Raw genomic sequence first — 144179 nt, forward strand, 5'->3', positions numbered from 1 at the left:
TATCCGTGGACGAGGCCCCGAATGTGGGACCCCTGTCCCGTGCGAGAAGTGCTACTTCCGCTGCTAGTACCCGAATCCGTTGCTCGGTGGGAACAGGGGGATCTCACAAAGAGTGCCTACATTAGTTGAGCACCATACACACACTACCACTCCTTGTTAAGCTCCAATCGGTTGCAAAACTGTTGGATAGGAGAGCAGGCTTTGGGACTAATTTTGGTACTTATTTAAGACTAATCTTTTGTTAGATTCTCTTTATTGTCTTGCAATTTGAGTGCGATTGGCTAAGCTACGCCTCTCCCTTGGTCACGACAAGGATTCAATACACAGGAAGGATTGGAGGTAGGCGCTAAACCTGCCAAGTTCAATTTGTGTGCAAAAGAGAGAGGCCTGTTTTTGCATTTCTGTCATTCTAATTTTTGCTGTCTGAGGTTAATTTTTACAGTTTCAATTTTCTGCATGTTCATTTCATTTTCTGTTCTTAGCTTAGTTTAGTTTTCTGCATCTTTAATTTTATGCATTTTAGTTCTCTACTAAACCTGCATTTTAGTTCTCTGTTAAACCTGCACCTATAGAGAAACTCAAATCTGTACACACATGAAGATTAAACATTTCGAATTTGCTGCAAATCTCATAGCTGCACACGCATTGAATTCGCTGCAAATCTCACAACTGCACAAGCATTGAGTTCACTGCACACACACTTTAAAAAAGAAAAAATAATAATAATAAAAGAAGGCGACTGTGCGTGAACAGTGCACCGCGCAGAGTGAACAGTGCACCACGCAGAGAGACCCACACTCCGCACCATAAAGACCGCCACTGCACCGGAAAAGGGGGTGCCCAAAAAAAAAGTCTGGAAAATTTTTCATTTTCTACCGGAGGTTATCTAACTTTTCAAGAGGAGTTAGAAAATACCCATCGTCGAAATTTCGGTCCCAGAACCATTTTCCCATAGTGAGTCAGTATGGGAAACTGGTAAATTTTAGGCGATTTTCGATCCTGAAAAATAAGCTATTTTTTTGGCCTAATGTGTTCGAGGGGGTTCAAAATGGGTTCTGGCAAAGTTTGAGCCAACTTGAAAATTTTTGGATTTTTTTGGGAAAAGAAAAAAACCTTAAAATTTGACCTTATGCACTTGTGGTCGGGACATCATATAGACACTGCCATAGGGTCTACGGCACCTTCTAGAGTACCTATGCAGGAAAGTGGGACCCAATCGGTAGGCAATTTAGCAGATATTTCTGAAACCTTTTTCGAATCCCAATCTGATACCCTTTCCAGGACAACTAGCTCATTGTCTATGGACAATCTAGGGCCGTCCAATGGTCATCCCTTAGCCCCAATAAGACACCCACAAGATCTTTTAATCCATTTGAAGCCGACACCATGGGGTTACCACTCAATGTGAGACTTCAATATGTCTACACGAATGCTCAAGGAGCTGAGATCTTTAGGGATCCACAACAATGGTATCTCGTTAAGATTGCGGACTTTTTCTCAAAACTTGATAGAGCACCTCTAGTCAACGACCAGGGTAACATGTACATGGGTGGAGATGGTGTTCGCTACAAAGACAGCTATCATCCAGAGAATGTAGACAAACTAGGGGGGCTCTCTAAGAGAGTTCGTAGACTTATCAAAGCCTTCCAGAGCAAGGGAGTCTAGAGATGATTGGCTCATTGAGCTGGACATGCTTGGACCATCCAATGCCCAGTCTTCAAAGACATCCATAGATGATTTACTTTTTGTAGATCTAAATTTGGAAAGGGACAGGAAAGGCAAGAGCAAAATGGATCAGGGGGCTGAGAACCGATGGCAGTTTGTACGACAAATTCCAGTGATGACAAAGGTCTTTCAGGATGACCCACTTCCAGAGGTCTATAGGACTCTTTAGAAGGATATTATGCCACAACAACTAGATTGCTAGAGCTAGATCTTCCTCTAGCACTTGTGGTGGTAGTCGAGAAGCTTGCAGGATACATGAATCGAATCGTTTTGATAAATGAAGACCATATTAGATAATTTGGGAAAAATCCCATTCCCATTTAAAAAATGGGATCATGGTGAACTTATCCAAGATTTTATCAAAAACCCTCTCATGTGACATGTATCATTGGAAAGATCTTTAAGAGTAGAATCTAAATCTAAAATCTCCGACAAATTTGGAGTTAGTATGCTCAAGATATGGCTAAAACTATATTGAAAAGTTGATTCCCAAAGTGTGAGATTTTTCCCAAATTATCTAATATTGACTTAATGGGCCAATGAATACCGAACCTTAGATTGGAAGGAGATTCGTGAGCTCACGTGGAGAGGACAACCATTATTCATGGAAGTGTTCTCAACTAATATAGCTAAACTAGGAGAGACAGCCTTTCTTGGAGAAACAGTTGCTCCTCCCCGACGAGAGTTCACTAGGGAGGGACCCTCAACATCAAAGTGGACCACTGCAAGTAGCCCAACTCTAGCACCAAGATATTATCCTTCACCAAAACTGCGACCATAGATCGAACCACAACAATGTTTCTCTCACTATGACAATCGGAGGGTAGGGGAGTCAACTCGGCCTCCCATAAATGCACCTCCTGAAATGCGGGGAACAAGATCTTTGGAGGGGGTTGGTGATGCAGGTAATAGGGGACCCACACCAATTTGGGATGCATATGGACCACCTTACCACCCAAAGAGAGGAACCACTGAGAGTGAGAGGCCGTAGGCCCGATGATGAGTATTCAAGACGAGTAAGGCCATCAACTCTTAAAAAACTGGTAAAGAAGTACGAAGGGTCGGGAGATCCATATGACCATGTAGCAACATTTAGGCAAGCAGTTTGAGCTGAGCAAGTGCTGACAAGCATACGCAAATTGAAGGATTTGGGCTCACTCTTGAGGGAAAGGCCCTTGCTTGGTTTCAAGCACTAGCGTTTTTCTGAGAGGTTTTTATGGCTCGTGTACATACGTGTGCATGGTGTGAATGAAAACTTGGCCGTGGAATGCCTTGCCAGGTGTATAGGGTGGACGGATTTGATTTGGGCTGTTGTGCAAGCCTGTCTGGAACGAGGTCAGCTTGAGTTGATATCAGCATATGGTCGTTTGAATGTGTACGCATCCCCACAGATACTCTAAGAGCGTGTGCAAAGTTTTCATTGTAAGTATAAGGACGTTGCTTGGAGGGTTTTGCATCCTCTCGCAATGGTATTGTATGCTGACATATGCTTGGATCAACTCCTTTGAGGTCTTTATAACTCCAAGCAAAAACATCGCGATACTCCTTTATTGTTTGAATTAATAACTTCTCCTCATCTAAGGACAAGTCTGTGGCAATCGACACATAGCGAGGCTCTTCTCCTAGCTTAGCAATATCAATCTTTTTTGCATCTTCTGGACCATCGTATGAAATCCCTGGCATGCTCGGTTTTTGTCGCATGGGCTGTTGAAGAACAATCTTCCGATCTTGAAGAGTGTACTGTGTGAAATTGGGAGGAACATTGAGACCTTGTTCTTTTCCACTTGAGTCTTCACTCATTGAAGACCATGCGGTTTTGAGCTCTCCTTTGCCATCTTGCATCGGATTTTTTTGTTCAACCGTTGTCTTTGCACTTCCCACACTCTTTTTTGAATCGGTTTTAGACTTGAGTTTTGGTTTTTGTTGCTTCGTTTTTTTACAATTTTTGCTAACAGTTGATAGCTTTTCCCCTGCTTGGAATCCATCTGATCGTTTGACTTGGTCTTTGATACTATCTTGTGCTTGGACATAGTATAGATATCCGTTCTTTCCTGAGAAGTGAGGTGGTAGTCGAGAGTTTTCACTCTTAGACTCCTCCTTTTCTTTTTGTAGTCTCTCACGTTGTTCTCGCTCATCTTGTCTACTGATTCTCTTATGGCTCTTACAATATTTACGTTTAGGTCGGCTTCGAGGGATCTCTACTTGAACCTCCCTTCTCTCAAGAGTAGACGTGCCTTTCCTAACTCTTCCTCAGGGATTGTCACATCATTATTAAAATCAGAGTCCCATCCATCTTCCTTATCAGCATCATTAGCAGATTCGAGTGTTAAGTCCTCTACTGAGACTTCCTCGACATGCATAGCTATTGTGGATGTATCTCTATAGTACATATCATCTAGAAGGGCACGTGGTTGTACCATTCGTATAGGAATAATATCATATCCATCTGAGTCACAAAATTGAATTGGCTTCGGTAAAGCACATGTCGATAATGTTGCAAGGACATGACTCCATTATAATGGATCAATTAAATGCTCAGGGAAGGGTTGTGGAATGTATGCCTCGTCTGATACACTTCGATTACCCTTAAGTCTCTCAGTGTTGAAATCCCTACATGAGGCTCCACACATCCACAGATCTTCTCGCCCATCGGACAATGTAACTCTTGAGCCCTCAGATGAAGCAAAATCAAACTCATCTATTGGAAACCTTGTTACATCACGATATGAGTGATTCCTTAGGTTGACCCTTGTGATGACAGAATCATGTCGGAGGTACAAATAATTGTATCCCCAATCTTGAATCATTTGAAATTGTCGCATGAATGGTCTATCCAATATCACTTCGTAGTTTGGATGTTTTCCAAAATCCACTACTGCAAAGGTGTGCTCATATTCAATCCCACATGTGGTGACCAATATGTTCTCAAGTAGCCCAAGGGGATGTTCTAAGCTTCCATCTGCTAGCTGCAAGCGCATCCTGGTACTCCTAATAGCTGGTTTGCCCCACTTTTCCTAAATGGACCTTGTCACAATGCCCACTCCTGCACCACTATCAAGTATTGCAGTTGAAGCTACTTTTCGCACTTCTAATGGGAGGGTAGCATTTCCCTGATAATCCTCACAAAATTTTCCTACTTTGTTGATAGGAACTGGCATTACATGCTTTGTCTCGGGGTGTATAGTACACTCATGATGACCCTTTTGTAGCAATACATGCTCTGACAAACATGTGGCAATATCATTCCACAACTCAGGTCGAATTTTTATCAAATCAAGCAATGGTAAGGTACAAGCCACTGGTGCTGTCAAAATAGCTTGCACCATACTCATATCCTTCTCCTTTGTCAACCTTTTATGCATGGAGGGTATCCTCAAGGTTTGAGAACAGTTCTCATATTCTCCCAGATATGATGGTAAGGTTTTCATTGTCTGCTTACTTCTAGGAGAAACAATTGTTTGGACTTCCTCCTGGATGCTTGGTTTTCCAAAGTTGTTTTCCGTGCCCCTGGTAAAATCCACCTCAGAGAATGGAGGCAAACTAATAGAAGACATGTTCTCATTAACTTTCTCATGAACTGCGGCCCACATCTCATTTGCCATGTCCTCATTAGCATCAATAACTTCATCATTGCATGGGAAGACAAGGCTAGGTGGTGGCAGATTACCCCCTTTCAATTGGGTGTCAATTGGTGCAGACCTTTCGCTATGAGCTTGTGAAATGAGCTCACTTTTCATTTCCCGACTTGATGACACTTCTGGTATGGTTTCTAATGTTGGCTTAAGAGAGGTTGGGCCCCTAGGTGGTGGTGGTCCCTCAAGTATTGACTGAGCTTCCCTAATGAGTTGCTGATGTACAGCTAGATTGATCTTTTCTTCACGAGGGTTTGGGTATTCTTGAAGCTTCTTGGGTAGCTCAGATAAAGCTGCAATGCGACTTCTATGAGCATCAATGATGGCATCTAGAGTCTCATTCACTTTATCCACAAAAACAGAACCCCCAGAACTATCCTCAGTCGTACTAGCCTCATTTTGTTTAGCACTAGGCCCAGGTTGAGGTTGATGTTCCTTATGCACTTCTTGGGATGTAACAGTTTTATCCCTCATGTTTTGTTTAGAGGCTTCTTGAGAACTAGTGGATGCACTTTTAGTTCGCTTGTTTCGGTTCTTTTTCCTCCTAATGGTCTTTTTTCTAGTGGACTGTAGGGTCTTGTCCACTAGATTTGTCTTTGCATCCCTAGTTCGAGGGGTGTCATCAGTTTGTATTTTGGCATTTCGTGTCTGTGATCTAGTCAAGACTCTAAGTGGCACGACATCCTCATTCTCAGATGAAGGTGGTGATGGAACTGCCCCTACAAGGTTGAGTGAGACCTTTGGTTGAGAGGCGCCTTCCTCATGTGGTTTCAGCAGACAATCTTTTGGGAAGTGTTCTACACAACACCCTAGACAATATCTTTCAATTGGTGGAAACTGTTGTACTGTTGTATTGGATCGAGATGCTTGCCTTGAGCGATGTGGACAATCACGAGCCCAATGGGGTTCTCCGCACTCATAACAGGGGCCCATTGGTTTGGCCTCTACTTTCCTTGGCTGCCATTGACCTGAGGGGCCTGGAGTCCTAGGTTGGTAGCCGCCTAGCAACATTAAAGAGTTTTGTTCCCCTGGGGTTGAGTTTCTAGTGCTTGGTTTTGGTATGCGGGGCTTTCAAAGATATTTTCTTTGGATGAATATGATGCATATTCCTCCTCCACATAGCCTGGGTTTACCAAGTCTCTACACATATTTGAATTGTCGTAGTCAACAACCCTCACAGGAGCAGTCCCAGGAGCAGGAGGTTGAGCACCAAGAACAGGTCGTGCTTGCTCTTGTGCCATCGGTGGCTTACGTTCAAAATTAGTATACTGTTGATACATTTGTGGAGCCACTCCACCCCTTGGCTGCTCACGTTCCTGTCTCATTCTTGCAATGCGAGTACATTCCTGTGTGGTATGGGTAAAGTTCCAAGCACAGGCTTGGCACCACTTTTTTGTGGGTTGGTTTGTGACTAGAGGAGAAAAGGTATTACATTCCTCTGTTTTATGGTTACCACCACATGCTCCACAAAGATGAGGACCTGTAGGAAGTACACTCCTCATTCTCTGCTGCTGTTGTTGTGGCTGCATGGGTGGACGATAGGTCTGTCCCAATCTTCTTAGTACTAGGTTAGCTATCTGGTCTGGATTTACTAGCGCGCTAGACCCTGAACTTTGGTCATCACCCCACTAATCTCTAGGTTTCACCTCTGGGCCAGAACCATCTTGGAATTTGAAGTTATCGGTGAAATCCATAGCATCATGGCAACACTCATTGAAATTTGTATGCTTCTTTGCATAGAGATGTGTATGCAGTGTTGAATTTTTGAGTCCTTTTAAGAAGAGAGAAATTAATCGACTTTGGGCGGGCTTCTCATCCTCTGGGCAACGATTAATGTACTGCTTCATTCTATTTACACAGTCTCTAACACTCTCATTCTCGCCTTGCTTGAAAGAGTAGATGTGTGCTACCGTGTCATGTTGAATTCCCATCAAGGAAAAAGCAGCAATGAATCTCTCTTCCAAAACTTGTAAAGAAGATTTGTCTGAAGCCTCTAATGCCTGAAACCAAGCCAGGGCTTTTCCCTCAAGAGTGAGTCCAAATCCTTCAATTTGAGTATGCTTATCAGCCACTTGCTCAGCTTGAACTGCTTGCCTAAATGCTGCTACATGGTCGTATGGATCTCCCGACCCTTCATACTTCTTTACCAGTTTCCGAAGAGTTGATGGCCTTGTCTTGAATACTCATCATAGGGCCTACGGCCTCTCACTCTCAATGGGAATTGTTCCTCTCTTTGAAAAGATGGTCCACATGTTTCCAAAATTGGTGTGGGTCCCCTATTACCAGCCTCACCAAACCCCTCCAAAGATCTTGTCACCCGCATTTCAGGAGGTGCATTAATGGGAGGCCGAGTTGGCTCCCCTCTCCTCCGATTGTCATAGTGAGAAAGATGTTGTTATGGTGTGACCGGTGGTCGCACATTTGGTGTAGGACGATATCTTGGTGCTAGAGTTGGGCTACTAGCAGTGGTCCACTTGGATGTTGAAGGTCCCTCTCTAGTGAACTCTCGTAGGGGGGGAGCAACAGTTTCTCCAAGAAAGGCTGTCTCTCCTGGTTTGGCTGTATTGAACACTTCCATGAATAATGGTTGTCCTTTCCATGTGAGTTCTCGAATCTCTTTCCAATCTAAGGTTCGGTATTCATTGGCCCATTTATCAATTATTCTGTTCATGTGTCCTGCAAGCTTCTCAACTATCACCACATGAGCTAGAGGAAGATCTAGCTGTGGCAATCTAGTCGTGGCATAATATCCCACTAACGAGTCCTTATAGACCTCTTGAAGTGGGTCATCCTGTAAGACCTTTGTCACTGGAATTTGTCGTACAAACTCCCATTGGTTCTCAACCCCCTGATCCATTTTGCTCTTGCCTTTCCTATCCCTTTCCAAATTTAGATCTACAAGAAGTAAATCATCTATGGATGGCTTTGAGGACTGGGCATTGGATGGTCCAGGCATGTCCGGCTCAATGAGCCAGTCATCTCTAGACTCCCTTGCTCTGGAAAGTTTTGATAAGTCTAAGAACTCGGTTTTAGAGAGCTCCCCTAATTTGTCTACATTTTCTGGATGGTAGGTGACTTCGTAGCGAACACCATCTCCACCCATGTACATGTTACCCTGGTCATTGACTAGAGGTGCTCTATCAAGTTCTGAGAAAATGTCTGCGATCTTAACAAGATACCGTTGTTGTGGATCCCTAAAGATCTCGGCTCCTTGAGCATTTGTGTAGACATATTGGAGTCTCACATTGAGTGTTAACCCCATGGTGTCGGCTTCAAATGGATTAAAGGATCTTGCGGGTGTTCTATTTGGGGCTACGGGATGACTATTTGACGGCCCAAGATTGTCCATGGACAATGAACTAGTTGTTCTAGAGGAAAGGGTATCGGATTGGGATTCAGAAAGGGTTTCAGCAATATCTGCCAAATTTCCTACCGATTGGGTCCCACTTTCCTGCGTAGGTACTCTAGAAGGTGCCCTAGGCCCTATGGCAGAATCTACAAGACGTCCCGACCGCAAGTGCATAAGGTCAAATTTTTTTGGTTTTTTATGTGTTTTTGTTTTGTTTTGTTTTGTTTTGTTTTTGTTTTTTTTTAAATTTATATATATATATATATGTATATATATATATATATATTTTAACCTACCTAATCACTAAATGCAACTAAAATGAGTATGTGTGGCGTAACTATCTATCCTATTTTATTATTATTTTTTTTTTTAATGATTTTTTAAATGATTTTATGATTTTATGTTTTTATTTTTTTTAAAATTACAAAATTTATGAATCACACTAAAAAAAATACTAATTATGCACAAAGTTACAAAAACTAAAAAAATGCAAGTTACACTAATTATGCAAAAAAAATTAAAAAATGAAGAATTACAAAATATGCAAAAAAATAGACTCCTAAAAAACACTTAATTTATAGAAAAAAATTTTTAAAATTTTCTTTTGTTTTCTTCTCCTTTTGTTGTTTTTTTTTGTTTGTTTGTTTTTTTTAAACTAATAAATTTCGTGCCAATTACAAAAAATATAAATCTACTAATTAAGCACGCAATTACAAAAATTCTAAAAAAATAAAAATAAAAAATGCAAGCTACTTTAATTATGCAAAAATTTAAATAATGAACAATGGATTCAAAAAAATAAAAATTGTTTTTTTCCCTTTTTAAAAAAAATAAATTTATTATTTTATGGATTTTTTTAATCTCTTTTTCTCTCTTTTTTGAAAAAAATATTTCTTTTGTTGTTTTTTTATATTTATTATTATTATTTTTATTTAAAAATACAAAAAAACATGAAAATTTAATTTAATTTTTTTTTTGAAAATTGCACCTACCTTATCCTCCACGCTCCACCGCTCGCCCGGATTCTGCGCTGCCCCCACGCGCTCGCGTTCAATGCGACGTTCGCTTTTCTGTGCCTCCTGCCAGCTACACCGCCAGAGTCGCCTTCCTCTCCTTCTCTCTTCTTCACCAGAGTCAACCGCCTGCTCGTTCTTTCTCTTCTTCTGCCGGTCGTCTGCTCTTATGCTGCTCCGCGAGTCGCCTTCCTCTCCTTCTCTCTCCTTCACCAGAGTCAACCGCCTGCTCGTTCTTTCTCTTCTTCTGCCGGCCGTCTGCTCTTATGCTGCTCCACCAGAGTCGCCGGCCTCTCCTTCTTCTACGCTTCTTCCACTTCCACTCTGCCTCAGAGCCGCCTACTCCTTCGCTTCCACGTTCCAGCCACTCTGCCTCAGAGCCGCCTACTCCTTCGCTTCCACGTTCCAGCCACCATCGACTCCCTCTACCAGCGCTTCCACGTTCCAGCCACTCTACCTCAGAGCCGCCTACTCCACTACTGCTGTGCAGCCCGACTACACTGCCTGCAGCCGGTCCTTTTTTTTAATTATTATTATTTTAACGTTTTTTTTTCTCCCTCGCCTTCGTCCGCTTCATGGCCCTTCAACGAGTCTGCTGCCTTTGGTTGCGCTTCAACTGGCCGCCTTACAGATGCATGTATATATATATATATATATCTCTATTTACCTTTGCTGCAGACGCCTCCCCACCATACAACAAAACAACAAAACAATAAAAGAAAGAAGGCCGCTTCCACTACTTCCTACCTATCTCTCGCCAACCCCGTCAAAAATACAAAAATAGAAAGTACTTAAATCTGATTAGTGGCGGGATTTCTCTACCGCAATGAGGTTTTAATTAATTTTGTTTTTTTGCTTCTAATCAAAAAACCGAAAACACACAAGGCGCCCTTGAGATCACACACTCAATGCCCTTGCAAACTCTACTCTAATCTACCCTAATCCACGATTTTGCAATCAATGGAGCACTTAGTAAGAAGTAATGGTTAACACTCTTCACTAACTTAGGTGTGCGTTCCCCGGCAGCGGCGCTATTGTTTGGGACATCATAGCATAGCGGAGGCTACACTCCAACCCACACACTTTTTCAATCCGTGAATGCAACCCGGTTAGCGCATAGAGGCTATCCCGAATGGGAGAAGATGAGTTAACCACACACTAATGACTTCTAGTCCTACTCAATTCTTAAGTGAGAGAGAGAAAAAACCATTAGAATTAAACATAAATAAAAATTTATGTAATTCTTTACTATCATTAATTAATTAACTTCAATAGCATTTCAAAAACCATACCAATTAAGCTTCTCAAGCTTGAAAGGGGTTTAGAAGAGAGAATCATTGAGAAATTATAGAAAAGATCAAAATTCACTATACTTACCTTATAATTTGCTTGATTCTTTATTCACGGTAGAGGCCCCCAACCAATCAATTGGTTTAGTATGTTGATGGAGCCACCAATGGGGATTTAAGAAAGAGAGAAGTGTCAAAAACTAGTGAATTATTAAAGAATTCATAGTTCTTGGCTTAGGTGGAGTAGAGTAACAATGCATAAGACACTATATATTTCTCAACAAGGGGAGGCTTCTATTTATAGGAAAAATTGAGCTCCTAACCAAACAAACTGATTCTAGAATTTTCCAAGTCAGTTTGGTTGAATTTGGACTAGATTTGGACCTAGTTTGGTTACTTTTTGATTCGGTTTGGTTCCATTTTGATTTGGTTTGGTTCAAGAGAGATGAGAGATAAAAATATCACAATATTTTTGAGTTTAAAACTCATTCAAGCATGTGAAATATGCACCTCCTTTAAAAAACTCCCCTTCCTCACATATGTGTCAAAATGGAATGATTATACCCAAAATATCTCATATTTTTAATATTGCTCATAGTTTTTTACTAATAAACCTTGTACATTTTCAACTCTTCATCTTATGTGAGCATTTACTCATTTTTGGATACTCAATTTATCTCATTTTTTTGATATTACTCATAGTTTTGTACTAGTAAACCTTGTACATTTTCAACTCTTCATCTTATGTGAGCATTTACTCATTTTTGGGTATCTTCTTTTACAAATAGGATTTATCTCCTCCCTACACATGGATTGATGCTATTGGCCCATAGGAACCTTAATTGGACCATAATCTAAAATTTTTTGAAAATCTCTACCCTTAGACTAAGGTTCTTTATACCTATTTCCAATTAATTCCAATTGCACATTGGAAAATTCTTTCTGAATTTCTGTTTTAGGGAAATTCATTTTAATAAGGTGAGTTATTTTTCTATCCAAAAATATTCATAATCTAAATATTCTCTCTCTAGAATAATTTTCTCTCTCTAGGCTAAAATAGTTAGAAACAAGGTCTTTATATTTCTGAAGAGGGATTGATTACAGGGGAAGATACTAGACATCAAAAAAGGGGTTGGGGGAGGAATCTTACATTCTACCCCACTTAAAAAATGCGAGATATCCTCATCTCGCAAACTGGGATAATTTCGCAAGATGCACGAATATGAGACTTAGAGAAAAATTTTAATCAAGATTAACCACCAAGAAAAGTCTTAAAGAGAGCAAGATTCAAAATAAGAACAAGATTTAAACTTTATTCATTCTTGGAACTTATACAGTAGAGATAGAAGAACTCTTTACACTTCCATAAGCCCGTCCATCATATGGTCACAAAAGCAGCACTCACAAGCTGCACAAGTATAGGGTAACTCATCTATGGGAATGATTCTGCTGGTTATTGCCGCACCTATCTCAGTGGTATGAGGTGATCTAACAAAAGGACCTCTGAGAGGCAAGCCAAAAACGGGGTAAAGGTATATCTTCTCATGAGGAGGAAAACACACCAGTAAGAAGACCCGCTCAGAAAACCCAAGATGCCTTGATCTCATGACGCAGTAGTATCGGGGACCCAAACCTAAGGCTTCAATAACCATGGCCAAGCGGACATTGTTACGAAAGTGCTGCTGACCCTAGGGTGTTACCCTAGTTATGTCTTGATAGGTCCCGCCATTTGGTGTGCGCTACAGAAGCTCCCAAGTGAGGGAAAAGTGAGCACTCATACTGCTCTATAAAATCTTTCTTCACAGACTCTCTTGCGTCTTGAAGGTGAGAAATCATCATGGATAAAACTAATTCCTGTTGCCAAGCCATGAAGTAGATTAGGAAGAAGGGAGATCGATGGAAGTAAGATTACTGTGAGCGACAGTTAAAAGTTACGACTTATATAAAGGAAGGAGCTAGTGTAACTTAGAAGCCAACGGTAACTTGGCCACTGAAGTTTTACCGTCTTTCCATGATTTGGGTTTGGCACATATTTCTATGAAATACATTAAGAACTTTGAGATGAGGAGGTAAAAGAAGCTTGTAGGTTAAGTCACCTACTTTCATTGAATTCAGATATAAGTCCCACAATATGTGGGGGATAACTTCTTATACTTCCCAAGAGATAAAGAACTTCTTTTGGGCCGTACTCGAATGAAAACCAAAACCTTAGTATCCAAAATACCGATTCTCACTTCTGAACTCAATGTTCTAAATCCTTAAAACAGGTGGGACTCCTCAGAAGTATTCTAGGGAAAGGGTCTTCCTTTTTTTAAACAGAAACTTTCTTTTATTTTAGCGAGGGAATAATTATAAGATCAGAAAGGGAGATTCTTACTCCTATATACCTCGAAGGCTGGGGAGGAATCTTACATTCTACCCCACTTAAAAAAGTGCGAGATGTCCTCATCTCGCAAGGTAGAGGATAGCTCTTTTTCTTAAGATCCAATTTTATTCTGGGGTTCCTTATATTCTGGTCAACCCAACAAAACACTGGGATAAATATCCCTCATATAGAACTCATCATTAAATAACAATTCATTCAGATCATATCATTCATATCTTTAACATGATAATGGTCCGTTAGACCGAAAAGTTTCCTTCGGAACATTCCTCCATGGAAATTTCAGTCAAGCAAGTTCTCAATTTGACATCCCTTAACTTGATCTACCGGTCAAGTATTAACAGTAGCAATCTGATAGCACAACCCACTAATCTCATAGTGATTTGCTGAATTCATTATCATCATTCTAGTTATGAATATCATCACAGGGACTCGTCCCATTCCCCCTCATTGTGGTTTCATTATATTTCAACTAATTTTTAAAAATCATCATTTTTCAATCAGAATTTTCAATCAGAATCCAAATCAATTCATCAATTCTCAAACAGAATAAAAAATCATATCAATCACATTCAAAATCATCATCTGGATAGCATTAACGCTTATAATTTCAAGTCTTAGATTTACTCGTATATACTGTCAGTAAAGAGCTGCAGTTATACTCTCGGTATATACGGTAGTCACGGCCCTTGGAATTATAAGGTAAATACCATCATGTCTAGGCCTCAAGCAAGTCAGGGATTCTATATAATTGCGGTACTTCCATTTGAAGACCCAATTACAAAATTACGAGTTTCAGTTTGAATATCAATTTGTATGAATTATATCACACAATTATAACCTTTTTGTCTGTCTTGATAAATTTTTGACATATTTGTCTTCTCAGTTGATCTTTATTAACCAAATGCTCTGATACCAACTGTAAGATCCCTGTTCCCGTCGAGCAACGGATTCAGGATACTAGCAGCGGAAGTAGCACTTCTCGCGCGGGATAGGGTCCCACATACGGAACCTCACCCACGGATATCCGGATAAGAGACTAATCCGTCGGTTGTTCCAAAACCGAACCCGGAAAAACTTTCTTTACTGGAAAGCACGGGCGATTCCACCAGGATAACTTTTTACTCTAACGTAGTCAAGATCATTTCTGATCGAGCTGATCCAATTACATCTATAAGATACTTGGTCAGATCAAGGAAGAAACTTGCACTTGGATCATTGGGATCAACGCTTTTTTCCCCATTCAAGAGGCACAGCCGTTGATTCCTATCCATAGAACAGTTACTGTCCGGGATTTATTTTATCTATCGTAAAAACAAAAGTTTGAGTCTCGATTTACGGATCCATCAGTCCAGCCTAACCCCATCCCCAGTCCCATGGGTTAGCCAACCGCCCAACCACTGTAGTGATGGGATCCAATTAAGAATTTGGTTAGGTTTTGTCCCGGGAAAAGAGTTCCAAGGCCCCCTAGCTGGATGTTCATGCAAAAATAAAACTAGTCACACCACACACACCCAATATGAAATTGCCTTTTCACAGATTCAACCAGTTAAAACAATCCTTTAATAAAACCATAGTATCATTGATCACCATCTTCCAATTTATCCAATTGATTCTTAATTTCCCATCATTCCTTCATCAGAGTATCTATGGCATCATTGGCAACTAGAACGCTCAGGGGCCGTTTCGATAGTTCCTAGCCCATAATACTCGGCAATATAATCACTTATCAAGATGGACTCTCGTTGAAGATCAGCAAGATCAACCAATAGATCCATATAAAGAGCCATGGACTCATCCATTGAAGACCAACAAGGTCAATCAACCAGATCCATGCCCGATTTCAGAAAACAACTCTTACTCCTTGTTCCAATATCTTCCTCGACGCACGCGTGGGTATCCTAGACGACCCAGAGCCCGAGCACCATATGGTCAGCACCCTCTAGGATCCTTCGCAGCTGACCTAGCGCTTCACTCATAGGCCGCTTCCTTGGCCCCTCATCCACCGTACCGGAAGCTCACCATTTTAATCCCACCGAGGCTGGTCAAGACCTCGGCTGACCTTGCTACGCGAGACGTCCTCCATTGACTCTCCGTCAGCAGTTGCAACTTTATCAGTTAGGTCCATGACCTTAATCACAAGACGGTCAAAATGCTTCCCCAGCATTCTTGACATAAAACAGTCATTTACAAACAGCATTTACAGACAGTTTACAAATATAGTTTCTATATTAACTCTTATTTTTCCACATTATCCCTCATCAACCCTCATTACTTATTCCACATTCCATTTATATGTGTACTCATCCAATCACATCATTTTCCATCTCCTCACTTTAGATTCCTTCACATCACATATCATATATTCACATCCATACATCTATGTCTACATGCATACACCCACCTCCACATTCTCATCCACATCTATACATCTACATCTACATGCATACATCCACGTCTCCATTCACATCCACATCTATACATCTACATCTATATGCATACATCCACATCTCCATTCACATCCACATCTATACATCTACATCTACATGCATACATCCACATCTCCATGCATACATCCACATCCACATTCACGCTCACATCCATACATCTACATCTACATGCATACATCTACATCTCCATGCATACATCCACATCCACATCTATACATCTACATCTACATGCATACATCCACATCTCCATTCACATCCACATCTATACATCTAAATGCATACATCCACATCTCCATTCACATCCACATCTATACATCTACATCTACATGCATCCACACCTCCATTCACATCCACATCTATACATCTACATCTACATGCATACATCCACATCTCCATTCACATCCATATCTATACATCTACATCTACATGCATACATCCATATCTCCATTCACATCCACATCCACATTCATACTCACATCCATACATCTACATCTACATGCATACATACACACCTCCATTCACATCCACATCTATACATCTACATCTACATGCATGTTGCATGACGAGTGAAGATCAATGCAAGGACAAAACAAAAAAGACACTTAGGGCTCTTGTAAAGAGTTCCAAGTTGTAGATGAATGTGGGAGTGGGCTTGACAATAATCCCACATGGGAACTTTTGAGAGTTTTAGAGTTTTTGTATAAAAAGTGGCTCATTTGAGAGCTAAGGACTCTTTGGTCATTTGGTTGAGAGGCTCATAGAGAGAGCTTGCTCCATAGCTCCTTCTCATGTGCTCTCCCAAGGCTCTCCATCTCCATTCTTGCTTCAATCTTGTACTCTCTATTCTCTACGTATTCAATGATTTGAGGTTGTGGTCTACACACTTGCTAATCTAGATTTCGTAATGATGTTTTGATGCTAAAATCTGATTTGTGAATTGTAGAGTGCATGTGATAAAGCTTGTGCATGAAATGATGTGTAGTTGAGGCTTGTGTGATAGCTCTTTGCATGTTGGATTCTTTGCATAAGTTGTATTTTTGTGCTTAAGTGTAGCCTAATCTTGATGCATTGATTATGTTAGATTGAGAAGGAATCAACGATTGATTGCTTGATTGTTGAAGAAGGATTGAGTAGGATTAGAAGTCATTAGTGTGTGGTTAACTAATCTTCTCCCATTCAGGATAGCCTCTATGCGCTAACCGGGTTGCATTCACGGATTGAGAAAGTGTGTGGGTTGGAGTGTAGCCTCCGCTATGCTATGATGTCCCAAACAATGACGCCGCTGCCGGGGACGCACATCTAAGTTAGTGAAGGGTGTTAACCATTACTTCTTACTAAGTGCTCCATTGATTGCAAAATCGTGGATTAGGGTAGATTAGAGTAGAGTTTGCAAGGGCATTGAGTGTGTGATCTCATGGGTGCCTTGTGTGTTTTCTGTTTTTGATTAGAAGCAAAAAATAAATAAAATCCCATTGCGGTAGAGTAATCCCGCCATTAATTAGGTTCAAGTGGTTTCTGTTTTTGTATTTTTTGTCGTGAGAACCGTGTGGTGGCGTCGGGCAAGTCGAAGCGGCTGTAGCTAGGCGGCGAAGCACTGTGGGAGGTAAGCAGCTGGCCGCAGCAAAGAAAAAAAAAATATATATATATATATATATATATATATATATATATATATATATATATATATATATATACGTTAAAGCGTGGCAGCAGCTCGAAGTGGCTGTGGTGGGGGGGCGTCTTCATCGGGCGCAACAGCGAAGGAGCTGAAGGGGCTGAAGGAGACGCTGCATCCGTTGAAGGCGAGTGGTTGACAGTGGAGGAGAGTGGCTGGGGTTAGCGAAGGAGTTGGCCGAGTGAAAAAAACAGAGCAAGGCGAAGTGGCTGTGGGGGGGGCGTCTTCATCGGGCGCAGCATAACTGTGTAAGGCAATTGCGTGACGTAGAGGTGGAGTCGACGTGGAGGCTGCGTGAAGAAGGCCAAGCTGCAGCCAGTAGAAGGTGCAAGCAGGCGACGGTCGGCAAAAAATTGTGGAGGCGCCTGGCCGTTGAAGAGAAAGCGAAGGAGAGAAGGCTATGTGGAGGAGGGGCGGCAAGGAGAGAAGGCCAAGCTGGAACCATGTGGTGAGGAAGGCCGAAGCCAGCAGCAGCAGCAAGCTGAGGAGGCGTTGAAGGCGAGGCAGTCGTGGAGGCATCGAAGTCGACCCGCGTGGATGCAGCACGAAATCTGGAACGGCGCACAGAGATTCGAGCTGATAAGGTTGGTTCATTTTTATTTTTTTTATTTTTTTATTAATTTTTCATGTTTTTGTATTATTTAAATAAATAATAATAATAATAATAACAATAACAATAAAACAATAAAAAAATATAATTTTTTTAAAAAAAAAGAAGAGAAAAAAAAGAGAGAGAAAAAAGAAAAAAAAGAGAGAGAAAAAAAGAAAGAAAAAAAATCAAAAAAATATATTTAAGAAAAAACAAGAAAACAATTATAGTGTTTGTATTTTGAGTCCATTTTTCATTTTTTTAAATTTCTGTAAAATTTTGCATAATTAGAGTAATTTGCTTTGTTCTAAATTTCTGTAATTTGGTGCATAAGTAGTTCATATTTTTGTGTAATTAGTATGAAATTTATTAGTTTAAAAAAAACAAAAGAAAGAAAAAGGAAGAAAACAAAAGAAAAGAAATAGAAATTTAAAAAAAATTCTATAAATTAGGTGTTTTTTTTAGGAATTCATATTCTTTGCATATTTTGTAATTTTTTATTTTTTTTAATTTTTTGCATAATTAGGGTAACTTGCATTGTTTTAAAAATTTTGTAATTTTGCGCATAATTAGTAATTTTTTAGCTTGATTAATATTTTTTATAATTAGGAAAAAAAAAGTAAAAAAATAAAATCGTTCATTAAAAAAATTTTTTTAAAAAAAAGAGATTAGATAGTTACACACATACTCATTTTAGTTGCATTTAGTGGTTAGCTAGGGTAAAATATATATATATATATATATACATATATATATATATATTTGTATTTTTTTTTAAAAAACAAAACAAAACAAAAACAAAAACAAAACAAAAAAGACACATAAAAAAACAAAAAAAAATTTGACCTTATGCACTTGCGGTCGGGACATCTTATAGATTCTGCCATAGGGCCTAGGGCACCTTCTAGAGTACCTACGCAGGAAAGTGGGACCCAATCGGTAGGAAATTTGGCCGATATTGCTGAAACCCTTTCCGAATCCCAATCCGACACCCTTTCCTCCTTAACAACTAGTTCATTGTCCATGGACAATCTAGGGCCGTCAAATAGTCATCCCGTAGCCCCAAATAGGACACCCACAAGATCTTTTAATCCATTTGAAGCCGACACCATGGGGTTAACACTCAATGTGAGACTCCAATATGTCTACACGAATGCTCAAGGAGCTGAGATCTTTAGGGATCCACAACAACGGTATCTTGTTAAGATCGCAGACATTTTCTGAGAACTTGATAGAGCACCTCTAGTCAATGACCAGGGTAACATGTACATGGGTGGAGATGGTGTTCGCTACGAAGTCACCTACCATCCAGAAAAAAACCGAGTTCTTAGACTTATCGAAGCTTTCCAAAGCAAGGGAGTCTAGAGATGGACTGGCTCATTGAGCCGGACATGCACTACAAGAGGTTGAGGACATACCGACGCCAAAATACCGACGCAAATGTCGAACGTCGGTATGTCCGTCGTCATGTTGGAGGAGACAAGTATGGCGGGGTTTTTTTAAATTTTCATTTCCCGTCGCGTATACCGACGCCTATACCGACGCTTATACCGACGCTGATACCGACGCATATTCCGTAGCATATACAGACGAATATTCCGACACATATTCCGTCGCATATACCGGCGCTCGTAAGGTTTTCACAGCCGAGAGCCTATTTTCTGGTTTTTTCGCAGAAGATGCGCAAGTAAACACACGAAGGAGGTGCTTTCTCTCCCTCTTCTCTTTCCCTCTCTCTCCTCTTTTTTCCTCTCTCCTCTTTTCTCCTTCATTCTTCTTTTCTCCTCTTCTCCTTCTCCTAACATGTTATTGCAATTGCTTTTAGTTTTTAATTTAAGAATTAGGACGTTTAGGGTTTTGTGTTTTTTTGGCTCTCTATGCATGTTGAGATCTAGAGCTCTCTATGTATGCATAGATCTCCTAATGCATGCATAGAGATTTTAGGGTTTTGTATTAGTTATTTTTCTTGTGTTTAATTTACTAATTAGTTTGTTTAATATTTTGTTTTGCAGCTCTTTCACCTCACCAATCTTTCACCAATCCTCTCCTTCAGCTTTGCAAAAAAGAGGTAGATCCTCTTTCGATTTTTCTTGTTTATGCTATTTTCTATGAATTTTTGCATCCTTGTTTTATGGTTTAGGGTTAGTTTTGGGTTCTTGTAAGCTTACACATAGGATTAATTTAATATCTATGCATAAAACCTATAATAAGCTTGCAATCTCTATTATCCATGTACGTAAAACAAGATCATGTTTATTACACCATTGGGTGATGGGATTAAGGGTTAGCATAGTGCATAAGGCATATAGCATAGAGCTTATGCATAGAGCTTATGCATAAGTCTTGCACAGAGCGTATGCATAAGACTTATGCATATGACTTATGCATAGAGTTTATGCATATGGCTTATGCATAGAGCGTACGCATAAGACTTATGCATATGGCTTATGCATAGAGCTTATGCATAAGGCTTATGCATAGAGCGTGTGCATAAGGCTTATGCATAGAGCGTAATTGCATAGAGCGTGTGCATAAGGCTTATGTGAAAGGGATTAAGGGTTAGCATAATAGTGCATAAGGCATATAGCATAGAGCTTATGCATAGAGCTTATGCATAAGTCTTGCATAGAGCGTATGCATAAGACTTATGCATATGACTTATGCATATGGCTTATGCATAGAGCGTACGCAGGTAGACTTATGCATATGGCTTATGCATAGAGCTTATGCATAAGGCTTATGCATGGAGCGTGTGCATAAGGCTTATGCATAGAGCGTAATTGCATAGAGCGTGTGCATAAGGCTTATGTGAAAGGGATTAAGGGTTAGCATAATAGTGCATAAGGCATATAGCATAGAGCTTATGCATAGAGCTTATGCATAAGTCTTGCATAGAGCGTATGCATAAGACTTATGCATAGAGCGTATGCATAAGACTTATGCATATGGCTTATGCATAGAGCGTACGCAGGTAGACTTATGCATATGGCTTATGCATAGAGCTTATGCATAAGGCTTATGCATAGAGCGTGTGCATAAGGCTTATGCATAGAGCGTAATTGCATAAAGCGTAATTGCATAGAGCGTGTGCATAAGGCTTATGTGAAAGGGATTAAGGGTTAGCATAGTGCATAAGGCATATAGCATAGAGCTTATGCATAGAGCTTATGCATAAGTCTTGCATAGAGCGTATGCATAAGACTTATGCATAGAGCGTATGCATAAGACTTATGCATATGACTTATGCATAGAGCATACGCATAAGACTTATGCATATGGCTTATGCATATGGCTTATGCATAGAGCTTATGCATAAGGCTTATGCATAGAGCGTGTGCATAAGGCTTATGCATAGAGCGTAATTGCATAGAGCGTAATTGCATAGAGCATGTGCATAAGGCTTATATAAAAGGGATTGTTAAAATGCAATTGCAAATGCCTTGATTGTGGTTAACAAATGCTTATGCAAATGCCATGGTGAGGGCATTGTGAATTGTTGGTTTGTGTTGGAGCTTTTGGATGATGGATTGAGGCATGAGTCCATGCTTTATTGCTGAGTTCTAAATTGTAAAAGGGCATGAGTCATGCTCAATACTTGTAAGCCAACAAACTTGTTCTATCATTTGATATTATCCACATCATTTTGTACCTACACTCACCATTGCAACCACTTCAAGTTTCTATAGAATCTAGCAATGTGTGAGGGTACCTTGGCATTGGTTGGAGAGGCCAAGGGGAGAATGGCTTGAACTCTTTGTGCCGTGATTGCTTGGTAAAGCGGTACGAAGGGGGATTAGGTACACCAGTGTGAAGAAATGGCCTCAACCTTCACCTTGGAGGAAAACTCGGTGAAGGGGTGAGAAGAGCTTGGCCGGGAGATCGGCAAGCTTCAACGCGCGTCCTCAACAATCCTCACCATCGACTTTGTGGATGCATTTGGGCAATGGGGCCCCTTTTCTGTCATATTGTGTGGATATTGCAAATGCATATGATCTTTCATGACATTGTGGGATGCAAAGAGTATTGCGTACAAGTTTTAAGAAGTTGCATTTTCATTTGAGATTTGGTTCCAATTACAAAGGAGACTCTGGCGGAATTTACAAAACTGTAATTCAGTCCTAGGGTTTTTGGGATTAGGTCCGAGCTTATGGCTTATGCATAAGACTTGTGCATAGAGCGTGTGCATATAGCTTATGCATAAGACTTATGCATAGAGCGTGTGCATAAGACTTATGCATATGGCTTATGCATAGAGCTTATGCATAAGACTTATGCATAAGGCTTATGCATAGAGCTTATGCATAAGTCTTGCAGCCTTATTATGCAAGCTTATACTTATAATATGCATTTAGATTATTGCATAAGGCCTTTATAAACAGCTATTTATGAATAGAGATAGCTTCTCTCTCCATCCTTGTTCAAATTCTATTTAATTTTGTATGGAGAGGAGATAAGCTGATTTGTGTTTAACGAGCTGCATATACATGTTATCCTGCTAGATGGAGCCTCTCAATCTTGAAGAGAGAATAGCGTGTCCATGCATGCGATGTAAGTACCAAATCTTTCGAAAACGAAGGATTTGCAACGAGCATGTTCATGACGCTGGAATATTTCCAATGGAGCGCTTGCAAAATTTACGGTTTCAATCGTACAACCAAGCAAGTGTGCAGCCGCATCTTGATAACATTGCGCCTGTGAATTCTCGTCCCCAACAAAGGATGAGGATATCGCAGGAGGGAGTGACAGATGGAGCTCAATTAACAGCACCCGAGGGAATGGAAGAAGGTCAGGAAATGGAAGAAGGTCCAATGGAAGAAATGTTGGATGCCTTCATTGAGCAACAAGAAGCTCTCTTCGAGGAGCATGAACATGAAGATCATCAACCACGACATTCTCAACGGTCAAATTATGAACCAGAGGAAGAGGCCATGCGTAAACTTGCACGCCTTCCATTATACAATGGTGCCAACATATCTGTATTGCGTGCATCTCTTACGATGCTAAATTTGCAGTCAGTTTTTGGATGGTCTAATACAAGTGTCACTGAACTATTCAAGTAAGGTCTTTTTTTGGAGATTACACCTACTGTTGAAATGTTAAATTATCAACTTGTATTTGAGAAAATCTTAATAGTAACGATCAGATATTGCCATACTTGCAGGCTTTTGAAAGATCAAATATTGCCCCCTGGCAACGAGATGCCTCCATCTCGTGCAGATGCGAAGAAGTTATTGAAATCCATAGGCATGGATTACAATAATATTCATGCTTGTCGCAATGATTTTTGCCTCTTCCGCCATGAATATGAGCATTTGCAAGAATGTCCCCATTGTGGCTCTAACAGATATAGAGAAGATGTTCAGGGGGAAGCTGTCCCGGTAAAGGTTCTCAGGCACTTTCCAATCATTCCAAGGATAAAAAGCATGTTCAGGTGCAAATCAATAGTAAGCTTGATGACATGGCATGCCACAACTCGATCCACAGATGAAGTGATGCGTGTTCCTGCTGACTCACCCGCATGGAGACACATTGAAGAGAAATGGCCGGCTTTTAAGGAAGAACCTAGAAACCTCCGTCTTGGCCTAGCAATGGATGGTGTAAACCCTTTTGGTTTAAGGAGCTCTTCATGGAGCACATGGCCTGTTTGCCTTGTGAATTATAATCTTCCGCCATGGTTAGCAATAAAGAAAGGTCATCTGTTGCTCTCATTAATAGTTCCAGGAAAGTACAAGGTGAAGAACATGGATGTATATTTGGCACCACTTATTGATGAGTTACGCACCTTGTGGAACGGAATTGAAGTGAAGGACATGTCAAAGCAGCAGAGTGGCCAAAGACTTACAACTGTGCAAGGTATTCTCATGTGGACAATGCATGATTGGCCTGGCTATGGAGAATGCTCAGGTTTGTCTATATCGGGTTACAATGCATGTCCTGTATGTGGTCCTCGACTTGATTCAAGATACTCAAAAGCATTACGAAAGAATGTCTACCAAGGACATGTTAGGTATCTTCCAGAAAATCATGAATTGCGGGATGGTAATCTAGGAAGACCTCCTCCAAGTGCATTGAAGGCAAGCGATTGGAAGATCAAATGGGAGGAATGTGGCAACGTGGCATGTCCTGGGATGAAGAGGCTCTCTATCTTTCACCAACTCCCCTATTGGGGTGATCTCCTTATAAACCATTTGCTTGACCCGATGCATATTTTCAAGAATGTAGCTGACATTCTGTGGAAGACCATGACAGGAAAAAAGGATACTAAAGGCCAAAGGGATGACTTGGAAGAGATTTGTTGTATGCAAGAGTTGTGGGCTCGCACTAGACCCAATGGAAAGGTGCTACTTCCAAGAGCCCCATGGGTTTTTAGCAAGATGGAGGAACAACAAGTCAAGAGGACAATTTCAGAGTTTCAGACTCCTACAGGTTGTATGCATTGCTTGAAAAGTGCATTTACAAAGGATGATGATCTTAGTGGTCTCAAGAGTCATGATTGGCACAAGTTTCTACAATTTGTGCTACCCATAGCAATAAAAGATTGCCTCACTGAAGACATTAGAGCTTTTATCTATAAGATTGGCACATTGGTGCGCTGGATTTCTTCAAAAGAGATAAAGAGAGACACTTTGGAGACAGCGCGTTTAAACTCCATAGAGGCAGTCTGCATGGTAGAGAAGTTTTTCCCTACAAGTTTATTAACAATCCAGATGCATCTGCTAGTTCATGTTGTAGATGAGGTTGCAGTTGCTGGAACAGTCCATTCAAGATGGATGTTCTTTTTGGAGAGGTTTATGAAGACATTAAAGGGATTTGTTCGCCAAATGGCTCGCCCAGAGGGTAGTATGTCAGAAGGGTGGCTGATACAAGAGTCCCTTGTTTACATCACTGAATATTTAAGTTCCTCAGATCCAGAGATACCTCGACTATGGTCTCAAGAGTCCAACAGGCGAGTCATTGGTGAGGAACCTCAAGGCCAAGGCATTAAGAGAAAGATGGATAACACTTTGAGAGAAAAAATCAACAAATTTTGCATCTTGAACTCTCATGTAATGGAGAAGTGGATTGAGACATATGAAGCTCTCAAGCGACAGCGAGTACAAGATCGTTTAAGTTTCAGAAGGAATCGCACTACAAGAAATCTCCCATATCCAGAAGGTATGCAAGCTCTTCCGGACTTTCCCACAGGTAGATGGCTAGAAGCTACAATTTTAGAAGACAAACGTGCTGGTTTACCTATAACAGAGGAGGAGGAGGAGCTTACAAAAGGATGCGATTGGCATGTAAGTGTTTAAGTTCTACATGTCTCTCATTTTTTTCTCTACATGTCTTTGTGTTTGATTCTCCATCAACAAACTTTTTGTGCTATTTGTAGTATCACAAATATGGGGCGTTTTGGTCACATGGACGTCATTTTCGAGTAGAACGAATAGACCAAAGAAGAGCAACCTTTGATTGTGGTGTCAGAGCACAGTTTGTTCAAGAAAGTCGTGCAAGTGCAAGTGATGATAACACAATTACTGGAATGCTAGATTACTTTGGAACCATTCAAGATATATTGAAGGTTGACTTCAGAAGTTTTGAGTTGTTTATCTTTGATGTGAAGTGGTTCAAGGTAATCATGAATGGGCCACATGCAACTGTACGTAGAGACAAGAGTGGCCTCATCCAAGTGGACTCCACAAAGGTATGGACCGATCAGCAATGTAAGATTCTCCCCCAGCCTTTGAGGTATACAGGAGTAAGAATCTCCCTTTCTGATCTTATAATTATTCTCTCTCTAAAATAAAAGAAAGATTCTGTTTAAAAAAGGAAGAACCTTTTCCCTGAATACTTCTCAAGAGTCCCACCTGTTTTAAGATTCAGAACAATGAGTTCAGAAGTGAGAATCGATGTTTTGGATATCAAGGTTTTGGTCTTCATTCGTCGAGTACGGCCCAAAAGAAGTTCTTTATCTCTTGGGAAGTATAAGAAGTTATCTCCCAGATATTGTGGACCAAAGAAAGTAGGTGATTTAGCTTACGAACTTCTTTTATCTCCTCATCTCAAAGTTCTAAATGCCTTCTATAGAAAAATATGCCAAACCCAAATCATGGAAAGACGGTAAAACTTCAGTGGCAAGTTACCGTTGGCTTCTAAGTTACGCTAGCTCCTTCCTTTATATAAGTCGTAACTTTTACTTGTCGTTCACAGTAATCTTACTCCCATCGATCTCCTTTCTTTCTTAATCTCCTTCATGGCTTGGCAACAAGAATTAGTTTTATCCATAATGATTCCTCACCTTCAAGACGCAAGTGAGTCTGTGAAGAAGGATTTTATAGAACAGTATGAGCGCTCACTTTTTCCTCACCTAGGAACTTCTGTAGCGCAGACCAAATGGCGGACCTATCAAGACATAACTAGGGTAACACCCTGGGGTCAGCAGCACTTTCGTAACAATGTCCGCTTGGCCATGGTTATCGAAGCCTTGGGTTTGGGTCCTCGATACTACTGCGTCATGAGATCAAGACATCTTGGGTTTTCTGAGCGGGTCTTCTTACTGGCGTGTTTTCTTCCTCATGAGAAGATATGCCTTTACCCCGTTTTTGGCTTGCCTCTCAGAGGTCCTTTTGTTAGAACACCTCATACCACTGAGATAGGCGCAGCAATAACCCACAGAATCATTCCCATAGATGAGTTACCTTATACTTGTGCAGCTTGTGAGGACTGCTTTTGTGACCATATGATGGACGGGCTTATGGAAGTGTAAAGAGTTCCTCTATCTTTACTGTATAAGTTCCGAGAATGAATAAAGTTTAAATCTTGTTCGTATTTTGAATCTTGCTCTCTTTAAGACTTATCTTGGTGGTTAATCTTGATTAAAATTTTTCTCTAAGTCTCATATTCGTGAATCTTGCGAAATTATCACAAGTTGCGAGATGAGGGCATCTCGCGTTTTTTAAGTGGGGTAGAATGTAAGATTCCTCTCCCAACCCCTTTTTGATGTCTAGTATCTTCCCCTGTAATCAACCCCTCTTCAGAAATATAAAGACCTTGTTTCTAACTATTTTAGCCTAGAGAGAGAAAATATTCTAGAGAGAGAATATTCAGATTTTGAATATTTTTGGATAGAAAAATATCTCTTATAATTCAGATGAGTTCCCCTGAAACAGAAATTCAAAAAGAATTTTCCAATGTGCAATTGGAATTAATTGGAAATAGGTATAAACTCGGGGGGGTCACTCGTATAAATATGTAAGTATCACGTGGGTTCAACAGAAGGACATTTTAAATATTTAAAACTTACAGAAATATATTTACAGAGGGGATTTATTTATTGTATTTTAAAAAAAATTTACAAATTTGAATAGGAAAGGATATATTATATTCACTAAAAAATTCACAGATAAGGGACTTTTTAAATAGGCCTTGAACGCACGTGATATAGAGGATTTACATATAGTGACCCCCCCGAGGGTATAAAGAACCTTAGTCTAAGGGTCTAGATCTTCAGAAATCTTTAGACTATGGTCCAATTAAGGTTCCTATGGGCCAATAGCATCAATCCATGTGTAGGGAGTAGATAAATCCAATTTGTAAAAAAGAAGATACCCAAAAATGAGTAAATGCTCACATAAGGTGAAGAGTTGAAAATGTACAAGGTTTATTAGTAAAAAACTATGAGCAATATTAAAAATATGAGATATTTTGGGAATAATGATTTTATTATGACACATATGTAAGGAAGGGGAGTCCCTTAAATGCTCACATAAGATGAAGAGTTGAAAATGTACAAGGTTTATTAGTAAAAAACTATGAGCAATATTAAAATGATTCCATTATGACACATATGTAAGGAAGGGGAGTTCTTTAAAGGATGTGCATATTTCACATAAGATGAAGAGTTGAAAATGTACAAGGTTTATTAGTAAAAAACTATGAGCAATATTAAAATGATTCCATTATGACACATATGTAAGGAAAGAGAGTTCTTTAAAGGAGGTGCATATTTCACATGCTTGAATGAGTTTTAAACTCATAAAAATTGAGATATTTACTGTGAGATCCCTGTTCCCACTGAGCAACGGATTCAGGATACTGGCAGCGGAAGTAACACATCATGCGCGGGTAGGGGTCTCACACTCGAGGCCTCGCCCACGAATATCCGGACAAGAGACTAATCCGTCGGTTTGTCCAAAACCAAAACCGGAAAAACTTCCTTTACCCAGAAAGCATGGGCGATTCCACCAGGATAACTCTTTACTCTAACGTAGTCAAGATCATTACGGATCAACTGATCTGACTGCACCTCTAACGGTACTTGGTCAAATCAAGGAAGAAACTTGCACTTGGATCATTGGGATCAACGCTTTTTTCCCCATCAAGAGGCACAGCCGTTGATTCCTATCCATAGAACAATTTCTATCCGGGATTTACTTCATCTATCGTAATGATAGAAATTAAATCTCGATTTACGGATCCATCAGTCCAGCCTAACCCCATCCGATCCCATGGGTTAGCCAATCGCCCAACCACTGTAGTGATGGGATCCAATTTGGAATTTGGTTAGGTTTTGTCCCGGGTACCAAGGAAAAGAGTTCCAAGGCCCCCTAGTCGGAAGTTCATGCAAACATAAAACTAGCCACACCACTTACACACCCAATATGAAATTGCCTTTTTCTTAGCATCGGCTAATTTTAAAACAATCCTTTAATGAAACCATAGTACCACTGATCACAATCTTCCAATTTATCCGGTTGATTCATAATTTCCCATCATTCCTTCATCAGAGTATCTATGGCATCATTGGCAACTAGAACGCTCACCACCTGTCCACACAGGGGCCTTTTCAATAGTTCCTAGCCCATAATACTCGGCAATATAATCACTTATAAAAATCAAAATGGACTCTCGTTGAAGATCAGCAAGATCAACCAACAGATCCATATAAAGAGCCATGGACTCATCCATTGAAGACCAGCAAGGTCAATCAACCAGATCCATGCCCGGTTTCACAAAACAACTCTTACTCCTTGTTCCAATATCTTCCTCGACGCACGCGTGGGTATCTTGGGCGACCCAGAGCCCGAGCACCGTATGGTCAGCACCCTCTAGGATCCTTCGCAGGTGACCTAGCGCTTCACTCATAGGCCGCTTCCTTGGTCCCTCATCCACCGTACCGGAAGCTCACCATTTAAATCGAACCGAGGCTGGTCAAGACCTCGGTCGACCTTGCTACGCGAGACGTCCTCCATTGACTCTCCGTCAGCAGTTGCAACTTTAACAGTTAGGTCTTCATGACCTTAATCCACAAGATGGTCAAAATGCTTCCCCAGCATTCTTGACATAAAACAGTCATTTACAAACAGTCACAAAATACAGTTTCTAAATCAAACTCTCGTCTTTCCACATTATCCCTCCTTAGTCCACATTACTTATTCCACATTCCATTCAATGTGTACTCATTCTCATCCATTTCCTCATATCGACGACACATTAATTCACATTCACATTCATACATCCACATTTACATGGATACATCCATTTTCACATCCTCATTTATACATCCACATCCCATATCCACATTCATACATACACATCCATATCCACATCCATACATCCACATTCACATTCACATCCTCATTTATACATCCACATCCACATCCATATTCACATCCATACATCCACATCTACATGTATACCTCCATTTTCACATCCACATCCCTTATCTACATTCATACATACACATCCATATCCACATCCATACATCCACATCCACATCCACATTCATATTCACATCCATATATCCACATCTACATACATACATCCATTATCACGTCCTCATTCATACATCCACATCCACATACATACATACATCCACATCCACATACATACATACATCCACATCCACATTCCCATTCACATCTATACATCCACATCTACATCCACATACATACATACATCCACATCCACATTCCCATTCACATCTATACATCCACATCTACATCCACATTCATATACATCCACATCCACATTCCCATTCACATCTACATCCACATACATACATACATCCACATCCACATTCCCATTCACATCTATACATCCACATCTACATCCACATTCACATCTATGCATATACATCTTCATGCATACATCCATTTTCACATTCATACATCCACTTTCACATTCATACATCCATACTCCCATCTCCACATCCACACATCCACATACATACATCCATTTCCACATTCCCATTCATGTAACCCCATATGTCTTCACATCTAATCTTTTACATCACATCCATTCTCGCCCTATCACAACCCATATACATCCTATTCTATCACATATACTTCTTACCTCATCCCATACACATCTTATCACATCCTATCACTTTCCATACGCATCTTATCAATTCTTATCACATCTCATACACCTCTTATCACATCTCATACACCTCTTATCACATCTTATCACATTTCATATCTTTTTTTTTAAAAAGAGAATTCTTATATTTGATATAAGATTTCTCTACACATTTATTTATACATAAATTCCATTTAAGGAGACTAACACTTTCGAAATTAAAATCAATCTTTTATGCATCTTCTTATGCATAATTTCAGTTTGGTAGGAAATTACACTTTTAGAATAAAAGAATTTCTCTTATGCATCTAAGTTAAGCATAAAATCCATTTATGAGGAAAATCACACTTTTAGTATAAAAAGAATATCTTTTATGCATACCTATATGCATGAAATCCAATATGATAAAAGTAACACTCTTACAATAAAATAATCAACTTTTATGCATACCTCTATGCATGAAATTCAATTATGATAAAAGTCACACTTTTATAATAAAATAATCAACTCTTATGCATACTTCTATGCATGAAAATTAAAAATGATAAAAGTAACACTTTTGATGTAAAAAAATTTCTTTTATGCATACTTCTATGCATGAAAATTAAAAATGATAAAAGTAACACTTTTGATATAAAAATTTATCCATTATGCATACTTCTATGCATGAAATAAAAATGGTAAAAATAACACTTTTGATATAAAAATTTATCCATTATGCATACTTCTATGCATGAAATAAAAATGGTAAAAATAACACTTTTGATATAAAAATTTATCCATTATGCATACTTCTATGCATGAAATAAAAATGGTAAAAATAACACTTTTGATATAAAAATTTATCCATTATGCATACTTCTATGCATGAAATAAAAATGGTAAAAATAACACTTTTGATATAAAAATTTTCTTTTATGCATACTTCTATGCATGAAAATTAAAAATGATAAAAGTAACACTTTTGATATAAATTTTTTTCCTTTATGCATACTTCTATGCATGAAAATTAAAAATGATAAAAGTAACACTTTTGATATACAAAATTTTCCTTTATGCATACTTCTATGCATGAAAATTAAAAATGATAAAAATAACACTTTTGATATAAAAATTTATCCACTATGCATACTTCTATGCATGAAATAAAAATGGTAAAAATAACACTTTTGATATAAAAATTTATCCATTATGCATACTTCTATGCATGAAATAAAAATGATAAAAATAACACTTTTGATATAAAAATTTATCCATTATGCATACTTCTATGCATGAAATAAAAATGGTAAAAATAACACTTTTGATATAAAAATTTATCCATTATGCATACTTCTATGCATGAAATAAAAATGGTAAAAATAACACTTTTGATATAAAAACTTATCCTTTATGCATGATATTAAAATTCAATTTCTCGATGATTGTAATGAAATTCTTTTAATTAATCTAGGATGATAATTCCTAGAATATGGTAGGAAGTCCTCTTTTTATGCTTTGAATGAAATTATTTATGCATAATTTTTATAAAAATTTTGCCATAGCTCCGCTGCTATGACTGATAAATCTCAATTTTTCTAAGGGATAATGCTTATCATTAAGGAAATAATTAAAATGATCTCTAATTGGATTATTAATCCATAATGGATTGAATCATCAATATACATAAACTAAAAGCATAGAAAAAAGCCATTAATTTGACCTCAAGCATAGCTTAATCTTGGGTTAAGGAAAAGCTTTATGAAAAGCTTGATTTGGATTGAGAACGGGTCATGAGTATGACCATTTCTTGAGTGAGAGAGAGAATTTACATAAAAATCATTAGAATTTAAACATAAATGAAAATTAACTTCAATAGCATTTATTAAATTATGTAACTCTTCACTACTATTCAAACTTCAATAGCATTTAAAAAACCATACCAATTAAACTTCTCAAGCTTGAGAGGGGTTGAGAAGAGAGAAACATTGAGAAATTATAGAAAGATCAATATTCACTAATTACCTTACAACTTGCTTGATTCTTTGTTCACGGTAGAGGCCCCCAACCAATCAATTGGTTAAGTATGTTGATGGAGCCACTAATGGGGATTGAAGAAAGAGGGAAGCTCCAAAAACTAGTGAATTATTAAATGAATTCACAGTTCTTGGCTTAGGTGGAGTAGAGTAACGATGCATAAACACTATCTATTTTTCAACAAGGGGGAGGCTTCTATTTATAGGAAAAATTGAGCTCCTAACCAAACAAACTGATTCTAGAATTTTCTAAATCAGTTTGGTCAATATTTGACCATTTTTAGGTCAGTTAAGCTAACTTTTTGGAACTAGACTTAAATGAGGAGAGAGGAGAGATGAAATATCTCAATTTTTATGAGTTTAAAACTCATTCAAGCATGTGAAATATGCACCTCCTTTAAAGAACTCTCTTTCCTTACATATGTGTCATAATGGAATTATTTTAATATTGCTCATAGTTTTTTACTAATAAACCTTGTACATTTTCAACTCTTCATCTTATGTGAAATATGCACATCCTTTAAAGAACTCCCCTTCCTTACATATGTGTCATAATGGAATCATTTTAATATTGCTCATAGTTTTTTACTAATAAACCTTGTACATTTTCAACTCTTCATCTTATGTGAGCATTTAAGGGACTCCCCTTCCTTACATATGTGTCATAATAAAATCATTATTCCCAAAATATCTCATATTTTTAATATTGCTCATAGTTTTTTACTAATAAACCTTGTACATTTTCAACTCTTCACCTTATGTGAGCATTTACTCATTTTTGGGTATCTTCTTTTTTACAAATTGGATTTATCTACTCCCTACACATGGATTGATGCTATTGGCCCATAGGAACCTTAATTGGACCATAGTCTAAAGATTTCTGAAGATCTAGACCCTTAGACTAAGGTTCTTTATACCTATTTCCAATTAATTCCAATTGCACATTGGAAAATTCTTTTTGAATTTCTGTTTCAGGGGAACTCATCTGAATTATAAGAGATATTTTTCTATCCAAAAATATTCAAAATCTGAATATTCTCTCTCTAGAATATTTTCTCTCTCTAGGCTAAAATAGTTAGAAACAAGGTCTTTATATTTCTGAAGAGGGGTTGATTACAGGGGAAGATACTAGACATCAAAAAGGGGTTGGGAGAGGAATCTTACATTCTACCCCACTTAAAAAACGCGAGATGCCCTCATCTCGCAACTTGTGATAATTTCGCAAGATTCACGAATATGAGACTTAGAGAAAAATTTTAATCAAGATTAACCACCAAGATAAGTCTTAAAGAGAGCAAGATTCAAAATACGAACAAGATTTAAACTTTATTCATTCTCGGAACTTATACAGTAAAGATAGAGGAACTCTTTACACTTCCATAAGCCCGTCCATCATATGGTCACAAAAGCAGTCCTCACAAGCTGCACAAGTATAAGGTAACTCATCTATGGGAATGATTCTGTGGGTTATTGCTGCGCCTATCTCAGTGGTATGAGGTGTTCTAACAAAAGGACCTCTGAGAGGCAAGCCAAAAACGGGGTAAAGGCATATCTTCTCATGAGGAAGAAAACACGCCAGTAAGAAGACCCGCTCAGAAAACCCAAGATGTCTTGATCTCATGACGCAGTAGTATCGAGGACCCAAACCCAAGGCTTCGATAACCATGGCCAAGCGGACATTGTTACGAAAGTGCTGCTGACCCCAGGGTGTTACCCTAGTTATGTCTTGATAGGTCCGCCATTTGGTCTGCGCTACAGAAGTTCCTAGGTGAGGAAAAAGTGAGCGCTCATACTGTTCTATAAAATCCTTCTTCACAGACTCACTTGCGTCTTGAAGGTGAGGAATCATTATGGATAAAACTAATTCTTGTTGCCAAGCCATGAAGGAGATTAAGAAAGAAAGGAGATCGATGGGAGTAAGATTACTGTGAACGACAAGTAAAAGTTACGACTTATATAAAGGAAGGAGCTAGCGTAACTTAGAAGCCAACGGTAACTTGCCACTGAAGTTTTACCGTCTTTCCATGATTTGGGTTTGGCATATTTTTCTATAGAAGGCATTTAGAACTTTGAGATGAGGAGATAAAAGAAGTTCGTAAGCTAAATCACCTACTTTCTTTGGTCCACAATATCTGGGAGATAACTTCTTATACTTCCCAAGAGATAAAGAACTTCTTTTGGGCCGTACTCGACGAATGAAGACCAAAACCTTGATATCCAAAACATCGATTCTCACTTCTGAACTCATTGTTCTGAATCTTAAAACAGGTGGGACTCTTGAGAAGTATTCAGGGAAAAGGTTCTTCCTTTTTTAAACAGAATCTTTCTTTTATTTTAGAGAGAGAATAATTATAAGATCAGAAAGGGAGATTCTTACTCCTGTATACCTCAAAGGCTGGGGGAGAATCTTACATTCTACCCCACTTGAAAAGTGCGAGATGTCCTCATCTCGCAAGGTAGAGGACAACTCTTTTTCTTAAGATCCAATTTATTCTGGGGTTCCTTATATTTTGGTCAACCCAACAGAATACGGGGATAATTATCCCTTATATAGAACTCATCATTAAATAACAATTCATTCAGATCATATCATTCATATCTTTAACACGATAATGGTCCATTAGACTGAAAATTTTCCTTCTGAACATTCCTCCACAGGAATTTTAGTTAAGCAAGTTCTCAATTTGTCATCCCTTAACTTAATCTATCGTCTCAAGTGTTAACAGTAGCAATCTGACAGCACAATCCACTAATCTCATAGTGATTTGCTGAAATCATTATCATCATTCCAGTTATGAATATCATCACTGGGACTCGTCCCATTCATCCTCATTGTGGTTTCGCTCAGCTTATTACATTTCAACTAAATTTCGAAAATCGTCATTTTTCAATCAGAATCCAATTCAATTCATCAATTCTCAAACAGAATTAAAAATCATATCAACCACATTCGAAATCATCATCTGGATAGCATTAACGCTTATAATTTCAAGTCTTAGATTTACTCGTATATACTGTCAGTAAAGAGCTGCAGTTATACTCTCGGTATATACGGGTAGTCATGATACTTGGAACTATAAGATAGATACCATCATGTCAAGGTCTCAAGCAAGTCAGGGTTCCATACAATTGCGGTACTTCCAATTGAAGACCCAATTACTAATTTACGAATTTCAATTTGAATTAACAATTTGTATGAATTATATCAAACAATCACAACCTTTTTGTGCGTCTTGATAAACTTTTGACATAATTTGCTCCTCAGTTGATCTTATTGGAGATCTATGACTTAAGTCTGATAAATAGATTTTTCTTTATCCGATCGTCCGTAAAAAAAAACATTTGTATATTTATATACAAGTTGCAATAATTACATAGAGTGGCTCGGCTCCAAAATTCAAAATCTCTTCGAGAGACGCATAAGACGACGGTACTGGGCCATAGTCATGCCCTGTTACATAAGTTCTCTAACTGCGAAGGGAGCTATTATTTTCTCCTTAGGGATAAATCGACTAAGGAGTCTATAAACTCGGCAAGCACGTCTGAAATTTTGAGGCGTTGAAAGATATAGAATGACACCACGCGTCATTTTCAGCTTTATCAAAATCATGGCCAATGAGAGGTTCTGCCTCAGCATTGCACGCCGGTTATAAGAGGCGTGGATATATAGCCCTGCAGCCCACTTATGCTGTTGTCTCTCCACTGGGTTAGGAAAATATAATTCCTCAAAATGGCGTGCGAGTCTTGCTCGGCTTGTTCGTGTTGAAGCGGAAGAGATGAGATGCTCGAAGGCAAATGCAATCATATCTTGAGACTGGGTGAGGTCGGGAATACCAGATAAATGGGGAACTTCCATCTATAAAAATAATTTCTTTGATTAAAATTTCTTCATTAAAGAAGCTTACGGAATGAAAATACATTATGAAAATGCTGTTTCTGAATTCTTATTACCAATTTCAGATAAGAATTTAATTATCTTTATTAGCTTTCAAAATCGCTCTGATACCAACTGTGAGATCCGTGTTCCCACTGAGCAACGGATTCAGGATACTGGCAGCGGAAGTAACACATTATGCGCGGGTAGGGGTCTCACACTCGAGGCCTCGCCCACGAATATCCGGACAAGAGACTAATCCGTCGGTTTGTCCAAAACCAAAACCGGAAAAACTTCCTTTACCCGGAAAGCATGGGCGATTCCACCAGGATAACTCTTTACTCTAACGTAGTCAAGATCATTACGGATCAACTGATCTGACTGCACCTCTAACGGTACTTGGTCAAATCAAGGAAGAAACTTGCACTTGGATCATTGGGATCAACGCTTTTTTCCCCATCAAGAGGCACAGCCGTTGATTCCTATCCATAGAACAATTTCTATCCGGGATTTACTTCATCTATCGTAATGATAGAAATTAAATCTCGATTTACGGATCCATCAGTCCAGCCTAACCCCATCCGATCCCATGGGTTAGCCAACCGCCCAACCACTGTAGTGATGGGATCCAATTTGGAATTTGGTTAGGTTTTGTCCCGGGTACCAAGGAAAAGAGTTCCAAGGCCCCCTAGTCGGAAGTTCATGCAAACATAAAACTAGCCACACCACTTACACACCCAATATGAAATTGCCTTTTTCTTAGCATCGGCTAATTTTAAAACAATCCTTTAATGAAACCATAGTACCACTGATCACAATCTTCCAATTTATCCGGTTGATTCATAATTTCCCATCATTCCTTCATCAGAGTATCTATGGCATCATTGGCAACTAGAACGCTCACCACCTGTCCACACAGGGGCCTTTTCAATAGTTCCTAGCCCATAATACTCGGCAATATAATCACTTATAAAAATCAAAATGGACTCTCGTTGAAGATCAGCAAGATCAACCAACAGATCCATATAAAGAGCCATGGACTCATCCATTGAAGACCAGCAAGGTCAATCAACCAGATCCATGCCCGGTTTCACAAAACAACTCTTACTCCTTGTTCCAATATCTTCCTCGACGCACGCGTGGGTATCTTGGGCGACCCAGAGCCCGAGCACCGTATGGTCAGCACCCTCTAGGATCCTTCGCAGGTGACCTAGCGCTTCACTCATAGGCCGCTTCCTTGGTCCCTCATCCACCGTACCGGAAGCTCACCATTTAAATCGAACCGAGGCTGGTCAAGACCTCGGTCGACCTTGCTACGCGAGACGTCCTCCATTGACTCTCCGTCAGCAGTTGCAACTTTAACAGTTAGGTCTTCATGACCTTAATCCACAAGATGGTCAAAATGCTTCCCCAGCATTCTTGACATAAAACAGTCATTTACAAACAGTCACAAAATACAGTTTCTAAATCAAACTCTCGTCTTTCCACATTATCCCTCCTTAGTCCACATTACTTATTCCACATTCCATTCAATGTGTACTCATTCTCATCCATTTCCTCATATCGACGACACATTAATTCACATTCACATTCATACATCCACATTTACATGGATACATCCATTTTCACATCCTCATTTATACATCCACATCCCATATCCACATTCATACATACACATCCATATCCACATCCATACATCCACATTCACATCCACATTCACATTCACATCCACATTCACATCCTCATTTATACATCCACATCCACATCCATATTCACATCCATACATCCACATCTACATGTATACCTCCATTTTCACATCCACATCCCTTATCTACATTCATACATACACATCCATATCCACATCCATACATCCACATCCACATCCACATTCATATTCACATCCATATATCCACATCTACATACATACATCCATTATCACGTCCTCATTCATACATCCACATCCACATACATACATACATCCACATCCACATACATACATACATCCACATCCACATTCCCATTCACATCTATACATCCACATCTACATCCACATACATACATACATCCACATCCACATTCCCATTCACATCTATACATCCACATCTACATCCACATTCATATACATCCACATCCACATTCCCATTCACATCTACATCCACATACATACATACATCCACATCCACATTCCCATTCACATCTATACATCCACATCTACATCCACATTCACATCTATGCATATACATCTTCATGCATACATCCATTTTCACATTCATACATCCACTTTCACATTCATACATCCATACTCCCATCTCCACATCCACACATCCACATACATACATCCATTTCCACATTCCCATTCATGTAACCCCATATGTCTTCACATCTAATCTTTTACATCACATCCATTCTCGCCCTATCACAACCCATATACATCCTATTCTATCACATATACTTCTTACCTCATCCCATACACATCTTATCACATCCTATCACTTTCCATACGCATCTTATCAATTCTTATCACATCTCATACACCTCTTATCACATCTCATACACCTCTTATCACATCTTATCACATTTCATATCTTTTTTTTAAAAAGAGAATTCTTATATTTGATATAAGATTTCTCTACACATTTATTTATACATAAATTCCATTTAAGGAGACTAACACTTTCGAAATTAAAATCAATCTTTTATGCATCTTCTTATGCATAATTTCAGTTTGGTAGGAAATTACACTTTTAGAATAAAAGAATTTCTCTTATGCATCTAAGTTAAGCATAAAATCCATTTATGAGGAAAATCACACTTTTAGTATAAAAAGAATATCTTTTATGCATACCTATATGCATGAAATCCAATATGATAAAAGTAACACTCTTACAATAAAATAATCAACTTTTATGCATACCTCTATGCATGAAATTCAATTATGATAAAAGTCACACTTTTATAATAAAATAATCAACTCTTATGCATACTTCTATGCATGAAAATTAAAAATGATAAAAGTAACACTTTTGATGTAAAAAAATTTCTTTTATGCATACTTCTATGCATGAAAATTAAAAATGATAAAAGTAACACTTTTGATATAAAAATTTATCCATTATGCATACTTCTATGCATGAAATAAAAATGGTAAAAATAACACTTTTGATATAAAAATTTATCCATTATGCATACTTCTATGCATGAAATAAAAATGGTAAAAATAACACTTTTGATATAAAAATTTATCCATTATGCATACTTCTATGCATGAAATAAAAATGGTAAAAATAACACTTTTGATATAAAAATTTATCCATTATGCATACTTCTATGCATGAAATAAAAATGGTAAAAATAACACTTTTGATATAAAAATTTTCTTTTATGCATACTTCTATGCATGAAAATTAAAAATGATAAAAGTAACACTTTTGATATAAATGTTTTTCCTTTATGCATACTTCTATGCATGAAAATTAAAAATGATAAAAGTAACACTTTTGATATACAAAATTTTCCTTTATGCATACTTCTATGCATGAAAATTAAAAATGATAAAAATAACACTTTTGATATAAAAATTTATCCACTATGCATACTTCTATGCATGAAATAAAAATGGTAAAAATAACACTTTTGATATAAAAATTTATCCATTATGCATACTTCTATGCATGAAATAAAAATGATAAAAATAACACTTTTGATATAAAAATTTATCCATTATGCATACTTCTATGCATGAAATAAAAATGGTAAAAATAACACTTTTGATATAAAAATTTATCCATTATGCATACTTCTATGCATGAAATAAAAATGGTAAAAATAACACTTTTGATATAAAAACTTATCCTTTATGCATGATATTAAAATTCAATTTCTCGATGATTGTAATGAAATTCTTTTAATTAATCTAGGATGATAATTCCTAGAATATGGTAGGAAGTCCTCTTTTTATGCTTTGAATGAAATTATTTATGCATAATTTTTATAAAAATTTTGCCATAGCTCCGCTGCTATGACTGATAAATCTCAATTTTTCTAAGGGATAATGCTTATCATTAAGGAAATAATTAAAATGATCTCTAATTGGATTATTAATCCATAATGGATTGAATCATCAATATACATAAACTAAAAGCATAGAAAAAAGCCATTAATTTGACCTCAAGCATAGCTTAATCTTGGGTTAAGGAAAAGCTTTATGAAAAGCTTGATTTGGATTGAGAACGGGTCATGAGTATGACCATTTCTTGAGTGAGAGAGAGAATTTACATAAAAATCATTAGAATTTAAACATAAATGAAAATTAACTTCAATAGCATTTATTAAATTATGTAACTCTTCACTACTATTCAAACTTCAATAGCATTTAAAAAACCATACCAATTAAACTTCTCAAGCTTGAGAGGGGTTGAGAAGAGAGAAACATTGAGAAATTATAGAAAGATCAATATTCACTAATTACCTTACAACTTGCTTGATTCTTTGTTCACGGTAGAGGCCCCCAACCAATCAATTGGTTAAGTATGTTGATGGAGCCACTAATGGGGATTGAAGAAAGAGGGAAGCTCCAAAAACTAGTGAATTATTAAATGAATTCACAGTTCTTGGCTTAGGTGGAGTAGAGTAACGATGCATAAACACTATCTATTTTTCAACAAGGGGGAGGCTTCTATTTATAGGAAAAATTGAGCTCCTAACCAAACAAACTGATTCTAGAATTTTCTAAATCAGTTTGGTCAATATTTGACCATTTTTAGGTCAGTTAAGCTAACTTTTTGGAACTAGACTTAAATGAGGAGAGAGGAGAGATGAAATATCTCAATTTTTATGAGTTTAAAACTCATTCAAGCATGTGAAATATGCACCTCCTTTAAAGAACTCTCTTTCCTTACATATGTGTCATAATGGAATCATTTTAATATTGCTCATAGTTTTTTACTAATAAACCTTGTACATTTTCAACTCTTCATCTTATGTGAAATATGCACATCCTTTAAAGAACTCCCCTTCCTTACATATGTGTCATAATGGAATCATTTTAATATTGCTCATAGTTTTTTACTAATAAACCTTGTACATTTTCAACTCTTCATCTTATGTGAGCATTTAAGGGACTCCCCTTCCTTACATATGTGTCATAATAAAATCATTATTCCCAAAATATCTCATATTTTTAATATTGCTCATAGTTTTTTACTAATAAACCTTGTACATTTTCAACTCTTCACCTTATGTGAGCATTTACTCATTTTTGGGTATCTTCTTTTTTACAAATTAGATTTATCTACTCCCTACACATGGATTGATGCTATTGGCCCATAGGAACCTTAATTGGACCATAGTCTAAAGATTTCTGAAGATCTAGACCCTTAGACTAAGGTTCTTTATACCTATTTCCAATTAATTCCAATTGCACATTGGAAAATTCTTTTTGAATTTCTGTTTCAGGGGAACTCATCTGAATTATAAGAGATATTTTTCTATCCAAAAATATTCAAAATCTGAATATTCTCTCTCTAGAATATTTTCTCTCTCTAGGCTAAAATAGTTAGAAACAAGGTCTTTATATTTCTGAAGAGGGGTTGATTACAGGGGAAGATACTAGACATCAAAAAGGGGTTGGGAGAGGAATCTTACAAGCAAGATACTTTTGTGCGCCCAGAGCATTGTGAGCAGGTTGTCTTTAAAGCGGATCCAAAAGATCCACGCTGGCTGTTTGTGGTTCAAGTCGCCCCCCGTAGTAAGCAAATTTTTGAAGAATTTGAGCTACAACAAGGTGATGTGGATGCACAGGGTAATGGAGAGCAGCAAGAACAAGCCGATATCAACAATGAAGAGGAGCAAGCAAATGAAGAGAAGGAACTAGAGCAAGATCCAAATGAAGAGGTGCAAACCAAGGAAGCTGAAAAACAAGTTGAGGAAGAAGACATAGATGATGAAGACATCCTTCATCAAGGGACTTTTAATGATGAGGATGCTGAAATGTACATAGACATAGATCTCTTTGGGGCTACTGATCTTAATGAGGATGATAGAATAGATAATGATTTTTAAAATGATGTATCTTAATGATTATGCAAATAGTTATGACATATTTGTAATGGTTTTATGACATTGAAGGTCCATTCATTGTTTACCATCATAATCACTACTGTAGGAGCAAGTTGATATAGTTTTACCAATGTTGTTTATCATTGTTAATGTTTATCTTATGGTTCTTTCATTCATTGTTTACCGTGTAATTTTCATTCCGTACAAGTTTGTCATATGGTTTTTTGTCCAACAGGCCATGGGTGACTCACCGCCCTACGACTACAGTCCAGATTTCTCATTTAATCCTACACCGCAGGGCATGAGTCCCCAGCAGTTATATGGTTTTCTTTCGTCCATGACTCCAGAGCAGAGAGCCATGGCTCAGAGTTATTGGGGTTCTGGAGCAGGGACATCTGCCTCACCATCTAGATTCCCGACGCCAGTTCCCACACCCGTGGGTACGACAGCAGCTCCCACACCTCATACCACACAGCCTTCCACTCCTGTTACAGCTCGATCTACCACCTCTTCACATAGACGGCGCTCACGTAGTAGGTCTTCAGGGGGAGGTTGTTGTGGTGGTAGTGCCACAGATGCTGTGACACCACCACCACGTGAGCGTCGTCCTTCGCTCTCATCTGTTGATAGCACACCCATAGGGTCACCTTCCACTCCCTGGGGTGCACATGACCATGACAACAGCAAGATTTACACAATTAGGGATGGGGCACCAATAATGGATAGTGCAGGGAAGGCAATGAAGACACGCATTCGACAATTGTGCACTATACAGTTTCATGACTCTGTCATGACTAAATGGGATCAGCAAGACAAGGGGAAGAAAAATTATATAAACACAAAGATAAAGCAAGAGTTCCAGCCATCTGACCCTATGAATGTCGTCTCTAATGAGTGGATACAGTATACAGCTCGCATTTTGATGGGGCGTCGTAGGTCAGAGGCGAGGGACGCATTCAGAGAGGGGAAGGAGAAACCTGTTTGGCTAGATGACAGGGAGTGGGCAGCCATTGCTCAGGAGCTCACCGAGACACCAGACAGGTTTCAACAACAAAGAGAGGCGGCAAGGGCAAGACTCCAAACAGTAGGGACTTCTCATCTCGGGAGTGGTGGTTACGAAACCATGCGCCATGAATTCGTAAGTGTTTGTAGCAATTTTATTTATTTAAATGTATGTATGTGGGCTAAATGTTGATTTTTTAAAAGTTATAATTGTTAATCGTGTGTGCAGGAGTTGGCCATGAATCGCCCACCAAGCAGGCGAGAGGAGAAGTACGCTCACAAACATGGCCTTGTGGCCTTGTTTGAGATGCTTGAAGAAGAAGGAGAGACCGTCAATTGGGAGGCATTACCATGATGTAAGATGACCTTCAAACTAATGAAATATGATCAAAACATTCTTGAGTATTAATGTTTAATTTAATTTCTTGTTTGTCGATCAGGAAAATATGCAAACGAGCACGGTTGTTTTTGTGCTCTATTGTAGACAGAATGGTGCTGTCTGTTTGCTGTTGTTGATCCTGCTCATTGCAGGCAGCTAGGCAACAGCCAGGCAGCACTATTCTGCCCAAAAAAAAATTTCTGCTACAACGTCGGTATATGCCCCGGTATCAGCGTCGGTATATACATTGGTATAGATGCCGGTTTGGGCCTCGGTATATAATCCGGTATAGACGCCGGTTTATCCGTCGGTATATGAACCGGTATAGAGGCCGGTTTAAGCGTCGGTATCACCCCCGGTCAGCGTCGGTATAGGCGCCGTTATATGCGCCGGTATTAACACCCGACAATTATACCGACGCTACGATACCGGCGCTTATACCGGCGCTTATACCGATGACGAGGCTTTTTTAGACCACGTTAAATAGCGCCGGTACAAGCCCCGGTATTAGGCTAATATGTAGTAGTGATGCCTGAACCATCCAATGCCCAGTCCTTAAAGCCATCCATAGATGATTTACTTCTTGTAGATCTAAATTTGGAAAGGGATAGGAAAGGCAAGAGCAAAATGGATCAAGGGGCTGAGAACCAATGGGAGTTTGTACGACAAATTCCAGTGACAAAGGTCTTACAGGATGACCCACTTCAAGAGGTCTATAAAGACTCTTTAGAGGGATATTATGCCACAACTAGAATGCCAGAGCTAGATCTTCCTCTAGCACTTGTGGTGGTAGTTGAGAAGCTTGCAGGACACATGAACCGAATAATTGATAAATGGGCCAATGAATACCGAACCTTAGATTGGAAGGAGATTCGGGAGCTCACGTGGAAAGGACAACCATTATTCATGGAAGTGTTCTCAACAAATATAGCCAAACCAGAGAGAGACAGCCTTTCTTGGAGAAACTGTTGCTCCTCCCCTACGAGAGTTCACTAGAGAGGGACCCTCAACATCAAAGTGGACCACTGCTAGTAGCCCAACTCTAGCACCAAGACATTATCCGACACCAAAAGTGCGACCACAGATCACACCACAACAACATTTTTCTCACTATAACAATCGGAGGGTAGGGGAACCAACTCGGCCTCCCATAAAATGCACCTCCTGAAATGCGGGTGACAAGATCTTTGGAGGGGTTTGGTGAGGCTGGTAATAGGGGACCCACACCAATTTTGGATGCATGTGGACCATCTTACCAAAGAGAGGAACAATTCCCACTGAGAGTGAGAGGCCGTAGGCCCTATGATGAGTATTCAAGACAAGTAAGGCCATCAACTCTTCAGAAACTGGTAAAGAAGTACGAAGGGTCGGGAGATCCATACGACCATGTAGCAGCATTTAGGCAAGCAGTTCAAGCTGAGCAAGTGGCTGACAAGCATACTCAAATTGAAGGATTTGGACTCACTCTTGAGGGAAAAGTCCTTGCTTGGTTTCAGGCACTAGAGGCTTCAGACAAATCTTCTTTACGAGTTTTGGAAGAGAGATTCATTGCTGCTTTTTCCTTGATGGGAATTCAACATGACACGGTAGCACACATCTACTCTTTCAAGCAAGGCGAGAATGAGAGTGTTAGTAGGGACTGTGTAAATAGAATGAAGCAGTACATTAATCGTTGCCCAAAAGATGAGAAGCCCGCCCAAAGTCGATTAATTTCTCTCTTCTTAAAAGGACTCAAAAATTCAACACTGCATATCCATCTCTATGCGAAGAAGCATACAAGTTTCAAATAGTGTTGCCATGATGCTATGGATTTCACCGATAACTTCAAATTCCAAGATGGTTCTGGCCCAGAGGTGAAACCTAGAGATCAGTGGGGTGATGACCAAAGTTTAGGGTCTAGCGCGCTAGTAAATCCAGACCAGATAGCTAACCTGGTACTAAGGAGATTGGGACAGACCTATCGCCCACCCATGCAGCCACCACAACAACAACAACTAATGAGGAGTGTACTACCTACAGGTCCTCATCTTTGTGGAGCATGTGGTGGTAACCATAAAATAGAGGAATGTAATACCTTTTCTCCTCTAGTCACAAACCAACCCACAAATAAGTAGTGCCAAGCCTGTGCTTGGAACTTTACCCATACCACACAGGAATGTACTCGCATTCCAAGAATGAGATAGGAGCGTGAGCAGCCAAGGGGTGGAGTGGCTCCACAAATGTATCAACAGTATACTAATTTTGAACGTAAGCCACCGATGGCAGAAGAGCAAGCACGACCTGTTCTTGGTGCTCAACCTCCTGCTCCTGGGACTGCTCCTGTGAGGGTTGTTGACTACGACAATTCAAATATATGTAGAGACCTGGTAAACCCAGGCTATGTGGAGGAGGAATACGCATCATATTCATCCAAGGAAAATCTCTTTGAAAGTCCCGCATACCCAAGCCAAACACTGGGAGGCTCAACCAGGGGAACAAAATTCTTTGATGTTGCTAGGCGGCTACCAACCTAGGACTCTAGGCCCCTCAGGTCAATGGCAGTAAAGGAAAGTAGAAGCCAAACTAATGGGCCCCTGTTATGAGTGTGGAGAACCCCATTGGGCTCGTGATTGTCCACATCACTCAATCCAAGCATCTCGATCCAATACAACAGTACAACAGTTTCCACCAATTGAAAGATATTGTCTAGGGTGTTGTGTAGAACACTTCCCAAAGGATTGTTTGCTGAAACCACATGAGGAAGGCACCTCTCAACCAAAGGTCTCACTCAACCTTGTAGGGGCAATTCCATCACCACCTTCATCTGAGAATGAGGATGTCGTGCCACTTAGAGTCATGACTAGATCACAGACACGAAATGCCAAAATACAGACTGATGAGACACCTCAAACTAGGGATGCAAAGATAAATCTAGTGGACAAGACCCTACAGTCCAATAGAAAAAAGACCACTAGGAGGAAAAAGAACCGAAACAAGCGAACTAAAAGTACATCCACTAGTTCTCAGGGAGCCTCTAAACAAAACAGGAAGGATCAAACTTTTACATCCCGAGAAGTGCATGAGGAGCATCAACCTCAACCGGGGCCTAGTGCTAAACAAGATGAGACTAGTACGACCGAGGATAGTTTTGGGGGTTCTGTTTTTGTGGATAAAGTGAATGAGACTCTAGATGCCTTTATTGATGCTCATCAAAGTCGCATTGCAGCTTTATCTGAGCTACCCAAGAAGCTTCAAGAATACCCAAACCCTCGTGAGGAGAAGATCAATCTAGCTGTACATCAGCAACTCATTAGGGAAGCTCAGTCAATACTTGAGGGACCACCACCACCTATTCCTCGGGGCCCAACCTCTCTTAAGCCAACATTAGAAACCATACCAGAAGTGTCATCAAGTCGGGAAATGAAAAGTGAGATCATTTCACAAGCTCATAGCGAAAGGTCTGCACCAATTGACACCCAATTGAAAGGAGGTATTCTGCCACCACCTAGCCTTGTCTTCCCATGCAATGATGAAGTTATTGATGCTAATGAGGACATGGCAAATGAGATGTGGGCAATAGTTCATGAGAAAGTTAATGAGAACATGTCCTCTATTAGTTCGCCTCCATTCTCTGAGGTGGATTTTACCAGGGGCACGGAAAACAACTTTAGACGCCCAAGCATCCAGGAGAAAGTTCAAACAATTGTTTCTCCTAGAAGTAAGCATACAATGAAAACCTTACCATCACATCTGGGAGAATATGAGAACTGTTCTCAAACCTTGAGGATACCCTCCATGCATAAAAAGTTGACAAAGGAGAAGGATATGGGTATCGTGCAAGCTATTTTGTTAGCACCAGTAGCTTGTACCTTACCTTTGCTTGATTTGATAAAGCTTCGACCTGAGTTGTGGAATGATATTGCCACATGTTTGTCAGAGCAGGTATTGCTACAAAAGGGTCACCATGAGTGTACTATACACCCTGAGACAAAGCATGTTATGCCAATTCCTATCAACAAAGTAGAAAAATTTTGTGAGGACGATCAGGGAAATGCTACCCTCCCATTAGAAGTGCGAAAAGTAGCTTCAACTGCAATACTTGATAGTGGTGCAGGAGTGGGCATTGTGACAAGGTCCATTTGGGAAAAGTGGGGCAAACCAGCTATTAGGAGTACCAGGATGATGCGCTTGCAGCTAGCAGATGGAAGCTTAGAACATCCCCTTGGGCTGCTTGAGAACATATTGGTCACCACATGTGGGATTGAATATGAGCACACCTTTGTAGTAGTGGATTTTGGAAAACATCCAAACTATGAAGTGATTAGAGTACTAACAAGATTCTCTGCACAGCACTAACAAAGATTGTTGAGGGACATAGGACTGATTGGGAGCAAAAGTTACACTCAGTTCTTTGGACATATAGGACAGCCTATAAAACATCTGTGGGCACAACCCCATTTGAGCCTGCTTTTGGGCTAGATGCAATTCTTCCCATTGAATTTCTTGTACCTACTCTACGAGTAGCTAAACAATTGGATTGGACTGGTCATGAGCTTTCACAACGCATTGATGAATTGGAAAAGCTTGATGAGACCCGCTTATTGGTGGTAATGGGGATGTATGCGGAGAAGAGGAGACAGAAGCAATGGTATGATAGAAATGTAACAACTGGCCGATTCAAAAAAGGGGACCTGGTGCTCTTGTACACTTAAGAAGCATAAACAAAAGCTTAAGAAACGTGGCCTAGGACCGTTTGTGATTAATGAGCTTACTCCAAGTGGTGCAGTGCGTTTAGAGACACTAGAAGGTGAGCAAATGCCTAACTTCATTAATGGAAGTCGTCTGAAGAAATACAATGAACCATTAACTGAAGCCATGCTTCAACAGATGCATGCTGCAAAAACACGGAAAGAAGCACTTGACCTACTTAAATGTCAGGCTCAAGAGGAGGCTAAAGCTAGAGTTGCAAAAGCCAAGGAGCGTCGCAAAGCTTCTATGATGGCCTTACAGTTGGCTACTGATGAACCATATGTCGATCCTTTCAATATTCAAGTGTGCCTTCATCTTCATGAGACTACCTACTTTGTCTCTGCCTTAATTGACTCTGGTGCAGATTATAATGTTCTCTCGTTTGACACATGGATAGCCTTGGGTCAACCAACACTTGTACACATTCGTGTTGACCTACGAAGCTTCTCAGGGGAAGATAACCCTATAGAGGAAAAATGTATCATTATGATGTCCATTCAGGATCACCAGATGTAAGTGCCCTTTTATGTGGCAAGTAAGTCTAAGGCTGTAGTAGAGGCTGTTCTCGGTCGATCGTGGTTAAGTGCTACCAATTGCTCATTAGATTGGAAGAATAGACAATACAAGTTGCAAATTGATTTTGATTGCATCTTGGGATCTGCTACTCCACAAGCTTTATCGTGTCAAAAGGGTAATGTTTCTACCTTACACAACCCACTCTCAAAATCTACTCTTGAAGCTCCAAAACAAATGATGTGGATAATTGATGAGTACTCAAGTGAGGGCCATGGCTGGCATGTTCCAACTACTCTAGTTGCTGCTCAAAGAAGGCCAGGCAAGAAGGAATTATCAATTTGGCTACCCAAAGTTGCGTACCAACTTGTACCATCTAGCCCAGTTGCTAAGCCTCCTAAAAAGCACATCTTTTCCAAGCCTAAATCTCAGATTGTTACTCGTTGGATCCCAAAACATGTTCTTAAAGCACAAGGCTATTATGAGGGTGCAAAAGCAATTTGGCTTCCAAAATGCCATGGTTTGCTAGGGGTAAAAGAGTGTATCAGAAAGATTCCAAAAGCCACCCTTGGTTTTCCATATAAGTGGGTGCAAAAGAAATCAACACAGCCTCTTCAAGATAGGATAGGTGGCTGCGATAGCACCTACACATCTACTTGTGTTGGTCCTCCTAAAACATGTATTGAAACACCAGTTGTCCCAATTTCTCCTTGTTACACAATTCCACCATCAACTTGTGTACCTAAGACAAGTCCAAATGAGTATCATTTGAGCATAGATTCTAGCACTTCAATGCCTAAATCCTCTTATCTTGCTCAAATTCCAAGACAACTGCTAAAATTTCCACCTAAGAAGGACATACCAAAAACCAAAGATAAGGCATTAACACTATAATTGAAGCTCTTTGGTAGATCAGTGTTTGCATAATGTGGTTCCTTATGCCATTAGAAGATGTGTTCTTTTTGAGATAATCTTGTTTTTTGATTGGAATTGTAATGATGGATATGAGTGTTTCTAAATTTCATTGTTCTACGTCCAGATAACTCATGATGGACATTTGGCGAGATACATGTCCACCATGCATTGACCTTGATAGTACTCGACCTAATCATCGCGGGGGTTATAGTGCTCCTGCGATTCAAACTTATTCTAGGTACTTCTATGCTCCCTTAGGTGAAAATTGTTGTGGGCATCACTTTGTCACGTTATTCTATCAACATCATCACCCATTTCCACATTGTCAAGAGTGTGCACGACTCGTATTAGGAGAAGCTTCACATATTTGTTGGATATGCCGCTCTTACTTTAGACGATATGGCATGGGCTTAATGAAACAAATTGTGGGAATTACACCCCAACGCCATAATCTTCTTAATGTGAGAATACCAGAGAGAGGACCAAATCAACGTAGATTACCTGAGGAGGTTCAAGCACAACAATGGAGGGATACAAGCTTAAATGACTTGCAACTACCGATCTTGCAAGCCCTCCTTCCCCAAGCCTCAACATGTCAATATTGGATCAATATGAGTACCTATATTGCACAGTTCCAAAATCGAAATTGTCTCCTTAACCTTCCCATAGAACCAATGCCATATTTTAGTGAGGAAGCACTCCTTCCTCTACCACCTTCTCCAGAGGCCGGTTTTTGTGAAGGGTTGTCCCTGCATCCTGAGGAAATTGATACCATCTTTTCAGCAGAAGAGGACACGGATCCACCACCAGCACAAGGGTAAGCTCAGCGACTCCACAATAAGATCGACAAGCCAGGGCACTTTTCTCCCATTGGGTTTTTCCCCTAGGCTATATTCGGTGATTGGCACCAATAACAAATTTTATTCCTTTCTTTTCTTTTCTTGTTTGTTAATAAAAATTTTGCAAAGATCTCAGCTAAAAAAGAGCATCTAACACGCCCCAACAGTCCACCTACCGTGCACACAAATTAGGAAGGGGGGAGACATGCTACGCCTACAAAGACCAAGGAGGAGCAATCTGCACAAAATCAGCAATGCATCAATGCAAACGAACAACATCAATGGGCACTACAACAGGTGTATTCAAATTATAATCTTTTGTTCTTTATGTGCTTTTATCTTTTGGATATATGGTTTGCATGTTCACACAATGTTGGCTAGTTTAAGTTTTTGATTAGTTGTTAAAATATGGTGAGTGAATTCTAGATTCTTAGTGAACTTAGTAGAATATATTTCTATTTAAAGACAGTGTAGGTTATATACCAATGGAGTATGCCAAGTTCTTATGCTTTCAAGGTATATTAGTTATCCCTAGTGGTAGCTACCTCTTAGGTATGAGCTAGGTGCTAGGATTAATAAAAAATTTATGAAAATATACCCTAAAAAAATATATACAAGCGAATCAAGACATGATGTGTCTACAGCCATGAGGAATGCTTGGTAGGACCTGGGGTTGTCTTAGCACCTTGGGGCCGATGCCTTGGTTTCCATGGGGTGAACACTAATGTCTAAAAGCTTCAGAAAAAGACCTTCAAGGAATCTATCGCCTTGATAGATGTTGGTAGGACTCTGGGGTACATTATGGGCCCTCGAGACCGATGCCCTCATCTTCATGGGGTACTCCTTATGTCATAAAAGAAAGAAAAAGGGTCTGTCGCCCATGAGATACTTAGCGGCTTTTAGATTCTCTTGGCGGAGGTCTCTTGGCCATTGCTTGGGTCTCATTGGGATGGAACCTTAATCTTTATCATCCTCTACCCACACATCAAAAAAGAAAAAAAAAAGAAAAAGAAAAAAAAAAGAGGTCCAATCACCATTGCTCATATTTAGGAGTAGGTTTGCCAGTTAGGAATAAATTAAATACTTGTAGGACATTGAGACTGCGGTCATAACCTGTGGTGTGCAAGCACACTTGCCTTTTGCATAGCACTATCTACCACTTAGTCTCACTTTGACTAGTCTTTACTCACCTATTTTAGTACTCTTTAAAACTCTAATCAGCCTTTCACTTGTATGCTCACATGTGAAATTGTCATTGCTGTTTTTTCTTTTCTTATTTTCCTTTCTTTTTTTTCAATAAAGACTTTACTTGTATCCATTGTTTTTTGCAACACTTAGGGCTCTTGTAAAGAGTTCCAAGTTGTAGATGAATGTGGGAGTGGGCTTGACAATAATCCCACATGGGAACTTTTGAGAGTTTTAGAGTTTTTGTATAAAAAGTGGCTCATTTGAGAGCTAAGGACTCTTTGGTCATTTGGTTGAGAGGCTCATAGAGAGAGCTTGCTCCATAGCTCCTTCTCATGTGCTCTCCCAAGGCTCTCCATCTCCATTCTTGCTTCAATCTTTTACTCTCTATTCTCTACATATTCAATGATTTGAGGTTGCGGTCTACACACTTGCTAATCTAGATTTTGTAATGATGTTTTGATGCTAAAATCTGATTTGTGAATTGTAGAGTGATGTGATGAAGCTTGTGCATGAAATGATGTGTAGTTGAGGCTTGTGTAATAGCTCTTTGCATGTTGGATTCTTTGCATAAGTTGTATTTTTGTGCTTAAGTGTAGCCTAATCTTGATGCATAAGTTGTATTTTTGTGCTTAAGTGTAGCCTAATCTTGATGCATTGATTATGTTAGATTGAGAAGGAATCAACGATTGATTGCTTGATTGTTGAAGAAGGATTGAGTAGGATTAAAAGTCATTAGTATGTGTAAGATCCCTATTCCCACCGAGCAACGGATTCGGGGTACTGGCAGCGGAAGTAGCACTTCTCGCGCGGGACAGGGGTCCCACACTCGGGGCCTCGCCCACGGATATCCGGATAAGAGACTAATCCGTCGGTTGTTCCAAAACCGAACCCGGAAAAACTTCCTTTACCGGAAAGCACGGGCGATTCCACCAGGATAACTTTTTACTCTAACGTAGTCAAGATCATTTCTGATCGAGATGATCCGATTACATCTATAAGATACTTAGTCAGTTCAAGGAAGAAACTTGCACTTGGATCATTGGGATCAACGCTTTTTTCCCCATTCAAGAGGCACAGCCGTTGATTCCTATCCATAGAACAGTTTCTGTCCGGGATTTATTTATTTTTTTCTATCGTAAAAACAAAAGTTTGAGTCTCGATTTACGGATCCATCAGTCCAGCCTAACCCCATCCAATCCCATGGGTTAGCCAACCGCCCAACCACTGTAGTGATGGGATCCAATTAAAAATTTGGTTAGGTTTTGTCCCGGGTACCAAGGAAAAGAGTTCCAAGGCCCCCTAGCCGGATGTTCATGCAAAATAAAACTAGTCACACCGCTCACACACCCAATATGAAATTGCCTTTTTCAACCAGATTCAACCAATTTAAAACAATCCTTTAATAAAACCATAGTATCATTGATCACCATCTTCCAATTTATCCAATTGATTCTTAATTTCCCATCATTCCTTCATCAGAGTATCTATGGCATCATTGGCAACTAGAACGCTCAGGAGCCGTTTCGATAGTTCCTAGCCCATAATACTTGGCAATATAATCACTTAACAAGATGGACTCTCGTTGAAGATCAGCAAGATCAACCAACAGATCCATATAAGGAGCCATGGACTCATCCATTGAAGACTAGCAAGGTCAATCAACCAGATCCATGCTCGATTTCAGAAAACAACTCCAACTCTGTTCCAATATCTTCCTCGACGCACGCGTGGGTATCCTAGGCAACCCAGAGCCCGAGCACCGTATGGTCAGCACCCTCTAGGATCCTTCGCAGATAACCTAGCGCTTCATGCATAGGCCGCTTCCTTGGCCCCTCATCCACCGTACCGGAAGCTCACCATTTTAATCGCACCGAGAGGCTGGTCAAGACCTCGGCCGACCTTGCTACGCGAGACGTCCTTCATTGACTCCCCGTCAGCAGTTGCAACTTTACCATCACGACTTTAATCACAAGACGGTCAAAATGCTCCCCCCAGCATTCTTGACATAAAACAATCATTTACAAACAGCATTTACAAACAGTATTTACAAACAGTTTACAACACAATTTCTATTTTAACTTTCATTTTTCCACATTATCCTTCATCAATCTACATTACTTATTCCATATTCCATTTATATGTATACTCATCCCATCACATCATTTCTATCTCATCACTTCAGATTCCCTCACATCGCATATCGTATATTCACATCCATACATCCACATCTATATGTGTACATTCACATCTACATGCATACATCTACATCTCTATGCATACATCCACATCCACATTCACATTCACCTCCATACATCTACATCTACATGCATACATCCACATCTCCATTCACATCTACATCTATACATCTACATCTACATGCATCCATCCACCTCCACATCCACATCTACATCTATACATCTACATCTACATGCATACATCCATATCTCCATTCCCATCTACATCTATACATCTACATCTACATGCATCCATCTACCTCCACATCCACATCTACATCTATACATCTACATCTACATGTATACATCTACCTCCACATCCACATCCATATCTATACATCTACATCTACATGTATACATCCACATCCACATCTATACATCTACATCTACATGCATACATCCTCATCTCCAGTCACATCTACATCTATACATCTACATCTACATGCATCCATCCACCTCCACGTCCACATCTACATCTATACATCTACATCTACATGCAAACATCCACATCTCCATGCATAATAAAATTCTTTTAATTAATCTAGGATGATAGTTCCTAGAATATGGTAGGAAGTCCTCTTTTTATGCTTTGAATGAATTTATTTTATGCGTAATTTCTATAAAAATTTTGCCATAGCTCCGCTACTATGACTGATAAATCTCAATTTTTTTCTAAGGGATAAAGCTCATTATTAAAGAAATAATTAGAATGGTCTCTAATTGGATCATCAATCCATAATGGTCTCTAATTGGATCATTAAGAAAACAATTAGAATGGTCTCTAATTGGATCATTCATCCATAATGGTCTCTAATTGGATCATTAAGAAAACAATTAGAATGGTCTCTAATTGGATCATCAATCCATAATGGTCTCTAATTGGATCATTAAGAAAACAATTAGAATGGTCTCTAATTGGGTCATCAATCCATAATGGATTGAATCATCAATGTGCATAAACTAAAAGCATAGCAAAAGCCATTAATTTGGCCTCAAGCATAGCTTAATCTTGGATTAAGGAAAAGCTTTATGAAAAGCTTCATTTGGATTGAGAATGGGTCATGAGTATGACCATTTCTTGAGTGAGAGAGAGAAATTATAAAAACCATTAGAATTTAAATATAAGTGGAAATTAACTTCTATAGCATTTATTAAATTATGTAACTCTTCACTACTATTCACCAATTAACTTCAATAGCATTTAAAAAAAACCATACCAATTAAACTTCTCAAGCTTGAGAGGGGTTGAGAAGAGAGAATCATTGAGAAATCATAGAAAAGATCAAAATTCAATATACTTACCTTATGATTTGCTTGATTCTTTATTCACGGTAGAGGCCCCCAACCAATCAATTGGTTTAGTATGTTGATGGAGCCACCAATGGGGATTGAAGAAAGAGAGAAGTGTCAAAAACTAGTGAATTATTAAAGAATTCACAGTTCTTGGCTTAGGTGGAGTAACATAGCATAAGACACTATATATTTTGGCTTAGATGGAGTAGAGTAACAAGGCATAAGACACTATCTAATTTGGCTTAGGTGGAGTAGAGTAACAAGGTATAAGACTCTATCTAATTTGGCTTAGGTGGAGTAGAGTAATAAGGCATAAGACTCTATCTAATTTGGCTTAGGTGGAGTAGAGTAACAAGGCATAAGACTCTATATTTTTTTTTCAACAAGGGAAGGCTTCTATTTATAGGAAAATTTGAGCTCCTAACCAAACAAACTGATTCTGGAATTTTCCAAGTCAGTTTGGTCACTTTTTGACTATTTTTAGGTCAGTTAAGTTAACTTTTTGGAACTAGACTTGAATTAGGAGAGAGGAGAGATAAAATATCTCAATTTTTATGAGTTTAAAACTCATTCAAGCATGTGAAATATGCACCTCCTTTAAAGAGCTCTCCTTCCTTACATATGTGTCATAGTTTTTTTTTTACTAATAAACCTTGTACATTTTCAACTCTTCATCTTATGTGAAATATGCACCTCCTTTAAAGAACTCCCCTTCCTTACATATGTGTTTTTTAAACTAATAAACCTTGTACATTTTCAACTCTTCATCTTATGTGAGCATTTAGAGGACTCCCCTTCCTTACATATGTGTCATAATAAAATCATTTAAGGGAAATATGCACCTCCTTTAAAGAACTCTCCTTCCTTACATATGTGTCATAATGGAATCATTTTAATATTGCTCATAGTTTTTTACTAATAAACCTTGTAGGATTGATGCTATTGGCCCATAGGAATCTTAATTGGACCATAGTCTAAAGATTTATGAAAATCTAGACCCTTAGGCTAAGGTTCTTTATACCTATTTCCAATTAATTCCAATTGTACATTGGAAAATTCTTTTTAAATTTCTGTTTCAGGGGAACTCATCTGAATTATAAGAGATATTTTTCTATCCAGAAATATTCAAAATCTGAATATTCTCTTTCTAGAATATTTTCTCTCTCTAGGTTAAAACAATCACAAACAAGATCTCTTATATTTCAGAAAAGGAATTGATTACAGGGCAATATACTAGACGTCTGGGGGAGGAATCTTACATTCTACCCCACTTAAAAAACGCGAGATGTCCTCATCTCGCAACTTGGAATAATTTCGCAAGATGCACGAATATGAGACTTATAGAAAAAATTTAATCACGATTAACCACCAAGAAAAGTCTTAAAGAGAGCAAGATTCAAAATAAGAACAAGATTTAAACTTTATTCATTCACGGGACTTATACAGTAAAGATAGAAGAACTCTTTACACTTGCATAAGCCCGTCCATCATATGGTCACAAAAGCAGTCCTCACAAGCTGCACAAGTATAGGGTAACTCATCTATGGGAATGATTCTGCTGGTTATTGCCGCACCTATCTCAGTGGTATGAGGTGATCTAACAAAAGGACCTCTGAGAGGCAAGCCAAAAACGGGGTAAAGGCATATCTTCTCATGAGGAAGAAAACATGCCAATAAGAAGACCCGCTCAGAAAACCCAAGATGCCTTGATCTCATGACATAGTAGTATCGGGGACCCAAACCCAAAGCTTCAATAACCATGGCCAAGCGGACATTGTTACGAAAGTGCTGCTGACCCCAGGGTGTTACCCTAGTTATGTTTTGATAGGTCCGCCATTTGGTCTGCGCTACAGAAGTTCCTAGGTGAGGAAAAAGTGAGCGCTCATACTGTTCTATAAAGTCTTTCTTCACAGACTCTCTTGCGTCTTGAAGGTGAGAAATCATCAGGGATAAAACTAATTCCTGTTGCCAAGCCATGAAGGAGATTAAGAAAGAAAGGAGATTGATGGGAGTAAGATTACTGTGAGTGACAAGTAAAAGTTACGACTTATATAAAGGAAGGAGCTAGCGTAACCTAGAAGCCAACGGTAACTTACCACTGAAGTTTTACCGTCTTTCCATGATTTGTGTTTGACACATTTTTCTATAGAAGGCATTAAGAATTTTGAGATGAGGAGATAAAAGAAACTTGTAGGCTAAGTCACCTACTTTCATTGAATTCAGATATAAGGATCACAATATCTGGGGGATAACTTCTTATACTCCCCAAGAGATAAAGAACTTCTTTTGGGCCATACTCGAATGAAAACCAAAACCTTGGTATCCAAAACACCGATTCTCACTTCTAAACTCATTGTTCTAAATCCTTAAAATAGGCGTGACTCCTGAGAAGTATTTTAGGAAAAGGGTATTCCTTTTTTAAACAGAAACTTTCTTTTATTTTAGAGAGGGAATAATTATAAGATCCGAAAGGGAGATTCTTACTCCTATATACCTCGAAGGCTGGGGAGGAATCTTACATCCTACCCCACTTAAAAAGTGCGAGATGTCCTCATCTCGCAAGGTAGAGGACAGCTCTTATTCTTAAGATCCAATTTTTATTCTGGGGTTGCTTATATTCTGGTCAACCCTACAGAACACTGGGATAAATATCCCTTATATAGAACTCATCATTAAATAACAATTCATTCAGATTATATCATTCATATCTTTAACATGATAATAGTCCATTAGACCAAAAAGTTTCCTTCGGAACATTCCTCCACACGGAAATTTCAGTCAAGCAAGTTCTCAATTTGACATCCCTTAACTTGATCTACCGGTCAAGTATTAACAGTAGCAATCTGACCGCACAACCCACTAATCTCATAGTGATTTGCTGAATTCGTTATCATCATTCTAGTTATGAATATCATCACAGGGACTCGTCCCATTCCCCCTCATTGAGGTTTCATTATATTTCAACTAATTTTTAAAAATCAACATTTTTCAATCAGCATTTTCAATCAGAATCCAAATCAATTCATTCATTCTCAAACAGAATTAAAAATCATATCAATCACATTCGAAATCATCATCTAGATAGCATTAACGCTTATAATTTCAAGTCTTAGATTTACTCGTATATACTGTCAGTAAAGAGCTGCAGTATACTCTCGGTATATACGGGTAGTCACGGCCTTTGAAATTATAAGGTAAATACTATCATGTCTAGGCCTCAAGCAAGTCAGGGTTTCTATATAATTGCGGTACTTCCATCTGAAGACCCAATTACCAAAATTACGAGTTTCAGTTTGAATATCAAATTGTATGAATTATATCACACAATTATAACCTTTTTGTGTTTCTTGATAAATTTTTGACATATTTGTCTTCTCAGTTGATCTTTATTAACCAAATGCTCTGATACCAACTGTAAGATCCCTATTCCCACCGAGCAACGGATTCGGGGTACTGGCAGCGGAAGTAGCACTTCTCGCATGGGACAGGGGTCCCACACTCGGGGCCTCGCCCACGGATATTCGGATAAGAGACTAATCCGTCGGTTGTTCCAAAATCGAACCCGGAAAAACTTCCTTTACCGGAAAGCACGGGCGATTCCACCAGGATAACTTTTTACTCTAACGTAGTCAAGATCATTTCTGATCGAGATGATCCGATTACATCTATAAGATACTTAGTCAGTTCAAGGAAGAAACTTGCACTTGGATCATTGGGATCAACGCTTTTTTCCCCATTCAAGAGGCACAGCCGTTGATTCCTATCCATAGAATAGTTTCTGTCCGGGATTTATTTATTTTTTTCTATCGTAAAAACAAAAGTTTGAGTCTCGATTTACGGATCCATCAGTCCAGCCTAACCCCATCCAATCCCATGGGTTAGCCAACCGCCCAACCACTGTAGTGATGGGATCCAATTAAAAATTTGGTTAGGTTTTGTCCCGGGTACCAAGGAAAAGAGTTCCAAGGCCCCCTAGCCGGATGTTCATGCAAAATAAAACTAGTCACACCGCTCACACACCCAATATGAAATTGCCTTTTTCAACCAGATTCAACCAATTTAAAACAATCCTTTAATAAAACCATAGTATCATTGATCACCATCTTCCAATTTATCCAATTGATTCTTAATTTCCCATCATTCCTTCATCAGAGTATCTATGGCATCATTGGCAACTAGAACGCTCAGGAGCCGTTTCGATAGTTCCTAGCCCATAATACTTGGCAATATAATCACTTAACAAGATGGACTCTCGTTGAAGATCAGCAAGATCAACCAACAGATCCATATAAGGAGCCATGGACTCATCCATTGAAGACCAGCAAGGTCAATCAACCAGATCCATGCTCGATTTCAGAAAACAACTCCAACTCTGTTCCAATATCTTCCTCGACGCACGCGTGGGTATCCTAGGCAACCCAGAGCCCGAGCACCGTATGGTCAGCACCCTCTAGGCTCCTTCGCAGGTAACCTAGCGCTTCACGCATAGGCCGCTTCCTTGGCCCCTCATCCACCGTACCGGAAGCTCACCATTTTAATCGCACCGAGGCTGGTCAAGACCTCGGCCGACCTTGCTACGCGAGACGTCCTTCATTGACTCCCCGTCAGCAGTTGCAACTTTACCATCACGACTTTAATCACAAGACGGTCAAAATGCTCCCCCCAGCATTCTTGACATAAAACAATCATTTACAAACAGCATTTACAAACAGTATTTACAAACAGTTTACAACACAATTTCTATTTTAACTTTCATTTTTCCACATTATCCTTCATCAATCTACATTACTTATTCCATATTCCATTTATATGTATACTCATCCCATCACATCATTTCTATCTCATCACTTCAGATTCCCTCACATCGCATATCGTATATTCACATCCATACATCCACATCTATATGTGTACATTCACATCTACATGCATACATCTACATCTCTATGCATACATCCACATCCACATTCACATTCACCTCCATACATCTACATCTACATGCATACATCCACATCTCCATTCACATCTACATCTATACATCTACATCTACATGCATCCATCCACCTCCACATCCACATCTACATCTATACATCTACATCTACATGCATACATCCATATCTCCATTCCCATCTACATCTATACATCTACATCTACATGCATCCATCTACCTCCACATCCACATCTACATCTATACATCTACATCTACATGTATACATCTACCTCCACATCCACATCCATATCTATACATCTACATCTACATGTATACATCCACATCCACATCTATACATCTACATCTACATGCATACATCCTCATCTCCAGTCACATCTACATCTATACATCTACATCTACATGCATCCATCCACCTCCACGTCCACATCTACATCTATACATCTACATCTACATGCAAACATCCACATCTCCATGCATAATAAAATTCTTTTAATTAATCTAGGATGATAGTTCCTAGAACATGGTAGGAAGTCCTCTTTTTATGCTTTGAATGAATTTATTTTATGCGTAATTTCTATAAAAATTTTGCCATAGCTCCGCTACTATGACTGATAAATCTCAATTTTTTTCTAAGGGATAAAGCTCATTATTAAAGAAATAATTAGAATGGTCTCTAATTGGATCATCAATCCATAATGGTCTCTAATTGGATCATTAAGAAAACAATTAGAATGGTCTCTAATTGGATCATTCATCCATAATGGTCTCTAATTGGATCATTAAGAAAACAATTAGAATGGTCTCTAATTGGATCATCAATCCATAATGGTCTCTAATTGGATCATTAAGAAAACAATTAGAATGGTCTCTAATTGGGTCATCAATCCATAATGGATTGAATCATCAATGTGCATAAACTAAAAGCATAGCAAAAGCCATTAATTTGGCCTCAAGCATAGCTTAATCTTGGATTAAGGAAAAGCTTTATGAAAAGCTTCATTTGGATTGAGAATGGGTCATGAGTATGACCATTTCTTGAGTGAGAGAGAGAAATTATAAAAACCATTAGAATTTAAATATAAGTGGAAATTAACTTCTATAGCATTTATTAAATTATGTAACTCTTCACTACTATTCACCAATTAACTTCAATAGCATTTAAAAAAAACCATACCAATTAAACTTCTCAAGCTTGAGAGGGGTTGAGAAGAGAGAATCATTGAGAAATCATAGAAAAGATCAAAATTCAATATACTTACCTTATGATTTGCTTGATTCTTTATTCACGGTAGAGGCCCCCAACCAATCAATTGGTTTAGTATGTTGATGGAGCCACCAATGGGGATTGAAGAAAGAGAGAAGTGTCAAAAACTAGTGAATTATTAAAGAATTCACAGTTCTTGGCTTAGGTGGAGTAACATAGCATAAGACACTATATATTTTAGCTTAGATGGAGTAGAGTAACAAGGCATAAGACACTATCTAATTTGGCTTAGGTGGAGTAGAGTAACAAAGCATAAGAGACTATCTAATTTGGCTTAGGTGGAGTAGAGTAACAAGGTATAAGACTCTATCTAATTTGGCTTAGGTGGAGTAGAGTAATAAGGCATAAGACTCTATCTAATTTGGCTTAGGTGGAGTAGAGTAACAAGGCATAAGACTCTATATTTTTTTTTCAACAAGGGAAGGCTTCTATTTATAGGAAAATTTGGGCTCCTAACCAAACAAACTGATTCTAGAATTTTCCAAGTCAGTTTGGTCACTTTTTGACTATTTTTAGGTCAGTTAAGTTAACTTTTTGGAACTAGACTTGAATTAGGAGAGAGGAGAGATAAAATATCTCAATTTTTATGAGTTTAAAACTCATTCAAGCATGTGAAATATGCACCTCCTTTAAAGAGCTCTCCTTCCTTACATATGTGTCATAGTTTTTTTTTTACTAATAAACCTTGTACATTTTCAACTCTTCATCTTATGTGAAATATGCACCTCCTTTAAAGAACTCCCCTTCCTTACATATGTGTTTTTTAAACTAATAAACCTTGTACATTTTCAACTCTTCATCTTATGTGAGCGTTTAAGGGACTCCCCTTCCTTACATATGTGTCATAATAAAATCATTTAAGGGAAATATGCACCTCCTTTAAAGAACTCTCCTTCCTTACATATGTGTCATAATGGAATCATTTTAATATTGCTCATAGTTTTTTACTAATAAACCTTGTACATTTTCAACTCTTCATCTTATGTGAGCATTTAAGGGACTCCCCTTCCTTACATATGTGTCATAATAAAATCATTATTCCCAAAATATCTCATATTTTTAATATAGTTTTTTACTAATAAACCTTGTACATTTTCAACACTTCACCTCATGTGAGCATTTACTCATTTTTGGGTATTTTCTTTTTACAATTTGGATTTATCTCCTCCCTACACATGGATTGATGCTATTGGCCCATAGGAACCTTAATTGGACCATAGTCTAAAGATTTATGAAAATCTAGACCCTTAGGCTAAGGTTCTTTATACCTATTTCCAATTAATTCCAATTGTACATTGGAAAATTCTTTTTAAATTTCTGTTTCAGGGGAACTCATCTGAATTATAAGAGATATTTTTCTATCCAGAAATATTCAAAATCTGAATATTCTCTTTCTAGAATATTTTCTCTCTCTAGGTTAAAACAATCACAAACAAGATCTCTTATATTTCAGAAAAGGAATTGATTACAGGGGAATATACTAGACATCTGGGGGAGGAATCTTACAGTATGTGGTTAACTAATCTTCTCCCATTCGGGATAGCCTCTATGCGCTAACCGGGTTGCATTCACGGATTGACAAAGTGTGTGGGTTGGAGTGTAGCCTCCGCTATGCTATGATGTCCCAAACAATGCATACATCCACATCTCCATTCACATCCACATCTATACATCTACATCTACATGCATACATCCACATCTCCATTCACATCCACATCTATACATCTACATCTACATGCATACATCCACATCTCCATTCACATCCACATCTATACATCTAAATGCATACATCCACATCTCCATTCACATCCACATCTATACATCTAAATGCATACATCCCCATCTATACATCTACATCTACATGCATACATCCACACCTCCATTCACATCCACATCTATACATCTACATCTACATGCATACATCCACACCTCCATTCACATCCACATCTATACATCTACATCTACATGCATACATCCACATCTCCATTCACATCCACATCTATACATCTACATCTACATGCATACATCCACATCTCCATTCACATCCACATCTATACATCTACATCTACATGCATACATCCACATCTCCATGCATACATCCACATCCACATTCACACTCACATCCATACATCTACATCTACATGCAAACATCCACATCTCCATGCATGATAAAATTCTTTTAATTAATCTAGGATGATAGTTCCTAGAATATGGTAGGAAATCCTCTTTTCATGCTTTGAATGAAATTATTTTATGTGTATATTTTTCTAAAATTTTGCCATAGCTCCGCTACTATAACTAATAAATCTCAATTATTTTAAAAGATAGGTTATCTTTAAGAGAATGATTAGAATGATCCCTAATTGGATCATTAACTCTTAATGGATTAAATAAAAAAATAATCATAAATTAAAAACATAGATAAAAAAAACTATTAATTTATTCTCAAGCATAGATTAATCTTGGATTAAGAAAAAGCTTTATGAAAAGCTTCATTTGGATTGAGAATGGGTCATTAGTATGACCATTTCTTAAGTGAGAGAGAGAAAAAACCATTAGAATTAAACATAAATGAAAATTTATGTAATTCTTTACTATCATTAATTAATTAACTTCAATAGCATTTCAAAAACCATACCAATTAAGCTTCTCAAGCTTGAGAGGGGTTGAGACGAGAGAATCATTGAGAAATTATAGAAAGATCAAAATTCACTATACTTACCTTATAATTTGCTTGATTCTTTATTCACGGTAGAGGCCCCTAACCAATCAATTGGTTTAGTATGTTGATGGAGCCACCAATGGGGATTTAAGAAAGAGAGAAGTGTCAAAAACTAGTGAATTATTAAAGAATTCATAGTTCTTGGCTTAGATAGAGTAGAGTAACAATGCATAAGACACTATATATTTTTCAACAAGGGGAGGCTTCTATTTATAGGAAAAATTGAGCTCCTAACCAAACAAACTGATTCTAGAATTTTCCAAGTCAGTTTGGTTGAATTTGGACTAGATTTGGATCTAATTTGGTTACTTTTTGATTCAGTTTGGTTCCATTTTGATTTGGTTTGGTTCAAGAGAGATGAGAGATAAAAATATCACATTATTTTTTAGTTTAAAACTCATTCAAGCATGTGAAATATGCACCTCCTTTAAAAAACTCCCCTTCCTCACATATGTGTCAAAATGGAATGATTATACCCAAAATATCTCATATTTTTAATATTGCTCATAGTTTTTTACTAATAAACCTTGTACATTTTCAACTCTTCATCTTATGTGAGCATTTACTCATTTTTGGATACTCAACTTATCTCATTTTTTTGATATTACTCATAGTTTTTTACTAATAAACCTTGTACATTTTCAACTCTTCATCTTATGTGAGCATTTACTCATTTTTGGATACTCAATTTATCTCATTTTTTTGATATTACTCATAGTTTTTTACTAGTAAACCTTGTACATTTTCAACTCTTCATCTTATGTAAGCATTTACTCATTTTTGGGTATCTTCTTTTACAAATAGGATTTATCTCCTCCCTACACATGGATTGATGCTATTGGCCCATATGAACCTTAATTGGACCATAATCCAAATTTTTTTGAAAATCTAGACCCTTAGACTAAAGTTCTTTATACCTATTTCCAATTAATTCCAATTGCACATTGGAAAATTCTTTCTGAATTTCTGTTTCAGGGAAATTCATTTTAATAAGGTGAGTTATTTTTCTATCCAAAAATATTCATAATCTAAATATTCTCTCTCTAGAATAATTTTCTCTCTCTAGGCTAAAATAGTTAGAAACAAGGTCTTTATATTTCTGAAGAGGGATTGATTACAGGGGAAGATACTAGACATCAAAAAAGGGGTTGGGGGAAGAATCTTACATTCTACCCCACTTAAAAAATGCGAGATGTCCTCATCTCACAAACTGGGATAACTTCGCAAGATGCATGAATATGAGACTTAGAGAAAAAATTTAATCAAGATTAACCACCAAGAAAAGTCTTAAAGAGAGCAAGATTCAAAATAAGAACAAGATTTAAACTTTATTCATTCTCGGAACTTATACAGTAAAGATAGAAGAACTCTTTACACTTCCATAAGCCCGTCCATCATATGGTCACAAAAGCAGCACTCACAGGCTGCACAAGTATAGGGTAACTCATCTATGGGAATGATTCTGCTGGTTATTGCCGCACCTATCTCAGTGGTATGAGGTGATCTAACAAAAGGATCTCTGAGAGGCAAGCCAAAAACGGGGTAAAGGCATATCTTCTGATGAGGAAGAAAACACGCCAGTAAGAAGACCCGCTCAGAAAACCCAAGATGCCTTGATCTCATGATGCAGTAGTATCGGGGACCCAAACCTAAGGCTTCAATAACCATGGCCAAGCGGACATTGTTACGAAAGTGCTGCTGACCCCAGGGTGTTACCCTAGTTATGTCTTGATAGGTCCGCCATTTGGTCTGCGCTACAGAAGTTCCCAAGTGAGGAAAAAGTGAGCGCTCATACTGTTCTATAAAATCTTTCTTCACAGACTCTCTTGCGTCTTGAAGGTGAGAAATCATCATGGATAAAACTAATTCCTGTTGCCAAGCCATGAAGTAGATTAAGAAGACGGGAGATCGATGGAAGTAAGATTACTGTGAGCGACAGTTAAAAGTTATGACTTATATAAAGGAAGGAGCTAGCGTAACTTAGAAGCCAACGGTAACTTGCCACTGAAGTTTTACCGTCTTTCCATGATTTGGGTTTGGCACATATTTCTATGAAATACATTAAGAACTTTGAGATGAGGAGGTAAAAGAAGCTTGTAGGTTAAGTCACCTACTTTCATTGAATTCAGATATAAGGCCCACAATATCTGGGGGATAACTTCTTATCCTTCCCAAGAGATAAAGAACTTTTGGGCCGTACTCGAATGAAAACCAAAACCTTGGTATCCAAAACACCGATTCTCACTTCTGAACTCAATGTTCTAAATCCTTAAAACACGTGGGACTTCTCAGAAGTATTCTAGGGAAAGGGTCTTCCTTTTTTTAAACAAAAACTTTCTTTTATTTTAGAGAGGGAATAATTAAAAGATCAGAAAGGGAGATTCTTACTCCTATATACCTCGAAGGCTGGGGAGGAATCTTACATGATTCTGTCATCACAAGGGTCAACCTAAAGAATCACTCATATCATGATGTAACAAGGTCTCCAATAGATGAGTTTGATTTTGCTTCATCTGAGGGCTCAAGAGTTACATTGTCAGATGGGCGAGAAGATCTGTGGATGTGTGGAGCCTCATGTAAGGATTTCAACAGTGAGAGACTTGAAGTGTATCACATGAGGCATACATTCCACAACCCTTTCCTGAGCACTTAAGGGTAATTGAAGTGTATCACATGAGGCATACATTCCACAACCCTTTCCTGAGCACTGAATTGATCCCCTGTCCTTGCAACATTATCGACATATGCTTTACCTAAGCCAATTCAATTTTGTGACTCAGATGGATATGACATTATTCCTATACGAATGGTACAACCACGTGACCTTCTAGATGATTTGTACTATGGGGATGCATCCACAGCACTGCATGTAGAGGAAGTCTCAGTGGAGGATTTAACACTCGAATCTGCTAATGATGCTGATAAGGAAGATGGATGGGACTCTGATTTTGATGATGATGTGATAATCCCCGAGGAAGAGTTAGGAAAGACACGCCTACTCTTGAGAGGAAGGGAGGCTCAAGTAGAGATCCCTCGAAGCCGACCCAAACGTAAATGCTGTAAGAGCCAAAAGAGAATCCGTAAACAAGATGAGAGGGAACGACGTGAGAGAATACAAAAAGAAAACGAGGCGTTTAAGAATGAACACTCTCAACCCACCACCTCACTTCTCAAGAAAGAATGGATATCTATACTATGTCCAAGCACAAGATAGTATCAAAGACCAAGTAAAACGATCAGATGGATTCCAACTAGGAGAAAAGCTAAAAACTGTTAGCAAAAATAGCAAAAAAACAAAGAGACCAAAACAAAAACTCAAGTCTCAAATAGATTCAAAAGAGAGTGTCGGAAGTGCAAAGATAAAGGTTGAACGAAAAACTCTGATGCAAGATTGCAAAAGAGAGCTCAAAACCGCATGGTCTTCAATTAGTGATGACTCAAGTGGACAAGAACAAGGTCTCAATGTTCCCCCCAACTTTAAGCAGTACACTCTTCAAGATCGGAAGATTGTTCTTCAACAGCCCATGCAACAAAAGCCAAGCATGCCAGGGGTTTCATATGATGGTCCAGAAGATGCAAAAAAAATTGATATCGCTGAGCCAGGAAAAGAGCCTCGCTATGTGTGGATTGCCACAGACTTGTCCTTAGATGAGGAGAAGTTATTAATTCAAATAATAAAGGAGTATCGCAATGTTTTTGCTTGGAGTTATAAAGACCTCAAAGGAGTTGATCCAAGCATATGTTAGCATACAATTCCATTGCGAGAGAGGATGCAAAGCCTTCCAAGCAACGTCCTTATACTTACAATAAGAATTTTGCACGAAAGATAAAAGAAGAAATAGACAAGCTCTTGGAGGCAAAATTTATCTATGAGATTGAACACACGGAATGGGTCTCCCCTATTATACTGGTGCCCAAGAAAAATGAAAAACTTCGAGTATGTGTAAATCTCAAGAAGGTAAATGCAGCTACTATACGTGATCATTACCCACTTCCAATCACGGATCATGTTTTGGAACGTGTTGCAAGAAAAGAGGCATATAGTTTCTTGGATGGATTCTTGCGTTTACAATCAAGTGTCAATTGATCCAAAGGATCGACACAAGACAGCCTTTGCTACTGAAGATGGCATCTTTGCCTATCGTGTTATGCCATTTGGTCTCACAAATGCACCTGCAACCTTTTAACGGTTAATGAGTCATGTATTCAAGGAGTACCTTAGGCTATTTCTTGAGATCTTCATGGATGATTTATGTGTTCACTCACAAGAGCGTGATGATCATATAGAACACCTCAGACTTGTGTTTCAAAAGTGTCAAGTTTATCGTATATGCTTGAATCCTGACAAGTGCAAATTCATGGTAAGACAAGGAAAGATTTTTGGCCATATTGTTTCTCGCAACGGTATTTCAACAGATATGGATAAAATTGATGTCATTGTCTCATTACCTTGGCCTATCAACCCTAAAGGGGTAAAAATATTCATGGGACATTGTGGATATTATCGTCGATTCATCTACATGTATGCTGTCCTAGCCAGACCATTATATGCTCTTCTTGTAAAGTTTAATTGGACTGACGAGTGTGAGGAATCCTTTGAAAAGTTGAAGCAAGCATTAGTGTCTGCACCCATCTTACGGCGGGCACCAAATTGGAACCAAATCTTTCATGTCCATATTGATGCTTCAAACTTTGGAATTGGATGTATTTTGGCTCAATCGGGAGAACATAATAAGGATTTCCCAATCTCATATGCTAGTCCGACAGTTAAACAATGCTGAGAAGAATTATACCACAATAGAAAGGGAAGGTTTGTCCATGATATATGCAGTGAAAAAGTTTCGCCATCACCTTTTGGCAAACAAATTTATATTTTTTGTGGACCATCAAGCACTGTTATATTTGGTGAATAAGCCTTGTGCAACTGGAAGGATTGTGAGAGGTGGTTTGTCATCCTTCTTGAGTTTGATTTTGAAGTGGCAGTCCGAAAAGGAATCTTAGGGCACATCATTTGTCTCGAATCACCTCAGGAGAAGCTCCTGTGGGTGTGGATGATGATATGTTAGATTCAACACTTTTCCTTGTAGAGAGAGCTCCTAAATGGTCTGAACCCATCTTAGAAATTTTGACAAGTGGGCAGATACAACTAGCAGGTCCTAATGTGGACCTATGACGACCATTCAAGTTAATCTCAGGGAGATTATATCATCAGGGTAATGATGGAGTGTTGTAGCTTATACCTAACCCTGACCAATATGAGGAGATCTTGGAATGGGCACATGAGGGTATTGGTGGAATCCATGCATCAGCTACTACTTGTGTGCGACGTATAACTCAGGATGGGCAATGGTTACCTACCATGCATGTGGATGGTGAAAAATTTGTTCGTAACTGTGCTTCATGCCAAATTCAACAACCAATTCATAATGTCACATTATTCCAAATTTCAACTACACCAAGTTGGAGTAAGTCTATTGTGGACTATCTTCAGCATGGTCATACTGATCGAACAATTCCTAAATATCGAAAGCATGCTATTGAAGTTGAAGCGGCCAACTATATGCTGATAGAGGGCCAACTCTACAAGAGGGGCAAGGATGGCAACTTACACATGTGTGTATGTGAAGCTAACTACTTGAAAATCTTGACTCATGCACATGCAAGTGTTGGGGGTGGACACTTTTCGGGCGATACCACAGCTAAGTTGATTAGGTGGTATGGGCTTTGGTGGCCAACCTTACAAATGGATGCCAAAGAATATGTAAAACATTGTGACGATTGTCAAAGGACCAAACCTCCCGTCACAAAGGACAATATGCCATTGCGGCCTATGTTAAGCACACGTGCTTTTGCCAAATGGGGTATTGATTTTGTCGGTCCCATTAAACCTCCAGCTCATCACACGCATGCCGAATATATTATAGTCGCAAACTGACTATTTGACCAAATGGGTAGAGGCAAAGGCTACAATAAAAAATGATGCCAGAACCACAGCCAAGTTTTTGTATTAGTACATGTTTACATGCTATGCCTTAGCAATTGAAATTGTTAGTGATCAAGGTGTGCACTTTGTGAATGAGGTCATAGAGTTTTTACTTCAAGAATTTCTGGTAATTCACAAACGTTCTGCACCCTATCATTCCCAAACCAATGGTCAAGCTGAGAGTACTAACAAGATTCTCTGCACAGCACTCACAAAGATTGTTAAGGGAAATAGGACTAATTGGGAGCAAAAGTTGCACTCAATTCTTTGGGCATATAGAACAGCCTATAAAACATCCGTGGGCATAACCCCATTTGAGCTTGCTTTTGGGCTAGATGCAATTCTTCCCATTGAATTTCTTGTACCTACTCTACGAGTTGCTAAACAACTGGACTGGACTGGTCATGAGCTTTCTCAACGCATTGATGAATTGGAAAAGCTTGATGAGACCCGCTTATTGGCGGTAATGGGGATGTATGTCGAGAAGAGGAGACAAAAGCAATGGTATGATCGAAATGTAACAACTGGCCGATTGAAAAAAGGGGACCTTGTGCTCTTATACACACTTAAGAAGCATAAGCGAAAGCTCAAGAAACATGGCCTAGGACCGTTTGTGACTAATGAGCTTACTCCAAGTGGTGCAGTGCGTTAAGAGACACTAGAAGGTGAGCAAATGCCTAACTTCATTAATGGAAGTCATCTCAAGAAATACAATGAACCATTAACTAAAGCCATGCTTCAACAAACGCATGCTACCCACACACGAAAAGAAGCACATGACCTACTTAAACGTCAGGCTCAAGAAGAAGCTAAAGCTAGAGTTGCTAAAGCCAAGGAGCGTCGCAAGGCCTCTATGTTGACCTTACAGTTGGCTATTGATGAACAATATGTCGATCCTTTCAATATTCATGTGTGTCTTCATCTTCATGAGACTACCTACTTTGTCTCTACCTTAATTGACTCTGGTGGAGATTATAATATTCTCTCATTTGACACATGGGTAGCCTTGGGACAACCAACACTTGTGCACATTCCTATTGACTTACAAAGCTTCTCACGTGAAGATAACCCTACAGAGGAAAAATGTGTCATTATGATGTCCATTCAGGGTCACCAGATGTCAGTTCTCTTTTTTGTGGCTAGTAAGTCCAAGGCAGTGGTAGAGGTTGTTCTTGGTCGATCATGGTTAAGTGCTACCAATTGTTCATTAGATTGGAAGAATAGACAATACAAATTGCAAATTGATTCTGATTGCATTTTGGGATCTGCTGCTCCACGAGTTTTATCATGTCAAAAGGGTGGTAGTTCTACCTTACACAATCCAATTTCAACATCTGCTCTTCAAGCTTCAAGACAAATGATGTGGATAATCGATGAGTCCTCAAGTGAGAGCCATGGCTGGCATGTTCCAACTACTCTAGTCACTGCTCAAAGAAGGCCAGGCAAGAAGGAATTGTCAATTTGGCTACCCAAAGATGCGTACAAACTTGTACCATCTAGCCTAGTTGCTAAACCTCCTAAAAAGAATATCTTTTTCAAGCCTATGCCTCAGATTGTTACTCATTGGGTCCCAAAGCATGTTCTTAAAGCACAAGGCTATTATGAGGGTGCAACAGCACTTTGGCTTCCCAAATGCCATGGGTTGCTAGAGCCACAAGAGTGTATCAATAAGATTCCAAAAGCCACTCTTGGTTTTTTATATTAGTGGGTGCAAAGGAAATCAACACAACCTCTTCAAGATAGGATAGGTGGTTGTGATAGCACCTACAAATCTCCTTGTGTTGACCTTCCCCAAACATTTATTGAATCACTAGTTGTCCCAACTTTTCCTTGTTACACACTTCCACCATCAACTTGTGTACCTAAGACAAATCCAACTTTACATGAGTCTCCTTTGAGCATAGATTCGAACACTTCACTGATCCTCTTATCTTGCTCAAATTCCTCGACAATTGCTATCCTTCCCACCTCTTAAGAAGGACATACCCAAAACCAAAGGTAAGGCATTAACACTACAATTGAAGCTCTTTGGTAGATCAGTGTTTGAATAGTCTCACTTTTACTAATGTGGTTCCTTCTACCTTTACAGGATTGTGTTCTTTTTGAGATGATCTTAACTACATTGTTTTTGATAGGGATTGTAATGATGGATATGAGTGTATAAAGTTTGAAGTTTCTAAATTTCATTGTTCTACACCCAGATACCTCCTGATGGATACTTGGCAAGATACATGTCCACCATGCATTGACCCTGATAGTACTCAACCTGAACATCGCGGGGGTTATAGTGCTCCTCCTTTTCAAACTCATTCTAGGTACTTTTATGCTCCCTTAGGTGAAATTTGTTGTGGGCATCACTTTGTCACTTTATTCTATCAACAGCATCATCCATTTCCACATTGTCAAGAGTGTGTACGACTCGTATTAGGGGAGGCTTCACACATTTGTTGGCTATGTGGCTCTTATTTTTGACGATGTGGCACGGGCTTAATGAAACAAATTGTGGGAATTACAAATGCCATAACCTTCTTGATGTGAGAGTACCAGACTGAGGACCAAATCAACGTAGATTACCTGAGGAGATTCAAGCACAACACTAGAGGGATACATGCATAAATGACTTGCAACCACCTATCTTGCAAGCCCTTCTTCCCCCAACCTCAACATGTCAATTTTGGATCACTATGAGCACCTATATTGAGCAATTCCAAAATCGGAATTGTCTGCTTAACCTTTCCATAGAACCAATGCCATATTTTAGCGAGGAAGCACTCCTTCCTCTACCACCATCTCCTCCAGAGGCCGGCTTTTGTACAGGGTTGTCCTTGCATCCTAAAGTGATTGATACAATCTTTCCAGCAGAAGTGGACACAGATCCACCACCAGTGCAAGGATAAGCCCATCAACTCCACAATAAGATCAACGAGCCAGGGCACTTTTCTCCCACTGGGTTTTTTCCCTCGGCTATATTCGGTGATTGGCACCAATAACAAATTTTATTCTTTTCTTTTCTTTTCTTGTTTGTTAATAAGACATTTTGCAGAGATCTCAGCTAAACAAGAGCATACAAACACGCCCCAATAGTCCACCTACCGTGCACACCAATTAGGAAGGGGGGAGGCATGCAATGCCTACAAAGAGCAAAAGAAGCAATCTGCACATCAGAATGCATCAAGACAAATGCGCCACATCAACGAGTACTACAACAGGTGTATTCAAATCATAAACTTTTGTTCTTTATGTGCCTTTCACTTTTGCATATATTGTTTGCATGCTCACAACAGTTGGCTGGTTTAAGTTTTAAATTAGTTGTTATTATGCGGCGAGTAATTTCTAGATTCTTAGAGGACTTAGTAGAAGGTATTTCTATTTGAAGACGGTGTAAGACATATACCAACGGAGTATGCCAAGTTCTTATGCTCTAGAAGTATATTAGTTACCCCTAGTGGTAGATACCTCTTAGGTATGGGCTAGGTGCTACGATAAACAAAAATTCACGAAACACATGCCCTAAAAAATATATAGAAGTGACTTGAGACATGACGTGTCTACGACCATGTGGAATGTTTGGTTGGACCTTGGGTTGTTTTAGCACCTTGGGGCCGATGCCTTGGTTTCCATGGGGTGAACACTGACGTCTAAAAGATTAAGAAGAAGACCTACAAGGACTCTATCGCCTTGATAGATGCTGGTAGGACTTCTGGGTACATTATGGGCCCTCGAGACTGATGCCCTCATCTCCATGGGGTACTCCTTATGTCAAAAAGAAAGAAAAGGGTCTGTCGCCCTTGAGATACTTAGCGGCCTTTAGATTCTCTTGGCGGAGGTCTCTTGGCCATTGCTTGGGTCTCATTGGGATGGAACCTTCCTCTTTATCAAGCTAAAAATAATAATTCTCTTTAATCTTCTTCTCTTTACACCAAAAAAAAGAAAAAGAAAAAGAAAAAAAAAGAAGACAGGTCCAATCACCATAACTTATATTTAGGAGTAGGGTTGCCACTTAGGAATAACTTAAACACTTGTAGGACATTGAGACTGCGGCCATAACCTATGGTGTACAAGCACACTTGGCTTTGCATAGCACTATCTACCACTAAGTCTCACTTTGACTAGTCTTTACTCACTTCTTTTAGCACTCTTTACAACTCTAATCGGCCTTTCACTTGCATGCTCACGTGTGAGATTGTCACTGCTGTTTTTTTTTCAATAAAAGGCTTTACTTGTCTTCCATTGTTTTTTGCAGCTTTTGTTTCTACTGCGCCTGAGGGCGTGCGTGATTTAGGAAGGGGGAATGTTCCATGGGAACTCACGGGAACACGGATTATGGAAGGAGGCTGGAAGCAATTAATGCGAGAGAGCGGGATTGTAGCCATGGGAACATATTAGACGCACATAATTTTTTCATATTTTTTGTGCCGAAGTGCAATGTAAATTGTTTTAGGCCAATGTGGGTTCTAAATGAGAGTTCTAAGTGTATTAAGCAAGGCTCACCTATGGGGTTGTCCGCCCATGTGTGAAAGAGGCCTAGGGTTAGGGTTAGGGTTAGTGACATCTCTATAAAAGAGATGTTAGCTAAAGAAAGGGGACGTTTTTGGCCATTTTCATAAGCTATTGAGTGAAGCTCTTGAGCTCTCAAGCTATGGCAACTCTCTAACTCTCTCTATTGTACTCTAATGAGCATCAAGCTCTAATGAGTATAGCCCCACTTCATTCTCTTAATCTGTTTTAGCATCATTGAAGTAGATTAATCTATGATTAGTTGAATGCTTCTTTCTTTCTCTTGTGTATGTTGCATGCTTGTAGTGTGTGTGTGTGTGTAGTCTCCATTGATGCAAGCTCTTGCCCATGTCATTGGCAATGAGTTATTCATGGATAGACTCTCTCTATGAGCTTGTGGGTTTGTGAATGTTACATTCTATGCTTGCTTAAGCTTGTGGGTTAGTAGATGCACGCTTATGGATTTGCTAGCATTAGGGAAAGCTAAGATTTAATCAATATTTGAATGGGATTAAGAGATTGCCATGCATTGCTTATTCTCTTGATTAGTGTAGTGGGTTTAATGGATTGAGAGATTGATTGAGGTGTTGAATGGTTGAATCATCAAGTGGTGGTCCGTGTATGTGAGCTCTCTCGCAAGGGATAAGCCTTCATGCACTAATCGGGTTGAGTCCTCGAATTGACATTGTGTTTCTCAACACATTTGTTGATCGGTAGTACTCTATGAGTACTATATTGCACGATAGAGAGACCCGCTCTTCAACCCCTCTAGGAATGGTAATACCAGATATGCCAAAGCATGCAGGGGGCTCCATGTGTGATGTGGTGTTGGCTACTGTGAACTGTGGGCATGTGGCTTAGAGGCAATTTTGCATCAGTCTTCATAGGTGTCATATTTGATGTGCTGTTATCCACTGGATGAGGCAATGTACTAGTATTGTCTTGGGCGGGGGTAGCTCTAGGATCTACTAAGGTGAAGCTTGCGCTAGTCTGCTGTAAGATCCCTATTCCCACCGAGCAACGGATTCACGATACTGGCAGCGGAAGTAGCACTTCTCGCGCAGGACAGGGGTCCCACATTCGGGGCCTCACCCACGGATATCTGGATAAGAGACTAATCCGTCGGTTGTTCCAAAACCGAACCCGGAAAAACTTCCTTTATCGGAAAGCACGGGCGATTCCACCTGGATAACTTTTTACTCTAACGTAGTCAAGAACATTTTTGTTCGAGCTGATCCAATTGCATCTATAAGATACATGGTCAGATTAAGGAAGAAACTTGCACTTGGATCATTGGGATCAACGCTTTTTTCCCCATTCAAGAGGCACAGCCGTTGATTCCTATCCATAGAATAGTTACTGTCCGGGATTTATTTTATCTATCGTAAAAACAAAAGTTTGAGTCTCGATTTACGGATCCATCAGTCCAGCCTAACCCCATCCGATCCCATGGGTTAGCCAACCGCCCAACCACTGTAGTGATGGGATCCAATTTGGAATTTGGTTAGGTTTTGTCCCGGGTACCAAGGAAAAGAGTTCCAAGGCCCCCTAGCCGGAAGTTCATGCAAACATAAAACTAGCCACACCACTTACACACCCAATATGAAATTGCCTTTTTCTTAGCATCAGCTAACTTTAAAACAATCCTTTAATGAAACCATAGTACCACTGATCACAATCTTTCAATTTATCCGGTTGATTCATAATTTCCCATCATTCCTTCATCAGAGTATCTATGGCATCATTGGCAACTAGAACGCTCACCACCTGTCCACACAGGGGCCTTTTCAATAGTTCCTAGCCCATAATACTCGGCAATATAATCACTTATAAAAATCAAGATGGACTCTCGTTGAAGATCAGCAAGATCAACCAACAGATCCATATAAAGAGCCATGGACTCATCCATTGAAGACCAGCAAGGTCAATCAACCAGATCCATGCCCGGTTTCACAAAACAACTCTTACTCCTTGTTCCAATATCTTCCTCGACGCACGCGTGGGTATCCTAGGCGACCCAGAGCCCGAGCACCGTATGGTCAGCACCCTCTAGGATCCTTCGCAGGTGACCTAGCGCTTCACTCATAGGCCGCTTCCTTGGTCCCTCATCCACCGTACCGGAAGCTCACCATTTTAATCGAACCGAGGCTGGTCAAGACCTCGGCCGACCTTGCTACGCGAGACGTCCTCCATTGACTCTCCGTCAGCAGTTGCAACTTTATCAGTTAGGTCTCCACGACCTTAATCACAAGACGGTCAAAATGCTTTCCCAGCATTCTTGACATAAAACAGCCATTTACAAACAGCATTTACAAACAGTTTACAAATACAATTTCTATATTAACTCTAATTTTTCCACATTATCTCTCATATAATCCACATTACTTATTCCTCATTCCATTTATATGTGTACTCATCCAATCACATCATTTTCCATCTCTTCACTTCATATTCCTTCACATCACATATCATATATTCACATCCATACATCCACATCCACATCCACATTCACATCCATACATCCACATCTACATGCTTACCTCCATTTTCACATCCTCATTTATACATCCACATCCCATATCCACATTCATACATACACATCCATATCCACATCCATACATCCACATCCACATGCATACATCCACTATCACGTCCTCATTCATACATCCACATCCACATGCATACATCCACTATCACGTCCTCATTCATACATCCATATCCACATACATACATACATCCACATCCACATTCCCATTCACCTCTATACATCCACATCTACATCCACATGCATACATCCACTATCACGTCCTCATTCATACATCCACATCCTCATGCATACATCCACTATCACGTCCTCATTCATACATCCATATCCACATACATACATACATCCACATCCACATTCACATTCACATCTATACATCCACATCTACATCCACATACATACATACATCCACATCCACATTCCACATTCACATCTATACATCCACATCTACATCCATATACATACATACATCCACATCCACATTCCACATTCACATCTATACATCCACATCTACATCCACATTCACATATATCCACATCCACATTCCCATTCACATCTATACATACACATCTACATCCACATACATACATACATCCACATCCACGTTCCACGTTCACATCTATACAACCACATCTACATCCACATTCACATACATCCACATCTACATTCACATTCACATCTATATCCACATCTATATTCCCATTCACATCTATACATCCACATCTACATCCACATACATACATACATCCATATCCACATTCCACATTCACTTCTATACAACCACGTCTACATCCACATTCACATCTATGCATATACATCTTCATGCATACAACCATTTTCACATGCATACATCCACACTCCCATCTCCACATCCACACATCCACATACATACATCCATTTTCACATTCCCATTCATATAACCCCATATGCCTTCATATCTAATCTTTTATATCACATCCATTCTCACCCTATCACAACCCATATACATCTGATCCTATCACATACACTTCTTACCTCATCCCATACACATCTTATCACATCTTAATTCATCTTATCACCTCTTATACACCTCTTATCATATCCTATCACATCTCATATCTATTTATAGAATACAAGGGAATTCTTATATTTGATATAAGATTTCTTTACACATTTACTTATGCATAAATTCCATTTAAGGAGATTAATACTTCCGAAGTAAAATCAATCTTTTATGCATCTTCCTATGCATAAATTCATTTTAAATGAAAATGACACTTTTGAATTAAAATTCAATCTTTTATGCATCTTCCTATGCATAAATTCAATTTAGATGAGAATGACACTTTTGAATTAAAAATCAATCTTTTATGCATCTTCCTATGCATAAATTCAATCTAGATGAGAATGACACTTTTGAATTAAAAATCAAATTTTTACGCATCTTCTTATGCATAAATTCAATTTGGTAGGAATTACACTTTTAGAATAAAAGAATTTCTCTTATGCATCTAAGTTATGCATAAAATCCATTTATGATGAAAATCACACTTTTAGTAAAAAAAAAGAATATCTTTTATGCATACCTCTACGCATGAAATTCAATTATGCTAAAAGTAACACTTTTATAATAAAATATTCAACTTTTATGCATACCTCTATGCATGAAATCCAATATGATAAAAGTAACACTTTTGATATAAAAAAAATTATCCTTTATGCATACTTCTATGCATGAAAAATTAAAAATGATAAAAGTAACACTTTTGATATAAAAAAATTTATCCTTTATGCATACTTCTATGCATGAAAATTAAAAATGATAAAAGTAACACTTTTAATATAAAAAAAATTATCCTTTATGCATACTTCTATGCATGAAAATTAAAAATGATAAAAGTAACACTTTTGATATAAAAAAAAATTTCCTTTATGCATACTTCTATGCATGAAAATTAAAAATGATAAAAGTAACACTTTTGATATAAAAAATTATCCTTTATGCATGATATTAAAATTCAATTTCTCCATGATTATAATGAAATTCTTTCAATTAATCTAGGATGATAATTCCTAGAATATGGTAGGAAGTCCTCTTTTTATACTTTGAATGAAATTATTTTATGCATAATTTTTATAAAAATTTTGCCATAGCTCCGCTACTATGACTGATAAATCTCAATTTTTCTAAGGGATAAAGCTTATCACTAAGGAAATAATTAAAATGATCTCTAATTGGATCATTAATCCATAATGGATTGAATCATCAATATGCATAAACTAAAAGCATAGAAAAAAAAACCATTAATTTGGCCTCAAGCATAGCTTAATCTTGGATTAAGGAAAAGCTTTATGAAAAGCTTCTTTTGGATTGAGAATGGGTCATGAGTATGACCATTTCTTGAGTGAGAGAGAGAAATTACATAAAAACCATTAGAATTTAAACATAAATGGGAATTAACTTCAATAGCATTTATTAAATTATGTAACTCTTCACTACTATTCACCAATTAACTTCAATAGCATTTAAAAAACCATACCAATTAAGCTTCTCAAGCTTGAGAGGGGTTGAGAAGAGAGAAACATTGAGAAATTATAGAAAAGAGCAATATTCACTAATTACCTTACAAATTGCTTGATTCTTTGTTCACGGTAGAGGCCCCCAACCAATCAATTGGTTAAGTATGTTGATGGAGCCACTAATGGGGATTGAAGAAAGAGGGAAGCTCCAAAAACTAGTGAATTATTAAATGAATTCACAGTTCTTGGCTTAGGTGGAGTAGAGTAACGATGCATAAACACTATATATTTTTCAACAAGGGGGAGGCTTCTATTTATAGAAAAAATTGAGCTCCTAACCAAACAAACTGATTCTAGAATTTTCCAAATCAGTTTGGTCAATTTTTGACCATTTTTAAGTCAGTTAAGCTAATTTTTTGGAACTAGACTTGAATGAGGAGAGAGGAGAGATGAAATATCTCAATTTTTATGAGTTTAAAAATCATTCAAGCATGTGAAATATGCACCTCCTTTAAAGAACTCCCCTTCCTTACATATGTCATATTTTTAACATTGCTCATAGTTTTTTACTAATAAACCTTGTACATTTTCAACTCTTCATCTTATGTGAAATATGCACCTCCTTTAAAGAACTCCCCTTCCTTACATATGTCATACTTTTAATATTGCTCATAATTTTTTACTAATAAACCTTGTATATTTTCAACTCTTCATCTTATGTGAAATATGCACCTCCTTTAAAGAACTCCCCTTCCTTACCTATGTCATACTTTTAATATTGCTCATAATTTTTTTTACTAATAAACCTTGTACATTTTCAACTCTTCATCTTATGTGAGCATTTACTCATTTTTGGGTATCTTCTTTTACAAATTGGATTTATCTCCTCCCTACACATGGATTGATGCTATTGGCCCATAGGAACCTTAATTGGACCATAATCCAAAATTTTCTGAAAATCTAGACCCTTAGACTAAGGTCCTTTATACACATTTCCAATTAATTCCAATTGCACATTGGAAAGTTCTTTTTGAATTTCTGTTTCAGGGGAAATTATTTTAATAAGATGAGATAATTTTCTAACCAAAAATATTAAAAATCTGAATATTCTCTCTCTAGAATATTTTCTCTCTCTAGGTTAAAACAGTTAGAAACAAGTCTTTTATATTTCTGAAGAGGGATTGATTATAGAAGAAGATACTAGACATCAAAAGGGAGTTTGGGGGAGGAATCTTACATTCTACCCCACTTAAAAAACGCGAGATGTCCTCATCTCGCAAACTGGGATAATTTCGCAAGATGCACGAATTATTAGACTTAGAGAAAAATTTAAATCAGGATTAACCACCAAGAAAAAGTCACAAAGAGAGCAAGATTCAAGATAAGAACAAGATTTAAACTTTATTCATTCTCAGAACTTATACAGTAAAGATAGAAGAACTCTTTACACTTCCATAAGCCCGTCCATCATATGATCACAAAAGCAGTCCTCGCAAGCTGCACAAGTATAGGGTAACTCATCTATGGGAATGATTCTGCTGGTTATTGCCGCACCTATCTCAGTGGTATGAGGCGATCTAACAAAAGGACCTCTGAGAGGCAAGCCAAAAACGGGATAAAGACATATCTTCTCATGAGGAAGAAAACACGCCAGTAAGAAGACCCGCTCAGAAAACCCAAGATGCCTTGATCTCATGACGCAGTAGTATCGGGGACCCAAACCCAAAGCTTCAATAACCATGGCCAAGCGGACATTATTACGAAAATGTTGCTGACCCCAGGGTGTTACCCTAGTTATGTCTTGATAGGTCCGCCATTTGGTTTGCGCTACAGAAGTTCCCAAGTGAGGGAAAAGTGAGCGCTCATACTGCTCTATAAAATCCTTCTTCACAGACTCACTTGCGTCTTGAAGGTGAGGAATCATTTTATGGATAAAACTAGTTCTTGTTGCCAAGCCATGAAGGAGACTAAGAAAGAAAGGAGATCGATGGAAGTAAGATTACTGTGAGTGACAAGTAAAAGTTACGACTTATATAAAGGAAGGAGCGAGCGTAACTTAGAAGCCAACGGTAACTTGCCACTGAAGTTTTACCGTCTTCCCCTGATTTGGGTTTGGCACATATTTCTATAGAAAGCATTAAGAACCTTGAGATGAGAAGATAAAAGAGGTTCGTAGGCTAAGTTACCTACCTTCTTTGGTCCACAATATCTGGGAATAACTTCTTATACTTCCTAAGAGATAAAGAACTTCTTTTGGGCCGTACTCGAATGAAGACCAAAACCTTGATATCCAAAACATCAATTCTCACTTCTGAACTCATTGTTTTGAATCCTTAAAATAGGTGGGACTCTTGAGAAGTATTCAGGGAAAAGGTTCTTCCTTTTTTTTAAAAACAGAATCTTTCTTTTATTTTAGAGAGAGAATAATTATAAGATCAGAAAGGGAGATTCTTACTCCTGTATACCTCGAAGGCTGGGGGAGAATCTTACATCTGCGCTTGAGTCCCTACAGCATGGCCTTGTGGATTAAAAGATGTGGGTTGATCTGTGGTATAGCCAGGTGATACTACAAAAGTAGGATCTAGTTCTGGGCTCACAAGAGGTGTTACCATTTCTCTCATTGTGGGAGTTATTGCTTTGGATGTCCCAACTTGTGCCATGGGTCTTAGGATCCTTTCATGTTCAATGACTCTATATATACAATTGAAGAGATCCTACAATATCGTTCCTCCTCTACTGTGGCCCTAGATATGGATTGGACAATCCCTTCCCAACCAGCACCATAATTTTGGATGCGTCATGTTCCCAATCATTTGTGATAAGCAGATGTTGATCAATGATTTGCAAGCCTAGCTCTTTCCCTGAGGTAGACACAATGTTATTTCTTGTATCGCGCACTACCTACACAATGTTGCTTTGGGACTCGTTTTGGGTGTATCGGGCTGCTAATCATTGTTGTGCCAATTCCAAAGTCTCTTCTTCCTTTGCTCTAGCAACTTGGATCAGTGTCTCTACCACCTACACTTCTTCTGATGTCCTACCATCGGGCATAAGCACTTATGCAGGGGGTGGTTCAAAGGTCATAGTTGTACCAAGTGTAATAGGAGATGTATGGGCATGGATATCAACATGAACTCTCCCTCCTTGGAATGATGAGATTAGACCAGGTGTCTCTCTAGATGTAACCTCAACTCCTTCATCATATGGTTTATAAGTCATAAGGTTTGGCTCAGAGAGGTAGCGGTTAAGGCCGGACCTCTGAGGTAGCTAGCTACACTACCAAAAAGACTAGTAGTTGGCTTGATTGGTGAGACCTGGTTAGGGTTTTTACTTCTTGGGACTGGGGATCCTTCGGTTGAGTTGAAATATGATGATGTATCACTGGTCCCTAGTACAGGTCCTTGTACAATGCTAAACTGTGTTCCCACCAAAGGTCCTCAGCCCAGTGTACACTGGTACATATCCAGCTCAATAGATGCACTATCATTTATATCAGCCCACGAATTTATGCCCAGATCGTAGGTGTATGTGATTATAGGATGTAGGAACTTCCTACAGATGCCCTGGATAAGTTGGTTTTTTTTAATTTTTATAGATCTTTTTTTTCATAAAAAATTTGGATTGGCCAAAGTTTTTCCGAAACATGTCATTTGTGTTTCTTAACCTATTTGGCACGAGAAATGGTGTGTTTTTTTCACGTGAGTCAAGCACTACAGGCGCTGGCTCCCATAGTAGGGGGCTCCTTAACTATGTAAAATTGTAAATTTTTTGGGTATCACACAAGTTGCGCCTGTGAGATCCCTTTTCCCACCGCGCAACGGATTCGGGGTACTAGCAGCGGAAGTAGCACTTCATGCGCGGGGTAGGGACCCACACTCGTCCACAGATATCCGGACAAGAGACTAATCTGTCTGTTTTTCCAAAACCGAACTCGGAAAAACTTCCCTTACCCGGAAAGCACAGGCGATTCCACCAGGATAACTTTTACTCTTACGTAATCAAGATCATTACTGATCACGCTGATCCGACTGCACCTATAAAGATACTCGGTCGGATCAAGGAAGAAACCTGCACTTGGATCATTGGGATCAACGCTTTTTTCTTCATCAAGAGGCACAGCCGTTGATTCCTATCCATAGAACAATTACTATCTGGAATTTACTTTATCTATCGTAATAACAAAAATTGAGTCTCGATTTATACGGATCCATCAGTCCAGCCTAACCCCATCCGATCCCATGGGTTAGCCAACCGCCCAACCACTGTAGTGATGGGATCCAATTTGGAATTTGGTTAGGTTTTGTCCCGGGTACCAACAAGGAAAAGAGTTCCAAGCCCCCTAGCCGGAAGTTCATGCAAACATAAAACTAGTCACACCACTTACACACCCAATATGAAATTGCCTTTTTCTTAGCATCAGCTAACTTTAAAACAATCCTTTAATGAAACCATTATGTCACTGATGACAATCCTCAAAGTCTCTGGTTGAATCCTTATTTCCAGTTATTCATTCATCGGGATACTTATGGCATCATTGGCAACCAGAATGCTCACCACCTGTTCACTCAGGGGCCTTTTCCATAGTTCCTAGCTCATAGTAACCGGCAATATATTCATATAATATAATGGAATCTCCATGGAAGATCAGCAAGATCAACCCACAGATCCATATAAAAGAGCCATGGACTCATCCGTAGGACCAGCAAGGTCAATCAACCAGATCCATGCCCGGTTTCAGAAAACAACTTACTCCTTGTTCCAATATCTTCCACGACGCACATGTGGGTATCTTTGGCGACCCAGAGCCCGAGCACCGTATGGTCAGCACCCTCTAGGATCCTTCGCAGGTGACCTAGCGCTTCACTCATAGGCCGCTTCCTTGGTCCCTCATCCACCGTACTACCGGAAGCTCACCATTTAAATCGAACCGAGGCTGGTCAAGACCTCGGTCGACCTTGCTATGCGAGACGTCCTCCATTGACTCTCCGTCAGCAGTTGCAACTTTAACAGTTAGGTCTTCATGACCTTAATCCACAAGACGGTCAAAATGCTTCCCCAGCATTCTTGACATAAAACAGTCATTTACAAACAGTCACAAAATACAGTTTCTAAATCGAACTCTCGTCTTTCCACATTATCCCTCCTTAGTCCACATTACTTATTCCACATTCCATTCAATGTGTACTCATTCTCATCCATTTCCTCATATCGACGACACATTAATTCACATACACATTCACATACACATTCACATTCACATTCACATTCACATCCATACATCCACATCTACATGCATACATCCATTTTTACATCCTCATTTATACATCCACATTCATACATACACATCCATATCCACATCCATACATCTACATCCACATCCACATTCACATCCATACATCCACATCTACATGCTTACCTCCATTTTCACATCCTCATTTATACATCCACATCCCATATCCACATTCATACATACACATCCATATCCATATCCATACATCCACATTCACATCTATACATCCACATCATGCATATATCGTTTTTCAAATCCTCATTCATACGTCCACATCCACATACATACATCCATATCCGTATCTACACCCATACATCCACATCCACTTCCACTTTCACATGCATACATCCACATCTACATGCATACATCCATTTTCACATCCTCATTCATACATACATCCACATCCGTATCTACATCCATTCTTGCCCTATCACAACCCATATACATCTTATCCCATCACATACACTTCTTACCTCATCCCATACACATCTTATCACATCTTAACTCATCTTATCACATCTTATCACATCACATACACTTCTTACCTCATCCCATACACATCTTAACTCATCTTATCACTTCCTAACTCATCTCATATGCATCTTATCACATCTTATCACATCCCATACACCTCTTATCACATCCTATCACATCTCATACACATCTTTTCACATCCCATACACCTCTTATCACATCCTATCACTTCCCATACGCATCTTATCACATCTTATCACATCTCATACACCTCTTATCACATCTTATCACATTTCATATCTTTTTATAGAATACAAGAGAATTCTTATATTTGATAAAAGATTTCTCTACACATTTATTTATGCATAAATTCCATTTAAAGAGACTAACACCTTCGAAATAAAAATCAATCTTTTATGCATCTTCCTATGCATAAATTTATTTTAAATGAAAATGACACTTTTGAATTAAAATTCAATCTTTTATGCATCTTCCTATGCATAAATTCAATTTAGATGAGAATAACACTTTTGAATGACACTTTGAATTAAAAATCAATCTTTTATGCATCTTCTTATGCATAAATTCAATTTGGTAGGAATTACACTTTTAGAATAAAAGAATTTCTCTTATGCATCTAAGTTATGCATAAAATCCATTTATGATGAAAATCACACTTTTAGTATATAAAAAGAATATCTTTTATGCATACCTCTATGCGTGAAATTCAATATGATAAAAGTAACACTTTTACAATAAAATAATCAGCTTTTATGCATACCTCTATGCATGAAATCCAAATATGATAAAAGTCACACTTTTATAATAAAATAATCAACTTTTATGCATACCTCTATGCATGAAATCCAAATATGATAAAAGTCACACTTTTATAATAAAATAATCAAATTTTATGCATACCTCTATGCATGAAATCCAAATATGATAAAAGTCACACTTTTATAATAAAATAATCAACTTTTATGCATACCTCTATGCATGAAATCCAAATATGATAAAAGTAACACTTTTATAATAAAATAATAAACTCTTATGCATACTTCTATGCATGAAATTTAATTGTGATAAAAGTAACACTTTTATAATAAAATAATCAACTTTTATGCATACCTCTATGCATGAAATCCAATTATGATAAAAGTAACACTTTTATAATAAAATAATCAACTTTTATGCATACCTCTATGTATGAAATCCAATTATGATAAAAGTAACACTTCTATAATAAAATAATCAACTCTTATGCATACTTCTATGCATGAAATTCAATTGTGCTAAAAGTAACACTTTTACATTAAAATAATCATCTTTTATGCATACCTCTATGCATGAAATCTAATTATGATAAAAGTAACACTTTTATGTTAAAATAATAATCTATTATGCATACCTCTATGCATGAAAATCAATTATGCATAATATAAAAATTAATTTCTCTATGAATATCTTCAATTAATCTAGGATGATAATTCCTAGAATATGGTAGGAAGTCCTCTTTTCATGCTTTGAATGAAATTATTTTATGCGTAATTTTTATAAAATTTTTTCCATAACTCCGCTGCTATGACTAATAAATCTCAATTTTGCTAAGGAATAAAGCTTATCATTAAGAATTAATTAGAATGATCCCTAATTGGATCCATAATCCATAATGTATTGATTCATCAATATTCATGAAATACATAAACTAAAAGCATAGAAGAAAGCCATTTATTTGACCTCAAGTATAGATTAATCTTGGATTAAGGAAAAGCTTTATTGAAAAGCTTCATTTGGATTGAGAATGGGTCATGAGTATGACCATTTCTTGAGTGAGAGAGAGAAATTACATAAAAACCATTTGAATTAGGCATAAATGGAAAATTTTGTAATTCTTAACTATCATTAATCAATTAACTTCAATAGCATTCATCAAATTATGTAACTCTTCACTACCATTCATCAATTAACTTCAATAGCATTCAAAAACCATTCCAATTAAGCTTCTCAAGCTTGAGAGGGGTTGAGAAGAGAGAAACATTGAGAAGTTATAGAAAAGATCAAAATTCACCATTTACCTTACAAATTGCTTGATTCTTTGTTCACGGTAGAGGCCCCCAACCAATCAATTGGTTAAGTATGTTGATGGAGCCACCAATGGGGATTGAAGAAATAGGGAAGCTTGGAGAGAATTTTAGAGAATAGTAGAAATTAGCATTATTTCAGCATAACTCTAGTATAGTAAAATTCTTCTATTTTTTTCAAAGGACTCATGTTCTATTTATAGGAGAGGGAAGCTCTAACCAAAGCTAACTAAATTCTAGAATTTTCTAGATTCAGTTTGGTTGAATTTAGACTAGATTTGGATCTAGTTTGGTTCCTTTTTGATTCGGTTTGGTTCCATTTTGATTTGGTTTGATTCAAGAGAGAGGAGAGATAAAAATATCACATTATTTTTTAGTTTAAAACTCATTCAAGCATGTGAAATATGCACCTCCTTTAATGGACTCCCCTTCCTTACATATGTGTCAAAAAAGAATTATTATACCCAAAATATCTCATATTTTTAATATTGCTCATAGTATTTTACTAATAAACCTTATACATTTTCAACTCTTCATCTTATGTGAGCATTTACTCATTTTTGGATATCAAAAATATCTTATATTTTTGATATTACTCATAGTTTCTTACTAATAAACCTTGTACATAGTCAACTCTTCATCTTATGTGAGCATTTACTCATTTTTAGATATCAAAGATATCTCATATTTTTTATATTACTCATAGTTTCTTACTAATAAACCTTGTACATAGTCAACTCTTCATCTTATGTGAGCATTTACTCATTTTTGGGTATCTTCTTTTACAAATTGGATTTATCTCCTCTCTACACATGGATTGATGCTATTGGCCCATAGGAACCTTAATTGGACCATAATCCAAAAATTTCTGAAAATCTAGACCCTTAGGCTAAGGTCCTTTATACCCATTTCCAATAAATTCCAATTGCACATTGGAAAGTTCTTTTTGAATTTCTGTTTCAGGGGAACTTATTTTAATAAGATGAGTTATTTTTCTATCCAAAAATATTCATAATCTGAATATTCTCTCTCTATGTCAAAACAGGTAGAGACGAGATCTCTTATATTTTTGAAGAGGGAATTGATTACAGGGGAATATGCTGGACATTTTGAGAGGCTAGGGAGGAATCTTACATTCTCTCACACTTGAAAAAGGCAAGATGTCCTCATCTCGCAAACTTGGGATAATTTCGCGAGATGCACGAATATGAGACTTAGAGAAAGATTTAATTAAGATTAGCCACCAAGTAAAAAAGTCTTAAAGAGAGTAAGAGTCAAGACAAGAACAAGATTTAAACTTTATTCATTCTTGGAATATATACAGTAAGGATAGAAGAACTCTTTACACTTCCATAAGCCCGTCCATCATATGATCACAAAAGCAGCACTCACAAGCTGCGCACGTATAAGGTAACTCATCCATGGGAATAATTCTGTTGGTTATTGCCGCACCTATCTTAGTGGTATGAGGTGATCTAACAAAAGGACCTCTGAGAGGCAAGCCAAAAACGGGGTGAAGGCATATCTTCTGATGAGGAAGAAAACACGCCAGTAAGAAGACCCGCTCAGAAAACCCAAGATGTCTTGATCTCATGACGCAGTAGTATCGGGGACCCAAACCCAAGGCTTCAATAACCATGGCCAAGCGGACATTGTTACGAAAGTGCTGCTGACCCCAAGGTGTTACCCTAGTTATGTCTTGATAGGTCCGCCATTTGGTCTGAGCTACAGACGTTCCCAAGTGAGGAAAAAGTGAGCGCTCATACTGTTCTCTAAAATCCTTCTTCAAAGACTCGCTTGCGTCTTGAAGGTGAGAAATCATCATGGATAAAACTAATTCCTGTTGCCAAGCCATGAAGGAGATTAAGAAAGAAAGGAGATCGATGGAAGTATGATTACTGTGTGAGCGATAAGTAAAAGTTACGACTTATATAAAGGAAGGAGCTAGCGTAACTTAGAAGGCAACGGTATCTTGCCACTGAAGTTTTACCGTCTTTCCCTGATTTGGGTTTGGCACATATTTCTATGAAATACATTAAGAACTTTGAGATGAGGAGGTAAAAGAAGCTTGTAGGCTAAGTCACCTACTTTCATTGAATTCAGATATAAGGCTCACAATATCTGGGGGATAACTTCTTATACTCCCCAAGAGATAAAGAACTTCTTTTGGGCCGTACTCGAATGAAAACCAAAACCTTGGTATCCAAAACACCGATTTTCACTTCTGAACTCATTGTTCTGAATCCTTAAAACAGGCGTGACTCCTGAGAAGTATTCTAGGGAGAGGGTCTTCCTTTTTTAAATAGAATCTTTCTTTTATTTTAGAGAGGGAATAATTATAAGATAAAAAAAGGAGATTCTTACTCTTGTATACCTCGAAGGCTGGGGAGGAATCTTACATTCTACCCCACTTAAAAAAGTACGAGATGTCCTCATCTCGTAAGGTAGAGGACAACTCTTTTTCTTAAGATCCAATTTTATTCTGGGGTTCCTTATATTCTGGTCATCCCAACAGAATACTGGGATAAATATCCCTTAGAACTCATCATTAAATAACAATTCATTCAGATCATATCATTTATATCTTTAACATGATAATGGTCCAGTAGACCAAAAAATTTCCTTCTGAACATTCTTCCACGGGAATTTCAGTCAAGTAAGTTCTCAATTTGTCATCCCTTAACTTGATCTAACGGTCAAGTGTTAACAGTAGCAATTTGATAGCACAATCCACTAATCTCATAGTGATTTGCTGAAATCATTATCATCATTTATCATCACAGGGACTCGTCCCATTCATCCTCATTGTAGTTTTGCTCAAGTTATTATATTTCAACTAAATTTCAGAAATCATCATTTTTCAATCAGAATCTAAATCAATTCATCAGTTCTCAAACAAAATTAAAATCATATCAACCACATTCGAAATCATCATCTGGATAGCATTAACGCTTATAATTTCAAGTCTTAGATTTACTCGTATATAGTGCCGGTAAAGAGCTACAGTTATACCCTCGGTATATACGGGTCGTCATAATACTTGGAACTATAAGGTAAATACCATCATGTCTAGGCCTCGAGCAAGTCAGGGTTCCATACAATTGCAGTACTTCCATTTGAAGACCCAATTACTAATTTATGAATTTTCAGATTGAATATCAATTTGTATGAGTTATATCACACAATTATAACCTTTTTTATTCTTGATAAATTTTTGATATATTTGGCTTCTCGGTTGATCCTCATTAACCAAAAAGCTCTGATACCAACTGTGAGATCCCTGTTCCCACTGTGCAACGGATTCGGGGTACTAGCAACGGAAGTAGCACTTCATGCGTAGGGCAGGGACCCACACTCGTCGGGGCCTCGTCCCACGGATATCCGGACAAGAGACTAATCCGTCGGTTTTTCCAAAACCGAACTCGGAAAAACTTTCCTTACCCGGAAAGCACAGGCGATTCCACCAGGATAACTTTTACTCTAACATAGTCAAGATCATTACTGATCACGCTGATCCGACTGCACCTATAAAGATACTCGGTCGGATCAAGGAAGAAACCTGCACTTGGATCATTGGGATCAACGCTTTTTTCCCCATCAAGAGGCACAGCCGTTGATTCCTAACCATAGAACAATTACTATCCGGAATTTATTTTATCTATCGTAATAACAAAAATTGAGTCTCAATTTATAGATCAATCAGTCCAGCCTAACCCCATCCGATCCCATGGGTTAGCCAACTGCCCAACCACTGTAGTGATGGGATCCAATTTGGAATTTGGTTAGGTCTTGTCCCGGGTACCAACAAGGAAAAGAGTTCCAAGGCCCCTAGCCGGAAGTTCATGCAAACATAAAACTAGTCACACCACTTACACACCCAATATGAAATTGCCTTTTTCTTAGCATCAGCTAACTTTAAAACAATCCTTTAATGAAACCATTATGTCACTGATGACAATCCTCAAAGTCTCTGGTTGAATCCTTTTTTCCAGTTATTCATTCATCGGTATACTTATGGCATCATCGGCAACCAGAATGCTCACCACCTGTTCACTCAGGGGCCTTTTCCATAGTTCCTAGCTCATAGTAACCGGCAATATATTCATATAATATAATGGAATCTCTGTGGAAGATCAGCAATATAAAAGAGCCATGGACTCATCCGTTGAGGACCAGCAAGGTCAATCAACCAAATCCATGCCTGGTTTCAGAAAACAACTCTTACTCCTTGTTCCAATATCTTCCACGACGCACGTGTGGGTATCTTCGGCGACCCAGAGCCCGAGCATCGTATGGTCAGCACCCTCTAGGATCCTTTGTTGCAGGTGACCTAGCGCTTCACTCATAGGCCGCTTCCTTGGTCCCTCATCCATCGTACCGGAAGCTCACCATTTAAATCGAACCGAGGCTGGTCAAGACCTCGGTCGACCTTGCTACCGAGACGTCCTCCATCGACTCTCCGTCAGCAGTTGCAACTTTAACAGTTAGGTCTTCATGACCTTAATCCACAAGACGGTCAAAATGCTTCCCCAGCATTCTTGACATGAAATAGTCATTTAAACAGTCACAAAATACAGTTTCTAAATCGAACTCTCGTCTTTCCACATTATCCCTCCTTAGTCCACATTACTTATTCCACACTCCATTCAATGTGTACTCATTCTCATCCATTTCCTCATATCGACGACACATTAATTCACATACACATACATATTCACATTCACATCCATACATCCACATCTACATGCATACATCCATTTTTACATCCTCATTTATACATCCACATCCCATATCCACATTCATACATACACATCCATATCCACATCCATACATCTACATCCACATCCACATTCACATCCATACATCCACATCTACATGCTTACCTCCATTTTCACATCCTCATTTATACATCCACATCCCATATCCACATTCATACATACACATCCATATCCATATCCATACATCCACATTCCATATCCACATTCACATCCATACATCCACATCTACATGCATATATCATTTTTCACATCCTCATTCATACGTCCACATCCACATACATACATCCATATCTGTATCTACACCCATACATCCACATCCACTTCCACTTTCACATGCATACATCCACATCTACATGCATACATCCATTTTCACATCCTCATTCATACATACATCCACATCCGTATCTACATCCATTCTTCCCCTATCACAACCCATATACATCTTATCCCATCACATACACTTCTTACCTCATCCCATACACATCTTATCACATCTTATCACATCACATACGCTTCTTACCTCATCCCATACACATCTTAACTCATCTTATCACTTTCTAACTCATCTCATATGCATCTTATCACATCCCCCATACACCTCTTATCACATCCTATCACATCTCATACACATCTTCTCACATCTTTTCACATCCCATACACCTCTTATCACATCCTATCACTTCCCATACGCATCTTATCACATCTCATACACTTCTTATCACATCTTATCACATTTCATATCTTTTTATAGAATACAAGAGAATTCTTATATTTGATATAAGATCTCTCTACACATTTATTTATGCATAAATGTCATTTAAGGAGACTAACACCTTCGAAATAAAAATCAATCTTTTATGCATCTTCCTATGCATAAATTCATTTTAAATAAAAATGACACTTTTGAATTAAAATTCAATCTTTTATGCATCTTCCTATGCATAAATTCAATTTGGATGAGAATAACACTTTTGAATTGAAATTCCATTCTTTTATGCATCTTCCTATGCATAAATTCAATTTAGATGAGAATGACACTTTGAATTAAAAATCAAATTTTTATGCATCTTCTTATGCATAAATTCAATTTGGTAGGAATTACACTTTTAGAATAAAAGAATTTCTCTTATGCATCTAAGTTATGCATAAAATCCATTTATGATGAAAATCACACTTTTAGTATAAAAAGAATATCTTTTATGCATACCTCTATGTGTGAAATTCAATATGATAAAAGTAACACTTTTACAATAAAATAATCAACTTTTATGCATACCTCTATGCATAATATCCAAATATGATAAAAGTCACACTTTTATAATAAAATAATCAACTTTTATGCATACCTCTATGCATGAAATCCAAATATGATAAAAGTCACACTTTTATAATAAAATAATCAACTTTTATGCATACCTCTATGTATGAAATCCAAATATGATAAAAGTAACACTTTTATAATAAAATAATAAACTCTTATGCATACTTCTATGCATGAAATTCAATTGTGATAAAAGTAACACTTTTATAATAAAATAATCAACTTTTATGCATACCTCTATGCATGAAATCCAATTATGATAAAAGTAACACTTTTATAATAAAATAATCAACTTTTATGCATACCTCTATGCATGAAATCCAATTATGATAAAAGTAACACTTTTATAATAAAATAATCAACTCTTATGCATTCTTCTATGCATGAAATTCAATTGTGCTAAAAGTAACACTTTTACATTAAAATAATCATCTTTTATGCATACCTCTATGCATGAAATCTAATTATGATAAAAGTAACACTTTTAAGTTAAAATAATAATCTATTATGCATACCTCTATGCATGAAAATCAATTATGCATAATATAAAAATTAATTTCTCTATGAATATCTTCAGTTAATCTAGGATGATAATTCCTAGAATATGGTAGGAAGTCCTCTTTTCATGCTTTGAATGAAATTATTTTATGCGTAATTTTTATAAAAATTTTACCATAGCTCCGCTGCTATGACTGATAAATCTCAATTTTTCTAAGGGATAAAGCTTATCATTAAGAAATAATTAGAATGATCCCTAATTGGATCCATAATCCATAATGGATTGATTCATCAATATTCATGAAATACATAGACTAAAAGCATAGAAAAAAGCCATTTATTTGACCTCAAGTATAGATTAATCTTGGATTAAGGAAAAGCTTTATGAAAAGCTTCATTTGGATTGAGAATGGGTCATGAGTATGACCATTTCTTGAGTGAGAGAGAGAAATTACATAAAAACCATTTGAATTAGGCATAAATGGAAATTTTTATAATTCTTAACTATCATTAATCAATTAACTTCAATAGCATTCATCAAATTATGTAACTCTTCACTACCATTCATCAATTAACTTCAATAGCATTCAAAAACCATTCCAATTAAGCTTCTCAAGCTTGAGAGGGGTTGAGAAGAGAGAAACATTGAGAAATTATAGAAAAGATCAAAATTCACCATTTACCTTACAAATTGCTTGATTCTTTGTTCACGGTAGAGGCCCCCAACCAATCAATTGGTTAAGTATGTTGATGGAGCCACCAATGGGAATTGAAGAAAGAGGGAAGCTTGGAGAGAATTTTAGAGAATAGTAGAAATTAGCATTATTTCAGCATACCTCTAGTATAGTAAAATTCTTCTATTTCTTTCAAAGGACTCATGTTCTATTTATAGGAGAGGGAAGCTCTAACCAAAGCTAACTGAGTTCTAGAATTTTCCAGATTCAGTTTGGTTGAATTTGGACTAGATTTAGATCTAGTTTGGTTCCTTTTTGATTCGGTTTGGTTCCATTTTGATTTGGTTTGATTCAAGAGAGAGGAGAGATAAAAATATCATATTATTTTTGAGTTTAAAACTCATTCAGGCATGTGAAATATTCACCTCCTTTAATGGACTCCCCTTCCTTACATATGTGTCAAAAAAAGAATTATTATACCCAAAATATCTCATATTTTTAATATTGCTCATAGTTTTTTACTAATAAACCTTATACATTTTCAACTCTTCATCTTATGTGAGCATTTACTCATTTTTGGATATCAAAAATATCTCATATTTTTGATATTACTCATAGTTTCTTACTAATAAACCTTGTACATAGTCAACTCTTCAGCTTAAGTGAGCATTTACTCATTTTTGGATATAAAAAATATCTCATATTTTTGATATTACTCATAGTTTCTTACTAATAAACCTTGTACATAGTCAACTCTTCATCTTATGTGAGAATTTACTCATTTTTGGGTATCTTATTTTACAAATTGGATTTATCTCCTCCCTACATATGGATTGATGCTATTGGCCCATAGGAACCTTAATTGGACCATAATCCAAAATTTTTTGAAAATCTAGACCCTTAGGCTAAGGTCCTTTATACCCATTTCCAATAAATTCCAATTGCACATTGGAAAGTTCTTTTGAATTTCTGTTTCAGGGGAACTTATTTTAATAAGATGAGTTATTTTTCTATCCAAAAATATTCATAATCTGAATATTCTCTCTCTATGTCAAAACAGGTAGAGACGAGATCTCTTATATTTTTGAAGAGGGAATTGATTACAGGGGAATATGCTGGACATTTTGAGAGGCTAGGGAGGAATCTTACATTCTCTCACACTTGAAAAACGCGAGATGTCCTCATCTCGCAAACTTGGGATAATTTCGCGAGATGCACGAATATGAGACTTAGAGAAAGATTTAATTAAGATTAGCCACCAAATAAAAAAGTCTCAAAGAGAGTAAGAGTCAAGACAAGAACAAGATTTAAACTTTATTCATTCTTGCAACATATACAGTAAGGATAGAAGAACTCTTTACACTTCCATAAGCCCGTCCATCATATGATCACAAAAGCAGCACTCACAAGCTGCGCACGTATAAGGTAACTCATCCATGGGAATAATTCTGTTGGTTATTGCCGCACCTATCTCAGTGGTATGAGGTGATCTAACAAAAGGACCTCTGAGAGGCAAGCCAAAAACGGGGTGAAGGCATATCTTCTGATGAGGAAGAAAACACGCCAGTAAGAAGACCCGCTCAGAAAACCCAAGATGTCTTGATCTCATGACGCAGTAGTATCGGGGACCCAAACCCAAGGCTTCAATAACCATGGCCAAGCGGACATTGTTACGAAAGTGCTGCTGACCCCAAGGTGTTACCCTAGTTATGTCTTGATAGGTCCGCCATTTGGTCTGAGCTACAGACGTTCCCAAGTGAGGAAAAAGTGAGCGCTCATACTGTTCTCTAAAATCCTTCTTCAAAGACTCGCTTGCGTCTTGAAGGTGAGAAATCATCATGGATAAAACTAATTCCTGTTGCCAAGCCATGAAGGAGATTAAGAAAGAAAGGAGATCGATGGAAGTATGATTACTGTGTGAGCGATAAGTAAAAGTTACGACTTATATAAAGGAAGGAGCTAGCGTAACTTAGAAGGCAACGGTATCTTGCCACTGAAGTTTTACCGTCTTTCCCTGATTTGGGTTTGGCACATATTTCTATGAAATACATTAAGAACTTTGAGATGAGGAGGTAAAAGAAGCTTGTAGGCTAAGTCACCTACTTTCATTGAATTCAGATATAAGGCTCACAATATCTGGGGGATAACTTCTTATACTCCCTAAGAGATAAAGAACTTCTTTTGGGCCGTACTCGAATGAAAACCAAAACCTTGGTATCCAAAACACCGATTTTCACTTCTGAACTCATTGTTCTGAATCCTTAAAATAGGCGTGACTCCTGAGAAGTATTCTAGGGAGAGGGTCTTCCTTTTTTAAACAGAATCTTTCTTTTATTTTAGAGAGGGAATAATTATAAGATAAAAAATTGAGATTCTTACTCTTGTATACCTCGAAGGCTCGGGAGGAATCTTACATTCTACCCCACTTAAAAAAGTGCGAGATATCCTCATCTCGCAAGGTAGAGGACAACTCTTTTTCTTAAGATCCAATTTTATTCTGGGGTTCCTTATATTCTGGTCATCCCAACAGAATACTGGAATAAATATCCCTTAGAACTCATCATTAAATAACAATTCATTCAGATCATATCATTCATATCTTTAAAATGATAATGGTCCATTAGACCGAAAAATTTCCTTCTGAACATTCCTCCACGGGAATTTCAGTCAAGTAAGTTCTCAATTTGTCATCCCTTAACTTGATCTAACGGTCAAGTGTTAACAGTAGCAATTTGATAGCACAATCCAGTAATCTCATAGTGATTTGCTGAAATCATTATCATCATTTATCATCACAGGGACTCGTCCCATTCATCCTCATTGTAGTTTTGCTCAAGTTATTATATTTCAACTAAATTTCAGAAATCATCATTTTTCAATCAGAATCCAAATCAATTCATCAGTTCTCAAACAAAATTAAAATCATATCAACCACATTCAAAATCATCATCTGGATAGCATTAACGCTTATAATTTCAAGTCTTAGATTTACTCGTATATAGTGTCGGTAAAGAGCTGCAGTTATACCCTCGGTATATACGGGTCGTCATAATACTTGGAACTATAAGGTAAATACCATCATGTCTAGGCCTCGAGCAAGTTACGGTTCCATACAATTACGGTACTTCCATTTGAAGACCCAATTACTAATTTATGAATTTTCAGATTGAATATCAATTTGTATGAATTATATCACACAATTATAACCTTTTTTATTCTTGATAAATTTTTTATATATTTGGCTTCTCGGTTGATCCTCATTAACCAAAAAGCTCTGATACCAACTGTGAGATCCCTATTCCCACCGCGCAACGGATTCGGGGTACTAGCAGCAGAAGTAGCACTTCATGCGCGGGGCAGGGACCCACACTCGGGGCCTCGTCCACGGATATCCGGACAAGAGACTAATCCATCGGTTTTTCCAAAACCGAACTCGGAAAAACTTCCCTTACCTGGAAAGCACGGGCGATTCCACTAGGATAACTTTTACTCTAACGTAGTCAAGATCATTACTGATCACGTTGATCCGACTGCACCTATAAAGATACTCGGTCGGATCAAGGAAGAAACCTGCACTTGGATCATTGGGATCAACGCTTTTTTCCCCATCAAGAGGCACAGCCGTTGATTCCTATCCATAGAACAATTACTATCCGGAATTTACTTTATCTATCGTAATAACAAAAATTGAGTCTCGATTTACGGATCCATCAGTCCAGCCTAACCCCATCCGATCCCATGGGTTAGCCAACCGCCCAACCACTGTAGTGATGGGATCCAATTTGGAATTTGGTTAGGTTTTGTCCCGGGTACCAACAAGGAAAAGAGTTCCAAGGCCCCCTAGCCGAAAGTTCATGCAAACATAAAACTAGTCACACCACTTACACACCCAATATGAAATTGCCTTTTTCTTAGCATCAGCTCACTTTAAAACAATCCTTTAATGAAACCATTATGTCACTGATGACAATCCTCAAAGTCTCTGGTTGAATCCTTATTTCCAGTTATTCATTCATCGGTATACTTATGGCATGATTGGCAACCAGAACGCTCACCACCTGTTCACTCAAGGGCCTTTTCCGTAGTTCTTAGCTCATAGTAACCGGAAATATATTCATATAATATAATGGAATCTCCGTGGAAGATTAGCAAGATCAACCCACAGATCCATATAAAAGAGCCATGGACTCATCCGTTGAGGACCAGCAAGGTCAATCAACCAGATCCATGCCCGGTTTCAGAAAACAACTCTTACTCCTTGTTCCAATATCTTCCACGATGCACGTGTGGGTATCTTCGGTGACCCAGAGCCCGAGTACCATATGGTCAGCACCCTATAGGATCCTTCGCAGGTGACCTAGCGCTTCACTCATAGGCCGCTTCCTTGGTCCCTCATCCACCGTACTACCGGAAGCTCACCATTTAAATCGAACCGAGGCTGGTCAAGACCTCGGTTGACCTTGCTACGCGAGACGTCCTCCATTGACTCTCCGTCAGCAGTTGCAACTTTAACAGTTAGGTCTTCATGACCTTAATCCACAAGACGGTCAAAATGCTTCCCCAGCATTCTTGACATAAAACAGTCATTTACAAACAGTCACAAAATATAGTTTCTAAATCGAACTCTCGTCTTTCCACATTATCCCTCCTTAGTCCACATTACTTATTCCACATTCCATTCACATTCTCATCCATTTCCTCATATCGACGACACATTAATTCACATACACATTCACATTCACATTCACATCCATACATCCACATCTACATGCATACATCCATTTTTATATCCTCATTTATACATCCACATCCCATATCCACATTCATACATACACATCGATATCCACATCCATACATCTACATCCACATCCACATTCACATCCATACATCCACATCTACATGCTTACCTCCATTTTCACATCCTCGTTTATACATCCATATCCCATATCCACATTCATACATACACATCCATATCCATATCCATACATCCACATTTCATATCCACATTCACATCCATACATCCACATCTACATGCATATATCATTTTTCACATCCTCATTCATACGTCCACATCCACATACATACATCCATATCCGTATCTACACCCATACATCCACATCCACTTCCACTTTCACATGCATACATCCACATCTACATGCATACATCCATTTTCACATCCTTATTCATACATACATCCACATCCGTATCTACATCCATTCTTGCCCATCACAACCCATATACATCTTATCCCATCACATACACTTCTTACCTCATCCCATACACATCTTATCACATCTTAACTCATCTTATCACATCTTATCACATCACATACACTTCTTACCTCATCCCATACACATCTTAACTCATCTTATCACTTCCTAACTCATCTCATATGCATCTTATCACATCTTATCACATCCCATACACATCTTATCACATCCCATACACCTCTTATCACATCCTATCACATCTCATACACATCTTATCACATATTTTCACATCCCATACACCTCTTATCACATATTTTCACATCCCATACACCTCTTTTCACATCCTATCACTTCCCATACGCATCTTATCACATCTTATCACATCTCATACACCTCTTATCACATCTTATCACATTTCATATCTTTTTATAGAATACAAGAGAATTCTTATATTTGATATAAGATTTCTTTACACATTTATTTATGCATAGATTCCATTTAAGGAGACTAACACCTTCGAAATAAAAATCAATCTTTTATGCATCTTCCTATGCATAAATTCATTTTAAATGAAAATGACACTTTTGAATTAAAATTCAATCTTTTATGCATCTTCCTATGCATAAATTCAATTTGGATGAGAATAACACTTTTGAATTGAAATTCCATTCTTTTATGCATCTTCCTATGCATAAATTCAATTTAGATGAGAATGACACTTTGAATTAAAAATCAATCTTTTATGCATCTTCTTATGCATAAATTCAATTTGGTAGGAATTACACTTTTAGAATAAAAGAATTTCTCTTATGCATCTAAGTTATGCATAAAATCCATTTATGATGAAAATCACACTTTTAGAATAAAAAGAATATCTTTTATGCATACCTCTATGCGTGAAATTCAATATGATAAAAGTAACACTTTTACAATAAAATAATCAACTTTTATGCATACCTCTATGCATGAAATCCAAATATGATAAAAGTCACACTTTTATAATAAAATAATCAACTTTTATGCATACCTCTATGCATGAAATCCAAATATGATAAAATTCACACTTTTATAATAAAATAATCAACTTTTATGCATACCTCTATGCATGAAATCCAAATATGATAAAAGTAACACTTTTATAATAAAATAATAAACTCTTATGCATACTTCTATGCATGAAATTCAATTGTGATAAAAGTAACACTTTTATAATAAAATAATCAACTTTTATGCATACCTCTATGCATGAAATCCAATTATGATAAAAGTAACACTTTTATAATAAAATAATCCACTTTTATGCATACCTCTATGCATGAAATCCAATTATGATAAAAGTAACACTTTTATAATAAAATAATCAACTCTTATGCATTTTTCTATGCATGAAATTCAATTGTGCTAAAAGTAACACTTTTACATTAAAATAATCATCTTTTATGCATATCTCTATGCATGAAATCTAATTATGATAAAAGTAACACTTTTATGTTAAAATAATAATCTATTATGCATACCTCTATGAATGAAAATCAATTATGCATAATATAAAAATCAATATCTCTATGAATATCTTCAATTAATCTAGGATGATAATTCCTAAAATATGGTAGGAAGTCCTCTTTTCATGCTTTGAATGAAATTATTTTATGCGTAATTTTTATAAAAATTTTACCATAGCTCCGCTGCTATGACTGATAAATCTCAATTTTTCTAAGGGATAAAGCTAATCATTAAGAAATAATTAGAATGATCCCTAATTGGATCCATAATCCATAATGGATTGATTCATCAATATTCATGAAATACATAAACTAAAAGCATAGAAAAAAGCTATTTATTTGACCTCAAGTATAGATTAATCTTGGATTAAGGAAAAGCTTCATTTGGATTGAGAATGGGTCATGAGTATGACCATTTCTTGAGTGAGAGAGAGAAATTACATAAAAACCATTTGAATTAGGCATAAATGGAAATTTATGTAATTCTTAACTATCATTAATCAATTAACTTCAATAGCATTCATCAAATTATGTAACTCTTCACTACCATTCATCAATTAACTTCAATAGCATTCAAAAATCATTCCAATTAAGCTTCTCAAGCTTGAGAGGGGTTGAGAAGAGAGAAACATTGAGAAATTATAGAAAAGATCAAAATTCACCATTTACCTTACAAATTGCTTGATTCTTTGTTCACGGTAGAGGCCCCCAACCAATCAATTGGTTAAGTATGTTGATGGAGCCACCAATGGGGATTGAAGAAAGAGGGAAGCTCCAATTTCTTCAATTTGGAGAGAATTTTAGAGAATAGTAGAAATTAGCATTATTTCAGCATAACTCTAGTATAGTAAAATTCTTCTATTTTTTTCAAAGGACTCATGTTCTATTTATAGGAGAGGGAAGCTCTAACCAAAGCTAACTGAATTCTAGAATTTTCAAGATTCAGTTTGGTTGAATGTGGACTAGATTTGGATCTAGTTTGGTTACTTTTTGATTCGGTTTGGTTCCATTTTGATTTGGTTTGATTCAAGAGAGAGGAGAGATAAAAATATCACATTATTTTTTAGTTTAAAACTCATTCAGGCATGTGAAATATGCACCTCCTTTAATGGACTCCCCTTCCTTACATATGTGTCAAAAAAAGAATTATTATACCCAAAATATCTCATATTTTTAATATTGCTCATAGTTTTTTACTAATAAACCTTGTACATTTTCAACTCTTCATCTTATGTGAGCATTTACTCATTTTTGGATATCAAAAATATCTTATATTTTTGATATTACTCATAGTTTCTTACTAATAAACCTTGTACATAGTCAACTCTTCATCTTATGTGAGCATTTACTCATTTTTGGATATCAAAAATATCTCATATTTTTGATATTACTCATAGTTTCTTACTAATAAACCTTGTACATAGTCAACTCTTCATCTTATGTGAGCATTTACTCATTTTTGGATATCTTCTTTTACAAATTGGATTTATCTCCTCCCTACACATGGATTGATGCTATTGGCCCATAGGAGCCTTAATTGGACCATAATCCAAAAATTTCTGAAAATCTAGACCCTTAGGCTAAGGTCCTTTATACCCATTTCCAATAAATTCCAATTGCACATTGGAAAGTTCTTTTTGAATTTCTGTTTCAGGGGAACTTATTTTAATAAGATGAGTTATTTTTCTATCCAAAAATATTCATAATCTGAATATTCTCTCTCTATGTCAAAACAGGTAGAGACGAGATCTCTTATATTTCGGAAGAGGGAATTGATTACAGGAGAATATGCTGGATATTTTGAGAGGCTGGGGAGGAATCTTACAGCGCCAATGTGATCAATAGCCCAAAACATATATTAGGAACATTGGTGCGATCACTTTCCAAAAAAATTATGTACTCGTTTTCTTTTACCCTCGAAACTTTTACCTTTCTTCTCTTACCTTTTCACTTTTTGTTTTTTTATCTTTTTTATCTTTTTACTATTTTCTTTTCACTTTTTTTGTTTCTATTTAGGGTTTTATTTTTAGGTTTCACTGAAAAGGGGTTTTCCTAGAATCTTTGACTTAGGGCCAACACAGATTAAATGCATCCAGCCACACAAAACATACTTTTTGACATTTTTGGCAAGTGGCTTAAAAGCCTATATGCAATAAATGTGGCTGGCCAATCAACATGTCTCAAATTAGGAATATGATTAAGTGTAATTAACTCGTATTAATTACACTAATGTAAAAATACAAAAAACATAAAAAAATTTTGTGTGTGCCAAATTCTTCCCTAATTTTTGTTATTATCCCAATTTATGTAACTAAATACCTTTACTACATAGGTGCTTTGAGTAATGACACTCCCCCATGTATCATTAAGCGGTATAGTAGTGAGTTATTTTTCTTGCATGCACTTTAGTATAAAGAAGTCACATTCTCCTGTTTCCGCTATCAATTGTAATAGCAAAGTTATCCCCAAAACATAGAGCATCACTTAGTGTATCACAATGTCCTTCATATGTTGCATCATCAATAGCATCATCATTAGTAGAATAGAAGTTTCTCTTGTGTATCTTGAATCTTTGATTCAACTGGAATGTTTGCTTTTGGGCCAGTTTGTTTCAAAATTCATTACCATCATGAGGCTAGTGCATGTTGAGATATCGAGCTCGTCTAGTGAGGCGGTGGCCATTGATGACCCGCCTAGGGGATAGGCCCCACACTTACACCACTGGCATGGTTGGTGAGATCTTGGGTGATATGCGGCCAGTGGGATGACAGGCTGTGTGACAGCCATTCTAGAGACTGGCATAGTTATAGCGCCAGCTCATTTAGTCGGGTTCACACTATAGAGAACCCGTGTATGTATTTGGTTGAGTACCTTTCATATTATAGTGTACTCTTATCTTGTATATGGTGTGTTGAGTGTTGAGTAGAGAAGAAGAAGATTTTCAGCCTCTCACCTTGTGTGTTCTCTATTAGGGTTTGTGAGTGTGTGTGTGTGCTTGCAAGAGCTCAAGCTCTCTTCCCCCCTGCATCTTTTCATGGTATCACAGCCTGGTTCGTGCTAAGGGCTGAGCTGCAAGCAAGAGAACCACAGGAAGCAGTACAAGGGTAAGAGCTTCAACTACTCTTCCCTATTGTGTTGGTGACTATACCCTTGTCGGGAGCTCTACGAGAGGCACCGGCAAACGGTCTTTGATTGAGGAGCTTTCTTCGCGGGAGTAAAGCTATAGGGCAACTATGTTGTCCTATTGGACATCCTATTGGATAAAATTTTCTGGGCCGAAAACGCGTTTCGGGCGCGTCTGGACCTCCGTTTTTTAGAAAGCAGGCGATTTCGAGCACTGCAGGTAAGTCATCGATTCTCTGCAGAACTCTATTTTAAGAACTGCAGGAAGACAGATTGACTGTGCAGACACTGTGGGTGCTGCAAAGAGGTCTACAGTTGCCATTGGGTGTATGTATGCACATTGAAGTCACTGGTTGTGACATTTGAGAGTACTACAGTACCGCTGTGCACAAAATACTGCAGGTTGTGCAGAAAAACCAGAGTGCAGTTTCTGGTGAAATTGTGTGTTTGGCAAGATGTCTAATGATGGCATAACACAGATTGTGGCTGAGAAGCTGGATAAGAATAACTTCCATGCTTGGAGGTTCAGGTTGACAAATTTCCTGATGGGAAAAGGTTATTGGGACTACATAGAAGGTGAGCATGAAGAGGCACCGGAGATACCGGATATAAATTCGACTGCTGCAGATGTGAAAGAGTTTAAAGACTGGAACCAAGGAGCCAGGAAGGTTATGTATTGGCTATCCATTAGTATACAGGACACCATGATTGGGCACATTCAGGATGCCAAGTCCCCCAAGGAGGCGTGGGACACCTTGGTAAAGCTTTATGAAACAAATACCAAGGCACGTAAGATACAATTGAAGAATGAACTTCATACTGTGGAGAAAAAGAGCATGTCTGTGAATGACTATGCACTGAAGATAAAGGGTATTGTGGAATCCCTTGCATCTATTGGTGTGTCAGTAGATGATGATGACAAGGTGGAAGTCTGTCTATGTGGTCTCGGGCCACAATACAAGGCGTTCAAGACGTCCATTCAGACTCGGGAAAACATTCCCAACTTTACAGATTTGGTGTCTATGCTGATTATCGAAGAGAAGAGCTTGGGTGAAGACCAACAGTCTTCACAAAGCAAAAATAGTTCAGAGCAACAAGCCTTCTACACGAGTTCCGGAAGAGGACGAGGTAGAGGAGGCCGTGGACGCGGTCAAGGAGGTGGCCGAACAGGTAATCAGAATTATGGCCAGCAGCAGCAACAATCACAACAGTCCCAGAAATCAACAACAATAACAACACGCAGGTGGAAGAGGCAAATTCAGAGGCAGGGGGAGTCAAAGAGGCCGTGGAAATTGGCAAAGGCAATATAATGATGCACGTGAATGCTATTATTGTGGTAAGCCTGGACATGTGCAGTCAGAATGTTATAAGAAGTAGGCTGACATGCAAAATGGGAAAGTGCAGCAAAACAACTATGCACCCTCAAGCAGAAATAATGAGGATAATGAAAGGTTGTTTGTTATGCAGCATGTCGTGAATGCCATGTCTGAAAATGTTGATGCAGCACAAAAAGATAATGTATGGTATGTGGATTCAGGCGCTTCGAACCACATGACGAGTCATGGGGAGTGGTTCAAGGAGATGTAGAACCCGGAAAGACCAGGTTTTGTGGAAGCAGGGGATGACACTGCTCATCCAATTGCCCACGTTGGAGATGTGCCATTGTCTATGCAAGATGGCAAAGTGAAGTACCTTGCAGATGTACTTCATGTACCGAACATAACAAAGAATCTGGTTTCAGTTGGCCAGATGATTGAGCAGGGGTTGCAGGTTCGATTTAACCCCGATGGTTGTTATGTCGAAGACTTCAAAGATAAGTGCACGTTGGTTGCAAAAGGCAACAGAGTGGGCAGAATGTTTACGTTAGATGTAGACATGCCTGAAATGAGTCCTGCGATGTTTGCAAATGGTTCAGGAGTTGTTGTAGACACAGACATATGGCATGAAAGAATTGGACATGTAAATGTGCAGAGATTGAAGTCTATGCAGACAAAAGGAATTGTGACAGGGCTGCCAAAATTTAAAGTGGAAGGTATGCAGAAAATATGTGAAGCATGCCAATTTGGGAAGCAAACAAAGCATGTGTTTCCACGTAACAGATATGTGAGCAGAAATGCACGAGATGTTGTGCATTCAGATGTATGGGATCCTACGAAGACCATATCTATGGGAGGCTGCAGGTATTATGTGACTTTCATTGATGACCACACAAGGAAAGTGTGGGTATATTTCATGAAAGAGAAGAGTGAGGTGTTCACTCACTTTTAGAATTTCAGAGTTTTGGTTGAAAAGCAAACAGGGAAATATGTCAAATGCCTAAGGTCAGATGGAGGGGGAGAATACTTCTCCAATGAGTTCTCTGAATTTTTGAAGAAGAATGGTATTTGGAGACAGTTCACATGCAGATACACTCCGCAGCAAAATGGAGTTGCTGAGCGGAAAAACAGGCACATTGCTGAGATTGCGCGAGCATTGGTAGAAGAGAAGAATATGCCGCATTCCTATTGGGCTGAGGCTATTTCTATAGTAGTATACATCATGAACAGGACTGCGACTGCAGCCATACATGATGTAACTCTAGAGGAGAGGTTTACTGGTAGAAAACCAGATTTGTCTCATCTGAAAGTTTTTGGATGCATTGCATTTGTGCATGTGCCAGATGAGCTGAGAACTAAGCTGGATCCGAAAGCTGAAAAATGTGTGTTTATTGGATATTCCCTTGAGCAAAATGGATACAGGTGTTATAACCCTGCTACACGTGAGTTGAGGGTAAGCAGGGATGTTGTCTTTGATGAGATGAGCAGCTGGTATGCTGCTGAAAAAGAAGCTGTCGGGGCTAATGTGAGTGGAAGTGTGGTTGCACAGAATGCAGGTCAGCAATCACAGTCCTTGAGTGGACCAGGAGAGTCCTCATCTAGTGGGTCTGTTGATAGACCATGGAGTGGCAGGCTGCGTCATAATACCAGCCCTGCAAATGTGATTAGTACATCATGTAAAGGAAAAGAGAAAGTGGTTGAGCCCCTTGGTATGCCTGACATTTCTGCAGGGCATTCTCATGTTGATGGAGAGTCTAGTGGCTCAGATATGAGCCTTGATGAGGAGCTTGGGATCCCAGCTATGAGAACACCTGGTGTAAAGAAGGCTATGGAAGCCATGAATGAAAAGCTGCGAAGATCTGGGAGAGTGAGAAATCCTGTGCAGAGATTTACCTATGATGGTTATGTGGCACATCACTATGCATATATGGCAAAGGTTGTGCAGGTTGTTGAGCCCACATGCATTGATGAGGCTGTTGGAAATATGTGTTGGGAGAAAGCTATGGATGAGGAGATGGATGCACTATATGGAAATGAAACTTGGGATTTAGTGCAATTGCCTGAAGGCAAGAAAGCCAATGGATGCAAGTGGGTGTACAAAGTTAAACATAACAGTGATGGAAGCATAAATAGGTACAAGGCTAGATTGGTAGCCAAAGGATATGCGCAGACATATGGCATTGATTATGAGGAAACTTTCAGCCCAGTTGCCAAGATGGCAACGGTGAGAGTTGTGATAGCAGTGGCTGCGTCAAAGCAATGGTCTTTACATCAGATGGATGTAAAGAATGCATTCTTGCATGGGGATTTGCAAGAAGAGATGTATATGTTGCAGCCACCTGGTTATGAGGATGTGGGTCACCCCGAGCATGTTTGCAGGTTAAAGAAAGCCTTGTATGGCTTAAAGCAAGCACCAAGAGCATGGTTTGACAAGATTTCTGAATATCTTGTCACTATTGGCTTTCATGTAGCCAAGGCAGATTTCTCATTGTATGTGAGACATGGTGATAGAGGAGTTGTGCTTGTTGTCATCTATGTAGATGACTTGATCATTACGGGGGACCATGATGCAGAGATCTTTGATGTAAAGATCTTGCTTAGACAGAAGTTCGAGATGAAGGATCTGGGGGAGCTCAGATATTTCTTGGGCATTGAGGTGATTAGATCACCACATGGTATTGGATTACTGCAGAGACAGTATGGCTTGGACATGTTGTCCAAGTATGGTATGACAGGCTGTAAGCCTATTTCTGTGCCATTGGATATCAGAATGGCAAGTTGAGTGCAGATTCAGGAGAGATCTTGGAGGATCCTACTATGTATAGGTGCATAGTAGGAAGTTTGATCTACATGACGATCACCAGACCAGATTTGAGCTATGTTGTTGGGTTGGTGAGTCAGTTTATGCAGGTTCCACGGAAACCGCATTTAGATGCAGTGAGACGCATACTGAGGTATGTGAAGTCTACTTTGCATTGTGGACTCTTCTATGAGACTGGGACAGAGATATGTGTACATGGGTACACAGATGCTGATTGGGCTGGCAGTATCTCATAGGAGATCTACTAGTGGCTACATGTTTTCTTTGGGGAGTGCTGCTGTGACTTGGAGCAGCAAGAAGCAGCCTACGGTTGCTCTATCGAGTACAGAGGCCGAGTACAGAGGAGCTGCTATGGCAGCATGTGAGGTAGCTTGGTTGAGAAAGCTACTTGCAGATTTGGGTCTATCAGTGGATAGACAAGTTGTCATTTTCTGTGACAACATTAGCAGTATACAGTTGGCCAGGAACCCAGTCTTTCATGCTCGTACGAAGCACATAGAGGTCCACTACCACTTCGTCAGAGAAAAGGTCTTGGCAGGAGACCTTGACCTTGTTTATGTCAGCACAGAGGATCAGGTAGCTAACATCTTCACCAAAGCATTGGGTACAGAGAAGCTCCGCAGATTCAGGGCTTCGCTTGGTGTACATGAGATGGAGTTGAGCTCGAGGGGGAGTGTTGAGATATCGAGCTTGTCTAGTGAGGCGGTGGCCACTGATGACCCGCCTGGGGGATAGGCCCCACACTTACACCACTGGCATGGTTGGTGAGATCTTGGGTGATATGCGGCCAGTGGGATGACAGGCTGTGTGACAGCCATTCTAGAGATTGGCATAGTTATAGCGCTAGCTCATTTAGTCGGGTTCACACTATAGAGAACCCGTGTATGTATTTGGTTGAGTACCTTTCATATTATAGTGTACTCTTATCTTGTATATGGTGTGTTGAGTGTTGAGTAGAGAAGAAGAAGATTTTCAGCCTCTCACCTTGTGTGTTCTCTATTAGGGTTTGTGAGTGTGTGTGTGTGCTTGTAAGAGCTCAAGCTCTCTTCCCCTTGCATCTTTTCAGTGCATTCTAGGAATAATTCATCAATGGTTTTAGGCTACTTCACAATGCTGAGTGTATTTTATATCCCTATTATTAAATAACTTTGGGCATTTTAATTTCCTTACGTATGACCATAGTACATGTCTCTCAAGGATGTGTGTTGAACTACATTACTTAATATCTCTTCCCATGCCTCATCTTCCAGACCATGTGTACGATGATTGAAATATTGCACAATATTAGTGAAAATTTTATGACGCTGCTCTATAGGGCTATAGGTGCAATTCCCATCTTGAATTTGTGCCAGCGTCTTCTTCAATTTTTGGCTATACGCATGCTTACGCTTTGTTTCATATTCCTTAATAGCATCTCATTTACATGACAACCTACACTCAAATGAACCTCATTTGTAATGCCCATCCACTTCTATAGACATTATGCCATAATCCTTCCTTGGAGAAATAGGGACAACTACGTATTCAATCTTGCTATTCCCTTTCAAGAGAGAGAAAGCAAAAGAGAGGGGGGGAAGAAAGAGAGAGTTCTTGTTTAGATGGAAGAAAGAAAAAAGACAGCGAGAAACAAAGAGGGTGAGAGAGATGGAATGTTGATGCTTAATGTAAGAGAGCACAATCTCTTGCAAAAAAGAGAGAGAGAGAGAGAGAGAGAGAGAGAGAGAGAGATGGAGTTTGTGTGCTCATCAACATAGTCACAGCTTGAGATAGCACACTGTCTAGCCTATGAGAGAGATGGAGAAAGCGACACGGCCAGACCTGACAAAGAGAGAGTTACATGATTACATTAAAACATAACGTGGGTAGTAGTGGGGACTTCCTTTTCAAAACTAGCACAAATTAAAGACTATTATTCCGATTTGATATTTAGTTACAAAAATGGCAAAAAGCTGATGCTTGCTCTACCACTTTGCTACTTGTGTCTCGGGAAAGTTTTTAGTCCACCTATTCAAGGATACACCCACATTTGGCCCTTGTTAACAAGTGGGCATCCAAAACTTAAAAACCAACTAATAATCTTGGTCATGGCTAGCTTTTCTCATGCTGTGTAGAACTTTCATAGTGCCTTCTTATGGTGCTTATTGCTACTATCGTATGTAGTAGAGAGTGCTTTTATTAACCCCAAAATTTCTTATTGCTACTATCGTATGTAGTAGAGTCATCAGCACATGCACAACATTGAATCTACCATCAATATCCATTACTAACATGAGAGGTAAAGCTATGGAAGTTCATATACTTGAACACGAATCTAGCCTTGCAACACGATCTCAATGATTGTATACTTAGAAGGACATTTCATTGTATACTCAAAAGGGAATTTTCATTTTTACAAACAAATCTCGTTGTTGATGAACTACAACCCTTTGAGAAGATAGAATGTAGAAAGTAAAAAAAGCAGGGACCCCTTTATGGTGGCTAGCTGCTCTTGGAGGGACGTTACATTGAAAGGAGAAGGTTTTGTCAAAAGAGTGCTCACGAAAAGGTTTTTCCTAAAAAGTATCCATGATTAGTTGATGAGAGAAGCAACGAGAACCATTGTGTGTGTTGCTCTTTTATCAGCAAAAGAATGTAAAATTCATTTGGCAAGAGCAATTATAACCATTGATTTTGATGTGGATGCCTACTTGTTGAGTGTAGATACATGATGATGTTGATGATAAGGAGCCAAGAAGGCTCAAGTTCCTAAATAGGTTGTGAATGGAGGGGAGGGACACACCAACGAGGGAGCACTCTCTGTTGTTTCAGGATAATATATGCCATTTTCACATGCTTGAGCTTGTGGGGGGGTAATTACATGGATTTAGGTGCTATATCGATACGGGTGGTGGTTGTATTGACTGAAGAGGATGATATCTTACTAAGAGAGATGGACAACATCATGGGGAAACTTATAATATACATAAACATCCACATGTCAAACATCATGGTGATGGGTATCAAGACAAATGATGGGTATGGGTATCAACTTCATGGTATGCATGTGTGTGTGTGCATACTGTGTGTGTCTCTCTACCTATTTGTCTCTTTGCCTCCTTCTCTAGAGAGAGAGAGAGAGAGAGAGAGAGAGAGAGAGAGAGAGAGAGAGAGAGAGAGAGAGAGAGAGAGAGCTGATGATGATGAATTTGATTGGATTTTGATTAGGAGGTGTAGCCATGGCTATGGCCACCACAAGAAGCATCGCCACAGGAAACATCATCATGGCCTCAAGAAGCATCACCATGGCCAAGAGAAGACACCACATCAAACATGACCACAAAACATGAAACATGACCACCACAAGAAATACAGCAATTAAGATGCCATCTAAATGAAGCCGCACAGCAGCACTGTGTTAAGTAATTAATAATCAAGCGGCCTTTGCCAGCTTGAAGCTATAGCCATGCACCCCTAAAATAAACTTTAATATTAATTAGGCACGATGCCACACAACACCATGCCGTTTATGCACGCATGCTTAAGCCTCTCAATTTAATAATAATATATGAAAATGGAACCCTTTTTTACGATGCTGGGTGCTCAATTACACTGCCTGCTCTGCAAATGTCTCCTAATAGGTGTCTCTCCATATCACGCATGCACATTTATATGTGCACAAGCACCCACTCACACATGCACAAATACATGTGTGTACACACACACACACACACACACACACACACACACACACACACATACACACACACACACACACACACATACACACATACAAAAACAAAGACTTGATTTATATCTCAATATTTATCTTCCCTTTCCAATCATATGTTCATTCAACATAACACACACACACACAATGTAGACAGATAAAACATATTGGATAAACATTGAGTTATTGTAGAGAAATATGCATTGTGACTAGCCTCATATGAGAACATAACCAAATATTAAAATAATCAATTAATATGCCCAAATATATGTATCTCAACGCCACTGTTGTTAATGGAGCTTGAATTCAAAAAATAGAGTGAAATTGTGCGAGAGAGGGAGAGAGAGAGAGAGAGAGAGAAAAGCTTTCAAAAGAAGCTTGCCTACCAAAAATAATCGTTACTATATTAATATATTAAGATATATAATGATGCTTAAGATTACTACATGTGTCGCTTTGCAACACATTTGCATTTTAATAAAAAGAGTTTGTTGATGGCATGTATGCAATTTTATAAAAGGGAAAATTCTAGATAAAAATGATTTTTTGTGGGGTGTGCTTAATGTCACACCTATCATCTCAAAATTTTAGAAGCTTTCCATGATGATACGAGTGTCATTTGACTCCCTATTTTCCTGTAGTGTGATGTTAATTATGATCGTACATGTGTGCTAAGATGTTCACCTACTACATACACAGTTTAGTTTCCTTGTGTGATGATATCTACACATGAGTGTACTATTTTTGTGATTGTGAGTATATTTGAGCACATGCATATCCATAGATTCATGATAATGGGCATACCAATAGGCACAAAGATAGTTTTCGTACAAATGTGAACAAAGGCATTAGTGGGCATGAGCATTATAATAGTTTGATATGAAGATTACTCACATTACGAAAGCATCCACCTTTCAAGCCGCAATGCTAGAACTTGCTAACGTTGAAGTGAGTTCCAAACATCTCCACATCTCTGAGCCAAACGATGAGCTTATAGACTTTTTGAGAAACCCACCTAAGACTTCATCTATTTCAGAACAAACATTTGGGATTTTTAGGGATTCTCCACACCCTTAAATTAGACCAATATGAGACCCAAAGTGTCTAGCCATGTATACCCTTTTACAACTCAATTTGGTGTTTAGGAGATGATTACAACAGATTTATCCGCATAAAATCACTAGAAATTACATTAAATCAAGGGTAACCAATTTGTACAGAATGGTTGGAGTATCAAACCATCTCCAAATTGTAATTTGAAGTTACAGGGATCTGCATCGGACACCTAATGGTTAATTTGAACCCTCAATTCTACCAAAAAATAGTGATTAGCATTGATTAATCATTGATTGGCAAATTAATCCTATGTTTTGTGTGCAGAAAACAGAGTATGCGGGGAGCCCAGATCTAAGGCCTTAGAGTCCAAATGAGCTCAAATCCTTTCAAGGCCATCAATAGTAATTAGTCTAGTAGAGGATTAAGCCAAGAAGCACAAGATTTGACCAAACATTGAATGGTTTACCAAAGTCACTTGTGCAGATTTGATAAAGAGCTTGGATCTCATTGTAGACTTGATCAAATCAAATTCTATCTTCACCAGCTTGTAGAGCTTGGATCTCACTGTAGACTTGATCAAATCAAATTCTATCTTCACTAGCTTGTAGAGAACCCTTGAAAACCCCTAGGGCCAAGAGAAATTAGACCCATTGCATTTGATGAAGCAAAAATCTGAGATTTTCTCCAGAAAAACGATGCCTCAAATTAGCAAATTTCTCCAGCTGTGCGCGGCAATTTGACCTTCTGTTTGGATGGGCTGGAGCACGTGTGTTAGCTATGTTTACCTAAAGTGGCTTGACCTAATTTGATGTATGATTGGGAGATAGAGCTCCTCCACTAGCTAGGGTACAGAGGGTTTGTTGAAAAAGAGGTAAAAATATTAATTATCTACTAATCCTAATTAGCCATGTGATTAGTAAGATAATGGGCTCACAATTTGATGGATTCTAGGCTAGGCTCTGATACCATGTTAAAATTATAGTAATGTGATGAGCTATGGTGTATCAAATGCTAGAATCAACATCATTAACAAAGAGATTAGATGATAATTAACACGTGATTAGTGAGCAATTAATTGATAGCTTAATGTAGGCATGGATAATCAAAAACCAAAAAATTCTCATTAGGCCAATGCCTCAATTTATAGGGTTTACATCCAAGCATCTAATCCCACTGATTTCTCCTTGATTCACTCCACCTCTTTTGCTTGATTCTCTCCACCTCTCCCAGAATATCTCCACACCTCCTAAATCTCCTCATGCTATCCTTTATTCTCTCCCAGTAGATACTTCTCACCTTTTTCTAGGTTCTCTCGCATTTACAGATTCTCTTTTACAGCCTCTTGTGCTAAGGGCTTGTTCCCGCACACACCCTATTCACTTGTATATTTCAACAACTTGGTGCCCTTATTATTGTAGAGGTAAGAACACTAGAAATGAGTGTCCACATTGCAAGGGTGTGGTGTGGCTATTATAGAAGATATATTAATCACTCATGATACCCATATTAACCCTGTACTATCGGTATAATCGAGCAAATCATGTTATGCATGCTCCCACCTTACTAGTAGTCAATCAAATTCTTGCACTTCCTACTCCACCTGGAGTGGGTAGTGGAGATTGTACACTAGGCTACTACTGCTACCAATCCTCTGCAAAGAGGAATCCTTAAATTTCCAAACACGGCTCCTCCCATTTTGGAACATCAACCTACCACCACATGTGTGGCATCCATAAGGCATATGGAAGCTAGGCTTCTGATTGAAGATATCCCTGACACTTTTGTGCCACAACCCCAACCTTTAGAAATACCATCCAAATATCATTCCTATTATGTTCCATTTCAAAAAATGAGATGTAATACTTGTGAGGATGCTAAACCAACAAGATATTACCTCTTTCAGAATGGGTAACCAATGAGCTATAGGTCTTGGGAGATGAATTCTATAGCCCATGACCAACCCTTATCTGAAAAGATGTAGGGGAGAAGAGAGCTTGAGCTCTTGCAAGCACACACACACTCACACTAACCCTAGAAGTGAACACACAAGGTGAGAGGCTGAAAATTCTTCTTCGTCTTCACATAACAAAAGAGGTCTACAAAAAGGATAAGATGACTAACACACATAATAGAGTATATACAAGCGGTCCATAATGTGAACACGCTAAGTGGACTGGGTAGATGTGGACTAGTTGGTGTAGTCCACAGATATGTCGGTGCCAGCTACCAAACCCGGTAGTGATATAAATGTCGAACGGTCATGCAGGCACCTCGTGAGTGTTAGCTCATGTGGAGCTTGACATCTCAACACTCCCCCTCAAGCTCAACTCCAGCTCATGAAATCTAAGAATATCTCGAAATCTGTTAAGCTTCGCAGCTTACAAGGCCTTCGTGAAGATGTTAGCGACATGATCCTGTGTGCTGATGTAGGTCAAGTCGATGTCGCCTCTATTGCCAAGACTCTCTCCTTGTGATGAAGTGGTAATGTACCTCAATGTGTTTTGTCCACGCATGGAAAACTGGGTTCTTGGCCAACTGTATACTACTAAGATTGTCACAATATATGACAACCTTTCTCTCCGTATGCAACCCCAAATCAGTAGTAGCTTGAGTAACCAAGCTACCTCACATGCTGCCACCGCCGTAGCTCCTCTGTACTTTGCCTCTGTGCTCAATAAGGCAACTATGGGATGATTCTTTCTGCTCCATGTCACAGCAACAATCCCTAATGAAAACATAAATCCACTGGTAGATCTCCTGTCTGAGATGCTACCTACCCAATCTGCATCTGTGTACCCATATAGCTCCAATGGTACACCTTTTGCATAAAACAATGCATAATCAACAGTGGCCCTCAAGTATCAAAGTATAAACTGGCTCTCTAAGCCAACAGTGTAGCTCAAATATGGCCTACTGATTGTGACATAGATCAAACTCCCCACAATCTTTCTATACATAGTGGGATCCTCCAACACTTAACCTACATCTGCACTAAGCTTGCCATTTTTATATAATGGCACCGAGATTGACTTACAATTAGCCATCCCATACTTGGACAACATGTCCAATACATACTGTCTCTCTGAGACAACCAAATACTTTCAGGTGTGCTGATGACCTCAATTCCCAAAAAGTACTGCAGATCTCCCAAATCCTTCATCTCAAACTTCCTTTTGAGAAGACTTTTCACTTGACTGAATCTCTTCCAAGTTGTCCTTTTGAGAAGACAATTCATTCTTGCCCACATACAAAGAATGATCTACATCTGCAATATGAAAGCCAATAGTGACAAGATTACTCAGCAATCTTGTCATGCCATGTGTCAGGTGTTTTTCTAAGAGGTTTTTATGGCTTGTGTACATACGTGTGCATGGCTTGTGTGAAGGTTTTGCTTTTGAGGGTGTTGCCAGCTGTACAGGGTGGACGGATTTGTTTTGGGTTTGTTGCAGGTCTGTCTGGAGTAAGGTCAGCTATGCAGGTGGTTCGATGGTTCTGAATGTGTATGCGTCCCTTAAAATGAGTGGGCACTGGAAACTGTATTTGAAGGGTGTGGAAGCATGAAGGGCAATTAAGGGGCCAAGGTTGCCTTAAATCTAAAAGCATTGGTATGAAAGCTTAGATGGTGGCCATCTTCCAGGTAAAAATAAGAAAATGATGATCAACGTGGCAATAAAAACGCAAAGCTACGTGGAAGGTAATATGGCTACCAGCATGACGTTCTGGAAGCTGGCGAGGAGAGAAACAAGGTGGGGTGGCCGCCTAGAAAAAACCAGGCCCTTGTGGTGGTAACGCGGTTCTGGTCATTGTGAAGTGCAGGGCGCAGGAGAGCCGCCTTGGGATGAGCTGGCAAAGCCACTGAACGGTGACTATGGCCCTTGGTGGGGGGCTCTCTGGCATAGCTGCAGAACAGTGCCAAAGAAAGGCTGGTGCAGAGCAGGCAGGCACAACTGAGGAGCGCAGAGAAGCTGGTGTGGAGGGCGCCAGCTGTGAGAGGACGGGATGGTGTAGCGACTGGAGACGCCGACTGGATTGAGGCCTTGGCAGTGTCTAGGACTGGGTTGATGGGCTGACAGCGCAAGGAGACAGAAGAGCTGCAAGAGGACTGGGTTGTCGGGTCAGTCGTGTGAAGAAAGAGGACCGCCGTTGGAAGCGAAGGAGGTTACCTTCGCTTGGGTTAGGTGAAGATGGCATCTATGTGACAGGCTGGGCGCAGCCGGAGGTGCTCTAGTGAGCCGACAGAGCGAGCGTAGTGGGTTTTCGAAGAGTGGGCCGCCTTGCAGAGGCGTGGTGAGATACAAAGAGGGAGGCCGCCTATGGGCTGGTTGGCGCAGGGGACCTGGGCTATGTAGAGCAGGATGCTGGCGACGACCAACTGGTGGTTGGTGTAGGTGACAGGCTGGCAAGGAGCCCTCTTAGCATGCGAGCTGCAGCGAGTGGAGACGCAAAGGTTGGTAAGGGGAGCCGTAAAGGATAGCGTGGGGAGCTGCCAGAGAAAGGCTGGCGTGAGAGCTGTTGGGGAGCCGTTTTCAAAGGTGCAGAGTTGCCTATGAGATAGCTCGGGCAGTCGCCGGTGGTCAGCGAGAGCTGCTGGAGGCCGCCTTTGAGGTGTTGGCAGAACAGAGGAAGAGATTCTTTGGGTGCAGTTGCGGAGGTGGTGGGGCCTCCCGTGCATTAGGGCCAATTTGGACAAGAAAAGGGATGTCTAAGGATCTAAAAAGGGGCAACTTAAAAAAGACCATGAAGATCTTACCAAAACTATTCAACATGGGTACTCATTGGATAGATCTCATCAAGCGCCACCTATGGACCATTTGAGCGCTAAATTTGGAGTTCATATGCAAAAGTTATGGCTAAAATAGTGCAAAATGTTCCAAAAGTAAGTGAAGGAGATCTTGACACGTGTACAAAAATGCCATACTTCTTGACACGTGGCTCCTCCTTGACCCTTAGATCAAGAATAGAGAAACCCTAAACAGCCCTTTTTTCATCCAAATTGGCCCTAATGGTGAAGAGAAGAGCGCCGACGTGTGGGCTGGCATGGCTGAAGCGCAAGAAGAGAAGCGCAAGGAGAGAAGTGGGAGTTGCTGGTCGACAGTGGCGAGGCGAGCATAGAAGGGCTGTTGGGACGGGCTGACAGCGTAAGAGTAGCTGAAGCCGACGGGCTGCAAGCGTGGAGGGCATGCGTAAGAAAGGAAACAGAGGCAGCTGATGCTGCTGGAATTGGGTAGACACCAGAGGCGAGGAACAGTGGAAAGCGGCCTTGTGTACGTGAGGAGGTCGCCTAGGAGAAAGGAAAGTGGACAATGTGAGCGGGTGCCGAGTGAAGGAGAGAGAAAGATAGAGGTGTTGCTACTTGCTAGTGGGGCTGGTAGCATTGCAGAGGAAGGGTTTGGGAGGCTGGCACAGGATCAGCACAGAGAGACAGAGAGAGAGTGAGATTGGGTAGCTGCTGCTGGTGACACATGTAGAAGTGATGGGTTGTAGAGAGTAGAGGGTTAGCAAGTGGGGCGCCCTCTGAAGAGAGAGTGGCCGGGTTCATTCTGGTGTGATTGGCACAGCATGTAGGCGAGAGGTTCGTGGTGATTGGGGATGTGGTGTATCCTCGGCAGTGTGACAGGTGTGAGTGTTTTGTGTAGTTGTGTGAGTGTTTTGTGTAGTTGTGTGAGTAAGGCTTCTGTGTCGGGAGAAGCTTGTATGAAGTGTTTTCTGGAAATATATTGCTGGGTGTTTGCTTTGTCTATGGTGCCCCTGTTTTGTGCTGTTTGTCTGGCGTGGGAGGGTGGTGAAGTGTGAGAAGCGTTCAAGCCGGTGGGCTCGTGGTGCCCCTTTTGTGTGTTGTATTCCAAGTTTGGGAGGTGAAGAGCTATAGAGGCAGTGGTTCTTTCTTCTTTTTTTCACCTCACATCCTTCTGGTGCCCCCACTGAGGAATAGCTCTGCCATTGTTCTTTGCCTAGAAGGGTGTGTGTTCCACTGAGGAGAGCTCAGGGATTGTTACAGGTTTTCAAGATGTGGTCTTATCTTGAATTTCATGGCAGGAAGGGTGAGGATGTGTGTGACTTTTTGGAGCAGATGGAGTTGGCATGCATTAGCAATCATGTGACAGATGAAGAGCAGGTTCTGAAGCTGATAAAGATTTTCTTGAAGGGAGATGCCCGAAGCTGGCTTAAGGATTTTGAAGCACAGGATGCTGGTGTTTTGACCTTAGATAGGTTGAAAGAAGGCCTTTTGGAGCGTTTTCAGCAAGTGGAGGATTCTAGTGTGCTTTGGTAGGAGTTGAGCATCTTGAAGTAGGTATATGGGCAATCACTAGATGATTTTGTGCAAGTATTTACATGTTTGTGGAGTAAGTGGTGTATGACATTAAAGCAGGAAGCTCCTCCTATGTTTTTAAAGAAGAGCTTGTTTATTGATGATTTGCTATCCCACTTGAGGGTTAGGGTTGAGTTGAAGAATCCCAAGTCATTTGATGATACAGTTAGGGTTGCTAGGGAAAAGGAAGGCAAGATTTTGAAGCAGATGGAGATGGGTATTTATCCGTATGAGGGTGTTGTGTCTGCAAGGGATATGCATGTGAATTTGGTTGAGGTGGATAAGAGTCCTATGCAAAGTTTGATAAGACAGGAGTCTCAAAGGCCGATACAGGTACAAAGGGGAATGTTTTATATGCCTTCTGATTTTTTTCCAAAGCCTTTAAAGCATGTGAAAGTGGATGAAAAGCAGGTGAAGGAGCAAAGTGCAGATGAGGAATTGTCAGTGGATTCTTCTTTGGATTTGGACGTCGTGGCTGTACTTGACAGTGATTTGGATGATATGCATGCACCTGGAAGCAAGGGGGATGATGTCTTGGGATTGGCTAATGATAAGAAGGAAGAGGAGCTGGATACAGGTTTCTTTGAGGATGATTCCTTGTCAGATTCTACAAGGGAGGAGGATGGGGTAGAGACTTGTGGTGAAGTGAAGATGGTTTGTGATGCAGATGTGGAGAGCGTGGAGGAAGATCCTATTATCCTGGATTTTCTTGGACAGCTTGATGGTGGTATGGTACCTGCAATGAGTGATGTGGATGTTTTTCCATTTGATCCATTATGTGCTGAGGAGTCTTTGAACGATGATACCAGCGGGGTTGGCAACATTCAAGAAGGTATGCCTGTAGATTTGGTTGATGAAGAGCATTGTGAGGTGAGTATTGGGCTTGAGGATGATATATGGGAAGTTGCTAGCCTTGATGAGCAAGAGCTAGAGATGGAGATGGATGCACATATGGCTGAGAGTGTAGCTGAGATGCTAAAAGCAAAGTCCCTGGACGACAAGGGTTCTGAACCTGTTGAGCTATATGGTTGTGAAGAGATGCCTAAAGTACAAGAGCTGGAAGTGCTGGTGGATACTGCTGTTGGGAAGGATGTGGATTTTTGTGTGCAGAAAGGTCAAGATGCTGGAACCTGGCCTTCACTGGTGTTAATGGATTGGATGCTAAATGCTGCAATGCCACAGGTTTTGAAGACAAGGAGGTTTTTTGTGGGTGAAGTGGACGGAAATGATTTTCTGATGTATATGGGTGATGTTTGGTATGCAGTGATACAGCTATGATGCTTCACAGATGTTAGGGAATGGGATGGTCCGTTGGAGCTGTTTCCTTTTGATCCTGGTGGATAGCTATTGGAGTTTGTTTTTTGCTGCTGAGCATGAATGCTCTAGCAGATAGGGGGATTGGCAAAGTATGTCAGGTGTTTTTGTGAGAGGTTTTTATGGCTTGTGTACATACGTGTGCATGGCTTGTGTGAAGGTTTTGGTTTTGAGGGCGTTGCCAGCTGTACAGGGTGGACGGATTTGTTTTGGGTTTGTTGCAGGCCTGTCCGGAGTAAGGTCAGCTATGCAGGTGGTTCGATAGTTCTGAATGTGTATGCGTCCCTTAAAATGAGTGGGCACTGGAAACTGTATTTAAAGGGTGTGGAAGCATGAAGGGCAATTAATAGGTGAAGGGGCCAAGGTTGCCTTAAATCTAAAAGCATTGGTATGAAAGCTTAGATGGTGGCCATCTTTTAGGTAAAAATAAGAAAATGATAATCAACGTGGCCATAAAAACGCAAAGCTACGTGGAAGCTAATGTGGCTGCGAGCATGACGTTCTGGAAGCAGGCAAAGAGAGAAACAAGGTGGGGTGGCCGCCTAGAAAAAACCAGGCCCTTGTGGTGGTAACGCGGTTCTGGTCATTGTGAAGTGCAGGGCGCAGGAGAGCTGCCTTGGGATGAGCTGGCGAAGCCGCTGAATGGTGACTAGGGCCCTTGGTGGGGGAATCTCTGGCGTAGCTGCAGAACAGTGCCAAAGAAAGGCTGGTGCAGAGCAGGCAGGCGCAGCTGAGGAGCGCAGAGAATCTGGTGTGGAGGGCGCCAGCTGTGAGAGGACGGGCTGGTGTAGCGACTGGAGATGCCGACTGGATTGAGGCCTCGGCGATGATTGGGACTGGGTTGACGGGCTGACAGCGCAAGGAGACAGAAGAGCTGCAAGAGGACTGGGTTGTCGGGTCAGTCGTGTGAAGAAAGAGGACCGTCGTTGGAAGCGAAGGAGGTTACCTTCGCTTGGGTTAGGTGAAGATGGCATCTATGTGACAGGCTGGGCGCAGCCGGAGGTGCTCTAGTGAGCCGACAGAGCCAGCGTAGTGGGTTTTCGAGGAGTGGGCCGCCTTGCAGAGGCGTGGTGAGATACAAAGAGGGAGGCCGCCTATGGGCTGGTTGGCGCAGGGGACCGGGGCTATGTAGAGCAAGATGCTGGCGACGACCAACTGGTGGTTGGCGTAGGTGACAGGCTGACAAGGAGCCATCTTAGCACGCGAGCCGCAGCGAGTGGAGACGCAAAGGTTGGTAAGGGGAGCCGTAAAGGATAGCGTGGGGAGCCGCCAGAGAAAGGCTGTCATGAGAGCTGTTGGGGAGCCATTTTCAAAGGTAGAGAGTTGCCTATGAGATAGCTGGGGCAGTCACGAGTGGTCAGCGAGAGCTGCTGGAGGCCGCCTTTGAGGTGTTGGCAGAACAGAGGAAGAGCTGCTTCGGGTGCAGTTGCGGAGGTGGTGGGGCCTCCCGTGTCAAGAGAAGAGCGCCGACGTGTGGGCTCACGTGGCTGAAGCGCAAGAAGAGAAGTGCAAGGAGAGAAATGGGAGCTGCTCGATAGTGGCGAGGCGAGCACAGAAGGGCTGCTGGGTTGACGGGCTGACAGCGTAAGAGTAGCTGAAGCTGACGGGCTGCAAGCGTGGAGGGCACGCGTAAGAAAGGAAGCAGAGGCAGCTAATGCTACTAGAATTGGGCAGACACCAGAGGCGAGGAATAGTGGAAAGCGGCCTTGTGTACGTGAGGAGGTCACCTAGGAGACAGGACAGTGGACAACATGAGCAGGTGCCGAGTGAAGGAGAGAGAAAGATAGAGGTGTTGCTGTTTGCTAGTGGGGCCGGTAGCATTGCAGTGGAAGGGTTTGGGAGGCTGGCACAGGATCAGCACAGAGAGACAGAGAGAGAGTGAGATTGGGTAGCTGCTGCTGGTGACACATGCAGAAGTGATGGGCTGCAGAGAGTAGAGGGTTAGCTGGTGGGGCACCCTCTGAAGAGAGAGTGGCCGAATTCATTCTGGTGTGATTGGCACAGCATGCAGGCGAGAGGTTCGTGGTGAAAGGGGATGTGGTGTATCCTCGGCAGTGACAGGTGTGAGTGTTTTGTGTAGTTGTGTGAGTAAGGCTTCTGTGTCGGGAGAAGCTTGTATGAAGTGTTTTCTGGAAATATATTGCTAGGTGTTTGCTTTGTCTATGGTGCCCCTGTTTTGTGCTGTTTGTCTGGCATGGGAGAGTGGTGAAGTGTGAGAAGCGTTCAAGCCGGTGGGCTGGTGGTGCCCCGTTTGTGTGTTGTATTCCAAGTTTGGGAGGTGAAGAGCTATAGAGGCAGTGGTTCTTTCTTCTTTTTTTCACCTCACATCCTTCTGGTGCCCCCACTGAGGAATAGCTCTGGCATTGTTCTTTTCCTAGAAGGGCGTGTATTCCACTGAGGGATTGTTACACGTTTTCAAGATGTGGTCTTATCTTGAATTTCATGGCAGGAAGGGTGAGGATGTGTGTGACTTTTTGGAGCAGATGGAGTTGGCATGCATTAGCAATCATGTGACAGATGAAGAGCAGGTTCTGAAGCTGATAAAGATTTTCTTGAAGGGAGATGCCCGAAGCTGGCTTAAGGATTTTGAAGCACAGGATGCTGGTGTTTTGACCTTAGATAGGTTGAAAGAAGGCCTTTTGGAGCGTTTTCAGCAAGTGGAGGATTCTAGTGTGCTTTGGCAGGAGTTGAGCATCTTGAAGCAGGTACATGGGCAATCACTCGATGATTTTGTGCAAGTATTTACATGTTTGTGGAGTAAGTGGTGTATGACATTAAAGCAGGAAGTTCCTCCTATGTTTTTAAAGAAGAGCTTGTTTATTGATGGTTTGCTATCCCACTTGAGGGTTAGGGTTGAGTTGAAGAATCCCAAGTCATTTGATGATGCAGTTAGGGTTGCTAGGGAAAAGGAAGGCAAGATTTTCAAGCAGATGGAGATGGGTATTTATCCGTATGAGGGTGTTGTGTCTGCAAGGGATATGCATGTGAATTTGGTTGAGGTGGATAAGAGTCCTATGCAAAGTTTGATAAGACAGGAGCCTCAAAGGCCGATACAGGTACAAAGGGGGATGTTTTATATGCCTTCTGATTTTTTTCCAAAGCCTTTAAAGCATGTGAAAGTGGATGAAAAGCAGGTGAAAGAGCAAAGTGCAGATGAGGAATTGTCAGTGGATTCTTCTTTGGATTTGGATGTCGTGGCTGTACTTGACAGTGATTTGGATGATATGCATGCACCTGGAAGCAAGGGGGATGATGTCTTAGGATTGGCTGATGATAAGAAGGAAGAGGAGCTGGAAACAGGTTGCTTTGAGGATGATTCCTTGTCAGATTCTACAAGGGAGGAGGATGGGGTAGAGACTTGTGGTGAAGTGAAGATGGTTTGTGATGCAGATGTGAAGAGCGTGGAGGAAGATCCTATTATCCTGGATTTTCTTAGACAGCTTGATGGTGGTATGGTACCTGCAATGAGTGATGTGGATGTTTTTCCATTTGATCCATTATGTGCTAAGGAGTCTTTAAACGATGAAACCAGGGGGGTTGGCAACATTCAAGAATGTATGCCTTCTAGATTTGGCTGATGAAGAGCGTTGTGAGGTGAGTATTGGGCCTGAGGATGATATATGGGAAGTTACTAGCCTTGATGAGCAGGAGCCAGAGATGGAGATGGATGCAGATATGGCTGAGAGTGTAGCTGAGATGCTAAAAGCAAAGTCCCTGGATGACAAGGGTTCTGAACCAGTTGAGCTGTATGGTTGTGAAGAGATGCCTAAAGTACAAGAGCTGGAAGTGCTGGTGGATACTGCTGTTGGGAAGGATGTGGATTTTTGTGTGCAGAAAGGTCAAGATGCTGGAACCTAGCCTTCACTGGTGTTAATGGATTGGATGCTAAATGCTGCAATGCTACAAGTTTTGAAGACAAGGAGGTTTGTTGTGGGTGAAGTGGACGGAAATGATTTTCTGATGCATATGGGTGATGTTTGGTATGCAGTGATACAGCTATGGTGCTTCACTGATGTTAGGGAATGGGATGGTCAGTTGGAGCTGTTTCCTTTTGATCCTGGTGGATAGCTATTGGAGTTTGTTTTTTGCTGTTGAGCATGAATGCTCTAGCAGATAGGGGGTTGGCAAAGTATGTCAGGTGTTTTTCTGAGAGGTTTTTATGGCTTGTGTACATACGTGTGCATGGCTTGTGTGAAGGTTTTGGTTTTGAGGGCGTTGCCAGTTGTACAGGGTGGACAGATTTGTTTTGGGTTTGTTGCAGGCCTGTCCGAAGTAAGGTCAGCTATGCAGGTGGTTTGATGGTTCTGAATGTGTATGCGTCCCTTAAAATGAGTGGGCACTGGAAACTGTATTTGAAGGGTGTGGAAGCATGAAGGGCAATTAAGGGGCCAAGGTTGCCTTAAATCTAAAAGCATTGGTATGAAAGCTTAGATGGTGGCCATCTTTTAGGTAAAAATAGGAAAATGATAATCAACGTGGCCATAAAAACGCAAAGCTACGTGGAAGCTAATGTGGCTGCTAGCATGACGTTCTGGAAGCTGGCGAGGAGAGAAACAAGGTGGGGTGGCCGCCTAGAAAAAACCAGGCCCTTGTGGTGGTAACGCGGTTCTGGTCATTGTGAAGTGCAGGGCGCAGAAGAGTCGCCTTGGGATGAGCTGGCGAGGCCGCTGAACGGTGACTAGGGCCCTTGGTGGGGGGCTCTCTGGCGTAGCTGCAGAATAGTGCCAAAGAAAGGTTGGTGCAGAGCAGGCAGGCAGGCGCAGCTGAGGAGCCCAGAGAAGCTGGTGTGGAGGGTGCCAGTTGTGAGAGGACGGGCTGGTGTAGCGACTGGAGACGCCGACTTGATTGAGGCCTTGGCGATGACTGGGACTGGGTTGACGGGCTGACAGCGCAAGGAGATAGAAGAGCTGCAACAGGACTGGGTTGTCGGGTCAATCGTGTGAAGAAAGAGGACCGCCGTTGGAAGCGAAGGAGGTTACCTTTGCTTGGGTTAGGTGAAGATGGCGTTTATGTGATAGGCTAGGCGCAGCCGGAGGTGCTCTAGTGAACCGACAGACCCAGCGTAGTGGGTTTTCGAAGAGTGGGCCGCCTTGCAGAGGCGTGGTGAGATACAAAGAGGGAGGCGGCCTATGGGCTGGTTGGCACAGGGGACCCAGGCTATGCAGAGTAGGATGCTGGCGACGACCAACTGGTGGTGGTTGGCGTAGGTGACAGGCTAGCAAGGAGCCCTCTTAGCACGCGAGCCGCAGCGACGAGTGGAGACACAAAGGTTGGTAAGGGGAGCCGTAAGGGATAGCATGGGGAGCCGCCAGAGAAAGGCTGGTGTAAGAGCTGTTGGGGAGCCATTTTCAAAGGTAGAGAGTTGCCTATGAGATAGCTGGGGCAGTCGCCGGTGGTCAGCGAGAGCTGCTGGAGGCCGCCTTTGAGGTGTTGGCAGAACAGAGGAAGAGCTGCTTTGGGTGCAGTTGCAGAGGTGGTGGGGCCTCCCGTGTGAAGAGAAGAGCGCCGACGTGTGGGCTGGCGTGGTTGAAGCGAGGCGAGCACAGAAGGGCTGCTGGGTTGACGGGCTGACAGCATAAGAGTTGCTGAAGCCGACGGGCTGCAGGCGTGGAGGGCACGCGTAAGAAAGGAAGCAGAGGCAGCTGATGCTGCTGGAATTGGGCAGACACCAGAGGTGAGGAATAGTGGAAAGCGGCCTTGTGTACGTGAGGAGGTCGCCTACTAGGAGACAGGACAGTGGACAACGTGAGCGGGTGCCGAGTGAAGGAGAGAGAAAGATAGAGGTGTTGCTGCTTGCTGGTGGGGCCAGTAGCATTGCAGAGGAAGGGTTTGGGAGGCTGGCAGAGGATCAGCATAGAGAGACAGAGAGAGAGTGAGATTGGGTAGCTGCTGCTGGTGACACATGCAGAAGTGATGGGCTGCAGAGAGTAGAGGGTTAGCTGGTGGGGCACCCTCTCAAGAGAGAGTGGCCGGGTTCATTCTGGCCTGATTGGCACAACATGCAGGCGAGAGGTTCGTGGTGATTGGGGATGTGGTGTATCCTCGGCAGCAGCAGTGACAGGTCTGAGTGTTTTGTGTAGTTGTGTGAGTAAGGCTTCTGTGTTGGGAGAAGCTTGTATGAAGTGTTTTTTGGAAATATATTGCTGGGTGTTTGCTTTGTCTATGGTGCCCCTGTTTTGTGCTATTTGTCTGGCGTGGGAGGGTGGTGAAGTGTGAGAAGCGTTCCAGCCGGTAGGCTGGTGGTGCCCCGTTTGTGTGTTGTATTCCAAGTTTGGGAGGTGAAGAGCTATAGAGGCAGTGGTTCTTTCTTTTTTTTTTCACCTCACACCATGCTCATGGAGCTTGCTTCAGCCCCCCATACAAGGCCTTACAAAGCTTACATACATACTTTGGGTGACCTGTATCCTTAAAACGGGCCTGGTGGCTGATCCATATACACCTCTTCTTGCAAGTCACCATGCAAGAACACATTTTTTACATCCATCTGATGTAAAAACAAGCCTTTAGTTGCAACCACCGCAATCACAACTCTCACAGTTGCCATCTTTGCAACTGGAAAAAATGTCTCCTCATAATCAATGCCATGTATCTATGCATATCCTTGGGCTACCAATCTAGCCTTGTACCTTCTTATGCTACCCTCACTGTTATGTTTCACCTTATACACCCACTTACAGCGAGAATAGCTTTCTTACCTTCAGGCAATGGCACCAAATCCCAAGTCTCATTTCCATACAATGCATCCATCTCCTCATCCATAGCTTTCTCCCAAAACACATTTTCAATAGCCTCATCAAAATATGTGGATTCTACAACCTGCACAACTTCTGCCATATAATCATAGCGATATGCCACATAACCATCATAAGTCAACCTCTACACACGGTTTTTGACTCTTCCACATCTTTGTAACTTTGCATTCATGGCCTAGCCTTCTTCACACCAGGTGTCCGCATTGTTGGAATCCTACCTCAGCAAGGCTCATCTCCGAGCCACTAGACTCTCCACCATCAACAAGCGAATGACCTGCAGAAATATTTAGCATACCAAGGGGATCAACCATTTTCTCTTTGCCTTTATGTGATGTACCAACTATTACTAATATTGCCATCCCTGTATTTTGGATGAAAAGCACTAAGAACTTTTGCTGTAGTTGTGTTTTCTTGAGCTAATTATGGAGGTGGACCCCCACTTTAAAGCACAAATCCATTTACTTGAAGCATTTGTATCTCATGTGGCTGCACACATGTTCCATCATCCATTGGACACACCCCAAGTGTGCGGCCAAGTGTGCCAATCACATGTTTTTTGTCAACATCCCAAGAGTGAGTGGGAGCCAACAAGTTATAAAACCAAATACCCCCCCCCCACACAACACCACCAGGGTATTTACAACATCCCTAAAAGCATGGTGCAGGCACTTTGCCATTTCTATCTCCATCTCCCTCGTTGATGTATCTCCCACACTTTACTCATGTAGTTGCCCAAAATAGGTCATTTTCTTACCTAGCTCTATCCTTTGAATAGCCCACATTGTTTTGGGTAATTTTATCATGATACATGCCTCAGTTTTCCCTCCTTGTACACCTTTTGGGGCACCTTGTCGATTGTTCACTGTATCAATCACATATTTAGGCTTGTGATTGTCCTCCTCGAAGATGACACCTAGAGGATCTTTTTTGTGAACACTATGTTGATCTACATTCCCACGCTACATTTTAGGAGAGTTTATCCCCATCTCTTGAGAGTGTGCTAGATCCATGAGTCTTTTTCTCGAAGATGTTCTTGCACCCTGATTATAAAATTTATCTACCATATCTTGTATCCCTATTCCATTTCCTATAGGCGTTCCTTTCAAGTAAGCATTATTTTAACACTTTGTAGAACTACCATTGCCATGTCAACTCCAGTGGCCTCAAAAAATGAGATTTGGCTCTTGTAACCCACACTTGCTTGCATGCTTGCATGTGTAGTCTCTAAAAGGTTAGCCGTTTTGGCACAAAAACACCAGACTCATCTTGAGTCATGAACCAAGGTCCCCAATTGAATGCCCTAATATCCCACCAAGCCATCCATGTTTCCAATGCTGGTACCTCCCCTTGTAATTCATGTCCTATCTACAAAAGTTTCTTGATTTTATTTTTGTTCCCTATGGTGGTCTAAGGTTCCTCCTGTGGAAAAGAATAGGCAGGAGAACAAAATCCACATCAACAGGGGTGAAGATATAATGTAGAAAACAAGGCTTTTTAGTTATGAATGCCCCCCACATTGATTTCCCTATGCAAGAGTTAGGGCATCAAGAGATGATGTTTTCAAGTCTAAAGATAACTTTTGGAAAGGTGGGTTATGTAGTTGTGAAGGGTGCCTTCATTGCGCGATGTGGACATGTGATAGGGAGAGCACGATATCTAATGATGTGATCATGGCCGAGTGGGATAATATTTGGCATAACATTAACAAGGAGTTTGAAGAAGAGATTCAAAGAAGATCAGAGTTTCTAATTCTTGAGGTTTGGATGTTTTATATTTGTGAAGGAAACCACCGTACAATAGCATGGACTACTGTGCAGTTAAAGAAATATTCTCCATTACAAGGGCAAAGAATCACCAAGCATTATGTACAACTATAGATCTATTGAGAGTTAGCGAGATTGCTCTACTATCAAGCTTGCAGAGCAAATGAAGTAGTAAGTATATCTTTGTCTTTGTTAACCCTCATTGGCCAGCATCATTGTATATTTTACATGTGTGATCGCTGCTTGTCTATATCAAAGGCGTGCCATGAGATTAATTATGGAGATTGAATTCTTAGATTAAGTGTTTGCACAAGCCTAGGTAGCCGTGGATAGCCATGGATAGTTTTAAAGTATGGTTGCCCAAGGGGTGAAGGCTGGGGGCCAAGATAAGGGTCATTTTATAGTCTCACCACTCATTCTCTTATTCTAATACAATAGAGTGCTCTTGTTCTCTATGTTAGTATACACTCAATGCTTGCATCTCAGCATGTATCTCACTTTGATGTAAAATGCACAATTGTTAGGCCCCCATTATGAGGAGTAGCCATGGTGCATGTCTTTAGTGGGAACCCCGGGGCTTAGGCATCGATAGGGTCATTATTTTAACCATTGATGATGGTTAGGAGATGGTCAAGGATACAAGCAGTAGCTAGGGTCCGTTAATGTAGGTGACGGTATGAGGAATATTCCCTTGGATACCCGGTCTATCATTAGTGGGCAGTGGGGTCGGTGGTTGCTGGGCCGCATTCTTGATACGCAAGTGATGATCGTGTCCATGTAGTGTAACCATTCTCATTGTATGCGTGTCTACGATAATGCCTACAGTACTATAGATGGACACGGTTGCCATGAGCTAAGGTATCCAATGCATGTGAGTATCCACCCTCTTCTACACTTCATACATACTCCATCCAGAGTCTGTCTAGATCGCCATCTAAACTCTACATGGGAGCGCATGAGTGGAGAGAACCATCACTTGTACCTCTTTGGTATAATCAGAATTTTAAATTCTATCCATTGTGTAGCTATTGCATTGTCTTTCTATCTCTTTCCACTGTGCCATATTCTTATACTCTACTGTCCTATGCTATTTCTTTCTTGCTTGCCTCTTGCTTGTTTGAGATCTTGTGTGCTTGGTTGCATGTATGTGAGAGAGTGAGTGTGTACGATTGAGTGAGAGAGGAGGGTTGAGGTTCCATTGGAGTGTGGCAGTGCGTTGGAGTGGAGCTTGGAGTGTGACTGTGCGGCAACATCGTCTCCTACCAAAATCTGAGCACAACCATTCACGAGGTGAGCGAAACATCTTGTTTATGCAATTGTGGGCCAGGTTATGGTAGATTAACTTCTCGGTTTGATTTGTTTTGGTCTCTTGAGTGTGATGAGGCAAAGCCCCACAACATTGGCTAGTTCCTACGCTGTTTGTATGGTGTAAGGGCTTCCCATAAATGGCACCGCTGTGAAGGAATAGCCCTATTGCTTAGCCACAATGCATTTTGAATATGTGCGTGCGTGTATGGTGTGTATGAAAGAATTTTGTTATAATTATGTGTGTGCGTGTATGGTGTGTATGAAAGAATTCTGTTATAATTATGTTTTCTGTTTTTGTAACAAGGAGGGAATGAATAACTGAAAATGTTTCCATTTTGTGGCATTGTTGGTATTCTTGTTGATTTCTACAATTTCTATAATTTCTACATATTGTTCAATTTTGTAAGATTCCTCCCCTGTCTCTCAAGATGTCCAGCATCTTCCCCTGTAATCAATCCCCTCTTCAGAAATATAAAAGATCTTGTCTCTGCCTATTTTGACATAGAGAGAGAAAATATTCTAGAGAGAGAATATTTAGATTTTGAATATTTTTAAATAGAAAAATTTCTCATATTATTAAAATGAATTCCCCTGAAACAGAAATTCAAAAAGAACTTTCCAATGTGCAATTGGAATTTATTGGAAATGGGTATGAAGGACCTTAGCCTAAGGGTCTAGATTACCCAAAAATGAGTAAATGCTCACATAAGATGAAGAGTTGAAAATGTACAAGGTTTATTAGTAAAAAACTATGAGCAATATTAAAAATATGAGATATTTTGGGTATCCAAAAATGAGTAAATGCTCACATAAGATGAAGAGTTGAAAATGTACAAGGTTTATTAGTAAAAAACTATGAGCAATATTAAAAATATGAGATATTTTGGGTATCCAAAAATGAGTAAATGCTCACATAAGATGAAGAGTTGAAAATATACAAGGTTTATTAGTAAAAAACTAAGAGCACTATTAAAAATATGAGATATTTTGGGTATAATGATTTCATTTTGACACATATATAAGGAAGGGGAGTCCATTAAAGGAGGTGCATATTTCACATGCTTGAATGAGTTTTAAACTCATAAAAATTGAGATATTTCATCTCTCCTCTCTCCTAATTCAAGTCTAGTTGCAAAAAGTTAGCTCAACTGACCTAAAAATGGTCAAAAATTGACCAAACTGAGTTGAAAAATTCTAGAATCAGTTTGTTTGGTTAGGAGCTCACTTTTTCCTATAAATAGAGGCCTTCCCCTTTGTTAAAACTCAACAATGTCTAATGCATTGTTACTCTACTCCACCCAAGCCAAGAACTATGAATTTGTTAATAATTCATTAGTTTTTGACATTTCCCTCTTCCAAAGATTGGTGGCCACTCTTGTTCAAACAAGAGTTGAACCCTCAAACCATCAAGCCAAATGAAAGCTATCAAAGTCATTAGTAAGTTGGTGGTTCTTCTTTCTTTCAATTATTTTATGGTTTTTTATGGTTTTAAAATGGTTTTTATGCTTTATGTCTTCTCTATAATGTTAGGCCTCATTACAAAAGGCATTCCCCTCTCTTCTCTAACAAAACCAACCATTCTCTATCCTAGGTGAATGGTTAAGTGATTAATGTAAAATTTTTATAATGTTTATCTCAATTAAGTGAAAAAAATGTTTACCTTAGGATAGTTTCAATATTGGTGTACTTTTAATTAGTTTTAAAGATGTAGAAAATTGAAAAATGGTCAACCATACAAAGGAGGTTATGGTAAAATTTTTAGAAATTAGTAAAAGAAAATTTATCTTTTTTTATCATAAAAGAGTTTCTTTTAGCATAATTGAATTTCATGCATAGAGGTATGCATAAAAGATGAATATTTTATTACAAAAGTGTTACTTTTAGCATAATTAAATTTCATGCATAGAGGTATGCATAAAAGATGATTATTTTATTACAAAAGTGTTACTTTTAGCATAATTGAATTTCATGCATAGAGGTATGCATAAAAGATGATTATTTTATTACAAAAGTGTTACTTTTAGCATATGAATTTCATGCATAGAGGTATGCAGATGATTATTTTATTACAAAAGTGTTACTTTTAGCATAATTGAATTTCATGCATAGAGGTATGCAGATGATTATTTTATTACAAAAGTGTTACTTTTAGCATAATTGAATTTCATGCATAGAGGTATGCATAAAAGATGATTATTTTATTACAAAAGTGTTACTTTTAGCATAATTGAATTTCATGCATAGAGATATGCATAAAAAATGATTATTTTATTATAAAAGTGTTACTTTTTTCATAATTGAATTTCATGCATAGAGGTATGCAAAAAAGTTGATTATTTTATTATAAAAGTGTTACTTTTATCATATTTGAATTTCATGCATAGAGGTATGCATAAGAGTTGATTATTTTATTATAAAAGTGTTACTTTTATCATAATTGAATTTCATGCATAGAAGTATGCATAAGAGTTGATTATTTTATTATAAAAGTGTTACTTTTATCATATTTTGATTTCATGCATAGAGGTATGCATAAGAGTTGATTATTTTATTATAAAAGTGTTACTTTTATCACAATTGAATTTCATGCATAGAAGTATGCATAAGAGTTGATTATTTTATTATAAAAGTGTTACTTTTATCATATTTGGATTTCATGCATAGAAGTATGCATAAAAGATATTCTTTTTATACTAAAAGTGTGATTTTCATTATAAATGGATTTTATGCATAACTTAGATGCATAAGAGAAATTCTTTTATTCTAAAAGTGTAATTCGTACCAAATTGAATTTATGCATAGGAAGATGCGTAAAAGATTGATTCAAAAGTGTCATTCTCATCTAAATTGAATTTATGCATAGGAAGATGCATAAAAGATTGAATTTTAATTCAAAAGTGTCATTTTCATTTAGAATGAATTTATGCATAGGAAGATGCATAAAAGATTGATTTTTACTTCGAAAGTATTAATCTCCTTAAATGGAATTTATGCATAAATAACTGTGTAAAGAAATCTTATATCAAATATAAGAATTCTCTTGTATTCTATAAATAGATATGAGATGTGATAGGATGTGATAAGAGGTGTATAGGATGTGATAAGATGTGATAAGAGGTGATAAGATGCTTATGAAATGAGTTAGCAGGTGATAAGATGAATTAAGATGTGATAAGATGTGTATGAGATGAGGTAAGAAGTGTATGTGATAGGATAAGATGTATATGAGTTGTGATAGGGCAAGAATGGATGTGATGTAAAAGATTAGATGTGAAGGCATATGGGGTTATATAAATGGGAATGTGAAAATGGATGTATGTATGTGGATGTGTGAATGTGGAGATGGGAGTGTGGATGTATGAATGTGAAAATGGATGTATGCATGAAGATGTATATGCATAGATGTGAATGTGGATGTAGATGTGGATGTATGTATGTGTGTGGATGTATAGATGTGAATGGGAATGCGGATGTGGATGTATGTATGTATGTGGATGTAGATGTGAATGTATAGATGTGAATGGGAATGGGGATGTGGATGTATGTATGTATGTGGATGTGGATATATGAATGAGGACGTGATAATGGATGTATGCATGTAGATGTGGATATATGGATGTGAATGTGAATGTGGATGTGGATGTATGGATGTAGATACGGATGTGGATGTATGTATGTATGTGGATGTAGATGTGGATATATAGATGTGAATGGGAATGTGGATGTGGATGTATGAATGTGAATGTGGATGTGGATGTGGATGTATGGATGTGTATGTATGAATGTGGATATGGGATGTGGATGTATAAATGAGGATGTGAAAATGGATGTATGCATGTAGCTGTGGATGTATGGATGTGAATGTGAATGTGTATGTGAATTAATGTGTCGTCGATATGAGGAAATGGATGAGAATGAGTACACATTGAATGGAATGTGAAATAAGTAATGTGGACTAAGGAGGGATAATGAGGAAATGGATGAGAATGAGTACACATTGAATGGAATGTGAAATAAGTAATGTGAAATAAGTAATGTGGACTAAGGAGGGATAATGTGGAAAGACGAGAGTTCAATCTAGAAATTGTATTTTGTGACTGTTTGTAAATGACTGTTTTATGTCAAAAATGCTGGGGAAGCATTTTGACCATCTTATGGATTAAGGTCATGGAGACCTAACTGATAAAGTTGCAACTGCTACTATGAGTCAATGGAGGACGTCTCACGTAGCAAGGTCGGCCCAGGTCTTGGCCAGCCTCGGTTCGATTTAAATGGTGAGCTTCCAGTATGGTGGATGAGGGACCAAAGAAGCGGCCTATGAGTGAAGCGCTAGGTCACCTGCGAAGGATCCTAGAGGGTGCTGACCATACGGTGCTCGGGCTCTGGGTCACCGAAGATACCCACACGTGCGTCATGGAAGCTATTGGAACAAGGAATAAGAGTTGTTTTCTGAAATCGGGCATGGATCTGGTTGATTGACCTTGCTAGTTCTCAACGGATGAGTCCATGGCTCTTTTATATGGATCTGTGGGTTGATCTTGCTGATCTTCCACGGAGATTCCATTCTGTTATATGAATACATTGCCGGTTACTATGAACTAGGAACTATGGAAAAGGCCACTAAGAGAACAGTTCTGGTTGCCAATGATGCCATAAGTACACCGATGAAAGAATGACTGGAAATAAGGATTCAACCAGAGATTTTGAGGATTGTCATCAGTGACAATGGTTTTATTAAAGGATTGTTTTAAAGCTAGTTGATGCTGAGAAAAAGGCAATTTCAGATTAGGTGTGTAAGTGGTGTGACTAGTTTTATGTTTGCATGAACTTCCGACTAGGGGGCCTTGGAACTCTTTTCCTTGGTACCCGGGACAAAAACTAACCAAATTCGAAATTGGATCCCATCACTACAGTGGTTGGGTGGTTGGCTAACCCATGGGATCAGATGGGGTTAGGCTGGACTGATGGATCCGTAAATCGAGACTCAATTTCTGTTATTACAATAGATAAAGTAAATCTCGAATAGTAATTGTTCTATGGATAGAAATCAACGGCTGTGCCTCTTGATGGGGAAAAAAGCGTTGATCCCTATGATCCAAGTGCAAGTTTCTTCCTTGATCCGACCGAGTATCTTTATAGGTGCAGTCGGATCAGCGTGATCAGTAATGATCTTGACTATGTTAGAGTAAAAAGTTATCCTGGTGGAATCGCCCGTGCTTTCCAGGTAAGGGAAGTTTTTCGGGGTTCGATTTTGGAAAAACCGACAGATTAGTCTCTTGTTCGGATATCCGTGGACGAGGCCCCGAGTGTGGGACCCTGCCCCGCGCAAGAAGTGCTACTTCCGCTGCTAGTACCCCGAATCCGTTGCGCGGTGGGGACAAGGATCTCAGAGTTGGTATCAGAGCCGGTTTAAAACTAATACGGATAAGCAAATTCTTATCATAAATTAATAATAAAAATTAAAAAAAAGCATTAAATTTCATAATGTATTTTCATTCCGTAAGCCTCTTTAATGAAGAATTTTCAATCAAAGGATTTTTTTTATAGATGGAAGTTCCCTACTTATCTGGTATTCTCGACCTCACCCAGTCTCAAGATATGACTGCGTTCGCCTTCGAACATCTCATCTCGTCCGCTTCAACTCAAACAAGCCGAGCAAGACTCGCACGCCATTTCACGGATTTATATTTTCCTACCCCAGTGGAGAGAATACAGCATAAGTGGTTTGCAGGGCAATATGTCCACGCCCCTTGCGACCGCCGTACAATGCTGTGGCAGAATCTCTCATTGACTATGATCCTGTTAAAGCTGAAAATGGTGCGTGGTGTCATTCTATATCATTCGACGTCTCGAAATTTCAGACTTTCATGTCGAATTTATAGACTCCTTAGTCGATTTATCCCTAAATAAGGAGAAAATAATAGCCCCCTTCGCAGTTAGAGAACTTATGTAATAGGGCATGACTATGGCCCAGTACGGTCCTCTTATATGTCTTCCGAGGAGATTTTGAACTCAGAGCCGAGTTGCTCTATGTACATATTGTAACTTTTATATAAATAAAGAAACGTTTTTCGGTGAAAAAATTCCTGTTGGATAAATGATTGTTTATGGCGGATGATCTGCTCTGCTGATAAAGAAAAAAAAAAGGAAAAAAAAAATCTGCTAATCGGACATATGTCATAGATCTCCATTAAGATCTTGTCTTGTATAAGAAATTGTTTTCCGAACTCTTAAGTCTTAGGATCTCGTGAATAATATCAAAATAAAATTTTAATAATATATAAATTTTGGCAGAATTATGAGACGAGGAAACCGTGGTCATCAGCCAGACCCTGTCTCTGAAGATGACGAGCTTGACCTTGATGTTCGCAAGGCTCTTCATAGGACTCAGCCAGGACCCTTCAAAGGAGAAGGGGAGAACCTGGGCGAGGCTGTGGAGAAATGGGTGGAAGCCTTGGAAGAGTATTTTGACGTCACAGGATACAATCATCAGAGCAATTGGCTAATAAAGATCAACTGAGAAGCCAAATATATCAAAAATTTATCAAGAAACACAAAAAGGTTGTAATTGCGTGATATAATTCATACAATTTGATATTCAAAATGAAAAATTCGTAATTTAGTAATTAGATTTTCAGATGGAAGTACCGCAATTGTATGGAACCCTGACTTGCTTGAGGCCTAGACATGATGGTATCTATCTTATAGTTCCAAGTATCGTGACTACCCGTATATACCGAGAGTATAACTGCAGCTCTTTACTGACAGTATATACGAGTAAATCTAAGACTTGAAATTATAAGCGTTAATGCTATCTAGATGATGATTTCGAATGTGGTTGATATGATTTTTAATTCTGGTTGAGAATTGATGAATTGATTTGGATTTTGATTGAAAAATGATGATTTCTGAAATTTAGTTGAAATATAATAACCTGAGCGAAACCACAATGAGGATGAATGGGATGAGTCCCTGTGATGATACTCATAACTAGAATGATGATAATGATTTCAGCAAATCACTATGAGATTAGTGGATTGTGCTGTCAAATTGCTACTGTTAACACTTGTCACGGTAGATCAAGTTAAGGGATGACAAATTGATAACTTACTTAACTGAAATTCCCGTGGAGGAATGTTCAGAAGAAAATTTTTTGTTCTAATGGACCATTATAGTAGGAATGATATGATCTAAATGAATTATTACTTAATGATGAGTTCTATATAAGGAGTATTTATCCCAGTATTCTGTTGGGTTGACCAGAATCTAAAGAACCCAGACTAAATTGGATCTTAAGAAAAAGAGTTGTCCTCTACTTTGCGAGATGAGGACATCTCGCACCTTTTTAAGTGGGGTAGAAGTTTGTAAGATTCCTCCCCCAACCTTCGAGGTATACAGGAGTAAGAATCTCCCTTTCTGATCTTAAAATTATTCCCTCTCTAAAATAAAAGAAAGATTTTGTTTAAAAAGGGAAGACACTTTCCCCAGAATACCTTATCAGGAGCCCACCTGTTTTAAGGATTCAGAACAATGAGTTCAGAAGTGAGAACCGGTGTTTTGGATGCCAAGGTTTTGGTCATCAGTTAAAAGACTGCCCGACTCCTACCATGAAAAGGGCACAGGGAAGTCTAGAACCCAAATTGAGAGACCAATTCCTTCATACCAATCTAATCAGGGTCCGTCTCGGACAAGATTGCTTAAACTAGGTCCAACCCATTGATTAGGGTCGAGATGACCAGTCAAATGCTTGGCGACTTAGAGCAATAGATGCAGGCATCCTGGCATAGTGTTTATCCCAATTTCAATTCCTTACATAAATTGGGATAATAACAAAAATTAGGGGAGAATTTGGCACACACAAAATTTTTTGTGTTTTTTGTATTCTTGCATTAGTGTAATTAATGCGAGTTAGTTACACTTAATCGTATTCCTAATTTGGAACATGTTGATTGGCCGGCCGCATTTATTGCATATAGGCTTGTAAGCCACTAGCCAAAAATGTCCAAAAGTCTGTTTTATGTGGCTGGATGCATTTAATGTGTGTTGGCCCTAAGTCAAAGATTCTAGGAAAACCCCTTTTCAGTGAAATCTAAAAATAAAACCCTAAACAGAAACAAAAAAAGTGAAAAGAAAAAAGTAAAAAGATTAAAAAAATAAAAAAATTAAAAGTGAAAAGTGAAAAGGTAAGAGGAAAGAATTAGCTAGGTTCCATTAATGTAGGTGGTTGAATGAGGAATATTCCCTTGGATACCAGGTCTATCATAAGTCGGTCGGTGGTCGGTGGGCCGCGTTCTCGATATGCGGGCGATGATCGTGTCGATGTAGTGTAATCACCCTTGTTGTATACGCGTCTATGACACCGCCTACTACAGTCCTATATATGCACATGGTTGCCATGAGCTAAGGTATCCAATGCATGTGAGTATCAACCCCCTTCTAGACTTTGTACATACTCCATCCAGAGTCTGTCTAGATCACCATCTAAACTCTACTTGTTGGGAGCGCATGAGTGGATAGTAGCACCATCACTTGTGCCTCTTTGGTATAATCAAAATTTTAAATTCTTTCCATTGTGCATCTATTGCATTGTCTTGCTATCTCTTTCCACTGTGCCATATTATTATACTCTACTATGGAGTCTATGGTGTGAGGCTTTGATTCCTGAAGTACCCCCGCACATGATTAAGCGAGACCGGTTTGTGGCTGGTCTAGAGCCAACCCTGCGTCTGAAGGTGGAGCTGAAGAATCTGGATAGCTTTGAGGAGGCTGTCAGAGTTGCTCGAGAGAAGGAGTGGAAGGTGAAGCATCTGAGGCAGTTGGAAATACAGGAAGAGCTGAAGAAGTTTGTGAAGATGCCAGAGATTGAGAGTATGCATCCTGAAAGAGAGGCTACTGTTGTTCCTAAACAGGAGGATTCATTGAAGAAAGATGTTCATGAAGCAGTGGAGCTCATGAAGTCATTAAGTGTGAATTAAATAGAGTCTGCAGGAAGAGGAAGATGCATAGGTGTTATGGGAAGGAAGACTGATGCATCATCTGGTTCTGAAGGAAATTCAGCAGATATTGGAAAAGGGAGAGGGTATCCGAGTAATATGCAATGCTGGAATTGTGGTGAGTGGGGTCATATCAGTCCGCAATGTGAGAAACTAGCCAAATCCAATGGTGGTATGTATCAATTGTCTATAGGAATGAATGATAGGGTGGTTGACTCTAGTATGCAGATGAAGGATGCAATTCAGCCCAATGTTCATGAAGTTTGTAAGGTCACATTTGCAGAGTAGGATATGGGACAGATTAACTTGTTCGAAATGGAGAAGGATAAGGTTTTTGGAATCAACCCTGAAGAGTTTTCAAAAGATGAGGAGGAGGAGGATGGAAGTATTGATGATGTGCAGCCAGTTATGATTCAGCCTATGATTAGGGAAGTGATGAAGAATCCTGTGTGCTATCTCACATGTGAACAGAGAAATCCTGGTATGTTGTTTAAGAAGATTATTGATGATGCTGTAGGTTGTGAAAGTGATGTTAATGCTGAGGAACCTGATATGTTTGAGTATGAAAATGACTTGGATGATCTCTCTGATTCAGAAATGAGTAATGACTTGCATGTGCCTGTACTTACAAAGTGTTAAAATAATGCTTACTTTAAAGGAACACCTATGGGAAATGGAATAGGGATACAAGATATGGTAGATAAATTTTATAATCAGGGTGCAAGAACATCTTCAAGAAAAAGACTCATGGATCTAGCACACTCTCAAGAGACGGGGATAAACTCTCCTAAAATGTAGCGTGGGAATGTAGATCAACATAGTGTTCACAAAAAAGATCCTCTAGGTGTCATCTTGGAGGAGGACAATCACAAGCCTAAATATGTGATTGATACAGTGAACAATCAGCAAGGTGCCCCAAGAGGTGTACAAGGAGGGAAAACTGAGGCATGTATCGTGAGGTGATAAAATTACCCAAAACAATGTGGGCTATTCAAAGGATAGAGCTAGGTAAGAAAATGACCTATTTTGGGCGACTACGTGAGTAAAGTGTGGGAGATACATCAATGAGGGAGATGGAGATAGAAAGGGAAAAGTGCCTGCACCATGCTTTCAGGGATGTCGTAAATACCCTAGTGGTGTTGTGTGTGTGGGGGGACTTATTTGGTTTTATAACTTGGCTCCCACTCACTCTTGGGATGTTGACAAAAAACATGTGAGTGGCACACTTGGCTGCACACTTGGGGTGTGTCCAATGGATGATGGAACGTGTGTAGCCACATGAGATACAAATGTGTGTATCTCATGTTCCATGTGGCTAGCCACATGAGATACACATGTGTGTATCTCATGTTCCATGTGGCTACACACATGGAACATGTGTGTAGCCACATGAGATACAAATGCTTCAAGTAAATGGATTTGTGCTTTAAAGTGGGGGTCCACCTCCATAATCAGCTCAAGAAAACACAACTATAGAAAAAGTTCTTAGTGCTTTTCATCCAAAATACAGGGCTAGCAATATTGTAATAGTTGGTACATCACATAAAGGCAAAGAGAAAATGGTTGATCCCCTTGGTATGCTAAATATTTCTGCAGGTCATTCTCTTGTGATGGTGGAGAGTCTAGTGGCTCGGAGATGAGCCTTGATGAGGAGTTTGGGATTCCAACAATGAGGACACCTGGTGTGAAGAAGGCTATGAAAGCCATGAATGCAAAGTTAAGGAGCCCCCTACTATGGGAGCCAGCGCCTGTAGTGCTTGACTCACGCGAAAAACACACACTATTTCTGGTGCCAAATAGGTTAAGAAACACAAATGACATGTTTCGAAAAAACTTTGGCCAATCCAAAATTTTTTGAAAAAAAATATTTATATAAAAAAAACCAACTTATCTAGGGCATCTGTAGGAAGTTCCTACATCCTATAATCACATACACCTATGATCTGGGCATAAATTAGTGGCTGATATAAATGATAGTGCATCTATTGAGCTAGATATGTACCAGCGTACACTAGGCTAAGGACCTTTGGTGGGAACCCAGTGTAGCATTGTACAAGGACCTGTACTAGGGACCAGTGATACATCATCATATTTTAACTCAACGGAGGATCCCAAGTCCCAAAAAGTAAAAACCCTAACCAGGTCTCACCAATCAAGCCAGCTACCAGTCTTTTTGGTAGTGTAGCTAGCTACCTCAGAGGTCTGGCCTCAACCGCTACCTCTGAGCCAAACCTTATGACTTATAAACCATATGATGAAGGAGTTGAGGTTAAATCTAGAGAGACACGTGGTCTAATCTCATCGTGCCAAGGAGGAAGTGTTCATGTTGATATCCATGTCCAGACATCTCCTATTGCACTTGGTACAATTATGACCTTTGGACCACCCCCTGCATAAGTGCTTATGCCCGATGGTAGGACATCAGAAGAAGTGTAGGCGGTAGAGACACTGATCCAAGTTGCTAGAGCAAAGGAAGAAGAGACTTTGGAATTGGCACAACAATGATTAGCAGCCCAATAAACCCAAAACGAGTCCCAAAGCAACATTGTGTAGGTAGTGCTCGATAGGCGCGATACAAGAAATAACATTGTGTCTACCTCAGGAAAAGAGCTAGGCTTGCAAATCATTGATCAACATCTACTCCTCACAAATGATTGGGAGCATGACGCATCCAAAATTATGGTGCTGGTTGGGAAGGGATTGTACAATCCATATCTAGGGCCACAACAGAGGAGGAACGATTGCAGGATCTCTTCGATTGTATATCTAGAGTCATTGAACATGAAAGGATCCTAAGACCCATGGCACAATTTGGGACATCCAAAGCAATAACTCCCACACTGAGAGAAATGGTAACACCTCCTATGAGCCCAGAACCAGATCCTACTTTTGTAGTATCACCTGGCTATACCACAGAGATCAACCCACATCTTCTAACCCACAAGGCCACGCTATAGGGACTCAAGGGTAGACTAGCGCAAGATTCACCTTAGTAGATCCTAGAGCTACCACCGCCCAAGACAATAGTAGTACATTTCCTCATACAGTAGATAACATCACATCAAATATGGCACCTATGATGACTGATGTAGAATTGCCTCTAAGCCACATGCCCACAGTTCACAGTAGCAGCCAACACCACATCACACATGGAGCCCCCTGCATGCTTGGCATATCTCATATTACCATTCCTAGAGGGGTCACATCTCATTTTAGTGCACCCATTAAACAACCCTTCACTAGAATGAGTGTGCTAACAACTCTTGCTACGAGAGCACCTACAACTAATTCCCAAATGATAGAGCACCTATTGGGGTGCCAGTAGGGCACATGCCTTACATAGCACAACTACCCCTACTGGGGTTTAGACTAATGCAAGAGTTTATTTAACAGTCTTGGTGAAGAATGAATCTTCTCTTCAATTCACTAGAGCTAAGTTATATTTACTATTTGGTATTCTCATGCACGTAATATGTATAATAAATAGTATACATGATTGTGAAGAATGAATCTTCTCTTCAATTCACTAGAGCTAAGTTATATTTACTATTTGATATTCTCATGCACGTAATATGTATAATAAATAGTATACATGATTGTTATGTATGTAGGTACATATCGTCTCAATGCTATTGAGGCAGTGTGTAATCAAGGAAAACTTTCCTAGAACAATTCTCACCAGCCAATTGCATGTTGTGGTACATTTAGTTCATGAAATGGCACTTTGTGGTGTTGTTCATGTTTGATGGATGTTTTTTCTTGAAAGGTTTATGAAAACCCTAAAGGATTTTGTGAGAAAAAGAGCAAGGCTAGAAGCAAACATGGAAGAGGGATGGTTGATGCAAGAGTCTCTTGTGTATATCTCAAAACATCTTTCTTGCATAGATCCTTCCATTCCACGAGTGTGAAGTAATGAGGAGGATGACCGAGTAATCACTAATGTGCCA

Source organism: Cibotium barometz, chromosome 22 (genome assembly GCF_041138505.1).
Source record: "Cibotium barometz isolate CiBa-2024 chromosome 22, ASM4113850v1, whole genome shotgun sequence".
Classification (NCBI taxonomy): domain Eukaryota; kingdom Viridiplantae; phylum Streptophyta; class Polypodiopsida; order Cyatheales; family Cibotiaceae; genus Cibotium; species Cibotium barometz.